This window comes from Leucopleurus acutus (genome assembly GCF_964270905.1).
Source record: "Leucopleurus acutus genome assembly, chromosome: X".
NCBI lineage: Eukaryota > Metazoa > Chordata > Mammalia > Artiodactyla > Delphinidae > Leucopleurus > Leucopleurus acutus.
This window is the reverse complement of record NC_139148.1, coordinates 103,522,444-103,666,622: the sequence shown is the minus strand read 5'-3', so window position 1 is coordinate 103,666,622 and position 144,179 is coordinate 103,522,444. Positions and strand designations below refer to the sequence as shown.

General features: G+C 43.7%; 3 protein-coding genes across 7 annotated transcripts in view; 1 reads left to right on the top strand and 2 right to left on the bottom strand.

Moving 5' to 3' along the window:
• The window catches only part of ATP1B4 (ATPase Na+/K+ transporting family member beta 4), a gene marked incomplete at its 5' end in the record, with an annotated part of 19,715 nt that extends 9,925 nt beyond the window's left edge, over positions 1 to 9,790 (bottom strand). The window contains 4 exons of one of the 2 annotated variants that reach the window (XM_082865318.1): positions 1,002 to 1,106; positions 1,367 to 1,495; positions 5,578 to 5,839; positions 9,728 to 9,790. In XM_082865318.1, coding sequence (XP_082721444.1) covers positions 1,002 to 1,106; positions 1,367 to 1,495; positions 5,578 to 5,839; positions 9,728 to 9,790 — 559 coding nt within the window. The remainder of the gene's footprint in view (positions 1 to 1,001; positions 1,107 to 1,366; positions 1,496 to 5,577; positions 5,840 to 9,727) is intronic. The other variant, XM_082865319.1, reaches the window with a different exon arrangement.
• A 50,545-nt stretch (positions 9,791 to 60,335) lies between these two features.
• Positions 60,336 to 105,270, top strand: TMEM255A (transmembrane protein 255A; the record flags this gene model as incomplete). 4 transcript variants are annotated; one of them, XM_082864094.1, is made up of 10 exons in its annotated part: positions 60,336 to 60,393; positions 66,949 to 67,091; positions 75,685 to 75,747; positions 77,904 to 77,993; positions 83,000 to 83,068; positions 84,463 to 84,534; positions 84,943 to 85,031; positions 92,024 to 92,186; positions 98,344 to 98,487; positions 105,112 to 105,270. In XM_082864094.1, the coding sequence occupies 10 exons, from the start codon at positions 60,336 to 60,338 to the stop codon at positions 105,268 to 105,270; spliced, it is 1,050 nt and encodes a 349-aa protein (XP_082720220.1). The 4 variants fall into 4 exon arrangements, with proteins under 4 accessions (XP_082720220.1, XP_082720221.1, XP_082720222.1 ...); XM_082864095.1 differs by lacking the exon at positions 83,000 to 83,068; XM_082864096.1 differs by lacking the exon at positions 84,463 to 84,534.
• Positions 105,271 to 107,756: 2,486 nt separating this feature from the next.
• Positions 107,757 to 116,440, bottom strand: ZBTB33 (zinc finger and BTB domain containing 33). Its single transcript, XM_082865350.1, has 2 exons — positions 116,279 to 116,440; positions 107,757 to 112,982 (listed from the first exon to the last, which is right to left on the bottom strand). Exon 2 carries the CDS (start codon positions 112,978 to 112,980, stop codon positions 110,962 to 110,964), a length of 2,019 nt encoding a protein of 672 aa, XP_082721476.1. The 5' UTR covers positions 112,981 to 112,982; positions 116,279 to 116,440; the 3' UTR covers positions 107,757 to 110,961.
• Between the last annotated feature and the right edge of the window lie 27,739 nt (positions 116,441 to 144,179).

The window sequence follows — 144,179 nt, the reverse complement described above, 5'->3', positions numbered from 1 at the left end:
GGCCACCCCCATCACCCCACTTCAGCCAGGCCAGGGAAACCAAACCTGGCTTTTTTTCCACAAATAATAGGTGCAGTAAACCCATGGGGGCTCCTCTTTGATAGCTGGATAAATACAGAGACTGTGTGCTCTGTGTTTAACCTTAACCAAGCTGCTACCTCAGTTTTCACCCTGTGTAAGGGCTTCTCAGAAAGCCATTCATTCACCCCTGAAAATGTATCTGATGATGCTATAGAAAACACTTGCTATCAAAATGTTGGAGTGAGTGCCACCCAGAGATTCTTCCTCTAACTCCCTTTTGGACTGCTATTTAAATGAAGACACTTTTTCTCCTCCTTTAAGATGGATCCTCTCCAAGAAATGAATTCTCTTACCTTGAGAAAACATAGGAGGCAAGAATCTTCCTGTTCTGGAGAACACTCTTCTTTTCTCACCACTACCTCCCCCCGAATTATCTTTTTTTTTTTTTTTTTTTTTTTGCGGTATGCGGGCCTCTCACTGCTGTGGCCTCTCCCGTTGCGGAGCACAGACTCCGGACGCGCAGGCCCAGTGGCCATGGCCCACGGGCCCAGCAGCTCCGCAGCATGTGGGATCCTCCCGGACCGGGGCACGAACCCCCGTCCCCTGCATCGGCAGGTGGATTCCCAACCACTGCGCCACCAGGGAAGCCCCCGAATTATCTTTTATAATTGATCATTATTGAGCCATCTGGATGTGCCCAGGACATAACTAGGTGCTATAGGGTGTTCAGGAGGAGAAAACAAGTTCTCTGCCCCAATGAACTTATCATCTTACTGGCTTATATGCTTGCAAGGCAACATACAATCACAAACCACAGCAGTTTTGATTGTATCTGCAGGTGCTGAGGGGGATGCATGGTAAGGAAAAACCAGAATGGGCAGTGCTAGTAAGACTGGGATTTCTGAGCCAAGTGAATTTTGAATTTTGAGTTCCCACCCATCACCTTTCCAAAGAGATTCTCACCATTCAGAGGAACTTACCCTGGAGAAAGCCATTTAGACTAATCACATAATGCTGCCAAGTGTCAGGTTCAGAAACGTTGAAGTTGAAGTTAAGGCTATGGGCGAAGGGTCTGATCATAACTCCTGGCAATGAAAACAGGTCTTGGATATATTAACCCATTCTTGGGATAATTTTTTTGTATCGATTCCCATGAAACCATTTCCCCCCAGGCAATCAAAATGAAAAGGACCATAATTTGCTAAGTACCATTTTACTTTTACTCTTAATAATTGAATCCCTAAGTCATTACCGGGAAGAGCCAAAGTTAATTGAAGCTGAACATGCTGTGCAAGCAGATTTCTGTCCAGCAAGTTCTGACAGCACAGGGTATTTGGGCACTCACCAGGAGGCTTCACCCTCTCAGTGAAGGTCGGCATGTAAGGACTGATGGTCAGAAATAGCGTGTACATGCAGAGGGTGATCACAGCGGCCAGGGAAGCATAGAAGAAGAAGTAAATGACTAAGATCAGGCCTGCAGAACAATCACAGATGAGGGTGGTCAGTGCTGGCCAACAAGCCCTGCCTCTGCATTTGAACTCATGAACCAGAACCAACCCAAACACGTGACATGGCTTTTTGTTTAATTCCCCAGATTCAGCATGTCCTTGCTTATTCAGGTTTCACCAATTTGAAATTGGTGAGAATTGCGTCAGAGGTCTGATTGCAGTTTACCTTTACAGCATCTCCGATGGAAGGGCTTGCTGAGCAAATGATGACCGTGAACGAGATTACAGGGGCGTGGAGTTTAAAGTACTGAAGAGGGCAAATTGCCTGGGAGTCCTCTGGGCAATGGTTGATGTCCTAAGTACAAATCATTCTTCGCTATTCATTAAAGTAGGTGCCCTAAAGAGTCCTAGCAGCTTGGTTCCAGTGATTATATGTATTTGCAAGTGATGAAAACAGCATTTCTTTTCACATAGCCTATAATTCAAACCTTTGATTCGTTTCCACTGGGTGTGCCTCTAATGAAGGCAAAGTGAGGTTTCACTTTACGTATTTCAAATCTTTATCTTTGGCAAAACTCTAAGTGACTCTGCTTTTCAAAAAGAACACTGACGCAGGATGGGGAAGGGAAGAGGGGCAAACTGTACTTAATTACTGACACCTGCTACCTGTGAGCTCAGCCTGTGAGCTATAAGTTATAGAACCTCCTGGCACCCCCGATTCCTCACAGGTAAAATGGGGATAAGTTCAGCACTTACCTCATATTCTGATCAATATCCCTAACACTATCTGAAATTCAGCCTTTCCTTACATCCTGTCCTGACTCTACCACTTCCTAACTGTTTAATCTTAGACATGCTATTTACCTCTCTGGGCCTCAATTTCCTCATCTGTAAGATGAGGATAATAATAGTACTTACTTCTTAACATTGAATAATGCATATAAATAGCACAGCACAGAGCTTGGCATATACTAAGTGCTCTGTAAGTGGCAGTCTTCATCATTGTTATTATTAATATTATTATTGCCATAGGACCAGAAGCACAGTTGTGTGAATTCTTCCTCTGTGGGCTGGATTAGCACTAGGTTTGCCCCAGGATTAGGCAGCACAGAATGAGTGAATGAGCATGAGATTGCTGCTGAGAAGCTCTTTCAAGTCCTCCTTGGGGCTCTCTCAGAAAATAATATCTAGCTCCACTCACAGCAGTGACATGATGTCAGAGCTACAGATTTGAACTGAATCATGAACCAGAAACTGGAACAAACCACATAGCTTTGCTGTACCCCAAACCAAATCCAAATATTAATTTTTTATAAGCAGATATTCATTTTAATTATTATTTATTTATTAAATATTAAATTTTAAGTTGAACCATGAACCAAATAAAATGAACCAAAAAAAAAATAGAAAAAAAGGAGTAGGGAAAAGGAGAAAAAAATTCTTACTAATCTAACTAGAAGTGAACCTTTATGTTTTATAAGATGAACTAAAGCAGAACTGGAATATGAACACATTGATTCAGTTGGAGTCCCTGGAGAAGAAACAGCAGCACCTCGTGTGCTTGTGATACTTGGCTGCTGCCCGCCTGCTGTCCTGATGGGATGTGCCCTGTGACTCCTCCTCCAACTCTCTACCCCCATCCCCATCCTGGGAACCGATCAACAGCTGGAGCCATCCTGGGGGACCAGAAGGCTCAGTTTCATGGATGAGAGGAAAGCAATAGAATACAGGTACATTCCCCTGGAGATATCTTCCTTCTTGCCCAGGATGTGTGGCCAGGAAGCTGTAGATGGGAGAAGGGCACTAGCAAGGAGTCCCCTCAGCTTTGCCCAGGAGTCTGTGCCCTGGAGTCTGTGATAGGCTAACTGTCTCAGCTACACCACCCCCTGCCCCCGGCAAAACCAAGCACTGTACCCACCTGAACCCATTGATCCCTCCAACCCTTTCTGCTCCAAATGTCCAAGTTTTACTTGGGCTGCTCCTCTAGGTAATCCAGGGTTTTCTCCTGAATGTCCCACCCAAGTTTGGATAGACCATTATATCTTGAATAGACTAGGTACCCACGATCCCAACTCTTCAGTCCTTCCACTAAAACACCCCATCAGGTCCTGAGGCCCTATCCATCAGGGCCTTGCTCATTGCTAGAGTTCATGAAGACAGCATGATGTTCTGGCAAGAGAATGAACTCCAGTGTTCATCCAAGCTGGGTTTGAATCCCAGTACTGCCACTTTATTAACTGTGTGACTTTAGATAAGTTACTTACCCTCTCTAAGCCTCAGTTTCTGCATCTGTAAAATGGGGATAATAATATTACTACCTCATACAGTTCTTGTCAGTACCCAATAAAATAACATAAAGCTCCTAAGAATAGAAGTTGCCCAGCTATCAGAGGAAAAGCCCAGAATATAATAATAGGCTGGGTGAATATGTTGGTCATTTTGATGTCCAGGCTGGGACAGTGTTAGTAAGTGCTAAGTGGCACCTAGTTCTCAAGCAGGAGGGCAGCAAGGCATGTGGCGGCCTAGGCATTAGCATCACTATTTGCCCTTTGCCCAGGGGTAGCCCGGGCTCTCCTTAGACCCGCTACCCCGAGGCCTGGATACGGCCTACCGTGCAGTGTCCCCACTGCCATATATTCCCTGGGCACTTGAACCTTCCTCCCTCATCCCCACTTGTTGGCCTATGGATTGTTCTCCGCAGGCGCAGTTGGGATCAGCTCATCTGGTTAAGTTCCAATGGCTGGCTGTTTAAGGGTTAACGTAGGGCTCCCTCTCCCAGAATCACACTTGCATTTCACAAGGCCTGTTTTTCCAGTCCTCTTTAGGCAAGGGAGAAACAGCTGTGCCCCCTTTTGGAGCCCCAGTGAGTGTCCAGCATTTGTCTGCAGCTTCCAGAACGTCGGAATGTTCCTTGAATGGTACATTTGTTCCAGTTGAGAGTTCGAGGGATGGGCAGGGGTGGGGCTGGGAACTGAAGAGGGGTGAAGGGAGGTGGGTGTTGTTCAGAGCCCCACACCTGCTATTGCTAATTCCAGGCAGCAGGGCTGGCTGTTTCACCCTGACTGAGCTGAATTAGAAACATAAACTACAAAGGAGGGAATTCTCAGCCAAAGGGGCCTTTAGAAGGCATGACCATCGACTTTAGCAACCTAGACCCTTGGCACTGGGGGACTCTTATTTTATCCATAGAGTTATCTATTGTTTTCTTCTGTGGGTTAACTGAATTCAAACCAGCGGCTGCTCTTTTCCTGGGATGTTCAGAGACTATGGCGAGTGTGAATTTTACCACAAGCTGAATCTCCTGATAAGGATCAGCATTAATAGTTCAAGAGGTGAGTAGGACCCTGGGAGAGGCGTGCTGGGGAAGCTGTGAAGTAAAGGTGGTGGCAGCATGTGGTACAAAGAGGAAATGCTGGTGACCGCAATTCTGCCATTGATCAAGCAATATGGGAACTCAGCCTTAAATTGCTAGAAATGATCCCTTTAACCCATTTCTCTCTATACACCATGGGATCGATCGCAAAGCACATGCAAGCTGGGGCCAGGGGCAGCCGTGGCTCTCCTTCACTGATATTACGAGGTGAAATGATGAGGCTGTACAAACCCTTGGTCAGGTTAGCAGGGTCTTGGGTCTCGTATCTTAGGAATAGTCTTCTGCATAGTACTTTGTACTTTACAATTTTAACATCTTATTGGAGCCTCAGGCTGATCCTGTGAGAGAGGTAAGGCAGATACTGTTTCCTTCATTAAGCAGGTGAGGAAACTGAGGCTCAGAGAAGATAAACGATGAGCCCAAAGTTACAGATAGAAAGTGACAGGGCTGGGGCTTCAAAGAAATCTGCACTTTTTCAACTCATTCTTACTGTCTCTCTGCACTGCAAATGCTATCGAGCCCAGTGTATTTCAGCTATACAATCAAGTTTGTTCACCCACTTGGGAGTTTGTTCTGATGAGATCTGCCCATTAATTTCCCTAGGCAGTGATCCTGTTACATGAAGTGCTAGAGAACTTTGCAGACAAGCCCATCCAACGTATGGTAAAGGAGTCCTGGACACCAAGCCAAAAGCAAAGGACACCCGACTGGGGCATTGGGACAACTGGGACTTACTCCAACTCTGACCTGTTCGGGCCAGAGACATCCTTTTCTCCGGATCCCACAGGTACTCGTTCACGATCTGCCATTTCCGCCACCAGGCACTGCCTGTTTCCTGAGCCTGACTCTCTTCCTCTTCCTTTTCCTCTTCTTCTTTCCCCTCCTCTTCTTCCTCCTCCTCCTCCTCCAAATCAGGTACCACCATCACCCGAGCCTCTTCTTCTGCTTCTTCCTCTTCATCTGCTAAGTAGTTCTGATTCACTTCATCCTGATCATCCTGAAACAGTGAAAAAACACAATCCCCTTTTTGGAGAAGAAGATTTCCAATGGCACATCCCACCAGCCAAAATAAATGGAAAACGACTCAATATTTGGAGATGCTTCAGATGTCCACTTACCCATAAACATACCTGTTGTTACAAGAGGCAGATTTCTTTCTCTCTGTTCTTTTGCAGGAAATATCCTTTCTATGACCCATTTTGACCCAATATTCTTTCCATAGAGGTGCAAGTTTTATTATCGGCTTCAGGCATTTGGGCTGTTCCCCTAGGACTGCTCATGTCATTACTCTGTCCTGGGGCCTTGGCTTCCCACTTAACTTTGTCTGGCCTGTCAGGGCAGAGCTGAGCTCAACACTGGAGGATGGAGTAGTTTTAGACACTCGTGTCCGTGATGGCAAATTCTCAGTCCAAGCCAGCTTTGTCCTAACACCCTGTACACTTTCAGCTGCTCAACCTCACCATCCTAACTTGTGGCTAAAAATAGCCTGGGACAGACATCAGGAGGAGAGGCCAGCTGCTGTACCCCTCCTCAAAGCTTAGACTGCCTTCCCGACAGAAAACAAGAGATGGGGGCGTTACTTGCTGCTTCTCTGACTGTTGCCCACACTGGAACCTCCTCCTGCCTTAAGCAGGTTGGACAGACCACCTGAGGGCTGGCACGGCAACTGATACGTCATCTTCCCCCCACCAACCCCATACCCTAGGCAGAAGTCTGGGCACGCAGCAAATGCTCAGCACATATTTGTTGATTGACTGATTGCAGCCATTACTTGAGATCTGAAACTGTAATCTTCTCCGAGTGGTTCTAAGAAAATTAAACAAACAAACAAAAAACAACAACAAAAAAAAGAAAGACCCAGACTTCACCAAATGGTATTTCCAATGCCTCCCAGCCACGGGCTGGAGGGTTGGATCTTTGCTCTTTGTGGGTCTGAGGCCACCGTCCCTTCTCTCTGCTGTCCAAATCTGAAGAGTGGCGGGGCCTGTGCACCTGTTGGGGTTGGATGTGTCAAATGATAGAGGCCAGGGGCTCTGTGCTGCACCCTCCCTGCCTGATTCCTCAAAGGCCGTTTAGAGGGCACTCAGCTAAAAGGGCTGCCATGGCTGGGGGGGAGGGTCAGAAAACTGGATTGTTCAGAATCAGTAAAAGTGATACAGCGTGACAAGGCTATACTCTCAGCATTCAGTCTGCCCGGCGCTATCTAGCTCTTGATTATAAGCACTCTTGAATCGCTCTCTAGTTTGTTCAAATGTACAGCTTTATGTCACGTGCCATATCAGCACTGACAGGGACCTTGAAGATTCACTTCTCCATGTGAGGCCCAGAGAGGGGACAGGATCTAGCCAAAATCACTCAGCAAGGTCATGATAGAGCTGACAGTCTCAGAACCATGCTTCCTGATACCCTGGACAATGTGATGCTTCTCACACTGAGCACAAGTGCCTAGAGGCGGTTTAGCAGAGGTGGTTTATGGAGGATGACGATGTGTTAGATTCTGCGTTCCCAAGAGACTGGAGGTGCTTATAGTCAAAGATTTCTAACTCTGACAAGGACTCACAGAGTAAGGCTTAGGAAAGTAAACCTCATCACTCAATGTTGAATGGATTCATAAATGTTCTTAAATCTCTTTCCCTTGTGTTTGAACATATGTACCCATTTGACCTCCAGAATGACATTCTGAGCACCCGGGGGCAGGGTCCATATTTTCTAACTCCTTGATGGGGAGCCCGCAGCTAGGTAACCAGCAGGTACTGAACAAACGTCAGTGATAACTGCCTGACTGAAAACTCCTGAACCAGAGCTCTGGGGGAATGCTCTCACAGAGCTTGCTGCTCTGGCCTCAGCGCTCATTTGGACCGTAGTGGGTAGTCATCATGGCCCCCAGAGAATCTAATGCAACTGAGAATCTCAGAGAATTTGAAGTATAACATTTCAACGTGGAGACATTTATATTCCCTTTATATTTTCTGGAAAACTTCCTTTTCTCTCCTTGTTGCCTGTTTGCCTGCCCTCCACCAAGGAGGCAGCTGGCTTTGGTCTCAGCCTGATCTTATTTGTAGATATGAGCTCTCACGATAATCCCATTAAAGATGGCTTGTCATTAAAGCTTTACCCTCCCGGGAAGAATTAACCTTCTCAGAGCTAATTTCCCCACGGCTCTCACACTGCCTGAGCTTCAGGAACCGCAAATATCTTTTCCCCTCTCCCCTGCTTCCAGGTATAGGAGAACCTCACGTTGTACAAGAGAGGCACTTTTGTGCAACTAACTATTTAACGGAATCCAGCAGGGAATCCTTTGGTAATGAGAGGGTCTGTTTTTGTCAGTTTCCTAAAGTGGCACTGCCCTCATGTGATAGTGTATGTGAGTGTGCTGGGGCCATCGTGTTGCCCTAAAAGGAAAGAGTCTGAAGGGCAGAAGGTGGCTCCATTTTGAGCACTCTAAATATATAAACATATAAACAAATATATAAACAAACAGTATGACCCGAAAGGTAAATTTGTGCCCTGCATTGAGTAACACCCTGTAAACATTCGAACAGTTGGTTAATTGTCAAAGAGACATTAGCACCCGATTATTCACTGCATCAAATAATTTCTTTTTAAATTTGATCAAGTAGCCCCTATAAAGAGCAAGTTCCCCTGATGCATTTAAAATCCAAACCAGTTGACAAATAATTGAAATTATACACAACGCTTTAGCAGCATTATAGAGAAAAGATGCGAAGTAAGGAATAGTTATGTATGCCCTACAGACTGTGACTGCTCTGAGACCTGGTAGGGACTTTGGGGATGTCAAAAGAGAGATTCTACAAACTGTGGCTGGAAAGTTACGAGAAGCCCTCCGCAGGTTGATACGGGGTTGGAGGAATTCGTGTCTGCCTCTGCTGGCTGTTGACAGTCTCCACTTAGCTCCCTGGTTATATAAGTGGACATTCCCCCCCAAAAATGGATTAAGCTTTGTTTCTTCCTGGGGCCCAGATCACAACCCTCTCTGGGGGAGGTTTCAGAATATACCTCCCCGCAAAGAAAACTACTGCATGCGGCATATATTCATGATTTCTAGCAAAGTAAACGCAAAGAAACTTTGGGTTCAAAAAAATTTCTAATGCACCCTGGAGATAAATGGTGACATTGAAGTCGGGGTGCGTGAGTGTTGGGCAGGGCAGGGTGGCAGGCAGGGAGGCAATGGGTGGTGGAGAATCAGAGGGCTAGGGAGTGGCATGCTGCAAATATGATGGAAAGAGCACAGGATCAGAAGTCAGGAAACTTACATTCTCACTTTGGCTCTTCCAGTAACTTGCAAGTCACTCCTGTGCTCTGAGCCCCAGCAGCCTCCTTTACATAATGAGGGGTTCTGGAGAGATGATGTCTAGGACTGCTCCCAACTTCTATCTAGGATTCCATGCTTTTAGCCATCGTTTGGAATTTCTGCTTTAGAAAAGAGCAGCTGGGTTCCTAAGAAGCTACCACCCAAAGCGACTGAGACAGCTGGGTAGGCAGCGCCTTTCATTTCCTCTTCCCCTTCCCTTCTCTCTTGGCTAAATTTCTTGCTCTCGGAATGAAACCTCTATTCCCAGACTCCAAAAGGTCTGTTCAAATTCTAGACTCCCACGAAAAAATTTTAGAAGTCCCCCTTATTCTCTGGCATCTTCCCCTTCCCTTATGTTTGTTGCACAGGAAGAGGGGCTTCCTCTTTCAATCCAGCAATTTAGGGTGCAGTGGGGTACTGGGAGTCACTGCTTGAGCTTGAAACAATGGGCTTCCTTAAACTTCATTGTTCCTGCCCATCTTAAGGAGAAGCAGCCCTAAGCCACCACCTACACATCCCCCAACCCACCCCACTAAAAAGGGACAGCAAAATATTCTGCTCCCTGGGACTCACAAGTCTGTAGCGATAACCGTATGGAAAGGCCGGAGCCCTTCTGGACCGGAGCTGCCTTCTCATGGCTGTTCAGTGGGCAGAGACGCGGCAGAGGCAGGCAAGTGGCTGAGAGCTCTGGAGCTTCTGCTGGTACAGGAGACACTGGTTGCTGGGGATACTTGGCGCCTAGTAAAAGTGAACCCTCCTGGCATGAGCCCTTCCCCAAAATAATCTAACATGCCCCTCTCTCATTGGTTGGCCCCTTCCCTGAATCAAAGGAAAGCCCTTATGGAAAAGCAAGCTCATCATTACAGGGAGGGGGAGATATTCTGGGTCACGAGGATGAGCGACTCACCCCCCCCGCCCCGAACTTCATGTCTCTTCTCACTCCCTGCTCTTCTCTAGCGCCTGAGCTACTATGGGCCCAATGGAAATCTTAAGTTGTGTTCTTCTCAACTGAGAGTTGGATATCAGTGTGTGCAGGGGGTGGGGCGTGGGTGGGAGTTGGGGGTGAGGGGAGTTGGCCAAGAATAACTTTCTTTTTTCATAAGGCTGATCTCATGCAAAAGGATCTAGGGTGTCAGGAAAGATTCCCTTTGCTCTCCCCACCTCCCCCTCCACACACACCAAGCCACCTACGATATTCCTCATTTGTGTCAATCCACCAGCCCCTTAAAGGTGGATTATGCGTTCTGATTTTAGAGGCCAGGCTCCTGCTTTGCCCCTCCCTGCCCAAAGAGGATCTTGGACATAAGAAGCCTTTTTCTAGCCTACATGTCAGAATGACCCCATCAGCACTACCCCTCACACACACACACCCCTTGGAATCCTGGCCAAATTTCTGTAGTGGTTGAGCTCTATATTTATCCCTTAGCATCAGGGCAGGGAACAAGCCAGAACTTTGCAGTGTCAGTTTCCCAGACATATATAACTCCTGAAGCCAATGTGGGATCCAACAAAAGAAAAATTAGTAAAAACAGCCAAGAACATTGTATAGCATTTTTGGTTTGTTTGGTTCACCCCACTGGAGCCTGGGTGGCCAAAAGGCCTAGGAGGAATGTGAGATCCTTCACAAATCCCCTCCCCCCCCATTACACCCAGGTGACTGAGAATGTTGCAGGTACTGAGATTCTGGGCACATTCATAACCAAGAAAGCCAACCCAACCTCTTAGATAGACAGATTTATTCATAATGCCAAGCCTAGGCTATTCTGATGAAGACAGCTTCAATAGTGGTTAATTTTAAATATAGACTCCATTTATTAGAACGTTATTACTCAGGATTCTTTCTTACGGAGTCTCCCCCGATACCCTCATTTGAAGAGAAAGAGAACACTGACAAAGAAAAGAGAAACTCATTCCTCTTTTTGGATTTTAATAAAAGCAAAATGTATTCCAGGGGATAACCTGGTCTCAGTAGACATTGAGCTTTATCTTTACACTTTCTCCACTTGAGATTTTTGTGTGATTCCTGATGTTAAGTATATGAGAAACCTGAAGCCCTTGGGAGCCTCAAAAACCAAACAGAGGATAGATAAATTGGTCTTGTCTTACTAAGGCAGAAAAGACAGTACAGTCATGTTAGCAAGATCTAAAAAACTAGGAGTAGGGGGTAACATTATTCACAATAGCCAAGATACGGATACGTGTCCTGTCAACAGATGAATGGACGAGGAAGGTGTGGTATATATGCATACAACGGAATATTATTCAGCCATGAGAAAGAAGGAAATCCTGCCATTAATGACAACATAGATGGACCTTGAGGGCATTGTGCTAAGTGAAATAAGTCAGACAGAGAAAGACAAATACTGTATGATCTCATTTATATGTGGAATCTAAAAAAGCCAAATTCATAGAAATAGAGAGTAGAATGACGGTTACCAGAGGCTGGGGGGTGGTGGGGGAATTGGGGAGATGTTGGTCAAACAGTACAAACTTCTAGTTTTGAAATGAATAAGCTCTAGGGAACTAATGTATGGCATGGTAATTGTGGTTAATAATACTGTACTGCATACTTGAAAGTTGCTAAGAGAGTAGATCTTAAGTGTTTTCACCATAAAAAATAAATGGTAATTATGTGACATGCTAGAGGTGTTAGCTAGCACTATGGTGGTAATCATTTTGCAATATATATGTGTATCATATATAGTGCACATATATACACACATATATGTGTATAAAATCACATTGTATACCTTAAACTTATGTAATGTTGTATGTCAATTATATCTCAATAAAACTGGGAGAAAAAACTAAGAGTGGGAGATAAAAGAGGATTTGGAGCAATGTGAACTCAGGTAACAAAATGTTCCATTCTCCAGAATCTCTCATTCCCTAGCATTCTGGGTAATTTGGGGTTTGCCATATCCTTAATATATTTGCAGTGTATTTTGACTATAGCCCAGGCTGGCTTCTGGAATGCCAGCTGTTGGGTGGGGTAAAATAACAAAATCCCATAGGATCTCAAAGACAGAAATCTGTATGAGCTCACACTCAAAAGACTAGAGGAGGAACCATTCCTGCCAATGTTGGAAAAAAGCAATCTGCTTAACAGTGTAGCAGACTGGAGCCAGAAGTGGCCAATGGGGCTGCAAATGAAGCAGTGGCTACAGAGGCAAGAGAGGAGGGAGAAAGGAGAGGCTTTGAACTTGATAGCAAGTTCAAAGGCAAATGATTCAAGTCCCTAAAACTATATGGCCAGTCCTTGTGCACAGATGTTAGCAGCTGCTTCTATAAGCCCCTTTTCCTGGTTGCCTGCCTCAGGAAAACCACATGGTGGCTGATGGGGAACAGAAACAGTCTTATGGACTGGGTTCTCCTGTTCCCAAAGGAAGGAAGAGAAGGTAGCACTTTTGAGAGATTCTTTGCTTCTGAGAGGGGCTAGTTTAAGGTATCTATTCCTGTGGGCTATTTACACAATCGTGTGTGTGTGTGTGTGTGTGTGTGTGTGTGTGTGTGTGTGTGTGTGTAAGGGGGAGTGTCCTAGAGCCATCAAAGAGCGGTTATGTACTTTCCCTGCCTAGGGATTGGCTAAGTCTTCAGGGAGTCTCTAGGAGGTCATGTGCAGTGGAGCTTAAGAGTTGTTTGCCGTTGGAGTCACCCAAGCATTGCTGAGTGCTCTCTAGAACCCCAGTCCCTTCCAGAAGTAGTGACCTTGAGGACTCTGAAGTCACTGGTGAGGAAACTCCAGGCTGGCCTAGGACCTGAGGCTTCCCATGAATGCTGCCCAGCATAGGGTGTCATCTTCAAAATTTGTGGAGGAGGGGAAACTCATTTGGGACTGCAAAGATCAGGGAAGGCTTCCCAGAATAGGCGGGGTTTGGGCTGGACCTTGAAGGGCAGTCCTTCAAGCTGGAACAGCTACTGCTCGACTTTGATGATGCCAGTATGGTCCCCAGTGCCCAAAGTTCCCCTCCTGAACAGCTAGCCTCTGAGTAGTGGCCAGCAAGCGTGGCCAGCAGGCTCACTGGCTAAGGCCAGAGGGTTTCTTTGACCTGAATGATCCAGATAATGGCCCCAGATCCTTATTTCGCTGAGTTCCAGGAAGAACCCTTAGCACATCACATTCCTGAGCAGAGTTTCCATCTGTCGAGTACAGTTGTACAGTGAGTGATGCTTTCATTTCGAGGGACTGAGGGCTCTAAGTTGGTGACTATATAAGCTTAGACCCCTAGGGAAACAATGAAGGCTTGGGAAATAGTGAGGTCCTTGCGGAGTTTCAAGCCTATTTCCAGTGGCTAAAAGGCACTAATGAGTATAATGCAGGCAAGCGACGTTGGTTCAAACAAACAACTAATTGGAATTAAGAGAAGAAGTGTGCAGAGGCCCCTAATGAATGGATATGCTAATTGGTCTTCTTTGCTAGCCCCTTGGGCTTTGGCTGTGACATAGACTAGCCTATTAGATGTCTGCTCTGTAATAGCTGCTGAATGCTGGGGCCCTTTATTGCCATGGTAACATTGATGTCGAGAGTCTAGCTGAGCCCCGGATCTCTTAATTTACTACTCAGGCGGCTACAATTCTTTGGGTTTTATTATTCTTCATGCCCCGGGTGCCAGAGTGGCAGTGAATCATGCTTATTCATCCTCTGCACCACCCACGGTGTCTTTGAATAAGTCAGGGTGTCTCTTACTGTGTGTGATGAGCAGATTATTAAGTTCGAGCCTGTTTCTGCCTTAGCTAGACTAGTGCCTCTCAGAAACCCAATGTACCTCTCTAACCACTTGCTTACCTGATGCATCAGATGGCTTTTGGCAAGCGGAGCGATGGCACTGCAGTGGGCTGGCAGAGGCCCAGCCTCCCAGGAGCTTTGTGCTTGCTTGGGGGGCAGGGAGAAGCAGAGCAATATAGGTGGGACAGCACCCACCAGGAGCATGAACCTTGGAGATACATGCCATCCAAAGGGAGCAGTCAGAAGGGGAGAAGAGTCACTGCAGAGAAGGTCCTGGCTGGGAACTGTGGTGCTGGAAGTTTCATTCTCTCTAGGGTCAGGGGGAAGGGCCTGGGTAGAAAAGGTGATCCCTCGTTCTTCGTGACTCCAGAGGAAGGGAGCAGCCACCAAAAGCTAGAAGTTACTGGGAGGATGGATTTCACTTTATTTTCTCAAAGACCCTTGTTTAAAAAAAAAAAAAGCTGGAAGCTGGTCACAGAGACCAGCTGCCTCTGAAACTTAGTAAGTAACTCGTCACATGAGCTGCCCAAGCTTTGGTCTCTCAGTATAGAGATGTTCTAAGATGTTCTAAGCGTGCACAGCCAGGGGGTGAAGAGTAGGACTCTTCCAATTTTGAAATCTTTTGTGTCTATATATGATGTTGTTTAATTTATCAGGACATATGCTAAACTTGGGTGATACTTTATATGCACATGTGCTTGCTTTAACAGCGCAAATGCTAAAATTGGGATGATACTCTATATGTGTTTGTCTGTGTCTATCTCCAGCCATAGATGAAACCTTGCAACAGGTGCAGAGGTATTTTCCTGATACCCCTGTTGCTAAGAAATGGGCAACCCTGAAGCTTAAAGATAAATCGGTCAATAACCCCCCAAATTACAAATGACTCTTGCTAGCAGGAGAGAGTCTTGGTTTTTGTGGGGTTTTTTTTTCCATTTCACTGCAGCATTTGACTGGGCATCCTCATGGGAGAACTGGCAGACTAGAGAAAACTGTGGGCTACACAGATTCAGAGCACCTTTACAAGGTTTTTCTTTCTGTTTATTGGGAATGGAGGGTGTAGGTTGAGGGGAAGAGGTTTTCTTGAGCTAACTAGAATCTAAGAGGTAGCATTTTCTCCTGTTACAGGCTGGACAGAGAGGTGTAAACATAAAGACAGTCAATCAAGTGTGCAAAGCACACAAAGGGGCTGTTAGGCAACACCGATCTTTTCCACCAAAGCCTGCAAGCCTGTTTATTATCAAGCAGCAGCATTTCCCCACACAAAGGACAATGATATTAATCCAACCTGAACCCACTCTGGATTCAGCAAGCACCAGTCAGAAATCACAGTGGCTCTCAGCGGCCTCTTAAATCAAAATCAAATTCATAAGCAAGAGCTTAAGGTCTCTCCATCAACATCCCTGCTTGGTTACTCACTTGCTGTAAGACCACAGGAATGCCAATTGATTTCTCTATTAAACCATCTCTCCACCTTTAAAGATAATAAGTCCAGTGTCCCTGCTTCCTCACTCTCAGGAATGCTGTGGGCCTAGAACTCTTTGGAAGAAAATGGCAAGAGAATTCTGAAGCTGGGTGGAATTATTGCTCATTAGGGAGTATATAGCTTAGTGTTTAAAAGCATGAGCTTTATAAGTGGTACTGGATTTGAATCCAGTTCCCACTCTTAATAGCTGTGTAACCTTAGAGAAGTTACTTCACTTCTCTGAGCCTCAGTTTTCCCATCTGTAAAATCATCAGATTGGTATAGGATCAAATGATGTAATTTATGTACAGTGCTTGGCTTAGCACTCAATTATTATTATTATTATTATTATTATTGATAATAATACAAACCAAACAAACAAAAATACCTTGTCCGTTTCAAGGGCGCTTCCTCACAAGGCCAATGACCAGAGTAGGGGAGAAAGCTCCCTCGGGTTGTAGGCAATGACCCCATCTGGCCTACTAATGTCTCTCATGCTAGGGATTTGGGGCCAGGCAAGAGGGAGAGGGTATTTGGAGGTGGAGTGAGAGGTGAAATGTGAAGGCAGACATGCTAAGCCTGAGGTATTTTGGAGGCAGATAAGGCCTTTGAGGACCCTCATTCACACCACACCGTGTAAAACAGCAGGTCAAACTTCATTGCACTAAAAAGTCACCATAAGAGCTTGTTAAATGTGCTCATTCCCGATTACTCCACAGATTACTTATTAATTTCAAAGGGAAAATGTACCTTTGCAATGAAGAATTCTAGAAGACACCACCTTACATAAGTGATCAAATTTAGCATCACCAATAACAGGGCAATTGCATGTGAACCTCCTGATGTGACACAATGGGAAGTAAACAACGTTACTTCTGTAGTATTCTTGCCAAAGATGTTTAATATGAACCTAATCGTAAGGAAACAATCAGACGACTCCAGACTGTAAACAAGACAAAGGACCTGGACTCTTCAAAAATATCAGCATCATTAGGAAAAAAAGCCAAAGGTACTGTTCTAGAATCTAGATTAGAAGAGACTAAAAAGAAAAGACAATCAAATGAAATCCATGATTCTTGACTGAATCCCGTATCAACACAAACAGCTAGGATGTTTTGGAGATAATTTGAGAAATTTTGATATGGACTCAATATTGAATAATATTACTCTATCAATGTTACATGTCTTGGATGTGATATGGTGTTATTATTATGCAAGAGAATGCTTTTGTTTGTAGGAAATACATGCTGAAGTATTTAGGTGCAAAGTGGCATGATACCTGCAAGTTAATTTCAAATGTTGTAGCCAAACACATACATGTTTTTATTACATGTGTGTATGTGTGTATGGAGAGAGAGCATATGTGCAAATCTAAAATGTTAATTTCCAGGTGAAGGATATGCTGTTATTTATCATAGTTTATTTTCAGATTTTTCCAAATAAAAAGTTGGGAGCAAAACATAAATTCTTTCCTACAGCTCCATCCCACATGTGCCTTCTCATAGCCTCAACACTCCCTTGCACCCCAGTTCTTAGATGCCTAATATCCCCTGCTGCATAGCATCAGGAAATAGTTGGAGTTAAGGAGACATGAAATCAGGGAGAGCTCCATGAAGGCAGCTACACCTGAGCTTGGCCTCCAGGGTTGGGGCAGGATTTTGCTAAACAGAGATAGCAGGAGAAGAACTGGAAGAAAGAGGCAACAACTCAAATGAAGCTCGAAGAATATAGAACAGAGGTCCTCAACTTTAGTGGACACAGAGTCATGTGAGGAACTTGTTACCTATGCAGATTCTCTGATCCCGACTCCAAAATTCTGATTCTGTAAGCCTGAAGTTGGGCCCAGAAATCTGAAGGTTTAAAGCACGAAGATGACTCTTCTGCAGGGGTTTGAGGACCATGATTTGGGAAACACTGGCGTGGGCAGCTGCCTATTCCACATACACACAGAACTGGCCCTGTCTCTCTCGTGTTCACCTATGAATCTCTCATAGGTGAATTGTCACCAAGGCTGATGTAAACCTTCAGGGGAAGTCCTCTGTACTAGACCTGTTAGTCACGGTGTCTGCCGTGTCCAGTACTCTCCTCACTGCCTCCTGGTCAGGAAAGCAAATCCAGCTAGTTGTGGCATAGGGGTGACCTTGACTGTACCAGGAATGGGCCGCAAGGTTTGGTGACAGATAAGGTAGCCAGGCATAAAGAGTTCTGTCCAACAGGATTGATGGCATCAAGCTAGGGCAGTCAGACCAGCAACCTGTGGAACTGTTCATATAGACTACGGAGAGAATTTTCTAGTCCCTGGCAAGAGGAGAATAGAGCAGACTTACAGAGGGAAGCAGGGACGTTATACAAGAGGAAGGGAACGTGACGCTGAGGACTAGAGCTGCTTTGGAATCTAGTAGGTCTTCCAGGCTATGTGTATCGTCATCATAATCTTTCTTTACTTGAGGTATCCTAAATAGACCTCTGTTATCTATGATAAAGGGATTAAATTAATGTGCCTTCTATGAGGTTCCCAGTTCTTAGAGACCTGCTAAAGCTCACACTGAAAAAGAAAGTGTCTCTGGGGCATGTTGCTGCTCACCTGAGGAGCTGGCAGGACAGAAATAAGCTAATTGTTTCCCTGTCTTTTGCCTCTTCAAACAGACATACAGCTCAAGAAAAGAGACCCCGAGTCTACTTTCTCGAGACCCTCCTTATTTCACACATGCCTGCATCCCAAATGCCTCCCTTTCCTATCCCCAGTCCTCCTTGCTTGGTTCACCATGGTGGAAACTCCAAGTTATGTAGCCCTTTTCTGAACTGTTTGCTTCCCATCAACTCTGGCTCCAACCCAAGTGGAGCCCAGCTTGGTAAATCCATGCCTAGAAGTCAAGAAGTGAAACAATCATCCTCTGTTCAGACAAGAGCAACAGCTGCTAGAGGAGGTCAGGAAGGGGAGAGCCGAAGGCTGTGGGGAGGTTAATTCTGCTGCTCGAAACTGCCAGTGGGCCATTCGGCCAGGAGAACTGGTTATCCGGCTGGACTCCCAGACCCAAAGACACCAGCACATTGTAGATTTTGGATGCAGGGTGGTGAAAGAAAAATTCATGGTCCAGTCAGACTTTAGTACTGCCAGCCCTCAGCTCTTTGCAGTACATCAGTCCTTACACCACCCTTCCACCCTGCCTTTGTGGAAGGAAGCATGATGTGGCTAGGCGTTGACGTTGTCCTGCCCTTTGCCTCCGGGGATTCTGTCTTATGGCAGGATGACCAGAAGCTGTCAAAAGGAAGATTCCTCATCCTACTCCTCTACCACCTGAAGACTAGGACACTAGCCTCTGAACTCACTAAATATACAAGGTATAGAGAGCAATTCTAGCCTCAGATCTGCTAGGAATGTACAGTATAATGTTGGACTAGTTAGTCACTTAAACTCTTTGGACCTGTTTCCTCAAAGGGCTGTTGTGAGGACAGCATGCGATCACTCTGGTGCAAATGCTAGACAAATCATCAGGCCTTCTGGTAGAGCAGTCCTCTGGGGACATGATAAGGGGGAGTGGCCTCACTCCTCCACAACCTCCTGTTTCACCTCTCCCCAACGCTGTAGCAGCAGCTGTAGCTCCAGCTTTAGTGAACAGAGAGAATGATTGCCTGACATCCCAACATTGTTGAAGCTAAAAAGAGTTTGTAGATAACAAGAGCAAAAGACCTATATGAACAAAAGGGGTATTTGGGACTCCTAAGATTAGAAATGTCTACCGAAACCACTTTATACAGTTAATTTGCAGGTTAGAAATATATGGAAAATGTGATCTTGGGATCCCACCATTGTATACCCCCTAGGTGGCCCAACAAGGATATAGAAGGCCCAGTGCTTTTTGATGTAGAGCTTGGCAAGTAACCCCCAAAGAGCTAAAACTAGCCGGTTATTTATGAAGTATCTAAGGTGCTCCAGTTGTTGTGTCCTCTGGGAACTTTTGTTCATCAGGATGAATATGCCTGACAAAAGCCTGACTGTTACAAGAACCATAACCCTGGGCAAATAGCGTGATTAAGCAGATAGGATGATAGATTAAAGACTTCCATTAATCTAGGAGACAGAGGGAAAGACAATTATAATCAGATACTTTAAACCTCTTCTCTGCTTAATGGAACACCCAAATCATCCAACTTGAAAAGTAAAGTCAGGTCTAGTGACACATAGGTATCGGAGAAGGGCAGGGAGGAATGACATCATACGATGCAGCAACTACTCCTGTGTACGGCTCAGGAAGCAACAGCATCCTGGGAAGAGAGTGTGGGTTCTGGAGCCAAACAGATATGGGTACAGTTCCCATTTCTGACACTTCACCTGTGTAACCATCAAGACTTGTGATGGTTCTGAGATTTTATCTTACTTGCAAGCTAACAAGTTAGCCTGCCACATTTTTTTCATGGATGCTGGCAGAAGACATGAGACTCCTGGGTCAGCAATAGTAGTAGCCAGAGTATAAGCTTTTTCTTGTGTCAGTTCCCCTTGCCCCCAAGTCTCATAGGAGCTACTCAGAAAGGGCCAGGTGACACCTGCACATGCAGTGGGTTGTGTTACAGGAGAGCAACACTGAGCTTAATGAGTCTGAATCTTTTATGATGGGCAGTAAGTTTGCCTTTCCATTGCTCCACAGGGAGACACTGTGTCCTCCAAAGCTGTTCACTATACAAATATCCTTGAAAAAATAGTCCAGAACCATGTCAGTCAGTGTCTCTGTTCACAAGATGTGGAAAAACATGAGAGATCCATGGGAAATTATCTCACAATAATGATCATTAGCAAGTTATTGAACCTCTTTGAACCTCTTTTTTTTTTCACCTGTAAAACATGTATTATAATATTGCCTATCTCATGGAGCTGTGAAGATTAAATGAATTTATACATGTTAAAGCACTAGACACCTAGAAGATGCTCAACAAGTGTTAATTTCATTCCTCTCACTCTCACTTTCTCACCACTGTTACTAGAAAGCCCTACTATTCCACACTTCCTGGTTTGTTCCTGCAGTCACTTCATGGCTCCCAACGAAGACTTCAGTTTATTTCTCACCACCTTTTCTCACTCATTTGCTAGTTTCCATCTACATCCCGTCAGGATTTAAGTCCTGCTTAACTAATTAATTAATTATTTATTTAAAAGCTATTTATAGGACACTGACTATGTGTCAGATACTGTGCTGGGTGCTGGTGATACAACCAAGAATGAAAAAGACATGGTCAACAGCCTCGTGGAGCATGCCCTTTCATTGGGGAGATCGACATTAAACAGATAAGTCAGAAATTATTGGTCACCAAGAAAGCATGACATATGGAAGAGAGCATTATCCCCATTTCCCTCGTTTGATCCGCACTGCCTCACTGAGAGACACTGTCCACGTAGGATCATATCTCTTACCACTTTTCCTTGATGGAGTCAACGTCACTCCTGGTCCCTAACTAGGTGAAAGGTCAATCTAAACTTGTGGACCAGCTAGGATGTAGAACACTGTCCAAGGAGTGGAGTCCTATTACTTTCCAAGACAGGCAGCAGTACTGGTGATAGAAAGTAGGGTCAGAGAAATAAGGCTTCTAAAATCTGCAGAGGACTTGAAAGAACAGATCCCAGTTGACATTAAGAGACATTCTTTAAGAGAAAATACAGCTGCCAAAGGTGGTTTTTGTTTCTTTCTTTGTTTGTTTTGGCTGCACTGCGTGATGTGTGGGATCTTAGTTCCCTGACCAGGGATCCAACCTGGGCCCGGGTTGAAAGCGCTGAGTCCTAACCACTGGACCACCAGGGAATTCCCCAAAGGTGTTTTTGAAAGCAAATCTGTTGGCCTTCACTTTTAAGGAACCTACACAGTGCCCTCATTTTTCACAATTAATTAGCTACACAAACCTTCCTCCTCTTCTTCAAAGGTCAACTTCACCTCTGGCATATAAAGAAATGATCATGCACTGCAAACCAGCGAGATATTTTCTCTTCCTTCTCCTAGCTGAATTTTTTTTTCTCCAATAGAACCTTGAAGGCAAGGCCTGTACCTTACACTTCTCTTGTAACCCACTTCTACTCTTTCCCTTCCCAGCAAAGCCTGCATCTGTTCAGTGACAAAAATCTGTTCTCAAAAAACAAAAACAAAAACAAAAACCTAACTAAAAAAAGGAATGATGCTGTGGAACGGCATGGTGTTTACAAGCACATTCGTGGTTATTTTATTTATAAAAATTCCCAGACTTCTCTGGTCAGTCACTCTTATGGTATCAACAAAAACATTTTTTTTTCCCAAGTATATTTTGTTAGCCCAAACAGATCCGTCTCCCTAGTTTCACAGATAGAAAGTCAGGTGTTAATTTGAACCAATCCCATGCTAGTACAGTACTGCTAGGAATAGAAGCAAGGAAACATTATCCCTAACTCTCTTTAATCATTAGCTCGGTCTCTTTCTTAGTCTAATCCCCTTGATCATGAGTCAGGGACCTTTCCAAGTGGTATGCCAAGACTTCTGTCACTGTTTCTCCCCAGGGCAGGGGGCAAGCCGTGATTAACTTCAGGGGAGGGCATGAGAGAGAAGATTGTTACCTCTCAGCTAGTGTAATTTGGAGGTCAAGGGGAGAATCCAACTCATTGGAGAGAATGAGATTGGAGGGAACTTTGAAATGCTTGTAAGGAGACCCTCATAAGTTGGGAAGAAGAAACTATGACAACTGCAAAAATTAGCCCAGGCACTAAATCTGGCAGTTCACTTATCAAGATTGAACGTAGGAGACTTTGGAAAGTCAATAATTCCTTACTTGGTTCTAGAGAGGAAGACGGTGTAATGGGGAAAGCACAGAATTTTGACTTTGATAGCTCACTGTACTTAATTAAGTCTAAAGTTAATATATTGACATACCTCTTAAAACATGTGAGCAACTTAGAGCACTATAACTGTGATCACTTCTCTCCAGACATTTCCTCCTTTAACAAAAAACTGTGGAATATAATATACATACAGATTTTAAAATAGACTTTGTTTTTTAGAGCAGTTTTAGATTGCTAGCAAAATTGAACAAAGTACAGAGAGTTCACATATACCCCCTACCCTCCCCCCCCCACAACCTCCCCCACTATCAGCATCCGCCACCAGAGGGGTACATTTGTTACAATCGATGAACTTACACTGACACATCAGAATCAACCAAAGTCCTTAGTTTACAGTGGGGTGCCCTCTTGGTGCTGTACATACTATGCATTTTGACAAGTGTATAATGGCATGTATCCACCATTACAGTATCATACAGAATGGTTTTACTGCCTTAAAAATCCTCTGTCCTCCATCTATTCATCTCTCCCTCTCCACTAACCCTTAGCAACCACTGACCTTTTCACTGTCGCCTTAGTTTTACCTTTTCCAGAATGCTGTATAATTGGAATCATACAGTAGGTAGCCTTTTCAGATTGGCTTCGCTCACTAAAGTATATACGTTTAAGTTCCTCCATGTCTTTTCATGGCTTGATAGGTCATTTCTTTTTAGTACTGATTACATACAAATGTGACGCATAAAATATTATTGTGTAGCCTAATGAAAAAATTTTAAAAGCTAATGCCATAGGGAAACCACTACCCAGGTCAAGAAATAGAAGATTGACAGCACTCAAGAAGTAACCATCCTCCTGTGTGGACTTCTAAAAGACAACTAGTCTGGACTCTTCAAAATATAAATAAGATGAAAAGAAAAAGTGGAAGGTTTGTTTTAAGCTAAAGAAATCTAGAGAGACAAAGCAACAAAATGCAATATGTGAACCTTGTTTGGTTATTGGTTCCCCACCACACACCACCGAAAAAAAGGCCCATAAAAGACATCCTTGGAGAAATTTGAATATGGACTGTTTATTAGATGATGTATAAAATTATGTTAATTTATTCAAGAATGATAATAGTATTATGGTTATATAGGAAAACGTCCTTATTTGGGGGAGATGCATGCTGAAGTATTTAGGGATGTTTCCTGATGTCTGCAACTTATTTTGATATGGCTCAGCAAAAAATATATATGGATATATATGGAAGTTCCACTTCTGGCAGGACAACGTGAGGAGCTCTGTGGACCAGCTCTCCAGTGAAACTGGTGAAAATTATGAAAAAATACATACAACCATTAAAAAATCTCTGGAAATTATCCTAAGGACATACAGAAAATGAAGAAACATCTACTCAATAAAAAGTCTACTAAAATTTGATAAGAACGTGGGGAGTATGTGGTATTGGAACCAAGACCCTTTCCCTTCCTCCCCCTTTTCTAGCTCTGCAAGAAGGAAACTCCTCTCCGGATTGGTGCAAGCAAGAACACAGGGCTCCACCTTTCCCTAGCTCCCAGTTGGAAGGCTATCTTCTTAGAAGGCGCAGGATGTGAGCTTTTCTCATCTTGCCCTTAGCTACCTGTCGCTGAGGCTAAGATCCAGTGACCATGGCCAAGAGGCACAGGCTTCCTTCTTTTACCCAACCACCACTTGTGGGATGGAGACTCTACCCTGGGCATGGCACCGCTGAAAATACTGGGGCCCCATTACCCTTGTTCTGGCTTGTAAGGTGGTGGTTCTGTGCTGGGAGAAGCAAGTGTAGAAAACTTGAGGCTACTGCCCTCCATTCCACCGAATACTAACCTCCTAGAAGCAGAAGAGAGGAAGGAGCCGAAAAATTATTTGAAGAAATAATGGCTAAAAACTTCACAGATTTATTGAAAAACATTTGTCTACACATCCAGGAAGCTCCATAAACTGTAAGTAAATACAAAACAAGACAAAAACAGGAAATGCAGGGCTTCCCTGGTGGCGCAGTGGTTGAGAGTCCGCCTGCCGATGCAGGGGACACGGGTTCGTGCCCTGGTCCGGGAAGATCCCACATGCCGGGGAGCGGCTGTGCTCCGCAGCGGGAGAGGCCACAACAGTGAGAGGCCCATATACCGCAAAAAAAAAAAAAAACAAAACAGGAAATGCAAGGAAACACGAAACAAGGAATTCATAAAGAACTCTTACAACTTGATAATACCAAGAGAAATAACCCAATTAAAAATTGGGCAAAGGACTTGAATAAACATTTCTGCAAAGAAGAAATGCAAATAGCCCATAAGCACATTAAAAGGATGCTTGACATCATGATTGATCAGAGAAATGCAAAATTAAAAGCACAATGAGATGCCATTCACATCCATTAAGATAACTATAATAAAAGGTCAGATAATAACAAGTGTTGTCAAAGATTTGATAAAATTATAACCCTCATACACTGCTGGTGGGAATGTAAAATGATGCAGCCACTTCAGAAAACAGTCTGGCAGTTCTTCTGATGGTTAAACATAGAGTTACCACATGACCCAGCAATTCAACTCCTAGGTACATACCCAAGAGAAATGAACACACGTGTCCACACAAAAACCTATATGCAACTGTTTATAATATAGCAGCATTATTCATAATAGGTAAAAGGTAGAAACGACCCAAATGCCCATCAACTGGTGGTGAATGGATAAACAAGATGTGACATATCTATACAATGGAATATTATATGGCCATAAATAAGAGTGAAGTGCTGTTATAGACTGAATTATGCCCCACCCCACCCCCGCAAAATAATGTGTTGAAGCCCTAACCCCCAATGTGACTGAATTTGGAACCTTTAAGGAGATAATTAAGGTTAAATGAGGTGCTAAGGGTGGGGTCTTAATCCCATAGGAATGACATCCTTGTAAGAAGAGGAAGAGATACCAGAGATCTCTCTCTTTGCAGGCACACAGAAGAAAGGCCATGTGAGGACACAGTGAGAATGTGGCCATCTGCAACCCAAGAAGAGGTCTCACCAGAAACCAACCCTGGTGGCACCTTGATCTTGGACTTCCAGTCTCCAGAACTGTGAGAAAATAAGTTTGTTGTTTAAACCTCTCAGGTTGTAGTATTCTGTTATAGCAGACCAAACAGACTAATACTATTACTGACACATGCTACAACATGTATGAACCTTTAAGATACTAAATGAAAGAAGCCAATCACAAGAAACCACATATGATTCCATTTATATGAAATGTCCATAATAGGCAAATCTATAGAGCCAGAAATTATATTAGTGCTGCTGGGAGGATGGGAGGATAGGGAATTGGTAGCCAAAAGTATGAAGTTTACATCTGAGGTGATGAAAATGTTCTAAAATTGAATATGCTGATGGTTGCATATATCCATGATTATACTAGAAACCATTGAGTTGTACATTTAAAATGGGTGAATTGTATGAGATATGAATTACATTTCAATAAAGCTGCTAAAAAATATATGTAAGTATACATGGAGAGATATAAAGCAAAATGCCAAAATGTTAGCAACTGTTATATCTAACTGGAGGGTACATGAATGTTACCTGTATTATTCTTTCAACTTTTCCTGTATCTGTGAAATTTTCCATAATAGAAAATTGGAAAAAAAATAGAAGTCCTCCAGTGTGTCCCTTCCTGATCACTCCCATTTTTCCTTTTCCAAGAAATAACCAATATCCTGACTTTTGTTAATCATGTCCTTGGTATTCTTTATAGTTCTACCACCTATGTATGAGTTCCTAAACAATGTAGATTAGTTTTCCCTGTTTTTCTGCTTTATATACATGGAGTCATACAGTATGTAATATTTGTTCTTGGCTTGTTTCCATCAGTGTCATGTTTGTAAGGTACATTCATGTTGTTACATGTAGCTGTAGCTCATTAATTTTCACTGCTGAATAGTTTTCCATTGTTTGGAAATATCACAATGTTTACCCTTTCAACTGTTGGTCAAAATTCAACTGCTTGAATTTTGGCTTATTCAAGTATAAGGGCTATTAAGACAGTGCTGCTAAGAACATTCTTGTACATGTCGTTTGATGAACATATAACACAAATTTCTGTTGGGTGTATATATAGAAGTGGAATTGCTGGGTCACAGAAAATGCATTCGTTTCAAATCTGCTAGATAATGCCAAACTTTTTCAAAATGGTTAAATCAAATTACATTGCCACTAGCAGTGTGTCAGACTTTCTGTTGTTCCATATCCTTGCCAGCAGTTGGTATTGTAAGGATTAAAATAAAAAACACACAAAGCCAGCCGCCATTCTGGTAGATGTGTGGTGGTATCTCATAATGGTTTTAATTTGCATTTCTCTGATAAAGTTAAGGACATTTTCATATGTTTATTGGCCATTTGGATTTCTACTTTTGTGAAGTAACTGTTTATGACTTTTTGCCCATTAAAAAATTTTTCTTATCATTTTCCAGCAGTTCTGTATATGTCCCAAGTCCTAGAACTTTATTTGCAACATATATATTGCAAATATCTTCTGCTACTGTATGGATCAATTTTAATTTTCTTCATGGTATCTTTTTTTTTTTTTTTTTTTGTAGTACACGGGCCTCTCACTGTTGTGGCCTCTTCCATTGTGGAGCACAGGTTCCGGACGCGCAGGCTCAGCGGCCATGGCTCACGGGCCCAGCCGTTCCACGGCACGTGGGATCTTCTCGGACCGGGGCACGAACCCGCGTCCCCTGCATCAGCAGGCGGACTCTCAACCACTGCGCCACCAAGGAAGCCCCTTCATGGTATATTTTAATGAACTGTTTAATTTTAATATAATCAAAGTATCAGTTTTTTCTTTTATGGTTAATAGTTTTGTGTACTGTTTAAGAAGTTCTTAAACTTCCAAAGCTGTGAACATAATCATTTACATTGTAAAAGCATAATTTTGCCCTTCAGATTTAGATGTATAATCTACTTGTACTGATCTTGGGGTATTAATTGAAGTAAGGGTCCAATCTCTTTCCTTTTTTCCATATTGGTACCCAATTGTCCCAGCACCATTTTTGAAAAGAAGCATCTGTGTCTCTTGGCTATTCTTTCAAAAAGAATTTGCCATCCAGCTGCAAGGAGTGCAGTTAGATGTCAGCTTCAAGGTGCAGCACCTTTGAGATCGCTAAAGCATTTAAGCAGAAGCCAAGCTCTTCCCACGCAGCCCCTAGCCAATGAGTGAGCATGGGAGGCGTACTAAGGCCTGATCCTTTCTGCCCATTGAGGGATTCCTCTAATGAACTCTTCATCCAGGATGCCAAAACTTTCACGATCTGAGGTTCTCCACGCCCAATCCTGCTTTCCCTTCCTTTCAAACATTACCCTCCAATAAACCTCTTGTACTTTGTACTCCAATTCAGTGTCTCCTTACCAGAGGACCTAAACTAACACATCTGCTACCAGGAGTGATCCAAGAAACCAGGCAGTAAAATGGTATTTGGGGGATGGGATTACTCACTAGCAGGCTGTCACCATAGACCCCATCCCCAGTGGTATGTGGGGTATGGATTGTCCCAGGCACCAGATGGTGGCGCACTTGCTAAAACTTTCACAAGCAGTGTCTTGGGGAAATATTCTGTGGAAGGGAATGCCTTGTCAGTGCAGTGATTCAGGCTTTTGGGAAATGGGTTGGTGCGGGGTGGCGGGTGGGAGGGGAGAAGAGGGAATCCTACAAAGACAATGAGATTTGCCAGCTATCATTTAGTTGCATTGATACCTACAGAAGGCTAATGAAAAGGTGAGGGCCGTTAACAAACAAATACTGTGAAATCCAGAGTGTCTCTTTGGTAGCTTACACCGAAGCTCTTATCTTCTGCGGTGGAAGAACAGAAAAAAAATCTCAAGACCAAACTCAGGATTTTAAAGAATCCAGGTTCTTTAATCCAGGTTTAAAACTTCGAATCCAGCTTCAAAGATGACTGTTTGGCGGAGGCAAGTCTATTTTGTTAAAATCAGAGTCTTGGTTGGGAAAACTTGGGACACGTGTTGATGAGTGACCCTGAACATTTTGACGTCTCCCTTAGTCCGTTTGGGCTACTATAACAAAATACCACAGACTGGGTGACTTATAAACAACAGAAATTTATTGTTCACAGTTCTGGAGGCTGGAAGTCTGAGATCGGGGTGCCAGCATGGTTGGATGAGGGCCCTCTTCCCAGGTCTCAGACCTTTCTCTGTGTCCTTACATGGTGGAAGGGGCTAGCGAGCTCTTTGGGGTCTCTTTTATAAGAGCACTAATCCCATTCATGAAGGCTCCACCCTCATGACCTAATCGCCTCCCAAAGGCCCCACCTTCTAATACCATCACATTGGGCATTAGGATTTCAACGTATGAATTTAGGGGGGACACAATCATTCAGATCATAGCAGCTCCCCAGACTAGCATTGCCAGATTTAGCAAATAAAAATATAACAAAAATTAAAATGTTGCATGGGACATACTTATACTAAAATTTTATTTATTTATCTGAAATTCTAATTTAACTGAGCATCCTGTCAATTATCTGACACCACTACCCCAGGCCCCTCTGCACCCTCAGAACCTGCACAGATGGCCCATTCCTTCTTCTTCTTTTTTTTAATACAAATTTTATCCACATTGGTTTTTGTAAATTAATTAATTAATTAATTTATTTATTTTTGGCTGCGTTGGGTCTTCGTTGCTGTGTGCGGGCTTTCTCTAGTTGCGGCGAGCAGGGGCTACTCTTCTTTGAGGTGCACGGGCTTCTCATTGTGGTGGCTTCTCTTGCTGCGGGGCACTGGATCTAGGTGCACGGGCTTCAGTAGTTGTGGCATGCGGGCTCAGTAGTTGTGGCGCATGGGTTTAGTTGCTCCGCGGCATGTGGGATCTTCCTGGACCAGGGCTCAAACCCGTGTCCCATGCATTGGCAGGCAGATTCTTAACCACTGCACCACCAAGGAAGTCCCCCATTCCTTTTTATTAAGAAATAGCACTCCAGCCCACCCCCATGTGGGAAGACACTGCAGAGGCCTCTTTCCCTCAAGGCAACAGGAGACCCCCCTCAGGATCTGCCCCCACCTCTTCTCCTGTTGGGCAGGCATAGCTGCATAACCCATCTAAGAATGACATGGGCCTGATAGGAGAGGACAGGGCCTATAGCCCGAGGGATCCACACAAATTAGCTAGAATGTGTCAGCAGCAGTCAGAAGGGTATTCATGGGACTTGATTTTGAGGGTGCTCAATCAAGGGGGCCATGTCATAAGACTGGATAAGGGAGAGTTTATTGATCTGGGGGTACTCTCTTGGGTTACAAGATCTAATCGTTGTAATAGTTCTTTTTTTTTAACATCTTTATTGGGGTATAATTGCTTTACAATGGTGTGTTAGTTTCTGCTTTATAACAAAGTGCATCAGTTATACATATCCATATGTTCCCATATCTCTTCCCTCTTGCATCTCCCTCCCTCCCACCCTCCCTATCCCACCCCTCCAGGCAGTCACAAAGCACCAAGCCGATATCCCTGTGCCTGTAATAGTTCATTTTATGTGTCAACTTGACTGGGCTAAGGGATGCTCAGATAGCTGATAAAACATGGTTTCTGCGTGTGTCCGTGTGAGTGTTTTTGAAAGAGATTAACATTTAATTCCGTAGACTGACAAAGAGATCCACCCTCACCAATGTGGACAAGCATCATTTTAAAAGGCGAAGGAAGGGCGAATTTCCTTTTTCTCTTCTTCAGCTGGAATGTCCATTTTTCCTGCCCTCAGACATTGGAGCTCCTGGTTCTCAGGCCTTTGGACTCAGAAGAAATTATAGCACCAACTTACCTGATCTCCAGCTTATAGACAGCAGATCATGGGACTTCTGGCCTCCATAACCATGTAAGTCAATCCCTATAAATTTCCTCTTATATATATCTATATATATATCCTATTGATTATATTTCTCTGGAGAGCCCTTATTAATACAGATTTTGGTACTTGGGGTGGGGTACTGCTGTAACAAATACCTAAAAATGTGAAAGCGGCTTTGGAACTGGGTCATGGGTAGAGGCTGGAAGAGTTTGGAGGTGCGTGCTAGAAACAGTCGACATTGCCATGAATGGACCATTAAAGGCAATTTGCATAAGGGCGCAGAAGAAGGTAAGAGTGTAGAGAGAGCTTCAGTCTTCTTAGAGAATACCTAAGTGGTCATAAACAGCCTGGTCACAGTATGTCACGGCATGGACACTAAAGGTCATTCTGATGAAGTCCTGATGGAAATGAGGAACATCTTACTGGAAACTGGGGGAAAGACCGTTCTTGTTATAAAGTGGCAGAGAGCTTCACTGAAGTGTGTTCATGTCTTAGAGTTTTGTGGAAGACAGAATTTGTGAACGATAAAATTGGATATTTGGCTGAAGCTATTTCAAGCCAAGTGTTGAAGGAGCAGCTTGGCTTCTCTTGAGTTCTCATAGTAAAATGAGAGAAGAGAGAAATGGCTTAAAATTGTTAATCAAAAGAAAAACAGAAATTAGTATGTATAACTGATTCACTTTGTTATAAAGCAGAAACTAACACACCATTGTAAAGCAATTATACCCCAATAAAGATGTTAAAAAAAAAAAGAAAAACAGAAATTAAAAGTTTGGAAAATTCTCAGCCTACCCATATGGCAAAAAATGAGAAAGCATATTCAGATGAGAACACTAATAAGCATGACCAAGGGATGCTTTGATAAGGGGATTAGTAGGGGTGTCAGCCATGGACTTAATCAGCCACCTCAGCAGGAAAACAGCCAATTTGAACTGAAGGAGGAGACAAGAAAGAATGAAAGGAAAGTTGTTATTAGACTTCTTAGATTTTGCAGGACGGGACCATAGAGCTATTCACCTACAAAAGTACAATATTCTTCAAGACAAGAAGAAGGACCCAAAGGCAATTCAGAGATTATCAGGGCTGCCTCCTTGGTTTCAAGAGCGGGGGGCCATCTCCAGAGTTTCAACAAGCCAGATGAGTCCCACTCAGAGCTGTGGGTGCTAGACCCCTGCTCAGTGGAGTCATGGGGGGTAGGGTCACCCCCAAGACCCAGACTGATAGAGCCACTAGCATGTGATTTCAGCCCGAGAGAGCTGCCACATGGTTCAGCAAAGCCGTGAAGGTCGAGTGCCCCAGTGTGTCCTGAAGGCAGGACGCCTACCCCAATGTGTCCAGAAAGCAGGACCTCTGCCCCAGAGGGCAAAGAGTTACGTTAAAGAAGATTATTCTCAAGCCTTAGATTTAATATTGTTTGCCTTGGAGTTTCGACTTGCTTGGAACCTGCCACCCCTTTCTTCTCTCCTATTTCTCCCTTTTGGAATGGGAACGTCTGCCCTATGCTGGTCCCACCATTGCATTTTGGAAGCACATAACTTGTTTGATTCCACAGGTTCACAGCTGGAAGGGAATTTGCCTCAGAATGAATCATACCTTGAGTCTCATCCGTATCTGGTTTTAGATGCTATTTATTTTATTTATTTATTTTAATTTGAATAATGTATTTTATTTAGCCTATGTGGTATTATCATTGTAATCAATATCAAAATATTTATGAGATAGTTTATATTCCTTTTTTTTTTCTTGGACTAAGTCTTGAAAATCTGGTCTGTTTCACACTCACAGAGCATCTCGATTCGGGATAGCTTCATTTCCAGTCCCCAGTAACCACATGTAGCTTCTGTATTGGGCAGCCTAGGTATAACCCAATCCTGTCATTTAAAAGAGAGAGAAACCAAGGATCTGAGAGATCTCTTAGAGATTCTCCAATAACAAAAGAGTTTACATTTGGAGAAACGGTTGTATACCAGATTTTCGCTCCATCATGTGCCTTTGGGAAGCAATTAGATGCTATTTAAATGAGACTTTGGACTTTAGACTTAAGTTGATGCTGAAACGAGTTGTCTTTTGGAGCTGTTGGGATGGAATGGATGTATTTGCATGCAAGAAGGACATTAATTTTGGAGGGCTGGGGTGGAATGCTGTAGTCTGAATGTTTGTGTTCCCCTCAAATTCATATGTTGACATCTTAACCCCCAAAGGTGATCGTATTAGTAGGTGGAGCCTTAGGGAGGTACTTGGGTCATGAGGGTGCAGCCCTCATGAATGGGATTAGACCCCACAGAGCTCCCTAGCCCCTTCTGCAAAGTGAGTACACAGTGGGAAGGTGCTGGCTGTGAGCTAGGAAGAGGGCGCTCACCGGGACACGACCATGTTGGCGCCTTGATCTTGGACTTCCCAGCCTCCAGAACTGTGAGTAATAAATTTCTATTGTTTATAAGATACCCAGTCTGTAGTATTTTGTTATAGCAGCCTGAACGGATTGAGGCAATACTCCAGCCAGGACCCTAGGAGAAAGATGCACATTTGCTGCTAGGGTGACTCCTAGGAGCCTGGGCAATGTGGTGACCCACACTGAGTGCGGTAAAAATGCCTGAGTTGCTACGGGAGACAGTGGAGGAAGGGATTAAAAGGCACAAGGAAGTAGGCATGCTGCAGTGTATATGTTATGTGAGACCAAAAGACCCACTGGAGACTATGTTCCATGCAAGGGCTCAGGGAACACACTGTTCAGCAAGGCCATGAGGAAAGTGCTAGTGAGACAGGCAGTAGCATTACTAGGAAGCTGAATACTCATTCACATATATATATCTGCAATGAATGAGCAGCAGTCTGAGAAAACCATGATCCCTTGCCAAGTTCCTGCACCTGACTCAGTTTTCAGACCTAGAACCCACTGGCTGAAAAGGTGGCCAGGTCCCCAGGAGGAAGGACCCTAAATCACTATGGCAATTACAGACCATAATACTAACCCCAGTTCTTTCCCAAAGGGACCTATTGCCGTTTATTTGGGTGACTGTACATTGGGGAAAGGGGAGACATTTAGAGGAATACTGGACATTGATACCCAGAGACTGAAAGTGTCATCATGGCTCCCTTTAGAGAGTGGATTATAGGGAGACCGGATAATAAATAGAGTCCTGGCAAAAAGACACCTTACAGAAGGTCCACTAGGTCTTTACATGTACTAGGTGCTCATTTCCCTGGTCCCTGTGTCTTCACTGGGATTCGCATACTCGACAGCTGGAGTAACTTTCACATTGGGTCTTTGTCTTGTGGTGTAAGAGCTACAGTAGTGGAAAGGCCAGGTTGAAGTTTCTAAAGCTGCAGCTGACAGTCAAGATAATAAATAAAAATCAGTATTCCATCCCCTGCCCCAGGATGGGGTATGGCAGAGATTGGTGCTACCTTAAGGATCTCAAGCATGAAGGGATCTCAAGCATGAAAAGGGATCTCCCCATTTCACACATACACCAGTATAGACCCTGCAGAAATGAGTAGAACTTGAAAGATGACTGGAAATGACCGAAAGTTTAAGCAAGTAGTAGCCAATCTCAGCTTCTATGCCGGTCATGGTATCTTTACTAGAGCATATTAATTTGGCTTGTAGGTACATGATATATGGCCACTGATTTGGCAAATATGTTCTTTGCTATTCCAAACAAGAGAGAGGATCAGAACGAGTTCACATTTATGTGGAATGTATAACAATATTCATTTAAAGTTTTGTCCAGGGATATGTTACTTCTTCTCCCTTCTGTTATAATATAGTTCAAAGAGATCTGGCCGCTCTGAACAGCCACAAAAACATCACATTTATCCATTACATCGATGACCGCATCATGCTGATTGAGCAGGACAGCAGCAGATGGCTAGTGCTCTGGAGGCCTTGGTAAGACACATGTGCTCCACATTGTAGGAGATAAAACCTATAAAGATTTAATGAAGTTTTTTTAAGGATCCAGTGGTTAGGAGCATGCAGGAAAATCCCTGCCAAAGTAAAAGACAAATTGTGGCATCTTATAATGCCTACTACAAAGAAGAAAAGCACAGTACCAGGAGGAACTGTTTGGGTTTTAGAGCAAACCATTCCATACCTAAGAACACCGATCCACTCATATACCTGGAGACATGGAAATCTACCGCCTTTGAATAAGTCACAGAGCAGGAAAGAGCTCTTTTCAACAGATCCAGGAAGTAAAAGCAGCGCTGCTGCTCAAACCATATGATCCAGCAGACCCTATGGAGTGGGAAGAATAAGGGGTGAGAAAATATGCATTGTAGAGTTTATGCCAAGTCCCAGTGGGCTGTTGTTACAAAATGGGGACAAGATGAAATATGAATGGAGCTTACATAATTCATTTGGACGACTCCTGGTACTCCTTTGCCTTGCTGCATTTTAACTGTGAATGGACAAGTGCAGCAACCCCAAACCGAGGTGTGTATGGTTGCCAACGGCTCAGATTTCGCAGTAATGAGGGTTTTACTGACAACACCAAGTAAGCCACCAGGACTAGTAGAGGTGGTATCTGAGGGTGAGAGGAATTTAGGATGGATAGTGAAGGAAGGAGACAGCACACATAAAGCAGCTCCAGAATTTTTAACCCATACCACTGCAAAAAACATACCCACTACCTAGAGAACACTATATGTTTACAATTATTTTGCTTTTAAGTCTAGGTTATATAGTCAATACATTGTGTTCAAAAGTTTCTTGGGTTAGTTCTCCCTCCACTCCCAGCCCCTAAAATGGCTGTATTATTTAGCAAAAGTAGAGTAAAGCAAATGACTTTCGTATATTGATTTTGTATCCAGCAACCTTGCTAAACCTTTAATTATTTTCATGCAATTATTGCTTAGTATTTTCATTGTATTATTTTTAAAAATATTACCAATTGTACACTACTGTTTTGCCTTGTTTGTTGTGGATTTACCCACATGATCACCAATTCTTTCTCACTATTTCTTTTTGCGATTTAGACCTTCTTTTGAATATCAATTTTTTTTCTTGATGTACATCCTTTACTAAACTCTCTAAGTTTTTATCTGAAAATGCCTTTATTTCACCATCGCACACAAAAGATCATATTTCCTGGGTATTAATTCAGAACTGACAGACTTTTGCCAGCCCTGTGAGGATATCATTGCATTATCTTCTTTTTATTATTTATTTATTTACTTTTGGCGGCATTGTGTCTTCGTTGCTGCACACGGGCATTCTCTAGTTGCAGCGAGTGGGGGCTATTCTTTGTTGCAGTGCACGGGCTTCTCATTGTGGTGGCTTCTCTTGTTGCGGAGCTCAGGCTCTAGGTGCGTGGGCTTCAGTAGTTGTGGTGCACAGGCTTAGTTGCTCCGCAGCATGTGGGATCTTCCCAGACCAGGGATCGAACTGTGTCCCCTGCATTAGCAGGTGGATTCTTAACTACTGTACCACCAGGGAAGTCCCTCATTGCACTATCTTCTGATTTTCATTGCTGCTATTGAGAAGTCTGCTGGCAGTTTGTCTTTCCTCTGTGGGGGATCTATATTTTCTCTCTGGCTACTTTTTTAAAATTAAAAATTGTATTGATAGAATTTTAGATTTACATACAGTTGTAAATAATAATACAAAGATATACCTTGTATACTTTGCCAAGTTTTCCAGTGGTAACATTTTGCAAAAACAATAGTATGATATCACAACCAGGATATTAATATCCACTGATCTTATTCAGATTTCCCCAGTTTTACTCACATTCATTTTTGTGTATATGTCTGTGTGAATGTATATTAAGTTCTATGCAATTTTATCACCCATACAGGTTTGTGTATCCACCACCACGGTCAAGACAATAAACAGTTCCAACACCACAAGAATCCTTCATCTTGCCCCTTTATAACACACCCATCTCCCTCCTACCCACTTCTCCTGTCTCTAATCTTTGGAAAACACCAATCTGTTCCTCATTTTCATAATGCTGTCATTTCAAGAATGTTATATAAATGTACTCATACAGTATGTAACTTTGGGGGATTGGCTTTTGTCACTCAGCATAATTCCCTGGAAATTCATCCAAGTTGTTGTGGGTACCAATAATTTGTTCCTGTTTATTGCTGAGTAGTATTCCATGGTATGTACATACAGCACTTTCACCATTCTCCCATTGAAAGACATCTAACCAATACCATATTTTGCCCAAAAGTTGCCATGAACATCCAGGAACTGGTTTTTGTGTGAACATAAATTTTCTTTTTTTGTGTGATAAGTGCCTCTGGCTACTTTTCAGATCTATTAATCTCTGGTAGCCTGGTTGAGTAATAGAATAGAGTTTTGATGTAACTCAATGTAGCACAGAGAAACAAGGAGATGATAAATATGAAAGAAATTAAAAGAGATAGAAGATGGTATGAAAGTCCAATATACATCTTATTGGAATTTCAGAAAGAGCAAATTGAAAGAGCTGAGGAGAGATAATACTTAAAGAGACGATAGCTGCAAATTCTCCAAAACTGGTGAAAATATCTGAATCCATAGATATAGGAAACACAATGTATACCAAGCAGAATAACTAAAATGAACCTAGAGTGAAATTCAAAAAAAAAATGCACCCCAATGTTCATTGCAGCACTATTTACAGTAGCCAGGTCATGGAAGCAACCTAAATGCCCACTGACAGATGAATAGATAAAGAAGATGTGGCACATATATACAATGGAATATTACTCAGCCATAAAAAGAAATGAAATTGAGTTATTTGTAGTGAGGTGGATGGACCTAGAGACTGTCACACAGAGTGAAGTCAGAAAGAAAAACAAATACCGTATGCTAACACATATATATGGAATCTAAAAAAAAAATGGTTCTGAAGAACCTAGGGGCAGGACAGGAATAAAGACGCAGATGTAGAGAATGGACTTGAGGACATGGGGAGGGGGAAGGGTAAGCTGGCACGAAGTGAGAGAGTGGCATGGAAATATATACACTACCAAATGTAAAATAGATAGCTAGTGGGAAGCAGCTGCATAGCACAGGGAGATCAGCTTCGTCCTTTGTGTCCACCTAGAGGGGTGGGATAGGGAGGGTGGGAGGGAGATGCAAGAGGGAGGAGATATGGGGATATATGTATACATATAGCTGATTCACTTTGTTATACAGCAGCGACTAACACAGCATTGTAAAACAATTATACTCCAATAAAGATGTTAAAAAAACCCAACAAAGCAAAACAAAACACCAAAACTCTATTCCAGCATTACTCTGATACCATAATCATAGAAAGACATAAAAAAGCGAAGTGCAGACCATCTTCAGGACCCTAGACCCTTCAGGAACATCGACACAAAAAGGTCAAATAAAATTTTAGCAAACGGAGTCCAGCAATATATAAAAAGGATAATAAACCATCACTAAATTATTATTTCTCCCAAGAAGCAAAAGTTGGTTTAACATTTGAAAATCAATCACTTTAATTCCCCACATTAACAGACTAATGCAGAAAAAAAGCTTTGACAAAATCCATCATCCATTCCTGATAAAATCTCTCAGAAACTAAGAAGAGAAGAGAACTTCCTCAACTTAATGAAAGCAACTATGGAGGGCCTATAGTTAACATCATAATTAATCATGAAAAAATGAATTATTTCCTCTTAAGATAACAAAGCAAGTATGTCTGCTCTCACCACTTCTATTCAACATTGTATCAAAGATTCTAAGTCATGTAATAAGGCAAGGAAAAGGGAAAAAAAGGCATACAGGTTGGAGGAAGAGGTACAACTTTTTATTCACAGGCAACATGATGATCTGTGTAGAAAATCTTAAGGAATCTACAAAAAATTGTTATTACAGCTAATAAGTGAGTAACAAGGTTACAGAATATGAAGTCAATATACAAAAATCAATGGTATTCATAATTCGAAAAGATACATGAACCCCAATGCTCATTGCACCACTATTTACAATACCCAGGACATGGAAGCAACCTAAATGTCCATCAGCAGAGGAATGGATAAAGAAGATGTGATACATACATACAATAGAATATTATCAGCTATAAAAAAGAACAAAATGATGCCATTTGCAGCAACATGGATGGACCTAGAGATTATCACACTAAGTAAAGTCAGACAGAGAAAGACAAATATCATATGGTATTATGTGGAATATCATATGATATTATATGTGGAACCTTAAAAAATGGTGTAAATGAACCTATTTACAAAACAGAAACAGTCACAGATGTAGAAAACAAATTTATGGTTACCCGGGGGAAAGTGGGGGAAGGATAAATTGGGAGATTGGGATTGACATATACACACTACTACATATAAAATAGATAACTAATAAGGACCTACTGTATAGCACAGGGAACTCTACTTAATACTCTGTAATAACCTGTATGGGAAAAGAATCTAAAAAAGAGTGGATATATGTTTATGTATAACTGAATCACTTTACTGTACAGCAGAAACTGACAAAACATTATAAATCAACTATACTCCAATAAAAAATTTAAAAAAATATCAATGGTATTGGGTTTCCCTGGTGGCGCAGTGGTTAAGAATCCACCCGCCAATGCAGTGGACACGGGTTCGAGCCCTGGTCCGGGAAGATCCCACATGCCACACAGCAATTAATCCAGTGTGCCACAACTACTGAGCCTGCGCTCTACAGCCCTCGAGCCACAACCACTGAGCCCATGTGCCACAACTACTGAAGGCCATGCACCTACAGCCTGTGCTCCACAACAAGAGAAGCCACCGCAGTAAGTCCGTGCACTGCAATAAAGAGTAGCCCCTGCTCACTGCAACTAGAGAAAGCCCGCGCACAGCAAAGAAGACCCAACACAGCCAAAAATAAATAAATAAATAAAATAAACTTATTTTTTAAAAAATCAATGGTATTTCTATATACTAGCCTTGAAGATCCTAAAATTGAAATTAAAAACAATGCTACTTACAATAATATCAAATATATGATTTTGACATAATGAGCAGACAAAAGATGTGGAAGATCTGTGCACTTAGAAGTGTAAAACATTACTGAGAGAAATAAAAGAAAACCTAAGTAAATCGTGAGATATAAAGCATTACTGGATTAGAAGACTCAATATTCTTAAAATGTCATTTCTTTCCAACTTGATCTGTAGATTCAGCACAATCCCGATCGAAATCACAGCAGCTTTTTTTTTCAGAAAGTGATAAGCTGATTCTAAAATTTATATGAAAATGCAAAGGGGACCTAAATGTCCAAAACAACTCTGAAAAAGAACAAATTGGTATAGATATAGACATAGACATAGATATAGATAGTGGTGAAAAAATTTTTTTAAACTTCAGGGAGTCAGCATCAAGGATACACATTGCTTCTTCTTTAATTCATATTGGGCTTCATGGAGGAGACAGAATTTGAGCAGCAGTTAAAAAGACCAGTGAAGGAAACAAACTGAGGGCTGGTAGACCTGATAAATGACCTGAGGTCTATGTCCCTGAGTGGAGGATGGAGCAGTTCTAAGCATCCTGCTGGTCCAAGACTAGGTGGACACACAGGATAGTCTATGTTGGCAAAAAACAAGATGGGAACTACACTGGATTTCAAACCACAGAGGGCATGGCCAAGGAAAAATGCATTCATAAATCCAAGTTTTTCTGGTTTCTGTTACCTCTCTTGTTGTGCCTTCTCAATCTTCTGGGTCTCAAAATGACCCTTAAATATTGCTGTTCTTTACAGTTCTTTCCTAAAACTTCTATTCTTTATATCATACAAATTCTTCCTGAGTGATTTCACCCCCTCCAGTGTTTTAAACTATTCTGACAATTTCCACATTTTTATCTCTATACCAGACTGACCCTCCCAGTCTTCAGATTTATATACTCAGCTTCCTACTGGATATCTGTACCTAGATATCCTACAGATATCTCAAACTCAAAATGTTCAAAATTGAATTAATTAGAATGATGTCAGCAATAATGATGTGGTAAGGACCACAGAAAATACTCTCTTCCACAGAAGCAATGAGAACACTGGTGATAATGGTCAAAATCAACTTTTTTAGGCCTCTGGGAATTAACAAAATGCTTGCAGGAATCAGAGAGCATTTACTGAAGAAAAGCAGCTAAGTTGTGATAAGAACAGCAAGCTTAGTGGCATTGCTCTATGCCCATCCCCTTCTCTCCAGCTCTGCAGTAACCTTTAAAACTGACAACCCACAATCATGTAGAAAACCAAGAGCCTGGCAGCCACTGGGGGAGGCAAAATGAGGTTAGAGCGCCTTCACAGTGCTATACCCATATACTTATCATCTGACCTGTCTGATATTTCCCTGGAAGATCCCACTCACAAGACTTGTCTTTATTTGACCTGACTCAGAGTTCACCCAGTGTGAACAGCCTTGTCCCGGAGGGTGTTTACTGAAAATAATAAGTGCCAATTATTTAACATCATTGCTGCTAGATGCAATGGATAATAGTTGGGACACAATAGGCTAACCAAAAAGCTTAAAAGGAAAAGCAGGGAAATGAAAGATCCATAGGGGTTTTGACAAGCTCGGACAAATTCCTGGGAATCTAGAAGGCCACACACATGTGTTGGGCTATGTGCATGCTTAGGAAAAACCTGAGGAGGCCCAAAGCTCTCACCTCTGGCTGATTTTGAGGTTCTACATAATCAGGAAATGCAGCTAAGACAGAGTTTCAAATTATCTGGCTCAGTGTTGAAAGCCCCAAAGTGAACACAGAGCCCCTCAATAAATACTGGGAGACATTGATTCCAGGCATTTAAGGAAATCTCTGTCTAATCATTAGCTGATCAGTAAGCCAACCAAGTGAAAACTTCAGTGGTCACACATGACAAAGAATACAAACTTTACAGAATTACTTCAGAAAAGTCATTAACCAAACAAACAGCAACAATAACAAAGACAAACAGAAAAACAAAACAAAACATAAAACACCCTGGGCATAAGAGAGCATCTAATTTCAAGAGTTGCCACGTTATATTTTTCAAACAAAACAAAACAGTATAAGACATGCAAAGAAACAAGAAAGATAGGCTCATACACAGGGGGAGAAAGAAGTCAATAAGAACTGTTCCTGAGAAAGTCCAGATACTGGAATTACCAGACAAAAACTTCAAATGAGTTGTTTTAAATATGCTGAAATAAAGGAACTCAAGTCTACTGAAACTAAAGCAAAGTATGAAAATGATGTCTCATCAAATAGCAATTATCAACAAAGAGATAGAAATTATAAAATGAATGGAATAGAAATTATGGAGTTGAAAAGTACAATAACTGAAATGAAAAATTCACTAGAGGGACTTGACAACAGAATTAGCAGGCAGAAGAAAGAATTAATGAACTTGAAGATAGGTCAATTGAGATTATTTTTTAATCTGAGGAGCAGAAAGAAGAAAAGAAAAATGAACAGAGCCTCTGAAACCTCTTGGACACAGTGAAGCATACAATGGGTGACCCAGAACGAAAAGAGAGAAAGAATGGGAAAAAAAGTATATTTGAAGAAATAATGTCAGAAAGCTTCCCAAATTTCATTAAAAAAAAAGAAAACATGAATCTACACATCTGAGGAACTAAATGAATCCAAGTAGGATAAATGTAAAAAGATCCACACCTAGACACATCATAATCAAACTGTCAAAAGACAAAGCAAAAAGAGATCATCTGGGCTTCCCTGGTGGTGCAGTGGTTGAGAGTCCTCCTACCAGTGCAGGGGACATGGGGTTCGAGCCCTGGTTCAGGAAGATCCCACATGCTGCAGAGCAATTAAGCCGGTGCACCACAACTACTGAAGCCTGCACGCCTGGAGCCCGTGCTCTGCAACAAGAGAAGCCACCACAATGAGAAGCCCGTGCACCACAACGAAGAGTAGCCCCCGCTCAGCACAACTAGAGGAAACCCGTGCACAGCAATGAAGACCCAACACAACCAAAAATAAATAAATTTATTAAAAAAAAGATCATCTTGAAAGCAGCAAGAGAGAAGTGACTCATTAGATACAAGAGTTACTCAATAGATTAACAGCTAATTTCTCATCAGAAACAATGGAGGCCAGAATGCAGTAAGATGACACGTTAAAAGTGCTGAAGGAAGAAGACTGTCAACCTAAGAATTCTATATCCAGCAAAACTTTTCTTCAGAAATGAAGGAGAAATTAAGACATCCCCAGATAAACAAAAACTAAGAGGAGTTATTGCTGGCAGATCTGCCCCACAAGAAATACTGAAGTGATATTTTCGGGCTTAAATGAAAGGACACTAGATAGCAACTTGAATTCACATGAAAAAATAAACTGTTAAATTTAATTACATAGGTAAGTATGAGACAATATGAATGTATTTTTTCTTTATAATTCCTTGTTTTGATCACCTCCTCTTCACCCCATTGGTGAAGGATGGATTCTCCATTCTAGGGTTATGGGGATAGCTAGGACAGGTGAGATGGATAGCAGTTTATTAGCCACATATACTCACAGTCCAGGGGAGGAAGACACCACATGCCATGCAGGGCCACAAGGGGGTTGCACTTGGGAACAGGGTGAACAAACAGGGTCTGAAGGAGTCAGACTTTATAGTATCAAGAATATAGGGCTTCCTTGGTGGCGCAGTGGTTGAGAGTCCGCCTGCCGATGCAGGGGACACGGGTTCGTGCCCCGCTCCGGGAGGATCCCACATGCCGCGGAGCGGCTGGGCCCGTGAGCCATGGCCGCTGAGCCTGCGTGTCCGGAGCCTGTGCTCCGCAATGGGAGAGGCCACAACAGTGAGAGGCCCGCGTACTGCAAAAAAAAAAAAAAAAAAAAAAGAATATGAGGTGACCCTTGGTTTCCACAGAAGGATGTGATTGGCCTGTTTGAATAATTCCATGGGCTGACATGCTACTCAGGGTTAAGTAAGAACTTGCCTGATCCCCATGATAAGGAGAATTTTTTGGCTGGGGGACTTTATCATCCATACGAGCAGAGTGAGGAGAGGAACTTGGAGTTAGGCTATTTGAGGCCCTCCTGATTTTACCAGCTGTCAAGGCAGCACTTAATTTTAAGATTTACATTGCAGCTGACCTCTTGAAGGTCTTGATATCACTTTAAATCTTGGTTGTGATTGAGACTTTTAGGGAGTAGAAGTGCCTCCCTAGGAAGTGAAGGAGGAACTTGACCAGGAGAAAGAGGGCCACATGGTGAGGTGATCATCAAAAAATAGTAACTTTAGAGGTGACCCCTTTGTAGCCAATAAACGCATTGGACGGACCTGTATGGCATTGGTGCAGGGAGTACCTGTCCCCAGGGGGCATGAATTTAGACTAATCAATGCCTGTGGCAATAGTGACACCCAGTGGGGGGTCCATTTGCCACTCTGTAACTTAAATAAGAATTCTCTGAGGAGTTCAGTTTGCCTTTCAATTAAACCAACTTCCTGGGGCCTATTGGACAGGTGGAAGTTCTGCTGAATGCCTTCTTTAAGAGCCAGCATTGTGTATTTTGAAAAGTGAAATGAGTACCTTTGTCATGATCAGTTATATCTACAACTCCAAAGGAGATAAGAAGTATCCTGGTAAGAACTTGTATTGTGGCCTTAGTATATGTCAACACATGTGTGACCTTGATTTATATTTTGGGTATCTATGAGGCAAGAGATTCCCCGAGTTTTTACCCCAAAGGGGGCAACTCTTAGGCAATGGCCCGAGAGTTTGTAAAAATGTGCAGATGAGACTAATTTTTGGCTAGGGCATCCACTGTTAAAATGACTACCTGAAGTGTGGCCAATTGTGCTGACTCTTGTGTGCCATCCTTTTCAGAGACATTCTGGTTAAGGGATGAAAAACAGCAACATTCTACTGAACTCCATCAGGTATGACGGTGCGATGCCACCCATAAAGTGTATGAACTCCCATTATTAGTCACTCAGTTGATCCTAAGGGAGTCCCCAGGTAGCCAAGGGAGAGGCTTGACCTCCTCCAGCCTCATGACCTCTGGCAAAGGACTGAGGATAGAGGAGGCCACGCCTCCTGTAGCTGGGATCCATGAGAGGGCCCAGGTTCAGTTCCATCCTGTGTCAAGGAGGCCTCATTAGCTGTGATGTGCTTGTGGGGTGCTGCTTCCAAGACCCAAGGCATAATGAGCCGCTAGGTATGAAAGGTCACAGGCTCAGGGACTGTGAGAACCTCAGTTTTCAGGGGAATCTCAATATGTGGCCATCAATTGCTGCCCTGTTGGTATATAGTGCAGTCCTATGAAGGGCAATTTCTTACGTCAGAAGCCTAGGGACAACTAGGTCATTGTAGGTGGCCTAGAGATTCCAGGAGGTATGAAAGGAGGTTGCTGAAGCTACAATGAAGGAGTCTCTGAGGGCACTAACAGAAGTGCTTGTTGATTTCAATTTGACAGATTCTAGAGCTTTCTGTTGGAGAAGGCCCCATTCAAGATGGGTCAGTTTGCAAGTAGCAGCATCAGTGAGGTAAAATAAAATTTGTAAATGAAGAATATGGTGCCTTCAGAACCCCAAAGGGAGATCAGCTCGGTGCTTTGTGACCGCCTGGAGGGGTGGGATAGGGAGGGTGGGAGGGAGGGAGATGCAACAGGGAAGAGATATGGGAACATATGTATATGTGTAACTGATTCACTTTGTTATAAAGCAGAAACTAACACACCATTGTAAAGCAAGTATACCCCAATAAAGATGTTAAAAAAAAGAAATACTCAAAGATATTGGACTTGTATTAACATTGTGGGCACCTAAAGGGTCAATAGCTGTTTCCTGACAGTGTCAGAGATGGAGCAGCTCTCAGTTTACTAAAGAATTTTCAGGATTGTAACAGAGGTAGTGGGGCCTTGCACTGTGTGTGGAGCAATAGTCTATCCCCTTTTATGAGCTCCTTTGTGAGTATTTGTATGACCTTAGTAAATGTGTTAAATGAATCTCCTTGGAGGAGGACGTCATCAAGGTAATGTCATACCTGTATTCCTAGAGAAAGGTGGTTGCAGTTAGGATCTTTCGTGTGATGGCAAGGCCGCTGAGGTACCCTATGAGTAGCCTAGTAAAGGTGTATGTATCCTTTCGGAGGTGAAGCCAAACAACAGTTGAAAAGGTATTGAAGTAGATACTGAACAGAATATATTATCCAAATCTATAATAGCAAAATAGTTGCCGAGTGGATGGAGTCAGTAATTCCAATAATATTGGGTATTGGATATGGGGGCCATAGTGGATGGGGCTGCTGAATTGAGGTTGCACTTACGTACTGTGAGGCACCATTCATTCTTTCCAGGTTGAAGAACAGGCCAAATTGGGATGTCAGATGAAGGAGCAGTGGAGATAATCACCCCTTCACTAGTTCAGTCTTACATATAGTAAGTTCTAATCCTTGAAGGCCCTATTTTAGGTTACATTAGGTCATATTAACTATTTTAACTGGGGAATCCATGGCACCTCACTTAGTCAAAGAAATTTGTAAGTGCCAAAACATTATTTAATTTTAATTTATTACTCATGGGTCAGAGTGTCCATGCCCACTACAGGATATTTTAGGATAATGGGTGCAATGACCATGGAGAATTTAGGCAAAATAGTAATTCTGATGGTTAAGGTGAGGCATACCTATTTGTCCTATATTTTACAGTCAGTAATTCCCTTAAGATTATAGAGGGTACCTTGTTTAAATTTAACGGGTCCCCAGGTATAACTGTGATTTGAGCCCCAGTATTAGTCCATGAACGTTTGCCAATTGGTGCATTTCAACTGCAAGTGTTGAAGTGAATTCAGAACCTATGTTGTAAAGGTGTAAAAGTGCCCTTTTGTCTTTTTTGCTGTATAAATTATTTTAGTAAATTTTGTATTTCCAGTTGTGTTAAATTGTGGACCTTTGTTTCAATTTAATTTTTTTCCTGCAACCCTGAGAATTGAGCTCTTTGTTGCAATGGAGGCGTAAGCAGCAGAGTGGTGTAACAGAAGATCATTGGGTCCACAATTCTGCTACAGCCCCACTCTTTCCCCTACAGGGACTTCCCTTTCCCCCTCTCTTTTCTTTTTCTAAAAATTCCCTCATAACAATTTAGATTTCTAGCCATGTAAAGCTGCTGCTTTCAGTTTCTGTCTCTACCCAATCACCTGTGATGTGGACCTTCTTGGTGGTTACAGGGAAAGGTTCAGGGCCCTGGGGCCCACTTCATAGGCAGCTGCCTTCTCCTCCAGGGAATTCCAGTCAGTCTTCCCTGAGCTGAGTCCACATCCAGTAAGATCATTTTGTCTATGGCCTGGATGGGATTCATCAAGCCCCGTGATTGCAAGATTAGGACTTTTGGCGTGCTTGTAAGCAGCAATGTTAGGTAAAGCCCAGGCACATTGGCTAGGGGTGATGGATTGGGACAGCAATTAAGTATGAAATACTCCTTTCCATTTTCTTTTTATCATCGGTGCCTGGACCATGGGCCACCATGGATATGCACCTCAATACCTTTGGGGGTCAGGAGAGCATACACAACAGTAGCAAGGGAAGCAGCAGTATAGAGAGAAGTGAAAATGCTACCCTTGCCTGAATAACAATGACGATTAGGCAACTAATAGTCAACTTAATTCTCCCCAGGGTGATGGTCTCCTTCCTTTCCACGAACCTCACAAAGAAGTGTCCCTGGGCCCATCCTGGCAGTGCACAATCATGAACAAGGTATGTTATGGCTGCCCAAGCAGCTAGTGACAGCAACCAGGCTAGATACCGTGACCACAGAGCTATAGCCTCACTGCTGGTGACTGTGACTCAAGTGCCAACTGGTCAAGATGCTGTGTGTGCTGCCTTCACAGGCAGGAGTCTCAGAGACCACCTGCCAAACACGGGCCCAAACCAACAGCATACCATGTTGGGATATAGTCAATTAGCAACCATTCTTATCTTGAGGATTAGAGCATTCAGAGTAGGAATAGATGATAATACCCAGCAAAGACAACACATTGCCTTGCAAGCCAAAGCACAAGTCCACTGGCAATTGTCAGTTCTGTCCCAGACAGTATTTGCCATATCACGGAACCAGTTAATTAGCCGTGAACAGTTAATTAAAGCTGACCCAGTGTCCTTGGTCATGGTTGGTCCATCCTGTTCATGACGCCAGTTGTGTTGATCACCGCCTCTTCGCCACATTGTTGAGGGAGGGATACTGCCCTAGGGTTATGGGGATGACCAAACACACAACACCCAACACTGGACAGTTGAAATAGACAGCAGTTTATTCGTCACACATATTTACAGCCTGAAGGAGGAGGACACTGCATGTCACACAGAGCCACAAGCGGTTTGCGCTTGGGAACAGAGTGAACAACCAGGGGTGTGGGAGGCAGGCTTTGTAGTTTCAAGAGGATGGGATATTCCCTGGCGGTCCAGTGGTTAAGACTTGGTGCTTTCACTGCGGAGGGCACAGGTTCAATCCCTGGTCAGGGAACTAAGATCCTGAGTGGCACGGCCAAAAAAAAAGAGGATGGAGTAACCCCTGGTTCCTGTGGGAGGATGTGACTGGTTTGTTTAAATAATTCTCTGGGCTGGCAGGGAACTGGAGCCCACTACTCAGGGATAAGCAGAAACTATGCCTGGTCTCCATAATGAAGATGGTTGTTTGGCTAGAGGACCTTATCTGTGGAAGGAGAATGAGAAGGGGAATTTGCAGTTAGGTCATTTGAGGCATTCTCAATTTTACCATATGTCAAGGCAATGCATAATATTAATTTTAGGCCATATACCACATTCCTTTTCCTCCCTTTCTGATTTAATATTTATTTATTTATTTGGCTTCGTCAGGTCTTAGTCGAGGCACGCGGGGTCTTTACTTGTGGCATGTGGGATCTAATTCCCTGACCAGGGATTGAACCCGGACACCCTGCATTTGGAGCACGGAGTCTTAGCCACTGGACCACCAGGGAAGTACCCCCCTCCCCGTCCCCCACCTTTCTGATTTAAAAGACAACTGTGTAAAGTAATCAGGACTAATCTGTGTTGATGACATACAATGTATAAAGATGTAATTTGTAAGACAATAACAGCATAAAGGAGTGGGGAGAGAATGGAGCATTCTTGGAGCAAAGTTCTTAAATAATATTGAAATTAATTTGGTATTAATTTAAGTTGGTTTTTATAAACTAATATACTAATTGCAATCCCCAAAAGCCACTAAGAAAATAACTGAAAATATAAGAGAAACAAGGGGGACTTTCCTGGTGGCAGTGGTTAAGAATCCGCCTGCCAATGCAGGGGACACAGGTTCGAGCGTTGGTCTGGGAAGATCCCACATGCCATGGAGCAACTAAGCCAGCACGCCACAACTACTGAGCCTGTGCTCTAGAGCCCGCGAGCCACAACTACTGAAGCCCACGTGCCACAACTACTGAAGCCCACGCGCCTGGAGCCTGTGCTCTGCAACAAGAGAAGCCACCACAATGAGAAGCCTGCGCACCGCAACGAAGAGTAGCCCCTGCTCTCTGCAACTAGAGAAAGCCCGCGTGCAGCAACGAAGACCCAATGCAGCCAAAAATAAATAAATAAACAATAAATTAATTTTTTAAAAAAGGTAATCAAAATGGTAGGCTAGAAAATAATCCACTTAACCCAAAAGAAAGCAGTAATGGAGGAACTGATGAACAAAAAAGATGTGAAGTATAGAAAACAAATAGCAAAATAGCAGACATAAATCCTACCTTTTTGCTAATTACATTAAATTCAAATAGATTAAACACTACAATCAAAAGGCAGAGGAGATGGGAAGAATGGATAAAAAAGCATGATCCAATTATATGCTGTCTACCAGAGACATGCTTTGAATTCAAAGACACAATTAAATTGAAATTAAAAGGATGAAAAAAGACATCATGAAAACAGTAACCAAAAGAGAGTTGATATACTAATATCAAAATAAACTTTAAGACAAAAATTATTACTAGAGACAAGGGAGAGCATTTTATAATGATAATAGGGTCACTAATTCAGGAAGATATAACAATTGTAAATATATACATACCAAAAAACACCCCCTCCCCCAGATACATGAAGGAAAACCTGACAGAATTACAGGGAGAAATAGACAATTCAGCAGTTATAGTTGGGGACATTACTACTGACCTTAGAGAAATTTCTTTAAAGGCATACTATGAACAATTGTATGCCAAGAAATTAGATAACATAGATGAAATGGACAAATTTCTAGAAAGACACAAGTTATCAAAATGATTCAAGGAGAAATAGAAAGTCTGAATGGACCAATACAGGTAAAATGATCGAATCAGCCATCAAAAATTCCCACATATACACACATACACAAAAAGCCCGGACCAGATAGCTTCACTGCCAAATTCTACCACGGAAGAATTAACACCAATCCTTCTGCTCAAGCCAAAAACCTAGAAATCTTCCTTGACTCTTCCCTTTTCAGCACCCCTCCCCCATGTATCCCAAGTGCTTAACACAGCACTTAGCACAGAATAGGCTTGTATTCATTTATTCAATGAATATTGTGTTCTTACCATATTCCAGGTACTGTTCTAGGCATTAGACCTACAACAGTGAACTAAACAAGCCCCTGACCTCATGGGACTTACATCTTAGAAAATGAATGAGTGAATGAGTAAATCTTTTAATACTTAAATCAGGCACCACTTCTCCCCTCCCTTCTCAGTCCTCTGTCAGAATCCGGGATAAATCTCCTTTACCATTGCATTTAGTTTTTTGTGTTGAAATTATTATTTTGATTTGTTTATTTTCTTTACAGATCTCTCTCTCCCCCACTTAGCTGTGAACTCCTTGAGGGAATTCCCTGACTGTCCAGTGGTTAGGACTCCATGTTTTCACTGCCAAGGGCCCGGGTTCAGGGTTCAATCCCTGGCGGGGGAACTGAGATCCCACAAGCTGCACCATGTGGCCAAAAAACCCCAAAAACCAAACAAAAAAAACCCTGTGAACTCCTTGAGAGTTCCTCCTTGAGGATTTTATCTATTTATTGAATCTTGTTTATTTCTAGGGTCTGGTACATAGCAAGTGCTCAATAATGGTTTGTCCTATACTATTCAAGGTGTTTTCTAACTTTAAAGACAGTCTCTACTCTCTCTGGTTCAATTCCGCCTCTAGCCCCTCCCACACGGCTGCACAACTTGCTGTGGCCAGGAACACTGGTCAGTTCTTTGTTTTTCCTGGCTTTCAGGTTCATTTCATACATAGGACCCTGGGGCGGTGCCTCAGACCAAGCCTGGGAGTCCTGAAGTACTCCCAACTGCCCAGGAAAAGAGCCTGCTCAGCCCTCTGCATTTAGAAAGGGTTCTTACAGCCCAATCCACTTTGATCCTTTTAGTCCTGAAAGGCTACCCTTTCCACTGTAAACTGGGGCCTCAATAATTCCAAACACTTCTCTCATCCTGGGTCAGGTCCCTGTGGTGATTCTGGGGTACACCCTGGAGGAGTTAAGTGGAAGTTTTTCAAACTGGGGAAACAAAGAGCAACAAGAAAGTGTGACTAGCTCATTCAACCTGGCTCTACTACTGGGAAAACATCTCAAACCACAGATCCTGGTGAAGAAGGCCCAGCACAGTCAGCTTGGGTGTAAGGCACACCATGGCATTTGAGTGGCAGGACATGGCAGTCACCTAGGTATCTGCTGCATTTCCTACCTGTTAAGGAGTATAATACTGACTACAGAATTTCTGTGAGTCAGTATAACAACCTCTGTGCTTCTGATGGGAAAATAGGCCAAGAAGGGTTAATTAGACCAAGGGACTCCAGTCATTTTGTGAGGAGAGACCATTTTTCATTTCACTTAAGCCTTGAGAACACTTGTGTGGGGAGGGAAGGGACGTATGCTTGTGTGTCTGCGTGAGTGTGCTGGAGGAAGCTGGAGGGGGGAAGCACTAAGAATGATGGACCTGAGGGGACTCAGGGAATGGATAATAATGATAGGAGGGGGTTAACGTAGCTGACAGGGAAGACCCTGGGGGCAGGAAGGTGGCGGACAGTAAAGGTCCTTGGAGTGGGGAGGAGCTGACAATTCCGACAGTGATGACCCTACACAGAGCCATAGAAGGGCTGCTGCTGTTTGCAGCATTTCCTTACTAGTTGATCCAGTGTCCTAGTTGGGCCCCCCTGGGCTGGACTTACAATGTACGTGCCCCACTACAATGCCAACACATCAAACAAGCCACCATTAGAACAGGATCATTTTCCTCCAGGCAGCTGCTTGCTGCAATCATTCTGCTGATTAAATTTCATTCTGGAAAGTACTGCACAGACATTAATCAGGTGTCACAGCCACTCCATCCTATAGAGCCAAAGCCTCTCTGACCTTTAAAAATATACCAAACAGTTGCTAGAACACATCTCCCCGGGGAGAGTAGGTCCTCAGGCCACCCCACAGAAATCTCTGCTGTCCTTGCCCCCTTCCAACCGATCTTCCTCTCCCCCGGAGACAGAAGACCTTTCTGACATTTTTGCCTGGGGGACTCTGGTCAGCCTTCCATCTTGGCGGTGCCAGCAGCCCCCTACACACGTGGCTTTGAAGGTCTGGAAGGGTTTCCCCATCTCAAAACAGCTTCCCCACTGGCCTGCTCCACTGCCTGACATTTTCACTGTAATAAGCACTCCTCCCAGTTAAAACACTGTAGTCTCCAGAAATCCCCTGTTTAAACAAAATAAAATCAAACTGGTTTATCTGGAAGAGAGAATCCATAAATAATAACGGCACCTTACAATCACAGAACACTATTCCTTGCTTTCAGTGGACCTTCCCCTATGCTACCTCATTTCCTCTCTACATCAACCCAGGGTTGATGGGGATAGAAGATATTATTACTATCCCCATCTTGCAGATGTCAAAATGGAGGCTCAGAGAGATTAACTGATTTGATCAAAGTCCAAGGGGTAGAAAATGGTCTCTTGATGCCAAACCTTAAGCGCTGTCTGTCATGCTAACACAAATGAATACTGGCAACTGAGAGTTCTAAAAAGAGATGTGTTTTGATGGCGGTGCAGGCAATGGCTGAGGTCACCTCCAAGTAGGGTGACCCTTTCCAGAGAAAGGGCCTGCAAACAGCCAGAAGGTTAGTGGAGACAGTGAGCACCTGGGTGTAGGGGAGGGAGGTGGGGAGGCGAGAGGGGTGGAAAGCAGCCTGGTCTCTTTCATTTCAGATGTTACAATTAGTGCTCCCCTATTTCTTTCCCCCAAGCCAGTAGGTGGCAAATGAAGTACCTTATCTCTAGTTGGATCTTCCTGCCAGAAGTGGTGGAGAGATGCTGGGTGGAAGTGGAGGAGGGAAGATCACGTATTTGTGTCTCCCTGGGTTGGTTGGGCTGCCCCTGCTGATGTGTACCAGCAGTCTCTGGCCGCCCCACCCTCTACAGGCAGTACCCATTCAAGTCCAGGGCATTAATATGAAGATAGAGCATTATAACACTGTGTCAGTAATGTAAGACAGTGCCCTGTCCTTAAAGCATAATGTCGTTTAAAATGCAGTGTGTAGTAGGCTGCGACTTAATTGGAAAGGATGCCTTGGACCATTCGGGATGCTACAGAACATTTGGCATGGCCATTAAAAACTGTTCTCCAGAGCCCAGGAAACTAATTGCAAATGCTTAGGTAATGCACAGCTGATGGAAAGAAGATTTCCCCTTAAGATGATTCCATGGTATATGTACAGGGATGTTTATTGCACTATTGCTTGTAGCTATGAAAAACTGAAACTAAATTAAATGTCCAACCATGGGGATTTGGCTAAATAAGTCTGAAACATTCCCACGACAGAATGTTATGCAGTTGCTAAAAAAATGAGGTAAACCTATATATATTGATATGGAAACATGCCCATGAAATAATATTGGGTTTTTTAAAAAGTAAGCTGAAAAATAATATTTATAGTTTGGTTCCATTTTTCTTCACTACCTATGTGTGTAGGTCCCTGTGTGTGTATGCATATACTTGTTATATATGCATAGAAAAAGTGGAAAAGTCTAGGAAAATACACACCAGACTTTTAATAGAGTTTACCTCTGAAGAGTGAGATTGGGGAGGGAAAGAATTTCACTTTTTAATTTATACACTTCTGTATTGTTCGAAATTTAGGTGCATATCTCACGCTGGCTGTTTGTTAAAGGAAGACAGACTTTATTGAGCAACTGCTTCCTCGTTATAGCAGGATCTGGGTTCCTAGCAGAGCTGAGAGGAAGGCATGGAGTTAGGGGCATTTCACCTTCAACAGAACTTCCTACAGGACCATCTGAGCTGCAGTGCTGTATTTCTTTTAAACAGCAAAACACTAAAATACAACCTTACTAATGGTACCCTAATAAACAAAGCTGCTCATTTGATCCCTCTCTATATTCTATCTTTCCCTCAAGTTACAGCCACCTCACCCTACCCCAGGCAGAGTTCCTTTTATCTTCCCAGGCAGGTCAGTTTCCCAGAAAGCTGTTCCTTTCAGGCAATCCACAGAGTAGACAGCCCCCTACCGGTGTAATTTCAGGGGCATAGAAAGAGCTGGACCAGAAGAAGTACTTGCCACCTGCCAGCATCAACAAACTTTAATCACACAATGAAAGAGAAGTACAGATTCCCTTTAGAGAGGTGACACCTTGCCTGAAACTTGTACTCAGGCAAGGAAGACTGAAAGCAGAGCCGTGCGTTTGTGTGTGTGTGTGTGTGTGTGTGTGAGAGAGAGAGAGAGAGAGAGAGAGAGAGAGAGAGAGAAGAACCAGAGTAAGTGAGCCCTGAGTGGCCCCAAGCACACACCTCAGGGAAGACAGAGTACAATTATGAAACATTCACCTGTTTGTTTAATTTGTTTATAAAATAGAATTTGGAGGGTTTGGGGGGCTAATGTGAATAATAATACATTCTCACTGGATATATTTGAAAGGTACAGAAAAGTATAAAGAAGAAGGTAGTCGCCTATATTTCCACCTCCCAGAGGTAACTACAGTGAATGTTTATGACTTTCCTTCTAGGCATTTTTCTGTGCATGTGTATGCAATTTTAAACAAAATTAGGATCACACTATACATGCAGTTCTTAACCTACATATTTGCTCATTATTATGGATATTTCTATGTCCTTAATATTTGAAAACCCAACTTTAATAGCTATATAATATGTGCATCATATGGCTGTGGTATCATCTGGTTAATCATTCCCCTAAATTTGGGCATTTCAGGGTTTTTTCCCCCAATTTTTCTCTTTATTATAAATAACATTGCCATGGTCATCCTTGCACATAAATCTTAGTCCAGATTTCTCTTTCCTTAGTACAGGTTCCCAGAAGTGGAAATACTGGGTCACAGAGTGTAAACATTTTTAAAGGCTCTGTGGAGCAGTTTGAACTGGGAGCAAATCTATTGCTTCCCAGAAACTACTGAACACAGAAATCCTCTCCAGTCAAACCTGCAAAAAGCAGTTGGAGATACACGCCCCTGCCCGCGACAATGCCACATCTAATTAGGTGTTTAATGAATGTTTTTTGATGGGGATAAAGGAAAAGGATGTACTGAGCTCTGTAATTAATTAGAGGAAAGAAACAAGGCAGTTACAGCTTCACTGAATCCTATTCGACGATCCCCACCAACCACCATCTCTGGCAGGTAAACCCGGGCATCCAAACGGTGAAACCCATCAAATGATCTCCCAACCCATTCCTGTGGGTTTGAGGCCACTCAACATCATCTCCTGCCCTTTTTTCCTCATTGTAAAGCAGTACATATGGTGAATTTTTCTGTATGGATTTTTTTCCTTCAATAAATAGTTTACAGTATAAAATATGTTAATTTTGTTTATCACTGATCTCGCAATAACCTTAACATTTTGTGATTATTAACCTGTCACATTTATTCTAAAATTCAAAAAAGCATAATCTAGCCTTTTTGAATATCAAGATTTCCCTAGTGTATTATTTCTGCATGCATTATTGTTCTCTGTTTTATGCCTTCAAATTAGGAAAATGTGAAATTCTGTGGAGAAAAAAACACTGATTTTAAAAAGAAACTACCTTCTTTCTGTAGGAAGAAACAGGTTGTTTGTTCTTCAGAACTTTCCTATCAAGAACTTACTAGAAGTATGTATGCCTGTATCATTTTTTATGCTTTTGGTAATGTTTCCAAACCACGTACTTTGAAATCACAATCATTTCTTTATATTCATTTTCATATAATTCTCTTGATATTCTTCATCACACATTAGTGATCAGAAGTGAGATGTAATTTCCATTTCCTGCCCATAAGAGCTAAGTAGGTATTGTAATACAAGTTGAAGGGGGTTTTATTTTGCAAGGATGAACTACTGTTGGGTTTGACTGATTGAAGATGAACTTTGATGTGGCATATTGGAACGCTACTAAATGCAACTTACAATGCCTAACAAAAAATATATTATTTTATTATTGAGAAAATTTACTTTTTAAAAGGAGTATTTAACTCTCAAAACAAACAAAAGGAAAAGTATACATGAAGAACAAAACCAGGAAAGATGCACTCCAATCCGTAAATTGTTGTTATCTCTGGGGAGTAGAATTGTGGGGAGAGGGTAATTTGCTGCATCATGCATCTCTGCAGTTTGGAGAATATTTACAGTGTCATGTTTTATTTCACTAAGCAGAAAAAAGCAATGGATAAAAATTGCCATATATTTAACAAGTATTTAAGTCCCTACTATGTACCAGGCATAACTAAGTGATCACTATAGAAAGTTTGAAAGCTGCATAAAAAAGAAGACTTTGGGTATGTGCAACAGAGAGAAAGCAACTGAGCAGTTGACAGTTTCTAAGGTACTTGTGGACTGCCCTCCACCTCTGGCTCCTAGATCTGTGGTTCCCACTGGATGCCTAGCGCCCAGCTGAACTCCAAGCTGGCTTCTTGACTGGCCCTTCCGGTCGCTGACTGTAACCAGGTGTGTCTTAAGTGCTAAAACATCTCTTTTGCAAGGTAAAGCCTAGAGGGTGCGAGGCCCCAGGTACTTTCACATGCTGATGGTGGGAATGTACTTTGCTACAAATATTTTGGAGGACAATTTGGCAATATCTATTAAAAACCTTAAATATATTCGGATGATAAAAATCAGAATAGTGGTTACGTCTAGGAGGGTTATTGGCTGGGAAGGGGCTCAAGGGAGCCATCTGGGATGTTGGGAAGGTTCAACATCTTGATCTGGGTGATGGTTACAGGAATATAGTTATGTAGAAGCTCATCGATATGTACACGTAAGGCCTGTGCACTTTACTTATGTTGATTAAAATGTTTTAATTGGGAAATATATTTGAAACGTTTGAACCAACAAGTCCACGGTAACGTCATATCCTATGGAAATAAGGATGCAAATATTTAGTTCATTGTGTTATTTATAATGGTGAAAAATTAGAAACCTCTAAAATATCCCATACCAGGGAATGATAAATAAATGATGTTCCATCTGTTCAAAATCATGTTATCAAAAATTTTGTATTGGTATTGGAAAACACTTATTTATGATATAGTGTTTGGTAACTGAAGCAGGTCACAGAATAGGAAGAAAACAATAACAAGTAAAGACAAGTACCAGCTTTATTCCCTGATGCTGTGGCGATTTTCCTGGTATTCAAAAAAAATGCCCAGCTGACGATGGGAACTAGTCAAGCTTCGTGGGCAAAATAACACCACCAACCATGATTCTCCTCTGATTCAGCTGTTTGTGGTGCAGGCACTGGGTGCTAGGCATTGACCTAAGGTAACCTGGTGGGCACAACTCCAGTCTCAATTAGGGATGTTTGGACTCTTTCAGGTTCTCCATTATTCTGAAGCTCCTTTCTATACTTGATCAACTCAAGTCTGCAGCTGAGAGGTAGGTGGTGGTAACCACCGTGGAGAGGGAATGGTTAGGATGTAAATAGGTATGTGTGTGTACACGTGTCTGTGCATTTGTGAATACTTGTGCAGCCACTATTTCAAATATGCATGAATGCATGTATGTTTGTGTACACATGTAGACATGATCCCTCTAGTTTGCATCCCCATATTTGGAATCAGGAAGGTACTATGGTATTTTAAGCAGTCAAACTGATCATCAAAATAAGGGCGTGATGAAGTGCTATGACTATTCCCAGGGCGAACGTATTAGAGGCAGAGCGCCATCTGGCATTTTTCTAGTGGTCTGAAGGCTTCTGGGGAGCGCGCTCATCATTGGTTTGAAGAAGACGGAGAGAAGCAGGCTGCAGCCCCATTGGCAAACGTTTCCTCATGCTATAAAACAGTTTGCAACCTAGGGCAACACTGTATGCTTGATTAAGCTTGCAATGAAAAGGATTTATTTTAAGCCATTTTAATAATTTCTTTTTTATCAGAAGCTAACCAAGCAGTTTTATAGTAGCCTTCATTAGCATGAAAGACCCGTTTCTTCATCTAGGTGGCTTGACTATTGGTAAATTTTACTATGAGCTAATTTATGTATAAAACCCACAAGTGTTCTGACATGAAGGAAATCAGAATAGAGCCCATGAAAATTCGCCTCTTGCGTTTTAATTGTCCATCTCATTCAGAGTTAAAATAAACTTTCTTTTGGAGGAAGGGGGGTCTCTGTGCCAGGCTCAGTTGAAATGTGCTGTGTTTTTTTATCCCCAAGTTCCCCTTCTAGTTCCTCCCCTTATCCCAGATCCTCTGACCAAACAAGCACAGCATCTCTGGGGAGAAGACTGCTACTACTCTCTGAGCTGCCGCAGCTGCTGCTATTGCCACTGCTACTGGTCTCAAAGTCATTTTTAACTTGACTGAGAGCCTGCTGTGTTCCAAGTCCCATACGGTACCCCGAGAGACAGTAAGAAGGAAATATAGAGTATGCAGTTCTTTGAAATAGCTAGCTCCTCTAGTATTTTTTAAAATAGTGTTTCATTTTCACGCCAGATTCAGGAATATGGATGTTGCAAAAAGCAAGGCTCACCTCCATTAAGGGCACCTCCCCAGTTTACGGCTTTGATTATAAAGGTCAGATTACATACGCTTTCTGTGTCAATTATCTCGTAACGTGCTTCTCTCTAAAGTGAAAAGTCCTCATTCTACGCATCGAAACCAGCATAGTAACAAGTTTCTATTTGGCTTCTTTAGGGATCTCTAGCTGTCTCGTTGCTATTGGGGGGCCCAAATCCCCGAAGAAGGTGTGACGGTGTCTTTTCCAGCCTGTATAAAAACCTCTTCAAGGCTACTTTCACAGAAACAAAATCAGTTAATTATGAAGTACTCCTGAGAAATCAGTGCTGGTTGCAGGAGTTCTTCACATTAAATATATGAGATATTTAGACTGGGGGAAGGAAGAGACTAGTAAACAGAACTGGAGACACACATGGCAAGAGTGTACATATGGGGTTTCTCTCTGCCTTTGTGGAGTTTATGGAGACTCTGATACATAAGCCAAACATGCTTAAGACACACACCCCTACAATAGTGGGCATCTTGTCTCTATCTAGGGCATGTATCACAGATTTCTAAACTGCATCTATAGTGTACAGCTGCTAATAATACCTGACATGGCCTTCAGCGTGGCCCCTGGGGTGCCCTGAGTTCTTTACAAAGGGCTTCCTTTTCAACCTTCAGGAAGCTTCTTTTCTTCCTTTGGAAGATGGGAAAGGGCAAGGGCCCTCGGTTCCATTTCCTGGATAAGGAAATGAAGCTTCGCAGTAGATTAGCAAGCCAGAGCTGGAAAGAACCAAGTACTCTCCTTCATCCCATCGACTCTCAGGAGTGTTTTATACTTGATTTGGGGATGTTTTGAGGGTGCACATGGAGAGAGGGTTGCAGCAGTCATCAGGGGGAGGTGGTTGGAAGGAGACCTGGCAAGCAGAACCTGGGACCTCTCACTGGGGCAGAATGAGTGCCTTCAAACAGGTGAATTCCCTGCGATGCCAGGCCCACAGGGTTGAGTTTCCAGAAGGAGCTGGAGCCCACTGCTCTCCCCTTCCTCACCTTCCTCCTCCCTTGGCCACCAGCCAGATATCTTGGGGCACTCCAAGGAGGCCTCATCCTGTTCAGCCCTTTTGGGGACATCAGAACCACCCTCTAGGCCAACAACGTAGTGATTCCAGCCCAATAGCCTAATGGGGTCTGGGAGGATGGGTTGGGGAAGGACTTGGTTGTTCTCCAAGATCAGGAACATTCCTACCACATCCCCAGTTTCCCTTAGCAATGCACAGTGGGTCTGTCAGCCATGACTTTCTCACTCTTTCCAAGGCTACTTGTGTTTTCATCCTATTTCACCTCTTGGGGCTAATGACTTCCTCAGGTTTTCAATATACTAGATAGAGTAGCGTTTCTCTACTAGCTGCCGTAGCAGGAAGAGCGCTGAGCTGGGAGTCCAACAGATCTAGGTTCAAATCCCACCTCTGTCACGTACTAGCTGAGTGAGTACAGGAAATTTTCATCCCTTCTCTGAGACTCAGTTTCTTCAACTGTAAAATGGGGTTATCGATACCTCTTCTTCCTGCCTTGCATGGCTGCTGTGACGAGAAAATGAGATCCTTAACATAAAAGCACCTTGAACAAAAGCACAAACTCGGGCGCTGATGCAGAGTCATATTTGCTTTAGCTGAATCTCCTTCTAGCTCTTAGGGGGCTATTGGTTCTAGAATTCTCAGATCTGGTGAATAAGGCTGTGTTCCCTTGCTCCATCTCTGCATAATTTTATACACTCTAGTCACATCCCTTCCCAGCCTTCATCTTTCTAGACTAAAGAGTCTGCATTTGTTTAATCTATCTTCATATGGCAGCCCCCTCCACCCTCCCCCATCCTCTTGATTATAGAGTGGCCCTTCTCTGGATTATCTCCAGCTCCGTTATGTCATTCTGGAAGCACTAAGACCAAACCTGCACAGATGTGTGTGTGTCTGTGTCTGTGTGTGTGTTCTCAGCTCTGAACCTCTTACTCTGCCCCCTCCCCAATTATAAATCCTAGAACAGGGTGCTTGCCCAAGACCCTCTCTCCAAACTACAGAGAAGACCGGTCGGCCCCAGGTTGTAGCCTCCCCCTCTTTCTCTACGCAGTCCTGGCCCCAAGGGGCTAAAACGGCTCCCTGTCTGGCTTGGGAGGCTGGGAGGTGGATAACTAGGATGGGGGGGCCGAGGGGGAGGGAGGAGGGGGGTCTTGCGCAAGCGCACGTCGCTGCTCGGACCGCCAATGCCGCTGCCTCCCGGAGCAGAGGGAGGCAGGAGAGGAGGGAGGGAGAAGAGGGGAAGGGAGGGGGAGGCGGCACTTGGGCTGCAGCTCGCAACCAGAGGCAGTCTCTCTCAGCTCTCGGGAGGGACGGGGAGCGCAGCCGCGGAGTAGGATGCTCTGCGGGGCGCCCTGAGCCTGGGGCGCGTGAAGCAGCTTCGGGGGCCGGGGCCACAGGGCAGCTTTCACCATGCATCAGTCCCTGACTCAGCAGCGGTCCAGCGACATGTCCCTGCCGGATTCCATGGGTAAGTCTAGCCGCCCTGCCTAGGGGCGGCGGCGGCAAGGGGTGAGTGCGCTGTCCCCTGGACTGCGAGCGCCCCGGCCGCCCCGAGAGCCAGGGAGCGGGAAGCGGGGCGAGGGAGGGGGGTCCGTGCGCCCCAGCGTCGGGGTCCCGGACCCGAGCCCCAGGGGAGCGGCCCGGCGGGGGCGGGGACGACGCGCGGAGATGCGAGCGCCCAGCTTGCGTCGGAGTATCCCTGCCCCGGAGTGCGGGTGTGTGCGTGTCTGTGTGCGTGTGCCGACAGTCTTGCAGCCGGTGGTAAATCCCAGCTGTCTGGGGATCAAAACACTTCCCTGCAACCTGCGCCTTCGCTTTCCATTAGACGCTCCCTCTTTGCAAAGTCCCCGTCACTTCTAAGAGCTCACGACTAACGAGAATTAGAAGAAGCAGGGTCTTCGCCCCCTCCCAACTCTGTCGAAGCTGCCCTGAAATTCAGAGCTGCGGTGGGGGAGGCCTGACTTGCACCTCGCTGATGGGGGGGTTTGCGCAACCCTGGGGGATGGGCGGCGGGGGGTGGGGAGAAGAAAAGGGGGGCTGGCAGGAGGGGAATTCCTGAGGAATCACTCAAGACCACCCAGCCCTGCCGTCTGCAGCGGCAGGATCAACATTCCTTGAATTCGATTCCTATTTTGCTCCAAATGCCCGGAATTGTGCGTGAGTGTGAAAAAAGAGGGGGGACGACGAGTGAGAGCGCGAGAAAGAAAGCGAGCGCGAGCCCGCGCGTCTTCTGAAGTCGCGCTTTTCCTCTCAGGGTGGAAGGGAGAGGGAGGGGGGGGAACCCACTAGCCTGATTTGGTTCAACACCTTTCCTCATGAAAAGTGGGGGACAGCTGCCTCCAGGCACCAACCTGGCTGCCCCTAGAAGCTGCTTTTTGGTAGTTACAAACAAACAAAAACCCCAGTCCCACTCAGCGGTTAGGCACCTTCCCAAGTACTATGATTTCACTGGGCGGAGAAATTAATTTGGAGCCCAGGAGAGCGGGAGGGGATTGTCAAACCATGATCCCACCTAACCTTAAAATTCGCCTCGGATACACTTTAACCAAATCGAACTCTCTCTTTCCAACATACTTTACATTTTGCAAAATCCCTCCGTCCCGAATTCTTGCCATACAGTCGGCTCAGGTCTTCTCCGAAGAATTTGCGGGAACATCGAGGGGAGGGGGCGGGGAGGGGGCTGAAACCCCTACGTGAGCTCCCTACTGCCTGCAAAAGACCTCGTCTCAACAGAATTCGTTCACCGGAGGGGCCCCAGAAAGTGTTATCTCCTGGATGGTGGAAAGATCCGTATTTCCAGTGGTTTTGCATATTCAGTATAAGAATTTGCTCTTTTTTTATTTTTAAGGGCGTAGTTATTTGCAACGTGGTACAAATGAGGCCAAGGACTCGGGTCCGAATCCAGAACCCAGCAGTACCAGCCCCCCCAGCTCTCTCTCCCCAACACACGCGCACGCACACACACACACACGCACACACGCGCACAAGCACACGCACACAGAATGCACTCCTCACCTTGGCCAGCTGTGGCGCCAACGCAGCCCTGGCTCCCCGACGCCAGGCCAGTGCGCGAGGGAGGGCTGGGTGGAAGAATGCGAGGTTTCGGCCGCGCGCATCCCCGCAGTGGGCCACAACCGCCTGCAAACCCGGCCGCCCGCGCCCGCCCGTCTACCCGTGCGGAAGTGGGCAGGTTAGGGACCCCGGGCGTAGAGCGTTGCTCCTTGGCACCCTGCTCTGTGGGTTGGGGAACGAGATGAAGAGAGCTCTTTCTTGGGCTCCCAGGGGCCCTCAGCCAATCATGCGTTTCCCGAAAGATCTGCGCAACAAGAAGATGAGTGGGTTTCGCCCAGCCCAGACTCGACACTGAGGGGAAAGAATCAGAGATCCCGTATGGACGCGCGAGCCCTCTCCACGCAGCCCGCTTCGTAAACTGCGCAGACCGAGGGCACTAGCAAATTCCCCAGTAGAGTGGTAACCCTGGGTTTCCAGAGTTTGGACAGGGGAGTCTCCCCGGAGTTCCCTGGCGCTGGTCCCGCACAGCCCGGGCCTGAAACAGCGTCTAGGCTACTTAGGAGCTACGCCCACTTAACTCAGCCCTGGCAACGCCTCCTTCCCTTGCATGGGGGGGAAGGGAAGTGGAGGTGGGTGGGTTTAGTATTTCAGCCTCCAAGGGCAGCATTTCTGAGGGGATTCCCTCTACTGGCAGGACACAACCGCAGCCAAAACAATAAAATATAAAACACACGGACACACACTGCACCAAGGTGCCTGCACTCTACTCTTGCTGGCTGGCTGGGGCGGAGCAGGCGCGTGGCTGGTAATTTGACTCCGGCACCCCTTCATCCCCTCCCAGCTACCCCCATCTCCCTTTTGGCAACACCGCCCCCAGGCGCTAAGGCACCTCTACTACAGCGGGGCTCTCCTTCCCTTGCAAATAACGTATTTGTGATTCACCGGTGGCCTTGGATGTCTCCGGTCAAAGAATTGCCCAAAGGGGGGATTTCAGCACCTTTAAGGAAATGTTTGGGAGACTGGCAGAGCCTTGAGGCTCTTGTGTGGGCAGCCACCTGTTTCCACCGATGCTCAAGGCTGGGACTTCTGGGAGCCTCCCTGTATGGCAAAGCTGACTCAGGTAAGCAAATCCGAATCGGTTCAAAGATCAGCCCGAAGAATTAGCCAGTCAGCAACAACATAGTGCACAGGACAGGATACTGGGCCTCCATCCTTGCTGCACTCTGACGGAGATTACACACCCTATAATCAAGGGGTGGAATCAAGAACAGGTACTAGGTGAAAAAACAAGTGAGCAGAGACAATCATCCTACCTTCTGGCAACCCACACCTTGGTTCCCGTCAGATACGTAATCCTGGAACTGGTGGACATCATATGGGTGGTGGACCAGACCCACAATTACAACTGTACTTGTAGCAGTTATAATTAATATACTTACTGAGTGACGTATCTAGGAACTCAGGGACATGAAATAATGAGTGATTAGAGTGAGCTTGATCAAGAAAAACTTCTCGGAGGAGGTGAATTTTGAGAAGGTTTCAGAAGAAGGGAGGGACTCAGATTCAAAGACCGCAGTGCAGGTGGGGCTCTGACCAGGGAGGGGACTCGGAGGAGGGAGAAACTGGCTGTACTGGAAGGGTGGAGACAGCAAATAATTGGGCCCTTCTAGAGCAGAGCATCCTGGTCGTCACGAATCTGGGGTGGAGGAGGGGCACTGCAGAGAGGGAGGGCTGCAGTAGTTCTGCAGGGAGGCTGCTGGGGGCAGAGGGGGGCAGGCAGTGCCAGTAATGGGATTCAGACTCTCCCACTGCTGTTGGTTGCAGGGCTGGTTGTTTTTGTCTAAACAGAGAGATACTGGGGGCCAAGTAGACAGGCTAGTGAGAGCCACTGGGGTTGCGACACTAGTTGGCCAGAAAGCTTTTAGATCTGGGGAGCCCTTGGGTGTACCCTATTTTAAAAAACCAATTCTATGAGCGTAGCCCATATTTATTCTCACAGTTCCCCCCTACAGTCTTTTTGATTAGAAAGGAAGCTATTCTGAGATGTTGACTTTTGTTTATTCAACAAGTATTGACTGCTCACTAGGTATCAGACACTGTGATGGGCACTGTTTTCACATACCTGCTGCTTTATTGAAGTACCTTATGGTGTCTGAGGGTTTTTTTATATGTTGATTTACTAAACAAAATCGGAATAAGATGTTCCTGTGTTTACGGGAACATCTAAGGCAGGCCCCAAATTGTACCCTAATAAGAACAGAACTCTACTTCTCCCTTCTTAAATAGAACAACAGCCAGAAAAATGTCCTAAGTAGACACAAAAAGCTGCTTTTTGGGAGCCTGGGCCACACCTTTAGAGGACAGGTGCGTCTTGCTCTAAGTAGATGTGACTTTTCAGTCAAATTGACACTAAAGATAAATGGAAGGGATGATTCTTCACTTTTCAAAGAGTTTCACCCTGGGGTTCCTTAAAATGGTCAACTCCCCAAGTGCAGCGAGAAGTAATTTCATTTTACACAATTTTAGTCCTTATAGTGTAAAATAAGGGGTGCCTTGGGGGAGGATGTGAGGGGACAGAGAATAGATATTCAACCTAGTGATGGGAGAGTTTTCTTAGGAATTTTATCCCAAACTAATCCTGTCTGGAGGCAAGGCCCCTGTGGAGCTGCAGGATCTCTGCCTGGGTTTCTCAACTGACTGGATTTTCAATTCAGGTTCCAAAGCAGGAAAAAAAAATAGATTTTTCAAATGACACCATGTGGTTTGCTGAGTCACTTTTCTGACCTGGCTCCTGTTCTTTTAAGAGTTAGAGTGATATTTGCAAAGGAGACCCAAGAGCTGTGAATAAGATCAAAAGCCAGTTGGCCGGGAAGGAGCAGGCGAGTGATACTCCGAATTTAGAAAGACTGTATACACACACACACCCACATCTAGTCTCTAAGGTGACATGTTTCCCCTGTGAGGTGTTGAGACACTTTTGTGTGCCACAAAGATACCCTTGTTTCCAGATGTTCCCTCACTCTCTTTGGCCAGTTTGGGGTCGGGGAGGGCTAAGATGGTGTAGAAATGCAGACAGGGGTGGGGGGCGATGTTGGTAAGTTTATGTTATTTAGAGCCCCTCTGTGGAGCCAACTGGCAGATTCACTGAGAACTGGCTATCATCAAATGGACTTAGGGATCCTGGTTTGGAGGCTCATTTAAGGTCCCTCGAAATCTAGAGGAGGGGTAACTAACCTTCAGATAAACAGAAGAAATAAATCCCCGCTCTTCTCCACCCCCCCCCCCCCCGCACCCTTCACAGTCTGTGTCTCCCCGCTCTGCTCCTCTGTTTACCAGCAGTCAGCTCTCCATCTGCATCCCAAATAGCTCTCTCACACAAAGGGCCCTGATGTCACAGGTGTCTCCAGCGGTCCCGTTGTTTTTCCCCCTGGAGGCTGGACTCAGGCCCCCCAGGAGAGGAGCCTCGTTTCCCAACTCACTTTACCTCTCCTCCCAGGGTGCAATATGGCGCTTTAGTCTGTGGGTGCCTCCAAACGCTCAAGCCACTTCTACATTTCGATGTAAAATGGTCTTGGAATAGTACCGTATTAGAAATGACCCTGATGAGTCACGGCCCTCACTTTCGAGGCTGACGTCAGGGGAGAGACCGCCAGCCCCTCCCACCTCCCTTGGAGCCTTGGGCAGGGACCGCACTGGGGGAGACGAGACGGATGGTGGGGCTCACCCAGGGTGGCACTTCTGACGCTCTTCTTCCCTCGAGGAGGGGGCATCTGCTGGGGGCTGCAGAGCCAGCCACAGTGCCTCCCTCTCAGCACCATCAGGCCTCCTGGGTCTCCCTGGTTTTCTCGCCTCCCTCCCCCTTCCTTCATCCCCTCTCCCCTCCCTCCCAGTGGTGCAGTCTGGGCGGCTTCAAAGGCAGCTGCTTCCTGAGGCTGCAGCGAGGCCTCCCAGAATGGCGGGGTCCTGCGATCAGTCCCAAGTGGCCTCTTTAGGCCCGTAAATGACAGCCAAGCCACCTGAGTGGGCAACCCTGTCATAAGGCTCCCCACTAGAGAACTGGACTCTCACAGCAAGTCCCCCAGTTGCTTATTTTTATGAGAACTCCTAGGTGTAACTCATCCCTGGTATTTCCTGTTGAGAACCCCCTCCAGAAAAAACGCACGCAGAGTGTTGAGCAGTGCTTCATTCCTTAGAAAAAAAAATTAAATTCAAAAGCGAGTCTAGATACCATTTTTCTATCTGACTTAATAAGCCTGTTTTCGAAAAAAAATATTGGTCTGCACTATCATGTCCGATAAGCACTGAGTAGAAGAACGGGTTTCTCATCATTTGTATTTATGTCACCCTCACATAAGCCTAAACGGTGTAAGTTATAATCCTCCCCATTTACCTCCCCCGATACATATCTTTGTGGACTAATGGCCTCCAAACACTTACTTTATTACACACATTTGTTATGTGGCAAATCTTGCCAACAAACCATTTTTAAAGTTTATACATGAGGTGGCAAATGTCAGAAATAAATGAAAAAAAAATCCCAGTACCTGGCTTGGTTCTGATATTTACACTGAAAATGAAATTTCATATCTCCATCTTATGAAAAACCCCTCCTTAGTTGCATATTGGCCTTAAAATATTTTCATTTAATATCTCCACAGTACACTTTCCATCTATCATGTACCTTATAATTTGGCTTAAAAAAGAAACACTTCACTCAGTGGGTATGATACATCTTTTATCGAATGCGTTTACTTTTGTTTTTATGTAACTGGTACAATTTCTTCTGTTGTTTATTTTCAAACTGGAAACATATATATATATTACTGTAAACGTAACACCTGATGACTGCAGAAAACTAAAGCTCCATCTCTTCCCCATAATCCCACTCCCCAGAGATAACCCCAGTTACCAGTTGAAGTAGGAAAGGAAAACCTTCCTAGTGATTTGTTTCTGGAAGTCCATCCCTTCTCCAGCCGAAATGAGCAATTTCAGTTTCTCTGTGTGCTTTCAGGAGCCTTTAATCGGAGGAAACGAAACTCCATCTATGTCACCGTGACTTTGCTTATCGTGTCCGTATTAATTCTCACGGTGGGCCTCGCCGCAACCACCAGGACCCAGAATGTGACTGTTGGAGGTTACTACCCGGGAGTTATTGTGAGTATCAAAGGCATAGGTAGGTCTCAGTAGCTTGCTGGCGACAGACATTTGGTTCTACTCTGATGGTTTTCAATTCTGTTTGAGTTTCTGTGTTTGCTCAGATTTCCTCTGGGCTGGTTTAGGAGAGCACTGAACTAAGACTCAGAAGAATCCCAGCGCCATCCCTAACTAGCAGTGTGATCCTGAGCAGGTCATCTCACTCTTTAGGACTTCGGTTTTCTGGTCTAGGACATGTTACTAATGAGCAGTGTTAACCTTAGGCTGAGGTCCTTTCCTCTCTGGGCATCTGCTTTCCTAGATATATAATAGGGGTCACCTGACCTTACCTGAAATCTGAGGACCCTTGCAGCTTGACAGTCTGTGACGCACAGCACTGATCTCCAAAGTCATCCTGCCCTCCTCTCAGGAAAAGTATGTGGGATGCTTACTCCTCAAATATGTGTAATTATTCATTTACAAATTATATGCATATTCATAACACATACAAAAATGGAAGTTCAAAAATTAGATGAAAATGAAATACACTTTAATTTTTAATATCTTCATACTAACACTAGCTAAAATTTCAAGGAATGGTATGCCCTTCGCATGAAATCTCATTAAAGATAGTGGCTGTAAGTCGTTATTTCAAATAGTTTACTAGATAATTTTGAATATTTTGTGCTTTCTTCTCAGATATGAACAGATTGTCATGAGCATCACTGTTTTTTTCATGTGATCTCACAGTGTGGCTGACAGAGAGCTCACCCTGAGAGTTCCAAGGGTCAGCTCTGTCATTTTCTCGCTGTGTTACATTATTAGGGTCATCTTCAACTCATGGTTTATCAACAGGAGTCTTTCCAAACTCCTTGTCCATTTTCTTGGGACTAGTTTAGTGAAGACTAGATAAGACTATCCGGGCACACGTGGTGGCTGCCCCACCACCAACCCTTTGCTGCTTGGAACCTGCCCTCCTCCAGAACGATAGCTCTCGCCTTGTCACCTGACATTCACACCGAGGGAGGGCGCCAGTGACAGTCTGTTCACTGAATATTTGTAACGCGTAATTTCTTTCTTATTATTTTAGATAAACAAAAAATAGGAAACAAGAGTTCAAATCGTTTCTTTCCATACTTCAGTGGATTGTTTTACCGATCCCCGGGCTGCATGCAATCCACTCTGGAAAGCACTGAACTCTTTGCATACAAAACCTCATTTTATATCAAATCATCATGTTGTATATGAAATGAAATGAAATATATACCATTTTATTTGCCAATTATACCTCAATATAATTGAGGAAAAAAGAAAAGAAAAAGAAAACCAAACCAAAACCTCATTTGGGTCTACACACACTGCTATTGAACCCTAAAACCTAACTCTAGAGGTTGGATCGTATTTTGAATATCAACTAAATGACTTCCCAATTGTAACTGCTAGAGAGCGGGAAGGAAGGTTAGGGTGGGTTTTTGTTGTTGTTGTTTACATTTTAGGTTATCAGGGAGGGCAGACGGCTTTGTTGCTGTTGTTTTGTTTCTTTTCTTTTTTACTCTTTTTTTGGAGTGGGGGGTGTTGGAAAGAGAAGCAAAGAAAGGGGAAGGGATTAAAGATGGATGCCTTTGACAAACCAGCGCCGGGAGTGACCAAGCCTGACGCCTGTTGCCTAGGTCACCGATTCCGCAGTCAGCCTTCTCAATAGCCCTAGCGGAGCCGGGGCCTGACACTGGGGCCCAGCTGCTGAAGGCCGCCCGCCCTTCCCGGGAAGTTCCTTCGCAGCTCTTGAGCCGAGCCGAGGGCAGGTGTCCCACAGACACCGTCTGGTGCCCTCTGCTAAGCATGTGATGTGAGAACTCACCCGGTCCACTTCCTGTGGTGAGGCAAGAAAACCAGTCATCAGCAGAATTGGGTTTTATTTTTAAACACAAGAGGGGCGGGGGACAGAGGAAGGGGGGGCTAAGATTGCATTTTGGTGGCTTGGGAAAGCAATTTATAGGGTCTGCGTGACTTCGTGGGCTTCAGGTAGCTGCATTTAGTAAAAGGTTTCCGACTGATGAGCAAATGCTCAAGCCAAGATTCAGACTCTCCCTGGGTGAGAGGAAGGTATTTTCCATGTCATTTAAGAGTAGCAACTACTATTCATGAACGGTGCTTCTGAACCTTCTCTGTAGAATATCTGACTGTGGGTGGCTGGGTTGGAATACATTAACAAAGGAAGGAGGGCGCGTGATTGTTGTTATTGGAGTACCTGACGTTCAGCTAGCACTGGAAGTTGAAGCAGTGGGGGCGTGTGTCTGTGCGTGTGCGTCTGGCTAAGAGCTAATATGGAAATGTTAATAGGAGAGCCAGCCCTAGCAGTGTGCCCTATGGTTTAATCTTAATTTTTTTTGCTTTTATAGTTCCTGTAGATTGTTTCTTTAAAATGGGTTTTAGTTATAGGAAGTGAAGGGGGGAAGACTACAGATTGAAGAGCAGAAAAATCCATTTGAGTTGATAGGTCAGATCATGTTATAACAAATACAATAAACAACTCATACCTCTGAAACAACAAATGCCTGAGAATCCAGATTTATCCGGGACTGGGGTGCTTTCACTAATTGAATAGTTTGGTTATTAGAGAGGTATTATATAAACTCTAAGCCAGTGGTTTCCCCACCTTGGTGTGTATTTTAATAAACACCCCAGGGGAGTCTAATTCAGGTGGCTCGGCAACCACCTGGAGAACTAAAACACAATAAATAGAATGGATAAAGAAGATGTGGCACATATATACAATGGAATATTACTCAGCCATAAAAAGAAATGAAATTGAGTTATTTGTAATGAGGTGGATAGACCTAGAGTCTGTCATACTGAGTGAAGTAAGTCAGAAAGAGAAAGACAAATACCGTATGCAAACACATCTGTATGGAATCTTAAAAAAAAATGTTTCTGAAGAACCTAGGGGCAGGAGAGGAATAAAGACACAGACGTTGAGAATGGACTTGAGGACATGGGGAAGGGGAAGGGTAAGCTGGGACTAAGTGAGAGAGTGGCATGGACATATATACACTACCAAACGTAAAATAGATAGCTAGCGGGAAGCAGCAGCATAGCACAGGGAGATCAGCTCGGTGCTTTGTGACCACCTAGAGGGGTGGGATAGGGAGGGTGGGAGGGAGGGAGATGCAAGAGGGAAGAGAGATGGGAACATATGTATATGTATAACTGATTCACTTTGTTATAAAGCAGAAACTAGCACACCATTGTAAAGCAATTATACTCCAATAAAGATGTAAAAGAAAATACCCACAATAAACAAAGTATGCTTGCAATAAAACCAGAATGAGCAAAATGTGTCATTTTCAGATTCCACACTATCAAATTGGTCAGTTTGAATATAAAGATCATTGTATAGATTTGTGGGAAAATGTCAGGTTATTTGGAACTCTGCTGTTTTAGGACTCTGGTTAAATGTGCACATGAGAATTTAAAATTTTAAAACAAACAAATTAGGGAGCAGTTACTAGATTTAAAGATGACTTAAAGACTACTTACCATACAATTCATTTAAATATTGAGATCTCAGGCATTGAAAAATATAATCGTGTTTGCATAACTCTAAGTCATGCAAAACTTTTCTGAGCCATCTTTATTTTGCCAAACGAGATGCCCTTGTACAGTGAGGTGCATTATGATAGGGTGTTAGCTACTCTACCTGAGCTAGAATGTGGTATCATCATCCTAAGACATGTATGCAACAGGCATCTTTACAGATGTGCTCATCTGTACAGGCTAAAATGTAAAATTAAAAAAAAATTAAAACCAATACAGAAAGACAAACTGGCTTAGGATTTTTACTGTCCTCGAATGTTCAAGATATAGTCCGTTCCAGAAGCGTTCCAGTGAGCTTTCTACTCTGGAGGCCTAAAGAAAACCAAGAGCCTCGGTTGTATGAAGATGGAAAATGCAGGGGAGAGAGCCAGCTCCTTCTCTATAGCTCTCTAACCTTACATCCAGGAGAACAAGGCCTCTACATGTGTTTCCCATGCAACCCGCAAGATGGAGTTGGCCACCTGATCAGTGCTGAAAGCCTTTCACTCTAGAACCTTCTCCACCAGCTGTTATACTGCTAGGGCCCACACCAGCCTGGGTTTTCTTTTAGGAAAGAAACCAGGAGCTTCTGTCCCCTCTCCCAGGCGGGGGAAGGGGGGGGTGTCCAGTTAATTGAAAATTATATCAGAGTTGCCATGGGGTAGTAGGAGGCAGAGACAACAGGGATCATTCAAAACAGTCAATAGGCCAGAAACCTTCTCTAGGCCAGCGTGGCTTCAGCTTCACATGTGAAGACTCTTGATAAATCCAAGAAAGTTTTGACTAACTTGAATGTTCAGGAAATAGAAAGAGGTCTGGATAGTGGGATTTTGTGGTTTATTGTGAATTAGGCAGAAATTTTTTCTACCTCTTGTTGAAAATGTTTCTAAAATATAAGATCATTCTAAGATAAAGTTCCTAGCTTAGTAAGTACATTTCAGAGATGACACTTGAGCCTTGATTTACTAGATAAGACTAACCTTCATTGGCTTCCTGTTGCCTCCTTAGCATTGTCATTCAAAGCTCTCTGAAGATGCCCTTGGCCTGGTCTCCCATACCTTTCTTTTACCAAAATTGTCAATTCACAGTCCCCTGAACATGACTTGGGCTGAAACGTCCTCCCTGTGCTCTCTCTCTCTGTTTATCCAAATGCTCTGTCCTATTCCAACTTAAAGACACAGCTGGGACATTTCTCAGCTACTGGGATCCACAGTGGTGTCTACCATCTTTGAACTCCCTACCGTAGATTCCTTCCACTCATAGTTCTTGGGAAATAGTCACATTCTGCTTTGTGGGATGTTGGGCTATATTCTCATTTAGCTTTGTTTATACAGGTCCACAATCCCTTATCTGAACCCTTGGGTGAGATGTGTTTGCAAATTTAGACTGTTTTGTTTTGTTTTTAATTTCAGAAAGATAATAGACTGCATATATCATATATTATCTAACATCCCAGTGGGGTCTTGAGATATACCCCATAATCAAGCACCTTCATCTTTCTACAATAAACTGTGAATTTTTACACTAAGTAGATAAACATTATAAAATAACGTCACGTCAGTTCAAGGTCAGGTTTTGCCACCAAGTTAGTTACCAAAAACCCTTTTGGTTTTAAGAGCTTTGTTGATTTCAGTATTACAGAAAGGGATTGTGGACCCATTATCTAATTACAGCTCCTCCAGGCTGAGTCTTGTTGGTCTGGTATCATACCCCACCCCGCTTCCTGGCCTCCAGATCACAGGTGTAGCACAGTACCTGCCACAGAGTAGATGTCCAATTAATACTTGTTGAATGATTAATCCATTTGCACCTCAGTCCCAGTGGATGGGAATAGGCATAGATTATAGGGTGCAGCCTAAAAAGAGCTCTTGAAACTGAGTTCTAATGATTTGCCTTTTTTTCTTCTACAAGTGGAGGGCAGCCAAAACAAAGCAAACTGGTTATTTGTTCAGGTAATGGGGAGTCAAGATGGAGTTCCAAAGGTCTGAACATTCCGTGATTCCGGGCAGTTCTCGAGCAAGGACCACAGAGCTTACCTTTCGGAGGCCTCAGGAGAGCAAACAGTTGATTAGAAGCAGCTGCCCATTTTCAGGAAATTCTGTTGATTCTTCCTTCTTTACTTTCACCCCCTCAGCTCTTCCTCAAATAGGACTTCTCACTCCATCCTTACAGGGAACTTCTTCCCTGGGGGGCAGAGGTGAAGGTCACTATTCTGCTAACACTGGCCACAAATACAGCAAAGTGTGGCTGGAAGAACACCAGCTGTTAGGGTGTTCTTGAGGGCTCGTCCTGGCCCTGCCTTGAACTTGCTGTAAGAGGGGATGAGCCCATACAATTCTCTAGGCCTCCATTTTGCTATCTATCAAATGGGAATGATATGAGCTCCAAAGAACTCCCTAACATGACTGTGACCAAGGCAAGCGCTTCTTTAAATTCAAATGCTCTTCAAATGTAAGGTAGTTTTAGTGATACTGGTGAGTTAGTTCATAAACCTGTCATCCAGATGAATGAATTCTTCCAGCCAGGACTCAATTGATATTAGTTCCCCACCTGGTGAACTCTACCTGTCTTTGACCCCATTTATCCCCTCTGTGAGATCTGAGAACGACCATGTATATGTATTTAGCAGCCTACCTTATGCAGGTCACGCTACATACATACCTTATCTCATTTAATCCTCACAGCAGTCCTGTGTGGTCATGACCATTATGATTCCCATTTAATAGATGAGGAAACCGAAGCACAGAGTGGCTAAAGAACTAGCCCAAGGTCACACAGTTTATAAGTAGCAGAGCCAAGGATATAATACAAAATGAATTATTCTCTGCTCCTTCAGCACTTTGTTTCTACCTCGCCTGTGGTCCTTAAGCCACAGTCTGCCTCTCCCTCACTAGACTATGAACTCCTGCAGGGTAGGGGCCATGTCATCTTATTTATCTCCCAAAAGTACTCAGTGAGTGTTAGAAAATGGAATGAGTTGGAGTGGAATAGAAATAGAATGGAAGGAAAGGGGAGGGAACTGGATGAATTAACTGGTTGGCCTGGGATTTCCAGTCCCAGAGCACCTTGTCTTTCCGGCCAATTCCATGAGGCTTCAGGCCACCTCTTCCGGTCACTGCCATCGGAGAGTTATTTGAGAGTGTCAGGAAGAGCGAGTGTCTTTGCTTCCCGTCTTAAGGCAAAGACTGCTGTTGAGGCTCAGAACATTCAGTGAATATCTGTGGAAACTGATGAACCGCTCAGTGAAAGGACTTATTTTCCATGTAAGAAACTGCCCTCTGACTTTCTTTCAGTCTCCACAAATGGCCCAGAGTGTCATAAGCACAGGCTATTCATGGAATTCTTCCTGAAAAATAAAAGCTGTGCAACATATTGGGAGGGGAGATAAGACAGAATACGAAACTCTTATGAAATAGAGCAGATAATGATAGGATTTGCCAGCTCAAATCAGGTTAGAGCTGCCCCAAAGTTAGGTGTCTTTAAAAATAGTAATAATAATCACTAGAACAATAACTCGTATTTACTGAGAACTTACTGTGTGCCAGGCCCTGTGCAAAGTTCTTTGACTGTATTGTCCTGGTTAATCCTTATAAAAATCCTATAAGACAGCTACTACTATGGTCCCCATTTTCCAGATAAGGAAACTGAGGTTTAGAGAGGTCAGTCAGTTTGTTCAAGTCGCACAGCCACAAGTGGAAGAGCTGGGGTTAGAAGCCAGGCTAGTCTGATGACCAGGTTTTAATCACTATACCTCATCACAACACATTTTAATTACATTTCAAATAAGACCAGGCGGGAGACAGGTATAGTTTAACCGTTGAGTGAGGATGTTCTCAGTAGAGTCTTGGACGGCATGGGTTACACCTTTATTCTCTTCAGCTTCTATTTCTCAAGAGGGGTTGCTGGCTGAGTGGCCCTGCAGAATGAGTCCTTGGAAATTTGTATTCATTCCTTCCATTCATTCTCTTCTTTCATGCTTAGGTTTCTGAGGCAAGCACCCAGTCCCCCTACACTGCCCCACCAGGCTCCTGCCCAGCCCTTGGGTCCATTAGATTTCCAAGACTTGGTGTAAGGCTTGGGGGCCTCAGACTGAAAGAGTTGTCCCTGTGAGCCAAGGTAAGGCGGCAGATGGAAGGCCAGATCCTTAGTGAGGCTCAAGAGAAATGTAACTACATTGCTGGACTTGTGTTAAGATTTATTGGTCCATTCCCACCACTTTTTACTTCTTCCACTTTCACCCCTGACAGCAGCCATCGGTTAGTGATCATTTTCAGCTGAGAATGGCAGACTCAATCCACTAATGGCAGAACTGAGAGCAAAGTGGAATCTGCTACCCCGAGCCATCATCCCAGCCGCTTAGGCAGGGAAATTGTTTTTCAGGGTTTTACACCGCCATTTCTATTCACCCTTTAATGAATGCTTTCTGTCCATAAATGAAGCAGAGATGGAAGAAGAGGTGAACAAGTGCTAACATAAATGGCAGTGGGTCAACCACAAATACAGGCTTTCAAAAAATAGTTCTTTTTTTTTTTTAAGTCTAGGTTAAGGTGCTTGCTGATTTCTAAAGTACTTCCTGCGTTTGATTAGCGTGTCTGATGCATCAAAAATCGCTATTTCAAACCTTTATTTTGTAATTCGTGCATCAGGATAGAAGGTCTCTTTTCAAAGAAAAGATAAAGATCAGAATATAATGCGTGCTTTTCACCATTATCCGTCTCTTACTGACTCACCAGTCACATGCTAGGTAATGGATATTGAAATTGAAATAAGCAGCCTCTGAAAAGCTATGGTTGACTTTTACTTTTAGCTTCTGGGCACACGAGTTTCTTTTTAGGTGTGATTCATATCTACAAGGAAAAATTGGCAAATGGTGGGAGAAATACTTTTCTTACTCATACTGTATTTGTGTAACAGCTGCACGGGTTTAGCATCTGTACCCCGGGTATTTTCTGTTATCCTGAATTGTATCCCAGGGGTGGAACGACCGTGCGGTCAGGCTAACCATCTTCCCACGTGCTATCTGTGCCATGTTGCTTTGCAGCTCGGCTTTGGATCATTCCTTGGAATCATCGGATCAAACCTCGTGGAGAACAAACGGCAGATGGTAAGTTTTCATCGTTATAGAATCAAATTCTTCACCTGAAAAAGCTCAGCATTTCTGTGGATAAGTGACACATTTCTTAAGGTTGCCCAAATTGGGCCACAAAAGAAACAGCTACTTTACTTTTCTCCTAAGCCTCCGGGGAACTTGTTTTAAAGTGACCCTGTGGTATGGGACTTGTTCTCACCCTGCCTGATGTTCCCTCAGTGGCCCAGCTAGTCTCCTTAAGTCACAGGGATGGAATAATCTGGATCTTGCCTTTTGCTTTTCTCCTCCTTCGCAAAGGAGTGCGCCAGCCTATCCAGTCAGGCCAGTTGTCCTCGCATCGGATGCCTTTGCTTCCTTGATTCCTGCTGCTGCAGCCCTGGCTCACTGGCAACCCTCACACCTTCCTCTCTGATGCATAATCTTGGAGAGGAGTTTTCACAGAGGGTTCCTGCCTTTTAGGAGATTCCAATCTAGGGGACTTTAATTAACAGAACAAATATATTTAGGGTGCAAGAAGACGAAATGAAATTACGAAGCCAACCTCAAGTATTCCCATTACCCATACATAGTTCAAAGCTAAGTATGTGTAACGTTGAGAGGAAGGGTACGCATATAACAGGAGGTAAAACTCACAAAGTTCTATGTCCGAATGGGGGCCCGCAAGGGCAGACTGTTGTATTTTCTTGCTTCAGCCTGAGAAGGCTTCCTAGAGGGCAAGAGAAGACGGTACAGACCGAATTGCAAGCATATTGCAGTTTTATGGGCTTGTAAATCAAGATGCCTGGTGAGTTGTCAGATGGTGGACTGATTAGGCTTCCCCGTACAAGTCACTGTGACATCTAGACTGATGCTAGGGTCTATTTAACAGCAAGTTTAATCAGATAACGTAATAGCTCCAGGGACAGGGAACTCTAACCGTGTGTTCTCCCCCCAGCAATGTAGGGAATCACCCTCAGAGGGGTTCTAATAGTTCTCTTCTTCCATTTCACCTGGGCTCTCCGCTGCCAGTTGTGTTTGCACTTTGGGTTTAAATTATTCAAAATGACAGGGGAGTTCTAATTGTAGAGCTGATCATAGCATAGCTGATAATGCCAATTTCATGACATCTTTCATCCATTATTTACCAACTCTCTGTAGTGCTGTGAAGCGAGATTTATGGGGCGACGTTTCTGAACAACTCCCAAAGGAGATCAGTATTACCTTCTAGCCTGTGAGATGGGAGGACCTTAGGGTGGCCTTGACTGTGATTTCCTCCTTCTCCCTGGGGAGCAGCTTAATGCCATGCTATTTCTCTACTTTACCCCCCAAACACCTCAAAGAGGGTGTTTTGAGGGTCAACACGGGCAGATGGTGGGCTTAGGCAGTACCTATCCCTGCCCCTGGTTATGCCTTGAAACACCTACCCCCACGTTGGGTTGTGGTATCGCCCTTGTAATGGAAGACAAATTACTAGGAAAATTTCTGTTACCTAACATGATCAGAGAATAGGGCCGTCTGCTTCCAGCAAACATTTCTCTTACTTGAATTTTTTTGTATGTACCACACAGAGTTGATCAATTTCAGAGACTTCAACCCTTGTAAAATGCCTTTGACACCTAAGCCATAATAAGTTGAGTGTTCTCTTTCTTCAGTGATGCAGGGCCATGTAGGGTTGCGCAGGGCCTCAGAATCATCCCTTCTTCATCACTGCCCACCATGAGGGGTTGGGAAGAAGACTAGACTAGGAGTTGCTGGGCACAGGCTCTTCCATAGACTGGATAGTGACCTTGGACACACCACTTCCCCTCTCTGAGCCTCCAATTCCACAATAAATAAAATAGGGGGTGGGACTTCATGATGTCAAAGGTCCAACATTTTTCTGAGTCTGAGAATGGAAGAGCCATGCAGTCTAGTTCCTCAGCCTTCTCTTCCTTGGGCACTCATAGACTCCTGGAGTGAATTTCTTAGCTTGCCCTGAAAGTGTAAGAAGTGCTTCAATGGCCCCTTCTCTGCGTCACCCTCCCCCGCTCCCACTCGTGCTGCGTGACTGAAAAGGGCATTCACTCTTCACACGGGCTGGCAGGCCAGAGTTCTGCTTTGGCTGGCGGTGTCTTGGGGATCGCCTTGTCTCCAGAAGCAGCGAGAGTGGAAGGCTAACACTTTTGCTTTGTCCCCCACCCCTACTCCCACAGCTGGTGGCTTCCATCGTCTTTATCAGCTTTGGTGTGATTGCAGCCTTTTGTTGTGCCATAGTCGACGGGGTCTTCGCTGCCAGACACATTGTGAGTATTTTTAGTCCTGGGTTAAAGTAAATGGGCAATACGACAAGGCTTCATCGAGTGTGTGTGTGCTGGGTGTGTGCTAAGGGCTGTGAGGGGTACAGGAGAGGGAGGTGACATCACCGGCCTCAAGGAGGTGACGTCAAAATGAGGACATCCCTGGACACACACGGGCATCTAGAGAAATTGGTCTAAGCTGGGCATATAAACTCTAAGTGCCCAAGTGGTTTACCTTGGATCAGAGCAGGCTTCCCCATGGTGGAGGGGTTGGAGCTAAGCCTTTGTTGACACGTGGGTGACATTTGGAAAAGTCAGAGACAAGGGGCAAGGACTGGCTTGGAATTGGTGTTGGGAGTGAGCAGGTAGGGAGAGAGCCGCAGGAAGCCACATGACTTCCTGAGAGCCTTGGAGGTGGCAATAGCTGACCTCCCCCACCTCCAACAGTGACAAGAGCAGCCCATGAGGACAGACACCTTTTCTAGGATACCTGAACTTCGCTGTCTTCATGGTTGGAGAGGAGTGATGTGATTGGGATCGGAGGAAGCCCCAGAGCTGGGAGTCTCCAAAACGAGCCCAGTTCTGGAGTAGAGGCGCCAAATGCTTCCTGTTCTGGAGAAGCTGTGCCTCGAGTAAGGCTACTTTACTCCTGAAACCCAAACCTGTGCTCCTTCTTGGAGAAGCCTGGGATTCGGGTCCTTCCCACAGGGCTCCCTGCAGGAGCCCTCACCCCTCGGTCGGCGCTTTCCATCTCTTACGATTCCAGATATCTGGCCTAGGGCCGCCTTCTCCGTTGGGCTCAGCAGACAACAGTGCCTGTGACCCACGGACTTTCAGGGTCCCAGAAAAATATGATCATTTCTTTTCAAATCAGAAGAAAAATGATGAACTTTTAGGCCAAAAAAAATGTTTTCACACATAATAGAAATTTGTCTTTATACCAATGCAGTCATAAGATATAATCAAAATAAATGAAATATCATTTTCAACAATTTTTAATGGAGGAAGCTGTCCACAAAAGGCAGAAGTCCCAGGGAGGTCATAGTATAGCCCTGATCTGGCCCACAAACCCAAATCGAGAGCAAACCAAGCAGCTTCCTGAGCTCCCACAAAAACCTCAGATACTCATTTTTTTCCCCCAAGTGAACCAACATTGAAAATGAAAACATCCTATGAACTAGTTGGAATTATATGTTTTCTAAAACAATTGAATTAGAGAAAAATTGTATTATCAGAATATTGTGTGGATCCATCATATTTTATTCCATTTCAATCGTTGGCTAATAGTGCAGGTCATCCTGGGGGAGTGTCCTGGGTATGGATGGATCTGGGAAAGGATGATTTGCAACATTATTATTTCAATCCCAACTTGCTCTTGGACTCTCCTCCTAGACATAAGAGTCAGTCCCTCATTTGCCAAGATTAGTGGAATTCCTATGGTCAGTGCTGGCATGTCAGGAGATAATTACTGGGCAAGGGGCAAAGTATGGGATGGAAGAGAGAAGCTTTTAGCCCAGTTTTCTTTTGGGGTCAGGAATATGTCAGCCCCTATATCAGACTCATCCCTTTTGAGTTTAGCTGAGAGAGCCATCTTTTTCTTCATCTTTTTCTTTTTGAAAAGGCAAATGACACAACAGGAACTTGTAACATCCACTATCCTACCACCCTAACATAGCAATTCTATTGCATATGCAATTTTTGCATATTACCCTCTGAGTATATACCTATTTTTGTAGCATGCTTGTAGACAATCATAGTACGTGTGCTATTTTGTTTCAACAGGCGCCATCTTAATAACAATAATTCCTTGTTTTCGTATAGTGAATTTAGTGTTTCAATGTGCCTTAACATCTATTATCTCATTTGAGACCCACAGCAATCCTGTGAGATATGTAGGGCAGGTGTTATTATCCCCATTTGACAAGCGCTCTTCACTCTGAGGCAGTCTCCATGGCAACATAGGCCTAGTGGCCAAGAAGCCTGCAGTAGATTTTCATGGCATCATGAGCTAAAATGGCTTCCTCCTTTTCCCTCCTCCTCCCACTCCTAATGTTTCTTTTTTTAAACATCTTTATTGAGATATAGTTCACGTCCCATATAATTTACCCATCTGAAGTATATAATTCAGTGGCTTTTAGTACATTCACAGGTATGTGCAAACTATCACGTCAATTCTAGAAGATTTTTATCATCCCCCAAACAACCCCATACCCTTTAGCTATCACTTCCCTATTCCCCCTGCTCCCCCAAGTCCTAGGCAACCACTACTCTACTTTCTCTATAGATTTCCCTATATTAATTAACATTTCCTGTTAATGGCATCATATAATATGTAGTCTTTTGTAACCTGACTTTTTTTACTTAGTATAATGTTTTCCAGGTTTATCCATATTGTAGCATGTATCATTGCTTCCTTTCTTTTTATGGTCTAATAATATTCCATTGTATTGATATACCACATTTTGGTTATCCATTCACAAGTTGATGGACATTTGGGTTGTTTCCACCTCTTGGCTGTTATCAATAATGCTGCTATAAACATTTGTGTTCAAATTTCTACGTGGACATATGTTTTCATTTCCTTTGAGTATATACCTATGATTGGAAGTACTGGGTCATATGGTAACTACGTTTAACCTTTCGATGAACTGCCAATTTTCCAAAGTGGCTGCACCATTTTACATTCGCACTGGAAGTATCTGAGTGTGCCAGTCTCTGCACATCCTTGCCAACTCCCGTAATTATCCGACTTTTAAATTCTAGCCATCCTAGTAGGTATGAAGTGGTTTCTCATTGCGGTTTTGATTTGCATTTTCCCGACTCCTAAACTCCTAAAGGTTTTGATCACTGGCCTCAGCCAAAGGCAATGGGAGAAAAATCCAAATTATATTTATTGGAAGTTTCTTCCAGCTTCTGAGTCTAGGCCCTCTGTACCTCCTGCCGTTAGTGGCTTGCAGTAGAGCATTTGATTCGGGAGGTTGGAATAAGGCTGGATGAGTCTTTGAGAACACCTTTTTGCCTACATTGTACCTGTCCTAAGACATCTGCCAGTCCTCACTGGTACCCAGACAGTTTTGAGGGAGAAGGCTTTATTAATCTATGGTGATGTCTGTTGGCCAGTTTAAATGAAAGGCACGTTTGGACCCCAGCACCGCTCGGGTGGGTTAGAGCCAGCCTTTCCTGTTGTTGGAGCCCTTTAACCTCCTGGTGCCCTGTCCTTTGGCTTGGGGACATGTGCACTTCCCCTTAAGATCTACCTCCTGACCCCCCTCTAAATGTGTCTCATTCCTTCTCTCTCGTCTCCAGTTTCCTTCCTTTCCCCTCCCCGAATATAGCAATTAACTAGCTGGGAAAATCCCTTTCCCTCCTCATGCCCAGTCTCTCCTCTTCCACGTGGATGTGATAGTAACCTGGTTGCCTCTCAGGGTTAACATGAGGACGGTATGAAATAATGGGTGTGAACGCGCCCTGAGAGGGCCTCGCCCAGAGCACACTGACACTCAGCAGGAAGCAGTTTCGTGGCCAGCCCTCCACTCCGGAGTTGCTAGCCCTTCGGATGGAAAAGGCTGCGCAGCTAAGTGGCCTTTTCTTACCGGCCAGTCACATGGGCTTGTTCCTCCCCTGGGGCCTCAGTGCACAAGAGCACCCAGAGGCAGCATATGGGCGACCATCACACACACACGTCTGTCTTCATTTAGGCAGTTGGTGGCTGAATGCTCTTTGGAGAACCAGGAGGTCAGGAGGGCTCCGACCAGCACATCAAGCCTCCCCTTCGGCAGGATGATGATGACTTCTGCCATTGCCCAAAGTCGGAAAATAAACCCTGCTGGCAGTGACCATGAGAACCCTCATTCCTTTCCAGCCTGACTCCAGGCTGAGCCCACAGGGCAGTGTACTTTCAGAACACGGAGCGGTCAGGACATTCATGTGGAAGCAGCTGATGGAAGGTCCTAGGTCCTTGACGGGGCAGCAGGCAGGGAGGCAAGGAGGCACTTGGGTGTCAGGTGCAGGAGATGCTCAATCACATGTGTGGGGAAAAGCAGCCACCAGGATTATTGAAAACGGTGAGAGAAGTGGGTTTGGGGGGAAGGAGGGGCAATAGATAAACTCCCTCTGCCAAGGTGCTTTTGGCCGAGTTCCAAAGGTCAGTTTGCATAAACTGCTTGTCCTGTGCTAACCTGCTTTTGGTCGAAGCCCCCTACCAGTCAGGGGATGTTTACTGTCCCCCGGAAAGTGGGCAGCATCCCCTGACTGACAGTTTCCAGGTAGCACTGGATTGCATCTATCTGTTCCACCCCAGCCCCTGTGTCTGAGAGCTCCCTCACCAGGAAGCTGCCCAAGCCAGCAGGGTTAGTCAACTGTCCTTGAGCCCCATGTTAGTTTTCTGGGCTTCAGTGGTATTTTTGGAGTTCACTGTCTTGAATCTGTGTAATTGAGTGAAAATGGCTCATCATTCAGTTGAGTTAAAATCTACAGCAAGCTCCGTGGCTACCCATCCCCCTGGGGCTTGCTTCCTGAGCTCTTCCTTCTGAAAAAGCTGTGGCAATGACAGCAGAAGGTACGTGTCAGCCAGCCCTGGTCCTGTCCCCAGGTGATAATGAATCCTCATTGTTGGAGCTGGCCTCCCTCCGATTGGGAGTGTGATGTTGCAATAACTTGGAGTTTTGACTTTTGTTCCCTGGGGACTCTTTGCAAAGAGACAAAGACTAGAAATAAAAGAAAACTAGAGTGGAAATTTCAAGAAACCCACTTCTCAGTCAATTTCCTAATTTCTCATTAACCAAGTGGCCCGATAGAAAGCAGTTATTAGAACATTTTTATCTGATCCTCACATTCTCAGGCTCCCTAGATGGGCAGCTTTCAGAAATCAATCCAACCCACTACCTGCTCTGGGGGGTGTGTGTGTGTGTGTGTGTGTGTGTGTGTATTCAAATCTTTTATTACCAATCAGAGCACTTGCTGCTCTATTTTCCAAAGCCCAAACCCATTTGGTTTGGTGTTTCCGTTTCCAGGATCTGAAACCACTCTATGCTAACCGGTGCCACTATGTGCCCAAGACATCCCAGAAGGAAGCTGAGGAGGTAAGAGCCAGAAGGAGGCTGCACGTCTTACCTTTGGGGAAAGTCTTCTGTTCTGCCTGGAACCCCCTTTCTTTTACTCTTTTTCCCAGGCCTACAGCTTGCTACAAGGTATGTTTAGTTGATTTGTTCGGTGGGTCAGAGCACAGTGCTAATGGGGCCATGGTCATAGGTTAGAGCCTCATGAGGCCTAATCAGATTTACTTTGTTCTGTGGCCACAGGCTGCCCCTCTGACCCCAGCAGGCAGCCTCTCAGTGTGTGGCTTTGATCCCGAGAGGGACAGACGAAGAGTACAGAGGCCACAGGGTAGGTCCCTCCCCCATGTCCGTGGATGATGGTTCAGCTGCCTGGACTTGATGTCCAGCTGGAAGAAAAGTGGGAGCCCCACCAAGGCAGCAGGCCTGGACCGGGGAGGCAGAGTCTGAGTCCCACATATGGGAGGGGTCAGGAAGCCAAATGAGGGTCACTGAGAAGCCTTGTCCACTTTGAGGCTCTGGGGAGGCCTGGGCTGGCAGCCTGGCCCCTGTCACGACACGCCCGGAGGCCAGTCTGTTGCTGCTTGAGTGGACACGTGAGGGTGTGTCTCTCCTGCCCCGCATGGCTCTCCTTGGGTTCCTTGTTGCCTCACACAGAAGCAGAGGCAGTGGGCGGTGAGGTGAAGCTCGGCTCCAGGTCATTTTTGGAGAGCTTTCACTTCAGCTCACATTCACCTCTCTCCAATCCAGAGAGCCCTTTAATATAAAACTCTACCATGTGCTTCTAGCAACCTCGACCATTTGGTTCTCTATTAACTTCAAATTGAAAGTCAATGCCCCCCCGCCCCTGAGAATAGTTAGAAAAATGGTAAACTTGTGACTGTTAGAAAAAGGTGGCAAGTGGATATAAAATGGTGACTGCATTGCATAACTTCAGGGGAAGCTGTTTTCCTTGACATACAGTGTGAACAGTGCCATCCACTTGCCCCATTTTCCTTCCCCAATCACCAGTTTACCATTTTTCTAACTATTCTCGGGTTAGAAAGGAGTAGAAAGATGTATGTGCCAACAGCTTATCAGAAAGGCATGAGCTTTTGGATGAAGGACCCAATATAGAAAAAAGTGTGCGTTTACCACCAATATTTTCTATAACACAGTGAAACAAATTTACAAGCACTTCATTGCATCCATATGGGGCGGGGGAGAGCCTGGAAGATTTCTCACAAATAAGAGATGATAAATGGAAGTTAATTTTTACATTTTTTTTGCAAACACGAGATGTGTAAAATGTCATTGCTATTCTCTGGATTTCATCGTGTTCTCATTCTTGTGTTAACTCGGTGACTGTAAAAATGTTAATAATGACTTCCATAGGTTCACTTGTAACCCTGGTCCCCCTAACCCTATTTTTCCTATATAAGGTCATAAGTTCCTCAACCAAAAATTCTCCTTCTGCGAGGGTTATGAGGAACCTTACCCAGGCAGCTCGAGAGGTACTACTGTACTTCAAAGTGCATGTGATGGCCCCTCTGTCTTCCTTCCCATCTGGTCCCCTTTCCCCCATACCCTGATTTCCCGCCCCTTGTATCCTCATTTCCTACCATCCATTTGTTCTTCTGTCCGTCCTTCCATCCGTCCTTCCTCCTCTCCATCTCCACCCTTCAGGGATGGGGCCCTGAGGGCTGTGGCCGAGGCTGCACGTGAGCCCAGCTCCACAGTGACTTGCCTCACACATGAGTTCAGCCAGCCACCTGCGCAGCCCCATCCTGCCCGTGCATTGGTGTATTCATTTCACAGCCATCCTTACCGTCTCCATCAGTCACTAACTCACAGTGCCAATCCCAGAGGGTCCCGCCTCCCATCCAGTGCCAGCTCACCTACTCACTGTGGTGTGTCCCCAGGTGAACTGCCCTCACCTCAGCCGTGGATTCTGCACACCTCGCATCCGGGGCAACACCTGCTTCTGCTGTGACCTCTACAACTGCGGCAAGTGAGTGCCGAGCCCCTGATGGTTTGACCACAGTGGGCACGAGCAGGGCTAGGGTGGGGGAAGGGCGCACGGTAGGGATCAGAGAAGTAGAAGACATTGGTCTTCAAAGGATTTCAGCTGACATGCATTACCTGCCTTCTCTGTGCCAGGCATTATGCTAGGTGCTGTCAAGTATCTGATCTCATTTAATTCTTACCTATGATGTATGTAGAATTATTATCCCCATTTTACAGATGATAAGACTGAGGCTCAGAGGAAACAGACAGCTAGTTCAAGGTGACACAGAGTTCGAAAATGGTAGAGGTCGGGTTCACACTCAGTTCTGTCTAAGTCCAAGTTCAACAATATTCAACAAATAGCCTGACTCTGTTCCAGACGCTAGAGATTCAGCAGCAAACAAAACAAAATTCCTTGCCCTCACAGAACTTAGATTTTGGTGCTAGTTCTGCTACAACCACTCTGGCGCTCTGCCCCTCAATTGTTAAAACATCATTTATTCTCTTTCAAGACATATTTAGGTGCCAGGAATACAGAGAGTCCTGCGGAGAAACTCGCAGACTAGCAGGGATGACCGACCTGTGAGCCATTGATTGCAGTCTAGTGTGAGAAGTGCAGTGCGGATCTGGGGGGTGTACTGGAGACCCTCTCTATGCAAATGACTGGAAGTCAGAGTCACTGGGGGCAAAGGGGGGCGTGTCAAGGAGGAGGGCATGTGGGAGCTGAGATTTAAAGGATAAGGAGGGAGTTAGGAAACAAACCCAAGTGGGGTGGAGGTGAGGAGGGTCTTCCCAGAAGTTGTGGGGGAGGTGAGGGCAGAGCGCTGGTCACAGATCAGATCATGGAGGGCTCACTGGCCATAGGAATGCCTCTGGACTTGACCCTGTGAGCAACTGGGAGCCATTGAAGGGTATAGCGTGCAAGATGGATTTGAGTGGTTAGAGACTGGAGGCTACTAGGGGGCCACTGCAAGAGTCCAGGCCAAAGGGAACGGAGTCTAGATTAAGTTGGTTTGGGGATGGTGGAAAGCAAGGAGTACTTTTAAGAGCAATTTAGAAGGTGGAATAGACAGGAATGCGTGAGCAGGTGATGCAGAACATAAGTAAACGGCCCTGTACGTGGGGTGTGTCAGCCAGTGCCTGCCATGCACGTATTTTCTTTCAGCTATCAGTGCAGGGGTGCTGAGGAGGGGGAGGGTGGAAGGGAGGGAGGAGTTGGCAGAAGGGGTCCGGATGGAGCTAGGTCCAAAGAGGTCAGCTGGATGCACCCCTCCTCACTCACACTCCCTACTCATGGTTTTGGGGGGCCAGTGTCTCCGGTTTGAGGATTAAAGACCTGACAGACCAGAGGCAGTGGAGCGGTGGGAGGAGAAGGGGGACTCTCGCCAGCCCTTTTACTTTCTTTGCTAGCACCGGTCTCATTTCGGTCTCATTTCGTTAAAAGGTTTGGCGGTGGAGGAAGAGAAACTTAAAGACTCAAATGAGGTTTGGGGATTATCTGGGAGATTCAATTATTCATGTTGTAATAATAACTAACACTTGTAAAGGACTTCCCTCCTTAGCGGTGATGGAGAGCTGGCTATAATTGTACTTCCTGAGCCCATCCTTCCAAAAATGATCAAAGGAATGTAAAATAGGTCCTAGGGGAATTGGGGTTAGTTTGCTATCTTTCCTCTTGCCTCCCCTTGTCCATCCCCCTCCCCCTGCTCAGTCCTCCCCTCTGTTTTTACCCCCTCCCTTCTTTTGACACCCCGTCCTCTGGCCGGCTCTCCTCTCTCCTCTCCTTTCCCTTTCCGTTCTGAGATCCCAGGAGGAGAGAGGAGGCCCGCTGAGAGGGCGGAGAAGTGATTCCTTATGGGCACACCTTTCTCTCTACAACAATTAGGTGTGTTTCTGAAAAAGGTCTGAATAAACTAAATCCTACCTTAAATTCCATTTAGCTGAGCCCTTAGGTGAATTTTTTTTAAGTGGAGACTCAAGCCCAATTTATCTTCCTGTCAATCTGAACTTCATAATAACTGACTTTCTTATAGCAAGTCGTGCCAGGATCGTCTTCAAGGCCCTAAAGGAATTTTATGAGGAGCTCTGCTAAACTCTGGGCTCCCTAAAGGCAGCGAACACAACCTCATCTTATCTTTATCCTCAGGCCCCGGCACAGGACCAGGCTTGAATGAAAGACCTGATGACAAGGGAGTGACATGTGTTAAAAAGGATCAAAAAGGAACACCCTTTTCCCCAGGAAAATAAACTATTGGACCAGACAACTAAGAGGGTTCATGGGGACACTGCCCCTAACAACCTTTGAGCTGGAAACACTGTTCACCTACCTGATGCCTGGGGACCAGCCTCAGGCGGCGATCGAGGCCTTGCCCAGGTCTGTAGCGTTGAGATTCCAAGGGCAAAGCCACTAGAAAAGCACTTACTGAGCTTTTCATCAGGACACAGTCCCATGCGGTCAGAAAGCAAGGCGTGAGACTTAAGAGGTGATGATCCTACAATAGAAGGAAAAGATTTTCTTTGACCCGAGACTTTTTCCAGCCAGCTCGAAGGAGACCTAATCTCCAGGCCTAAATATAGCTAGCTGCAAGCATTCTGAGGCTCGGAGACTTTAATTTTGCCGAATGCGTATTTTTTTTTCCTCACACGAAGCCTATTTTTAATCAATTACCAGCTCCTCTAGTCCATTTCCTGGAAAGGAGGCCAAGAAAAAAACAAGTGGGAACGAAAACATCAGGCAGTCATTTGTCCAGCGCTACGGAAACAGAGTTTCTGCTGTCCCCTCGAAGCCACAGACCTTCTTTGACGTCAGGGGCAGCGAGGTTTTAATACCAAACATAGACGATTCCATTTCACCCTGTGCAGGAAGGTGGTTTCTCTAGGACGCAGCTCTGCAGCAGCTGCCTTTCAGCCTTCACTCAGCTTTGGAGAGGTCAAGCCAATATCACTGGTTTTCGGTGTGTAACCTAAAGGACGCGAAAGGAAATGGGCGTGGTTTGTGAACTGCCGCAGCTGACGATGAATAAAATGAAAGATGATAGCTCACTTTCATCCATTCCTCCCTTTGCCAAACTTTTACTGAGCTCCTACTGTGTGCCAGGGACTGTTCTAGAAGGATAGATATCCTTAAAATAACATTTTGCCCTTAAGGAACTCAATTTACCAGGGGGATTATGGGGAGGGGGGTTTAGACTGATACACAGAATACACGCAGTGAGAGAAAGGTGCACAGAGGCTGCCCATAGCCGCTGCCTGTCCACCAACAGTTGGTGAATAGTTCCAGGCCCTTATGGAAGAGCAGAAGGATGCCCTTTGGCTTTCTCCAAGATCTGTTGCCTCCTACTCTGTTGAATGGGGACTGAAACCCAGAGAGGTTGTCTGTTTCTCCAGTCACACCCGGCAAGTTGGGAGCAGGGGGTAAAAGCCCGCACCGGGTAAGCAATCTCATGATCAAGGCAATGATCCGTCTTTGAACTCAGTTACTCATTCACCAAGTACCTGTTGATGACCCATAACATTTCTACCACCCAGCTAGGAGGCGGTGAGGGAGACACAAAAGAAGTGTAAGAGATGACCTTGCCCTCCAGAGGTTAGAATTTAGACGGAGCCGTCGTGTCCACCTTGGCCTTGGTTGTGGTTTTAGCACCCAGCACGGTACTCAGCACTGGGTAGGCTCTCGGTAAATATCAGATGAAATGAATAGCTGAATTATTGACATATGCAACGTGCCAAACTGAGAAGAACAGACTGAGGCTGTGGGAGTCCAGGTACAAAGCTAATGAATAGGTGCTGGAGTCCTTGAAGAATGAGAAGTGTGTGTTGAAGCTTTGCGCAGCGGGAGAGATCAGGACAGGCAGAGAACAGAGCGCAGTACCTCCCACGCAGGGGGAGAAATCTGAGCAAAGGTCTGGAATAAGTACCCAGCATGGCCAGTTTGGTGCTTCTGAGGATTCCAGCCTGGCTGGAATGTGGATTCCATTTTGGAGTTGGATTATGGCAGACTGAGGGATTGGGATACTTTTTCCTGAAGGTAATGGGGAGCCAGGGAAGGCTTTTGATTAAATGAATGACTTAGTTTTACAAATGTGTTAGGAAGCTGAACCAGGCAGTGATGGGGTCCGGCAGGAGGGCGCTGCAGTCACGGAGGCTTGAGGGTGGGAGCAGTGAGAATCCAAACGATGGAATATCAGGCAAAGCTCTGCCCAGAGACTGAACCAAATGGAATCGTGAATCTCAAACAGAAACAAACCACATTAATTAGCTAAACCCTGAACCAGATCTAGTATTAATGTTCTTTTGCTTCACGGTTCAGTTAAAAAATCATTTTAGTAGCTGCTGAACCCACTCAAACTGAAACCAAACATATATTCTCTACAATTAGTGAATACTTTTAAATGAACTACTAACCTAGCCCCATGTTGTGGTCTCTGCGTCACTGCCTTTAAGAACACGATTCAAAGGTTTGAATCATTTTGCCAGAGGCTGGCTCTTAAAAGGGAAAAAACACAGCTACATGTTTTTTGGGGGGGGGCCCTTACAATGTGCTAGAGTACTGCTTCCATGCATTCGCTCATGAAATCCCCTGGGCTCAGAGAAGTTAAGAAAGTTGCTCAAGGTCAGATAGCAAATAAGTGACAGAGCCAGGGTTCAAATGCAGTCTGATTCCAGAGTCTGCTCTGCTGTACCACCCATCTGTATGTGCTACCAGCCCACCCTCGGTGTTTTAGGACATAAGCAAAGATACCTGGGGAGAAGTCAGAAGCTGATTCTCAAGCCTCCCCTGCACCCCTACAACCCCACACTCGCCCTTATACACAGGCCTGCCTTTTTCAGGGGAGAGTCCTTGTACAGCGGTGCCTTTTTGAGTGGTAAGTAATCTGTGTAACCTCCCTGCCCCATCCCCAGGCTCGAGTACCACGCCAGCTAATAGGAGACACTCAGTGTATGCTTCCAGGTGGTGTCCAGCTATGTTCCCGAAAAACCTGAAATCTAGCTCAAATTCTGATGAATTGAAACACCATTAAAATTTCACTATGGAAGCTTACTATTTAAAACAGCGGGTCTCAAATATCAATGAGCTCATTAACACAGATTCCAGAGCCTCACCCCAAGAGATTCTGCCAGATTTAGTAGGACTGTGGCTGGGCCTCAGAATCTGCATGTTTAACCATCTCTTTCTCAAAGATGCATGCACACACACACACACAGACACACAGAGACTCCCACAGGCACACACAAATAACACAGTGACATAGGCAGGCACATAGACACACAAACACAGATTTTGACGCAGGCTGTCCTGTAACCACACTGATTTCAATTCCTTAAAGAAGCACTGGTTTTAAAGAATTCTAAGATAATTCATCTGTAAAGTTTAAAAGTCTTCTGTGAATAATCTCTCCCTGATTCATTTTGGAGGTTAACGTTTAATTTTTTTTCTTTTTCATTTTCTATATTCTTATAGCAGGGGAGTCACACATAACTATCCTGATGCCAGGGGGTTTGGTTCTAAGTTTAATTGTAAGAATCACAGTGTTTAAGATTCATTATTGATTCCAGTGGCCAAGTTGTAAACTAGTTTGCAACATCCAGGAAGACAGGAGCTTCCATTTAATTAATTTAACCAGTATTTATGTAGCACCAACTATGTGTCCAACACAGCAATGAACAAAACAAACCAAGTCCCTACCCTCATGGAGCTCACATTCAAGTTAGGGAGACAGACAGTATTGAAGCACACACATTAGTAAGGAGTAAGTGCTGCAGAGGATTTAGGGAAGGGAAATTAGCTTGGGCTGCCATAACAAAATACCATAGACTGGTTGGCTTAAACAACAAATCTTTATTTTCTCATAATTCTGGAGGCTGGAAGTCCGAGATCAGCCACCAGCATTGTCAGGTTCTGGTGAGGGCTCTCTTCCTGGCTTGCTGATGGCCACCTTCTTGTTGTGTCCTCACGTGGTCTTTCCTCAGTGTGTGCATGCGTGTGGAGAGTTCTCTCTTCCTCTTTTTGTAAAGCCACTAATCCTATCAGATTAGGGCCCCACCCTTATGATCTCATCTAACCTTAATTACCTCCTAAGAGCCCTTCTCCAAATACAGTCACCTTGGGAGTTAGGGCTTCAATATATGAATTTTGGAAGGGAACACAATTCAGTTCATGGCAAGTAGTGGGCTAGAGAGTGACCAGGCTGGGTGGGGGTGGGGATGTCTTTGGACAGAGTGGTCAGGGAAGGCCTCTCTGAGGAGGTGATATTCAGATTTTGTGCAGGAACTCAGCTTTAGTACTTTATTGGGATGTTTTTTGTTTGTTGGTGTTTTGTTTTGGGAGAGGAAACACTGAAATCTTTGAAGCCTGAATTCAGATCCCAGCTCTACCGCTTACGACTTGAGGAAATTCCTAACCTCTCTGTGCTTCAGTTTCTTCATCTGTGAAACGGGAATGGTGGTAGTACTTACCTCACACAATATTGTAAGGATTTGCAGCGCAGCCTAATAGAACTTTCTGTGATGATGGAAATGCTGTAATCTGCTCTGTCCAGTACAGTAACCAGCCACTAGTGTGGCCCTTAAAATTGTGGCTGCTGAGCACTTAACATGTGCCTGGTGAGACTGAAGAACTGAATTTTTTACTTAATTTTAATAGTCACCTGTTGACTAGAAGCCGCCATATTAGCACAGATGTAATGAATTCATGTCTGTAAAATGCTTAGCCCCTTGCCGGGCACATAGCAGGTGTCGATAATTGCCACCTAGGATTAGCCTTAGCTGATGGTAACAAGTGTTTCTCTGGCAGGTAGGAGGGTTTTGGGGATAAACGGTAGTCACACTTTGATTGATTATCGTATCTTGCTCCCCGAGTGCATTGTTGGCTACGATGTCCCTTACGATAGCTCCCCACCTGCCCATCTGTCTTTTCACTGAGCCGCATGGTAGCCAAAGCCCTAGAGGGACAGCCTGCTCCCTGGAGACTGACTGGATGTGCTTCTCCCCGTCCAGCCGGGTAGAGATCACCGGTGGCTACTATGAGTACATTGACGTCAGCAGCTGCCAGGATATCATCCACCTCTACCACCTGCTCTGGTCCGCCACCATCCTCAACATCGTCGGCCTCTTCCTGGGCATCATCACTGCCGCTGTCCTGGGGGGCTTTAAGGACATGGTAAGGAAGGAAGTGACTTCCCATCCCACAGAGGCCCCTCCTCCTGTCAGGGCTGGGGCGAGGCAAGACGGTTGGGGGCAATGGGGACCCACGCTTTGAAGGGAGGAACAGAAACCGTTTGTTCAAGAATGTAGCTGCCTTTGGGACTTCCCTGGCAGTCCAGTGGTTAGGACTCCGTGTTTCCACAGCAGGGCGCCCGGGTTCGATCCCTGGTCGGGGAGCTAAGGTCCCACATGCCATGCAGTGGGGCCAAAAAAAAAAAAAATGTAGCTGGTTTCAGGCAGCTCAAGTCGAAGGAGCCAGGTGATGCCATCAGCCTGCAGACATTTCTTGTTAACATGAATTGCCTGTGTTTTTTGTTTTTTGTTTTTTTTTTTTTTTTTGCGGTACGCGGGCCTCTCACTGCTGTGGCCTCTCCCGTTGTGGAGCACAGGCTCCGGACGCGCAGGCTCAGCGGCCATGGCTCACGGGCCCAGCCGCTCCGCGGCATGTGGGATCCTCCCGGACCGGCACGAACCCGTGTCCCCTGCATTGGCAGGCGGACTCTCAACCACTGCACCACCAGGGAAGCCCTGCCTGTGTTTTTGAGGCACATTCTGGGGGTGGGTGGGGTTCATGCTAGTTATGTAAACATAGCCTTTAATTACCGCCCCCTACTCCCTCCACACACACACACACTTTTAGTAGAAACCTTTTTGGGTGGTATTTCCATTAACAGACTTCGGGAGAGCTGGAAGCAAAGACGTTTTTAGCTACAGGTAAGAGTACTGCTCGTCTCCCCCTCCCCAGGAATTTCCTCCTGGAGTTTCTCCAGAAAGAGCCTCTGGACTCTTTCTGCATGTGAAGGCCCAGCCCTAGGCTAAACTGCTGGTCAGGTCTTGTCCTCAACCTTAACCTCACTCTCAGTCTCCCTGCATCCCCTGTGCTCCCTTTCAACTCTATTCCATGTTTGTGTGTATGTCTGAAAAGGCACCCCAGGACTCAGCGCCCAGTAGGTGCTCCATAATAGTGGGGTCCTTCCTTCTTTTGCTTTTAAAGCATTTATTTGCTTATTTAATAAACCTTGATCTCTAATAATGGAGATAATAGCTTTAGAGCTATGGTTCTCAACCTGGCTTCAGATTAGAATGGAATCACCTGAGGTGCTCTAAAAATTCAGACTGCCCGGACTGCGCCTCCAGAGATGCCAACTTGATTGGTCTAAATTGAAGCCCAGGCATCAATACTTTTTTAAAAGCCCCCCAGGTGACTCCAACTGTGGCCATGGTTGCGTATGGCTGCTTTAAAGAAATGTCCCACCCATGTCTAGGGAATCATTTTGTGCCTAAAAAGGGTTTTCCTTTGACCCCAGAAATGAGGCAGATAACCCCTAGGCCTTTGGCTGTTTCTGTCCCATTTGGGGGGTCACTGAGGAACAGGAAGCTGAAAGACAGTTTGTAGTTTGGCCCTGGACTGTCAAAAGGATGAGTAATGGAAAGTGAAAGGTGCAGTAGGACCAGGGAAGAGAAAAAACTGCAGTTTTGGGCACCAAGTCCCCAGTAGAACCGGGCTAACTGGAAGTATTGAGTGTTCCCGCTGGTGACCCTGCTCCTGCCCAGCCCGACTGTCCTTCTCTTTTTTCCCCTCCCTCTCTCATACGCGCATTTCTCATTCCTGGGCCCCTCCTCCCACTCGGGAAAGCCCAAGCTCCGGGGAAGCCTCAAGGTAGGGGGGCCCCTTGGAGGGAGAAGGCTGTCCTGTAAGTTCGGGCCTGATGGAGCATTGGGGTGACAAAACTTCAGAAAAGCTGTTTCTGGGTTGGAGCTTCTTTGGAGAAAAGAATGCCCTTTGTTCTTGGAGACTTTCCCCAGGGGGCAGGTGAAAGCAGAGGCCTTGTGTAGAATCTGAGCCGCTCTGGCGGGAAACGAAGCTTCTGGCTGGGGCTGGCGAGTTGAGATGGGACATCAGGGTGAGTGTTAAGGCTTCTCTGAATTATCCCTCGAGCTCTCGGACATGGACAGCCAAGTGCCCTGATGTACAAATGGAGCGGCTGGCGGCCACTTGGTAGGCTCTGTGGGGCTCCTGCAAGGACTCTTGTCAAAACTCAGGTGACCATTGATGTTTAGGTTTATTTCTGAACTCTTTTTAATTGTTGAAGTATAGTTGACTTACAATAGCGTATTAGTTTCAGGTGTACAGTCTGCACTGTTAATTTCACTGTGACCTTGATCTCTAGGGGAATAGGGGTTTGTTGACAGGCTGTCCTGAGAGGTGCCAGTAATGGCCCCTTTACTCTCCTCTTTCTCTGCTTCTCACCACCACTAGTACCTCCTGAAGTAAATATTACTCCCCCCATTAACAGATGAGGAAACAGGCCAACAGAGGTCAAGTTACCTGCCCAGGGCTAAATAGCAGAGCTGGGAGTGGAACCCTTTCTGGTTTTACAAGTGTTTTAACAGATATTACCTCCTTTGTTTAGTTGCTTTCATTAAAAAAATTAAAAGCAAGTTGTTTCCACCTGTTGGGAGCTTCTCGGAGAGGAAAGGAGGAGAGCGAGGGAAGACCTGAGCGTCATCAAATGCCAGGCCTGGGAACCCAATCAAGGGCCAGTGGGGAAAACGAAAGATAAGGCAAAGAGCAGGGGCAGGAGATTTGATTCATGACGGGAGAGAACAAGCGGGAGTTATAAGATGGGAGCACCAAGGAGGAACCATTGTTTCGATCACTTTATTAAAATGATCACTTTATTAAAATCACTTTTATTAAAATGATCACTTTATTAAAATCACATTTATTAAAATGGTGTGGAAAATCCTGGAACATCAACCAGGTAGGCCTACATAAAATCCTCGGCCTGGGTCCAAATGTGCTTGGTGACTCTGGGCTTGCCTCCGCCTTGAGTAGAATGCCTTGGGGGCTGCAGGGAGGCCCAAGGGTGCTGGCTGATGAAGGGCATTCCTGAGGAGGGAGGCCGGGAGCCCGAAGCTGTGAGCTGGCAGCCTTCAAAGAGATCAGCTCAGAGCATCGTTTCCAGAGTTGTGGGAACCTGAAAGGAAAAAAGACGTCTTCTTTCCCTGACCAGAGGGGCTTGGTGAAAAGGGTCTTGAACAAATGTTTGATGACCAAAGTGCTTGCTGCCCAAAGATATAAGAATTTGAGGTGAATCTTTAAAAGGTGATGATATCTTGCCATTTTCTCCTACTTGATGTCTCTGGTTTAGAGTAAAGTGAGGAGAAGTCAAAGCGGCCTTCTCTCCAAAAGTCCGCAATTGTCTCAGAAGAGACTCAGTGTTGTCCAGGAGAGACGGCTTTGACCATTTCCTGTGCTACCTAGTAACTGTTTGTTTCACTGGAGCTCAGAATGCTACTGGTCAAAAAAGGGGCTCTCATAACTTAAGCCCCAGAATTATTGGTACAGAAATACACACACTCCTATATGCACACACAAGTAGAGATGGAGCCCAGATTTATTGGAAAATCAGAATTACTGATTTAAAACATAACCAGACCATGGGACTTCCCTGGTGGTCTAGTGGGCAAGACTCCATGCTCCCAATACACGGGGCCCGGGTTCGATCCCTGGTCAGGGAACTAGATCCCACATGCATGCTGCAACTAAGAAGCCCACTTGCCGCAAGTAAAGATCCCGCATGCCGCGACAAAGGATCCTGCATGCCGCAACTAAGACCAGGAGCAGCCAAAATAAGTAAATATTAAAAAGAACAACAACCATAACCAGACCATTATTTGGGGCCATCCCTTTTGCTTCTCCCCTGCCTGACTCCTGACTTCACCCCCCTTCACTCCCTCAACCTCTCTTGGTGCCCGTCCATTTTCTCTACGTCCTCTACACTTCTCTTCTGTGGCTTTCTTGTGCTTATTTAATCTTCCGCCTGTGTTTCTTTCTCTATAATAGTCAACTTCCTTTCAAAGATTATCCTGGACCCCCAGCCTCGCTGCACGCACAAAACCTTTTCTAGATAGAGTTTACATTGCATGATTGCTTCTCTATGGTTAGGCTTAGTTTATTTGCATAGAAGAACTGGTTTCGTTTTGCAAGAGCTGGAGGGTGTGTTTTTAACTGACACAAGGCCAACGGAACATGGTTTCTTGGACTTCCTCAGGGATGACATTTCTTTTTGGAATCCTTGTGGAGAGGTAAGGGCATTTCTGAGCACTCTTCTGTAACGCGAGCCAGCCCTTGGAATGGTCAAGATCTAAGTTCTCTCCCACACAAGAGAGAGGCTGAGAAACATTTCTCTGGTTGTCTGTGAGCAGCATCATAATGACTGAGGCTTGTAACTCTTCAAACCTCCTAGAGATGTAAACAGTAACCCACTCCAAGGAAGAGAGCAACAGACTGTGTTGAAACTTGCTATAAGGGAGTTTCCTCTGCCAACATCCCACCATGGTTGCCTGTGACATTGCCAAAGCCTGCCCACACATTTTCATCACTTGAGAGGAAGCTTCTGCTCTCCGTTAGTGCAAAGTCGATACATACCAGAAACAAGACATGTTGATTTTACAGACAGCTGTCGATTATCCACATGAATGGAGGGGGTGTCAATGACATGGATGATGGAAAGAACATTTACCCACACCTTGACCCATGTGGCACTCATAAGGTACAGCGCACAGTCCTGCTTGGGAACTAATGAGCGGTGGTGGCTTCCTTGAGCAGTGTTTTGGCCTTGTTGAAATCTGCAGCCCCATCCTGGATAAGATTAGCTTTAACCCTTGAAGGGCTACACATGTCACCATGTTATAAAAATGGTATTAAATTCTTTCTGCATTGCTTTGTTTTCCCAAAAAGTGGGGGTGGAATCTGCAAGAATCCTTACAACTTTTATAAACCCTTTGTGATCGATCACATTTCTGTCACAGGAATAGCAATAGCCTTGTCCGTTTGGCATTTTGTATTTGGGGTCTCAACTTCTTCTTTTTCTTTTTTGTTTTTGAAAATCATACAAATGATTTCAACTTTTCTATAGGTTTGAATTTTTCAAAATAATAAGTTGTGGGGGAATGACACAAGTAATACATATTAATTGTGAAAACCTTGGCTATATAATTGAAAGTGAAGAGTCCCCATTTACTTCCTAGTACTGCTGCCCTCCCCAGAGATAACCACAGTTAACAGTCTGTTGTGAATCTTTCCAGATTAATTTCATTGACAAACACACATATGTGTATAATTGAGTCTTTATTTTTTACATAAACTGGGATTATGCTACATTAATGTAACATGGTGCCTTTTTAAAAAGATTTTATTTTTTAGAGCAGTTTTCGGTTCACAGCAAAATTGAGAGGAAGATAGAGAGATTTCCCATGTACCCCTTCCCCACACGTGCATGGCCTCCCCCATTACCCACAGCCCCCACCAGAGGGGTGCATTTGTTACCAAGGATGAAGCTATATCGCCACATCAGAATCACCCAAAGTTCATAGTTTACCTTAGGGTTCACTCTTTTTTTAAAAAAATAAATTTATTTATTTATTTATTTTTGGCTGCCTTGGGTCTTCGTTGCTGCGCACAGGCTTTCTCTAGTTGTGGCGAGTGGGGGCTACTCTTCATTGTGGTGCGTGGGCTTCTCATTGCGGTGGCTTCTCTTGTTGTGGAGCACGGGCTCTAGGCGCGTGGGCTTCAGTAGTGTGGCTCACGGGCTCTAGAGCGCAGGCTCAGTAGTTGTGGCGCACGGGCTTAGTTGCTCCGTGGCATGTGGCATCTTCCCGGACCAGGGCTCGAACCCGTGTCCCCTGCATTGACAGGCGGATTCTTAACCACTGCGCCACCAGGGAAGCCCCAGGGTTCACTCTTGCTGTTGTAATTCTATGGGTTTGGACAAATGTATAATGACATGTATCCATCATTATGGTGGCAAACAGTATTTTCACTGTCCTAAAAATACTCTGGGCTCTGCCTATTCATTCCTCTCCCCAACCCCAACCCCTGGCAACCACTAATCTTTTTATTGTCTCCATAGTTTTGCCAATGGCTTGTTTTTGTTGTTTTAATTTAACAATATATCCTGGACAACTTCCCTGTCACTAAATATAGGTGCACATCATTGTTTATCAGTAGCTCCATAGTATTCTGTAGTACGAATGTACCATGGTTTATTTAACCATTCTCCTAGTGATGAACGTTTATGTTGTTTCTAATTTATGTTTTTCTGCAGAACCCAGCTCTCCCAGCACTGAACTGTTCTGTTGAAAATGCCCATCCGACTGTTTCTTACTACGCTCGTCCTCAAGTGGCATCCTATAATACCTACTACCATAGCCCTCCTCATCTGCCACCTTATTCTGCTTATGACTTTCAGGTATGTTTTGAGAGAAAAAGAACTCTCCATTGCCCTTGCTCTCACTCATGCTGTCTCGTTCTCTCCCTAATTATGGACCCTTCCTAATATATATGACGTAGCCAGGCTCTCTATCCCTGAGGGCCTTTAGCAGCCTGTGGGTACCAGTGACTAGCTTAAGGACTGCATAGGCCGGCAATGATGGGAGAGATGGGGAGCGTGGGAAAGACACAAGAGGAGAAGAAACAGAATGAGGGAAGAAAAGGGGAGAGGAGATAGGATCCAGGTGTCCCAAGTTGCCTTGACCTACACTGAGGTACTCATGAGTATGTCACCACGGACCCCTGTCCAACAGTGGCCTTTTCCATTTCTCTGCCACTGGGAGAGGCCTGCCTCCTTAGCACAAGGGCATTCTGAGCCACACACGGGTTTGAATCAAATCTGTAATGAGGAAGAAGTCCCTTCTTTTTCTCCAGACTTCCTAACTGGGACTCTACAGAGAAAATATTTTTTATAACACCCTCCTCCCCTTCTTTTGCCTTGTTATCACGTGGGTCAGAAATAAGTGTTACCAAATTTGCCCTTTACCGTTTTCCTTTTGAGCTAAGACTAAGCACAGAAGAACAGAACCCAAAAGGCACTTAATTAAAAGGAATTCATTGTATGCAGAGCACTGAACTAGATACTTCAGGAAAACAAACGAAACAGTCTTTTAGGCATTTACAGTGACCCTAAACTCTGGACCACAGAAGGATGGGATTACGCTCGAATCTGGTTAATTCAAAATTTGGGGACCAAGGAAATGCCTTTGAAAGGAGGGAAGCTCATAATGAATTTACTTCTATTGACCAAGAGCCCTGAATGCTCCAAGGGGACATAAAAGCATGGCTGTTGGGGTGGCCCCAATTAACCAGCCAGTCTAGAAAAACAGAGCCCTTGCACAACCTAATTTCCACTTCAGATTAACAAAATAATTGAAACTGAAAAACCCCCTATTTAGTTGAATAAAGTGTACTTTGGTTTGGTTTACAGACTGTACAGGGAGGTCTGGGACTCTATATGGCAATAGGAGTACGTATCTATAGTGTGAAGATGGATTTGTTTGCTGTCATAAAATATAGCACCAGCACAAGGAGGCATCCATTAAAGCTTGGGAAAAGATGTTAGAACTTGTTTTAAAGCCTACTGTATTCACAGGTAGACAACTCAGGGAACTTGTTCCCCAAATAGGCAATATAGACCGGAAAACACAAATAAGTTCTAAAAGGGCATAGATAATTGCAGTAGTGACAGAGGCAAAGGAATCCTTTAAAAGAATGCAGAGATGTTGAACCTAGCACAGGAGGGTCACCATTCTTTGGGGACGCCCATAATAAAAACTCATCCTGGGACAGAGGGGCCATGCATGGCTCCCAAGAGGCTGCTTCCATATTTTTACACTGAAGTAAATTATATTGACTATATTGATTTTAGGACTTTTCACTTTATAACGAACCCCTGAAGTAGTAACAATAACCTCCTTGGTGATGGCTGCTGCAAGCTCTGAGACAGGAAGCCCCTGTTTAGGGGATGGAGCCATCTCTCTGTCCATCATTCCTCATTCAAACACTACCCCAGGCATGAAAACAAGATTGCCAATGCTAGTGGTGGCCCAGGCTGTTGGTTTCAGTTCAGTCAGTGTTGACTCTGTGTTCCCATGTGCCAGGAACTGTGCCAGGAGCTATGGATGTAGAGATTGAATGAGACATAGGCCCTGCATTAAGAGACCAGTCTAGGGACCTGAAGGGGACTGGTTAGGGGACAGCAGTGGGGACAAAACAGTAAGTAGACTATTACCCAGAGTGCTATGGAAACCCAGACACAGGGTACCTAACTCAGAGAAGGGATCCAAATCTAGCCACCTAACCCAACCCTACACCGTGGGCTCAAAGCAGGCACTTCAGGGATTTGTGGAAGCCTCTGCTTTTTAATGACAGCTCCTATTCAATGAGCACCTACTATGTACCAAGCATTGTGCTAAGTGCTTTACAGATATCATCTCATTTTTGTCGTTTGAGGGAAATAACTCTTGTCATTGCCATTTTTAAGTTGAGATGACTGAGTCATGGAGGAAGTAAGTAACCTCTCCACAGTCACAGAGATGGTAAGTGGAGGACAAGAATATGTATCCAGGTCTGTCTGATGCCAGAGATTGGCTTGAGGGATTCTTTGGAGAAGCTATAAGTCTGAGTATAGCACTGATCTTTTCCCCAGTTAATTTTAGGATATTTACGCATTCTACTGGTTTAAATTATGGGCTTCCTAATCATGACTCAGAAAGGGTCTCTTTACTCTCTCTCTCTTTTTTCCATTTGGCTGTGCCATGCGGCTTGTGGAATCTTAGTTCCCTGACCAGGGATTGAACCCGTACCCTTGGCAGTGAAAGCGCGGAGTCCTAACCACTGGACCGCCAGGGAATTCCCTTTACTTTCTCTTATTATGCTATTAAATTGCTCCCCACTCCAAGGACTTCTGGGACACTTCTTATACCTCTCCTGGTTCTTTCTGTAGGTTCAAGCCGTCTTTTGTATTTCGTTTTTGGAGATTTTATAAATTTATGGGTTTTAAGGTGTATGTTTTTAAGTGATTTGTTTCCTTCTAGAACTTACAAAGTATTTCACTTTAGTATTTGAGTGGAGCTTTCTTTTGTTCACCAAGTTCCATTCCCTTATTGTTTCATAGGAGGAAATACCAGTCTTTCCCCAAGAAAGCCAAGAGGATGAAGGAACATCTGTTATGTTCCCAGATAAATAGAAAGTAGTCAGCAAAACGCACACCATCTCTGACAATAAAACCACCAGAAGCACAGACCTACCCAAAAAATAAAAAGCCAGAGCTCCCTTAGTCTCATCTCAGATTGTAAAAGGGCCCAAATCATAGCAGGAAAACTGACCTTTCTAGACTTTCTCCTGAATGACTTCCCCATTCTGGTCATTTCCAAATAGGACTATTTATGTCACTTTGCCTTTGAAGACTTCTCTTTCCTTTTTATCCCAAGGCTGATAGAAGGAAGAGGAGATTTATAGGGTTTTGTTTTCACCCCTCAAAGTCATGCTCTTATTGGGTAGCTGTCCAGTCAGGAAGCTTGGGAAACGTTTCTTGTGGTCAGACGGGAGCGAGGACGTGGGTCTGGTCAGCGGCCCTGAGGATGTTGTGACTCTTGCAAATGTTGGACTCCAAGGCGTCCAAGCTTAGAAGTCAAGACTGCTGGTGCCTCGTTGCTCACCTCCCCAGCGCTCACTTCTCTTGCCCCTTGCACTCATTTCCCCATGGCCAAGCAGTCCATATCCTGTAGGGTATAAAGCATCCGTTTCTACTTCTGGGAAATTCAACCCAGTGTAGCTTTGGGGTAAATCCCTTAAGGCTTCCAGCCATACTCCCCAGTCTGGCCTACTGGGCCAGACCCGCTATTTCACTCTAGCCATTTGGTGAATCGCCAAGTTTAGCTTAAAACAAAAGCCTCTGCAAAATGCGAGCACCTCTGTTTATGCTCTTTATTAAATCACATGAAGGTACTCTAGGTTTCGTCGTAGCCACTGAACAGGACCCATTATAAAGCGGGCCCCTTTAATGAGAGAGTCGCGCTAGTCCGGGGGGAGGCGGTAGATGGCGTAGGTTGCTGAGAGCCTTAGGAGGCCGCCGCTGCTGCCGCCACTCAACTTTTTATTTCCCCTCTCCTGCTGAGGTTCTCCTTGCCTCTCCTCCTTTCTCTTGTTTCTGATCCCTCCCTTTTTCTTCCTCTTCCTTTTCTCTACTCTTCTCTCCGTCTCCCCTGGCTTTGCTTTCTGGGTCAGAAGCAGAGGGGGAATGCAAAGAACCAAGAGACCCTGGATTTCACCCTTGGGACACAGCATCTTTTGCTGGTGCCCTTTATCACCCGGCCAGTTCCGGGGCTCTTTTTGGAGTCACTGCCTCCCAGTGCTTCCGAAGAGAGAAGCACACGTGACAGAAACGCACAAGGGTCTTGCGGAGTGTGGGTCTGCATGGGGCAGGGAGGGGCAGGCTAAGGCGGGAGAGAGAGCCCGCTCCCTCCTCTGTAGCTCCACCGCCCTAGGCCACCCCAGCCTCTAAGCAGCAGCTCGGGAAGCTCTAGCTGACCAGGCCCAGCAGTAGGCTATTTAGATGCTTTTCATGCTTTTCATGCTTTGTGGTGCGAAAGGATTCAAAGCTCTGTTCTTCTGAGCTGCCTGTCCCTAGTCAAGTCGACTCTTAGGCAGGAATCAAAATGCGCCGGGCCAGCTCTCCAGCTGCAACAAAGCCAGATCTTTCCCAAGGTGCCTGCCTGTTGCTAGGAAACTATGCACTGGTACGGTGGGCGACCCCCCCCCCCCCCCCCCCCCCCCCCCCCGCCGCCCGCAACAAATCCCAAGGGTGTGTGTGGACTGCAGCCAGTTAGCTCCCTAGCTCTGCCAGGAGCCCTTTGAGTTTATCCCTAAGACTCCCAGCATCCTCAAAGGGAAGTGAGAAGCATCCCACCCCCTTCCCCCTTAATACTTTCCCAAACATGAAACTGAGAAGTGAAAACCCAAGGCCGTTGTACCACCCCCTCTTATTATCAAAGTGTACAACTGCCACCCACGGCAGCTGCTACCCACGGCAGCCTTTTACTGCCTCTCAGGACGGAACGGCCTTTAGCTCCACCTTCAGAAACTTGCCCCTCCCTTCTGTGGCTGGGCCACAGAGAACTGGCCTCCTGGCTCTCACTATCCTGGAACGGGATTTAGAAGGGCAGAGTGGCACATCCCCGGCCACAGAGATCTTGTCCCTGGTGGGTTTTTGCTCTCCTCTCTGGTTTAAGAGGACAGCGTTCTTAGTTGAGGAAAGCAACAGAAGAGGAGGGAGAGAGAGGAGAGAGTTGTGCAGGGCGGAGTGGAAAACTAGGAAATCACGATTCCAGTGTCTTAGAAAGCATATCTCCTCCTGGAGGGAGGAGAAATTTTGAGATTTTTGGAAGGAATCTGGCTTGTCTCGAGTCCACTGCCTCAAGTTCTTTTGTCTTTAAAGACTTTCTATGACCCTGTCATTCCTTCTCTCAGATCGAAAGGATGGATGTGATGGGGAAGGAGGGGATGTTGGCCGCTACGGCCTCTTCTCAGTCCTGACATTATGTGGTGGGAGATGGAGATTTCAGTGTCTCAAGCAAGACCTAGAAAGCAGGACAACGCTTTCTAAGGAGTGCAGAGGTCAGGACTGGTGCTAAGGAGAATCAGCCAACTGGTCTCGGGCTCCAGATACCTCATGGCAAGGCTGACTCTAGATTGCTCTAGGCCTGAAAATGACGTGATCTACTTAGACTCCGGCCAGCTGAACAAAGAAAAGGCATTGACCTCCCCAGACAGCACTTGAACTCTTGAGAAATTTTTTGATTTAAGTGGGTCTTTTTTTTTTTTTAATATAGCAGTTCCTCCTAGAGCTAAGGCACAACAGAAAATTGCAGTTCTGCAGCCCCATTCGTTGGCTTACGTTTCCTCTTCCTGAGAGCCTAAAACTGGCCTCCTGCCTCTTGCCATCCCTATAGACCCCTCCAGCCTTCAGGCCTCAGCCATGCTCCACCACTGGAGCAAGGCAACAGTACCCACAAGATGTGACCGTAGTCTTTGAAAATAGATTTTATTTAAAAAAAAAATCATACCAAGTTCATCTTCTATGCTCCTGAAGTTAGAGTACCTCCTACTTGCCAAGCACTGTTTTGAGTTCTGGGGGAGAGAGCAGTGAACAAAACAGGCCAACTCTCCTTGAGCAGGAAGATCATTAGGGTCAAGGGTATATACATGGGCCAGGGAAAGAGAAGTGGCAGATGACTCCTAACACGCCAGTTCACTGGGTATTTTTTTTTAACCCATATCTCGCTCCCTTCCCAAAGACTACAAAAGTTAGACAGCACAAAGTAAGAGTCCTCAGTGTCCCTGCAACCTGGTAGATCGCTCCTCACTCTTACCTTTGTGATTCTTACCTCCACGCCTTTGTTCCTCTTTGCCCTCCGACATACCCTGCACTTTGGGGTGGTGGGCCACAGTTAAGATGAAATAGAAATTGTTGGACTTCAAGTTAGAAGACCCCAGATCCAAGAGAGCCATTTAACCTCTCTGACCTTAGTTTTTTGGTTTTGTTTTGTTTTGGTCTGTGAGATGGGCTCTGTGATGATATATTTTTGTAGCAAAGACTTTCCCAGGTATTAATGGCTTAACCTCAAATATTCTTAAGGCCCAAACTACCTTTTTGAAGACTAGTTGGGATGCTGTTGCCATGGCTCAGGGGGTAGTTGTTGGAGGCTTGAGTTATAAACGTGGTAAAGGGAGTGATGGATTCCAGAGACGACACAGAAGTAGGAGCAACAGGGTTCGGTAACTGACTGAATGAGGGGTCCAAAGGGAGGGGTGGGGGAGGATTCCAAGGCCTCTCTGCGTGAGCTCTGCAGCCTGAGTGACTGAGAGAAGGTGGGACCAGCTCAGTTTCATGCCCCTCATTAACCCTGCGAGGTTTAGGAACTCTTGGTTGTTCCAAACAGAAACACACTGGGTCCGTATTCATTTTAAAATAATGACTGACATTGGAGAAATGCAACCTCACTGCCTAAACTGATGTTGTTCTATTTTGATTACACAGCATTCCAGTGTCTTTCCATCCTCCCCACCCTCTGGACTTTCTGATGAGCCCCAGTCTGCCTCTCCTTCGCCCAGCTACATGTGGTCCTCGAGTGCTCCACCCCGATACTCTCCACCCTACTATCCGCCTTTTGAAAAGCCACCCCCTTACAGCCCCTAAAGAGGAATGTCTGCTGGCTATTGAGATTATTGTGGCTTTTCTATTTCTGCTTTAGTGGAAGTGTGTAGGGTACAAACTTTAAAGTGTGATTCTTATGCATAAAGTTTTGCAATGGCCTGCCAGGCTAAGGAAAGATAGGGAAGAAGCTTATTTGTTATCAGTGCTGAGCAGGGGTGGCTAGACTGAGCCCAGCACTTCCAAGAAGGGCAGCGCAAGGCTGGAGAGCCATCCCAGCAAGCAGCTTGTCTTGTTTGGACCTGCATTACCCTATGGCCCCGCCTCTGTGTGCAGCAGAAGTGTGGTTGCCATCTGCTTCACTTTGTGTAAATGGAGTGTTGTCCTCCGGCCGTTGGCAGATCGCCACCCTAGCACCTTGGTTGAAGCGCCTGGCTTATAGGCCCTGTCTTTCCCTACCACTAAAGTCAGTCCCTAAGGAAAATTTCCCAGATGATGGGGCTACACGGTAGTTCCAATGCAGAGAGTTCTAAGATTTTGTTTGCTTGTGTCTGGATGCTGAAAAAAGCTGCCCATGTCTCTTACTCCTTTCTTCTCTGTATTGTAAAAATGGCTATTGTGATCATTCAGCTCAGCTTTTGTGATTGGTACCTCCCAAAGGGAAAAGTGCAATAGTCCTTTGAGTAGTGGGGAACAGGACTGATTGTTCAAGAAGCACTGAAATACACAGAACATGTGAGATGTTTTAAGTGGCTCTCAGTTATACATCGGGTAACTTAGGAGATAGCGGTTCTACTACATGTTGCATTTGCTGCAGGAGATACAAATCTTACGGTTAAAATTGAGTTAAAAAATGCTAGATTAGGTTCTTGGGTCGTGTTATGATTGTTACTAATCTTTGTGACTGTTTATCTTCAAATATTGTGCTTCAATCCCAGCAAACCGCACGTATCCTGCACCCCACCCCAAAAGAATCATCTGTATTTTAATGCCACTGCTCTTATTGGTCCTTTTTTCTGTTGAGACCAATCATGACAGTGTTCAAGGTTATGAAAGTGTTACAATGCCGCTTTGTCTGCAATACCTCAAATGTAGCCAACTTGACAAATTCTTAAGTGTTATCGTAGATTTAAAATCCATCTGGCACATTGTGGTAGGTATTTGTACAGTTCTTTTAATTATACATAGCTTTAAACCTCAATCTGATGAATTTAACACGTCGGCACCATGCCTTCATTTCAGAATGAACACTTTCATTGTGATCTTATGTTAACCTGACAATCGATTGATTTAAAGGAAGATTGATAATCCTATACTTGTACAACATAAAAATACAGGGCTACAGGAGGGTACCTAATTAGACAGTTCTGCAAACACAGAACACATACAGGAAAAATTTCCAGCCGATTTCGCTACCTCCCAACTTCATGGATTAGAGGTAGCAGGCAAATGCTGGTGCTCCCATCTACCTTGTAGACACCCAGCCATCAAGAGTTAACCAAGGTACAACCAGTGTGCTCATTGTTCACAGTAAATGTTTGCAAAACATTCAGTTTAACTTTCGGCATCACGACTGATGTCTCATCTGGATTTCAAATCTGAACAACTATAATCCTTTTGCGTTATATAAAGTTACTATTATTTTCTACAGTTCTGAGCATATTAAAATTCTATTGGATTTCAAAAAGGGACTAATAACCAATTGACTTACTATACAAATATCAACTTGTAATACTCAATGAAATTTCTTGCTGTTTACACTTTACATTTTGCTTTAGGGAACGTGTATGGGTATTTAATTTTTTTAAAGGCACCATTACATAGTATATCCTACATTTATCACATTTCTTAAAGTGTCAAGATTCTATGACTCATTTCTATGTATTTTTCTTACTTTACAAAGTAACTTGAAACAGTATAGATTTTGTAACACTTAATTTGAGCAGCTTCTTTTTTTATCACATTGAACTATAAAAAGTGCATGTTACCTTAGAAAAGTTAATATTTGCTGCTTTACTCTTTTGCAAAAACATTTGCTGTAATGAAGGAATTTGTATTTCCAAAATGTACCTTGACTGCATTTTGTAATATTTACTGCTTTATTCCTAATTCTGCTTTAAAGTATTGAACTGGGCATGAAACATTAAAATATTAATCCAGAACCTGTATAACTGGATGTTGCTTAAAATCTGTTATCACTGCCATGTTGGAAACCCAGACTGCTTTTGTGATGTTTCAAATTAATAAAACTATCCTCCTCCTTATCAACTTACATGTGTCTTCATGGAATCAACAGAAGTATCACAAACACTCTAAAGCAACTGACAGCAGCTGACTCACTTTTGACTATTATGGTTCAAGATACAATGGGCATGTGATTAACCAACATATAAAACCTAATGGGAAATTCTGTCATGCCGGCATCAGAAATACAGTTCCAGTCTCCTGCTACAAAAACTGTAAAACAACAGAACATAAGCTATGTAATTTCTGAAAGAACATCTTGTAAAAAATGCACTCAAAAATCAGAATTAAAACATTTTATTTTTGCCATAAGAAGCTCTACGAACTAATATCAGGTAACGGTTAATGAAAAGTAGAACTTAAAGTCATGACAGAGAAGAGTGAACAAGTATGAACATTACAGTATTGGATGGAAATGAACAAGGTTTCATATGATTGACAGAGATGAGAAAGCCAGTGCTGCTGAATTAGTATTTAATTCTTTAGAATATGCACGCCTTGACAATACAAAATACCTTCATCATTTTTACCATTTGTTTTATCTTTTTGGTACAATGGGAAAAACCCAGCATCAATTCCTCATAGCGGTTGTGTGTGTGGGATCATTACCACCAAAATGATAATCATTTAAGATTTATTCTAAAGTGAATCTTGCAAGATTGCTACAACATTTAAAAATCTTTGCTTAGGGGCTTCCCTGGTGGCGCAGTGGTTGAGAGTCCGCCTGCCGATGCAGGGGACACGGAATCGTGCCCCGGTCCGGGAAGATCCCACATGCCGCGGAGCGGCTGGGCCCGTGAGCCATGGCCGCTGAGCCTGCGCGTCCGGAGCCTGTTGCTCCGCAACGGGAGAGGCCACAACAGTGAGAGGCCCGCGTACCGCAAAAAAAAAAAAAAAAAAAAAAAAAAAAAAGCTTTGCTTAGTTTGAGCACTTTCATTTTGTCATCTCTTTTAACAAATTGCTATTTCAAAGTTCCTATCCAGAATATTTATAGGTAATTTAGCATAGGAGCAAATCTGAAGCCAACTTGAAAGGAAAAAAAGGAAGTTCAATTGCCAGAAAACTAAGTATAAAATAGGAACACCCCATGACAAGCTTTGAACAGCCTCTTGCCACAGATTTCCAACCCCATAAATATTGGGGGTGAATGGTTTTAATCCCAAAGGAGTATTCTGCATGAATTCTGAACTTTGTATATAGAGACTTGTAGAAAAACAGAAGACCCTGACATACATGCAAGTAAAAGTCTTCTGGCAAAAATACAATTTAAAGTGATTTTTCCAGTTTTCCTCCTCCCAAAAAACTCTAGAAGATACCTTCAGTAGGCAAAGTTGAAATTTCACCCTCAGAATTTACACAGAGCACAGCAGCAGCAAATAATTATATCCAGATAATTAAGAATGGATAGTTTTCCATTATAGAATTAACTCCTGGTTTGTCATAATGGCCTTGTAGAAACCACCAAGTTTTATTATGACAAACTAATTTACCTAGCAGTTTAGTCTGAAAGGACTGGAAGCTCTGCTGATATCAGTATCATTCACACTTGTAGAAGAATTATGTCTAACTGGTAAAACAGCATTAATGAAACAAACAAATTTCCACTGAAAAGATTTCAGAGTGTACCCTATAGTCAAAGAGTAATGTTATCAGTACCTACAAAGAAAGGAAACAGATATTGCAATTCCAGAGATCAGACTCTTAAGTTGTAAGGTAATTTAAAAATTTCCAAGGATTAGTTTACAAAATGGTCTTAAGGTCTCAACTCACAGAACAGAAAACAGAAAGATGCACATCATTCTAATCCTTGGTAAAGCAAAGGAGTATATTATTTTTCTTTCTTCTCATATTACTGCAAATACTGATGCCTGATACCCTCAGCTACCATCTTAAGAAACACTGAAACCATTATCTTCAAGTCTAGATTACTGTAAGAATGACGTATACATGAGAAATTATGATTAAAGCTTTAAGTTCAAAGTCAAGAAATAGACTATTTTCAAAAATACGTGGTTAAGGAGAAAGAAAATATCTATGTTGAATTAAGAAATACTTAAGCAAGGTTACAAATGACTAATAACTATGCACAACAATCTTTTTCAATATCTATTAATTTTTTTCCTTTGCAAAAATTCATTTACAGAAGTTCGACAAGTCAATCCTGTTATAAATGCTAGGCTATATATTTGTTCCAACCTGCTTCCCTTTTAGTACTAGCACTTCAATAAGTTTTTACTTTATTTTCTAAGTGTTTAAATATGTGTCATTTTAAAAGGGAGAAAGGTGGTATTTATTGTTCTCAAGATAAATGGGAATCAACAAGCCTATTTAACTTCCACGTATAGCTTCTGAATGCTATAATACTGCAGCAATTTGCAGATGGAATGGAACTTATTTTAGAAGGAGTAAAAACCTAAAAGGTCTTGCTGAAAGGAAAATACTAGATCACTGACTCAACTATGTCAAATAAAAACTTCCTATTAGAGATTCTAAGTAATATGAACATTTAAAAATATATGCCAGTAGCCTCCCGCCCAAAATATATAGGCGTCTCATTTGTGAAATTTGTCATTTATAAAGATTTATACATAAAGATTAATTTGGTGGCTTTCAGATTCAAAATTTGAAAAATGTCATGGGAATATTTTTAACCATAACAAGCAAAAAGGAAATCTCCATTTACTTCCATTCTCTGTCGCTATCATGTAAGAGTGCAGAATTCAAAACAAATGCGACAGATCATTTCACCTCTTCCTGTCTGCACTACAGAGATTTGTTTTCCTTTAGTATTTTTGCCCATGGAAACCACACTGCAAAGGTATATATACAGTAGTCCAGCCACAGGTCTTTTCCAGACTATGGCAATAAAAGCAAGGTTTAATTCTCATTAGCTAAAACTACTTCACTGTTCAAATGAGAGATTTGTCTGCACGGCCATTTTCAAGAGGGGCAGGAGGTTGCTATCCATTTGGGTTAGCAGAATACACAACCAAGCAGAGATTTATTCTGAAAATTTCCAGGACAACTTTAGAAGTTCTTGTTTACTTTTTATGCCATATACAAGACACGACACATTTATAGTCTCAATAATAAGAAAATTGAGAATCATCAGTAAAGTGCTAACACGGAAGGGGAAAGTTGCAAGATATACTAGGGTATGCTAATAACTCCAGTTATTTTCAAAGAACATTCAGACTGCTTCAAATTCTATTCAGGAAACTATCTCTCCAAGCTTTTTTTTTCTTTTTGCCTCTTTTAAATGTGCTGAAAGCTAACTATAAAAATGGATACTTGGGGGGGAAAAACTTCTCAATCTCTATTCAAACTTTCAGAATAATTTGCTTCTAAAAAATTATCAACAAATAATCCAACTAGACTACCTTCAGATGACATGGCAGATCAAATCAACTTGTTTTCACCTTTGTTTTACAGGTCTTCTGAAAGCCCTGACCCTTAATCCAAACCAAAACTTTCTGATATTTAAAAGGAGTTCAATAAGATTCTGGTATTATAAATTCAAACTCAGTACTGCCATCTGTTACATTCTGTTTAAAAATTGAATCATTTTCCTGCTGAATAAAAATATCTTCCCAGGTCATTGGCTTGTTCTGAGGAGTAGATGTGGTCCCTACTGGAGGTTCTTTCCCAGCATCAACCTTATACCCAATACCATCATCCTTCATGACAGGCATGGTGCCTGACTTATCAGAAAGGTATGCATATTGTCTGATCTGTAAAGACCTGCATGGATGTAAACGATAAAGCTTTGAGTCTCCAGAAGGATCTTGACTATGAACTGACTTTATGTGTGAAGACATAAACTGATAGTTGATGAAAGACTTGCCACAGGCCAAACACTGATACCTTCTCTCCCCTGTGTGATGAATTTCATGCTTTGTGCGATATTCTGCAAGAGGAAATACCTTCTCACAGTAACGGCAAGGATACTTCTTCTCCCAAGAATGAATGTTAAAATGTCTCCGCAAGCTTGTCAGACAGACATATGACCTTTTGCATACAATACAGATATAATAGACCCTTCCATCTACTATTAACTCATAGTGATCATCATGTTTTACCTTCATACGTTTATTTGCCGTCTCACTGCTAGATGTTTTTGGTATCTCATTCTCAAGTCTGGCCTCCCCTTCGTCAGGGTCATCTTTGACAGGGATCACTATATCATAAGTATCTTCACCAATATTTGCATAAACCTTGCAACCCGTCGACAAGCCTTCAATTTCAGTAGCTGTATCTAAAGTAATAATCTTCTGACCCTCCATTAGATGTTTTGATCCTAAACCTGGATCATTAGTGTTTCTAGTAATTATATCTGAAATTTTTAAAGAATTAGAAAGTGGCTCTTGCAGAAGTGTAGGAATCTGCATCTTCTGTATCAACGATCCATCAAAAGTGGTATTTGGGGGGATCTCAGCCTGTGGGACCAAAGATGTATTACTGACCGCCGAGTCTGGACTGGAGCTAATAGTGTCATCATCATCATCTATAATTTCCTCCTCCTCCTCTTCATTGGCCTTGTTTCCTGTTAAAACAGCATTGTTTGGTGGCTGCTGATTCTGCACAAGTACATTGATTGAAGGAGACATATGATTTGGAAGTGAAGAACTGACATTTGGTGGTGTAGTAAGTGATGTCTGATTTAATAAAATGATGTTGGGAGTCAGATGTGTTGGGGCCGAGGATACCAATAATTTTTCACTTCCTTGTGTTTGGTTCAGAGTTGCCTGATTCACAGAAGTAGGAAGTTTCTGAGTAGGTGTGATATTTGTTAAGGGGGGAGAGCTATTGCTCGCACAAGGTGCAACATCTGAAATAGCAACAGAGCCTGGGTTAGGCTGGACCTCTGCCACTGTATTGGTACTTGGCAAAGTCTCCTTTGCAGGCAGAATCTCAGAGCAGAAAATGACGTCATCGTCGTCATCATCTGAATCGGTAACAATGATCTTTTTCATCTCATAATCTTCAGCAGATAAGGAAAAAGACTCTGTTATAATTGGCATTATAGTGGCCCCATTTTCTTGGGCTTCATCTTTTGATTTTTGTATTTCAAGGTTCTTGTCACTAGAACCAGGAGGTAAGGTTTCTGCATTACCATCCTGAGCTGTACCTGAGATGCTTTTAACCTGTGACAATGGGACACCAAGCTCTGCTATAAATTTAACTCCTAATAACTGCCCTGATTTAATTAACTCATCAAGTAAATCTGATCTAACACGAACAATTTTAGAACTATAGATATAATTGAGAATTTCTGCAAAGATCTCTGCTCTTATAAAGCTCAGTTCAACAACTTGCCCAGCAACTGAGAAGAGCTGATGGAAGTAAGTACTAGAAGCTGAAAGGATGTTCCTGTGGGCTCGGAATTTTCGGTCTTCCACAATAACGGTAACATCACAGAAGAGTCCATGGCCGCGTTGCTCATTCAAGGAGTTCAGCAGACTGCCAGAGTATTGAATGTCTGTAGCAGAAATCAGTTTTCTACTCTCCATGCCTGTAAGAGAAAGGGAGGGGGAGGATGGGAGATTAGGAAAGAAGGACAAAAGCACTTCATCATTCAGAATTTCAGCTACAGCATCATTAACTAGTTTACTGGAGTTTTACCCGAAGTTTGATATAACTTTTTGGTTTTTATATAAATTATTCTTACAGGCTGGTTTTTGGACCACATGTCAAATCTCATGACTCTGAGAAGAGACAAGCCAGTTTTAAATTGATCTACAGATTTGAACATTAATCTCTTCCTTTGAATCTTAGATTCATGCATCACCACTAGGCTAGTTTTAAAGACTAAAATTAATTTTCTTAGTTCCAATTTCGGATTTTCTCCTCAAGAAGAGTTAAGAGTTAATTTTTAACTGTCTTAAAACTTTAAGAGGGGCTTCCCTGGTGGCGCAGTGGTTGAGAGTCCGCCTGCCGATGCAGGGGACACGGGTTCGTGCCCTGGTCGGGGAAGATCCCACATGCCGCGGAGCGGCTGGGCCCGTGAGCCATGGCCGCTGAGCCTGTGCTCCGCAGCGGGAGAGGCCATGAGAGGCCCGCGTACCGCAAAAGAAAAAAAAAAAAAAAAAAAACTTTAAGAAAAATCTTCATCATGAACACATAAAAGTTATTTCACCTGTAAATGAATGTTTTGAATGTCAGAAAAGCTTGGTGTGTGCAACACTGAGTCCAAAATATGTAGTCTTCCTAAATTTTAACTTATCTTTAAGAACATATTCAACAGCTATTCCCTGCAGCCAGTGACTAAATCAGAATTTATAAACACTGGCAATTATTACCTCTATTATTTTTCTATTCTTACTTTGATTGGGATGCCTCATCTGGATAAACTATGAAACACCTTTCTTACCCTCTCCTCTTTCTTCTTCCCCTTGCCACTTCCCCTCACCTGCCTACCCTTACAATCTCCAGAGGCGGAATGTTAAACAGAGTGCCAAATGAAGTCAACAGATGCTGTTGTGAAAAAATAAAACAAAGGAAAAGAAAAGTTTACCATTTCTTAAAGCTCATTTGCATGAAAACACAAAACATTGAATTTTGTTGGTAAAGAATTATGAGCATCGATATGAGAACTTTCTTTACACCAAATGAACTAGTGAAAATTAAGATATAAACTTACTGGAACAGAGCAGACATCACTCTAGAAAAAAAGGGGAGGGGGACTGTCAATAAATAGTATTGCTGTGTACCACCCCCAAAACAATTTTTGGCACTTTGCAGAAGATATATCCAATAACAATGACACGGAATTTAAATAAATAAATAGATAAATAAATACATGTATATATAATTAAAAATTAGTTGACCTGAGAAAACCATAATTCAAAAAGAGTCATGTACCACAATGTTCACTGCAGCTCTATTTACAATAGCCAGGACATGGAAGCAACCTAAGTGTCCATCGACAGATGAATGGATTAAGAAGATGTGGCACATATATACAATGGAATATTACTCAGCCATAAAAAGAAACAAATTGAGTTATTTGTAATGAGGTGGATGGACCCAGAGTCTGTCATACAGAGTGAAGTAAGTCAGAAAGAGAAAAACAAATACCGTATGCTAACACATATATATGGAATCTTAAAAAAAAAAATGGTTCTGATGAACCTAGGGGCAGGACAGGAATAAAGACGCAGACGTAGAGAATGGACTTGAGGACACGGGGAGAGGGAAGGTTAAGCTGGGATGAAGTGAGAGAGTGGCATGGACATATACACACTACCAAATGTAAAATAGCTAGTGCAAAGCAGCCGCATAGCACAGGGAGATCAGCTCGGTGCTTTGTGACCACCTAGAGGGGTGCGATAGGGAGGATGGGAGGGAGACGCAAGAGGGAGGGGATATGGGGATATATGTATATGTATAGCTGATTCACTTTGCTGTACAGCAGAAACTAAACATTGTAAAGCAATTATACTCCAATAAAGACGTTGAAAAATAATAAAATAAAATAAAATAGATAAGCGGGGGAAAAATTAGTTGATAAGTACTTTTGGTAAAGAAACACTTTTTATTGCTAATATTCTTTCTCTTTAGAGTTACCAAAGTAGTACCACTGTCACAGTTCTTAAGGTATATACACGTGGAAGACAGGGCGTCTCAAATATCTTCTAAATTTTTCAAAATAATAGCTTAAAAACAAAAAATAGGAGAAAAGTCTAGAAATCAAGGATTTAAAACATCATGTTATAAGGCATTGCTTGTTAACGGTACCAAGGAATTCCAGGTTACCATAAAGGCATTCATCAGAAAGGGTGACCTTTGGACAGCGAGCCAGCAACCTGGGCTACCGAAATATGGGGATTTCGACGCAAGTCCCTTTTCAGTGGATAGATAGGTTTTCTGAATACGGTCCCACTATTTTTGTCGTTTGCACATGGGTGTTCCCAATGGGGGAATGATTTAAATGTACGTGTCCAGGTGACACCGGGACTTGGTTTCATTTTGTTGTTTAGGTTACCTCCTCTTCCCTGTTAAGGTGGACCCAGGAACAGCACAAATCGGTCTGAACCCACCCTAACCAAGATTTGCGACCCGACTGTGGAAAAGCCGTTCCTCATTCCTGTGAGACAAATCCTTGACCGAGGGCAGGTGAAGGTGGGAAAGAGAAACACCACCCGCGAGACTGAAACAACCGACACGCGGCTCCCTGCGGCAGCTGAACCCCATCTTCCTCCTTCCACCCCCTCTTCCCATTCGCACCCGGCCGGCTGCAACCGAGGTTTTTAACCCCCATTCACGCGGAAAAGCAGCTTCTCGCAAATACAGATGGAGGTCCAGCCAGCACAGTCAGGGCGGGGGTAGTAAGGCGAGGCGAGCCGGGGAAAGTAGAAGGTGGCGAACCGGAGGGTGGGGTGTTGGGAGGGGATGAGGCCAAGCAGGCGGCATTGTTATGCCCTGCGAAGGGGACGGAAGGGGAGGATGGGCCAGGCCGAAAAGCTCTAAATCAAAGGGCTAGGAGGGGAAAAGAGGCGCAAAAAAGGCAGGCAGAGGGGCGAGGAAAACGCCGAGCGGTTCTCCGCGGTGGGCTCCCCACGCTCCGGGCCTACCCCGGGCGCCGGCAGACCCTCGGCCCCTGACGGCGGAGGGGACCGCGCCGCGGCCCTCCCGGTTCGTCCCCTCCTTCGCTCCCGGGCCCACACAAAGAAAGGGCCGGAGGAGCGGAGCCTCCGTCTCCGCCGCTTCCTGGTTCAAGTGAGGAGAAAGCGAAGGCAGGCGCGGCCCAGGGACGGAGGAAGCAGGCGCGATCCCTCGCCCCCTCCCGGGTCGCGGCCGGCTCCTCACCTGCTTCCCGGCGCTGCAGCTTCTCGTCGTCGGGCCGCGCGGAAGGGTGGGAGTCCTCCAACAACCAGAAGCCGGACTCCGCGGCGACTCGGCTCCTTCTTTAAACGTCGCTCCAGTCTTGGTCGACGTCGACGCGGCTACCGCCTCCCGCCGCCACCACTGCCACAGCTGCCCCAAGCCGCCGACAGAGGGCACCGCGCGGGGGCGAGGCGCCAAAGGCAAAGGCGCCCTCCTCTTCCGAGTGCGGTTCGGCTCTTTCCGGAGGGGCCCGAGCGTTAGGCCGCGCCGCTTCGGCGCCCCACTCCGCCTTCGGCTCCTTCCGCAGGGGGCGGAGGAAGACTGGGAAGTACCGGGAGAGCTCGGCCCCTTCCGGAGGGCGAAAGGGTGGGAAAAAGGAAAGATGGGGTAATGCGGTCACAAACGGTTGGGATGCGAGGGAAGGTAGTCGCTTTCGTCTACGTTCCGTGTAAGCTTCTAGGGAGTAAAAACTGAGAGACTAGACGGGTTTCATTTCTTTTGAAAGTTTGAAACTGCTCTATTTAATAGCCTGTTAGATGATAAACCACCTTGAAATATAATCAGAATAAATATAATCAAACAATGTATCGACTCATTATGATTTATGATAATCCAAGTTCTAGGATAACACGATGACAACTGCATTATAATATATACTTTGAAGAAATAAATTCAGTTTTTGGACAAGTACTATCTTCTTAACTGAATACTAAATGATGCAACACTATGTTAATTCCTTCATTTCAACTATCGTTTTCTGACCACCTGTTTGATCTGTACCAAATCTTATGTTAGGTTCTGTGGAATACAAAAATGAATAAACCAAGGTCTCTACCTTTTCAAAGAGCTCAGTAGATAGGTACTCAAACATCGACAAAATATTTGTAAGGTACAGAACACAGAGAAAGGAGTAGCAAACTGAATTTGAGCTGCATCTTGAAAGATAAATAATATTAACACTTGCATTGTTAATTTATTATTCTTATTTACATAGCATTTCCTCCTCAGAGGGCTTTACTGTCTGACACATGGTAGGTGTTCAATAATTGTTTAGTGAATGAATATATGAATGAGTTGTGCTAATTTTAAAAACTCTTCTGGTAATACACTTCCGACTGAGTACCACGATGAATGGAGCAATGGGATGGGTGTTTGGAGAGCAAAATATTTCCCTTTAGGCTGGTTATTGATCATATTCAACTAAAGAACAAAATAGCAGCATTTTCTTCAACAACTAGAGCCATTCACTACCTTCATTTTCTTTTAAAAAATATGTATAGGATAATATTGCATCAGTTTCCAAAAACTTGAATTGGCACTTATTTACCATTCAGTTGGAATGTCCACCAGGCTACTCACTATCTCTAATTTTCTTCAACATAAAATCAGACACAGATGTCATCATCTATCGATCTCTCATCTATTCTACATTCTCCTCAATAAAGTAAAGCCACATAGCATAACATCAAAGTAGTGTAATACAGCTGTATTTTCACATGGAGATAAGAAATCCAAATGAAATTCCTTAGGCGTTTCTCCAAGGTTTGGTATTGTGGGAAAACAATCTATGTGGGAATTACTGCATTATTAGTTTTTGATTATGCCTTAAAATTATGAAAGTTTTATTGTTTAATATAAAAACATTTCATGGAAAATAGGAGTGTGCTATTGTAAAAGAAACGAAGACAGATGGTAGTATTTTCCTGGTAACTGAGCACTTAACAAAACTAGTTAGCAGATTAATGGCCATTTTTCTGAGTCATCCTCCCCCAAAATTTAGTAGCAAAAAAAAAAAATTAGGAAGTAAGACAAAGTACATTTTGAAAGTTTAGGATCTATTTATCTTTCAGTAGCTTAGTTGACTAAAACTAAAATGAGACATTTCTTTGAAATACAGGTCACAGTGGCAGTAGCTGCCACTCTTGATATCAAATGTGTGTTGGTTACCTCTCAGTAAATTGTAAGATGCAATACATTTTCTTTTGCACCAGCACCAACAACACCAAGGCCCCCAACAGAATTGCCTTCCCTTTCTCCCTTTCCTGAAAGGGCTTTAAAAGTGTGGAGCCACAACTGAGGTATGATGAAGGCCTATTACTTCGAAGTGCAGGAAACTGTCTCTTCCCTTCTGTCCATGTCGCTCAGCCCCTAACTCAGCAAAAACTAAGCTAAAATTTAAAAGCTATCTATAACCCATGCACCTAAGGTCAATTAATCTATGACAAAAGAGGCAAGAATATACAATGGAGAAAGGACAGTCTCTTCAACAAGTGGTGTTGGGAAAGCTGGACAGCTACATGTAAATCAGTGAAATTAGAACACTCCCTCACACCATATACAAAAACAAACTCAAAATGGTTTAAAAACCTAAATGTAAGACATGACACCATAAAACTCCTAGAAAGGTACATAGGTGAAACATTCTTTGACATAAATCGTAGCAATATTTTCTTAGCTCAGTCTCCCAAGGCAAAAGAAATAAAAGCAAAAATAAACAAATGGGACCTAATCAAACTTAAAAGCTTATGCACAGCAAAGGAAACCATCAACAAAACTAAAAGAATGGGAGAAAATAGTTTCAAACAATGCAACTGACAAGGAGTTAATATCCAAAATATAAAAACAACGCATACAACTCAATATCCAAAAAACAAACAACCCAATCAAAAACATGGGCAGAACACCTAAATAGACATTTTTCCAAAGAAGACATACAGATGGCCAATAGGCACAAAAAAAGATGCTCAACACCACTAATTATTAGAGAAATGCAAATCAAAACCACAATGAGATAACACCTCACACCAGTCAGGATGGCTGTCATCAAAAAGTCTACAAATAATAAATGCTGGAGAAGGTGTGGAGAAAAGGGAATCCTTGTACACTGTTGGTGAGAACATAAATTGATGCAGCCACTATGGAAAACAGTATGGAGGTTCCTTAAAAAACTAAAAATAGAACTACTATGTGATCCAGCAATTCCACTTCTGGGTATATATCAGTAAAAAAACAAAACCTCTAATTCAAAAAGATACACGCACCCCAATGTTCATAGCAGCACTATTTACAAAAGCCAAGACATGGAAACAATCCAAGTGCCCATCAACAGATGATTGGCTTAGAGATGTGGTATATATATACAATGGAATATTATTACTCAACCATAAAAAAGAAGGAAATATTGCCATTTGCAGCAACATGGATGGACCTAGAGAGTATTATGCTTAGTGAAATAAATCAAAGACAAATACTATATGATATCACTTATATATGGAATCTAAAAATAATACAGATGAATCTATATACAAAAACAGAAACAGACTCACAGACATAGAAAACAAACTCATGGTTACCAAAGGGTAGAGGGAGAGGGGGAGGGACAAACTGGGAGTATGGGATTAATAGATGCACACTACCATGTATAAAGTAGATAAGCAACAAGGATTTTCTGTATAACACAGGGAACAATACTCAATATCTTATAATAACCTATAATGGAAAATAATCTGAAAAATTAATATATATATATAACTGAATCACTTTGTTGTACACTTGAAACTAACACAATATTGTAAATCAACTATACTTCAAATTAAAAAAAATTTAAAAAGAAAAAAGTTACCTATAATTAAAGGGGATCTAATGATCAGGAAAGGAATTTTTTGGTAGGAAAAGCAGAGCAGACCAAGAAATCTGAGTGGCCTTAACAGCTGCTTTTGGGACAAGGTCTTTGGAAAGTTTCATTAATTTTCTGTTTCTCAACAAGTTATTTCACCTTTCACTTTCTTTTTATCTGAAGGCTTAACCCTACTTCAAACAACATAGTAGCTTTTAAAGACAAGAACCTTTATCAAATGGATTTGGAGGTATCAATTGTTTCACATTCTAAAAAGATTTTTGATTGGCTGATAATGGAATCAGGTTTTATAACCATGTGTCAGTGTTTGCTTGCCTTTGCCTTTTTTGAACTTGATTATGAATTCCATGAGGCCAGCAACTGTCCTCTCCTGTGTTAAAATGTCAAGAATCTTGTGGATGCTTAATATATATTAATTGATGACAATAAAAGATAAAAAACCAGGACTTCCCTGGTGGCGCAGCGGTTAAGAATCTGCCTGCCAATGTAGGTGACACGGGTTCGAGCCCAGGTCCAGGAAGATCCCACGTGCCACGGAGCAACTAAGCCTGTGCACCACAACTACTGAGCCTGCGCTCCAGAGCCCGCGAGCCACAACTGCTAAGCACGCGTGCCACAACTACTAAAGCCCACGCGCCTAGAGCCCATGCTATACAACAAGAGAAGCCACCGCAATGAGAAGTCCGCGCACCGCAACGAAGAGTAGCCCCGGCTCGCTGCAACTAGAGAAAGCCCACGTGCAGCAACGAAGACCCAATGCAGCCAAAAATAAATAAATAAATTAATTTTTAAAAAGATAAAAAACGGCATTCATTCAGTCCTAGAGCCCTTCCACTGAGTTATGCTTAGCTACACAGATTTAGTAAGGTCACTACACAAGTATAAAAAGAAACCACAGTAAGGTATAGTGGAAATAACAAAGACTTGGGCAGATGTGAGTGGGTTGGGATTCTGGTACTCCCACTTAGCTGTGTGACCTTGAGCCTGATTCTTCATATGTAAAATAGAGATAATAATACCTTCCCATAGAGTTGTTTTGAGGATTAAATGAGTTAACTACCGATAGTGTCAAACTGTGTACAGTTTCCAAAATATGACATGGTGTTTACTGCTTTCATGTCTGTGCCTGGAACCCTAAGCCTGTAATAACCATTCCTTTTGTATTCACACTGTGCCTCTCCTGTTGTTTGGCAAGTGCCTGGTCTTCAAGAAAGACACAACTCAAACACTAACATGTTTGTGAAGCCTGCCTTGGTGGTAGATGATAGACAGATATGGTTACTTAATATTGAATGAATGAGTGTCTGGAACCCAGTAAGTTCTAAATATATGTTTGCTTTTTCATCACTCTCCCCTTTTCTGCTTTATCCCAACAATTCTCTCTTTAAGTGACTTGTTTGATACAGTTGATTCTCCTTTTCTTCTAAAAACCTTCTAAAGTCAATTGGATAGGGATATATAACCCTCCTACTGAGAAAAAGGAAGTGGATATTGCCAACAATAATACAATCTACCCCCCAAAAGCAACAGGTAGCTTATTTCGAATATGAAAAAAGTTGAGAGAATATACTACAAATGTGTCCTTTGTGAAAAATTACTTGGCAATATGAAATCAAATCTGATAAGAAATGAGTCAAAATGAAGAATTAAGAATGGACATTTTGCAGTGTGCCAGTCTATGTAAATGGAGGACTAAGACCAAACAACAAGGTTATGAATATGTGATAGAATGAAACTATTATAAACCCTGACACAATAAAAATCCATTCATTCATTTGTTCATTAAATACATATCACTTAGTACCTACTCCGTGCCAGGCAATGCTCTACACACTGTGGATACAATCATCATCAAGATGAAGTCGCAGTCTTCATGAAACTTAGATTCTAATGGGAGAGACATACAGTAAACATATTATCTAAATATATAACATAATATCAGATAGTAATGAGTGCTATGAAGAAAAATAAATAGCATAAAGGGGGAGAGAATAATGAGGGTGCTATTGTAAATAGTGTGGTCAGGGACGACCTCTCTGAAAAGATGATAGATGAGCAAAGAACGGAATGAACTAAGGGAAAGAGCCATGCAAATATCTGGGGAAGAGCACTCTAGGCAGTGGAACATGTCAATGCCCTTCAACCAAAGACCATCAGGAACTTACTCATAGCTGACAAGTTGGGTTTATTATTCTTTGCAGGCAGGGAGAATGAACACCATAGGGAACCATGGGGTGTTTCAGTAAGAGAATGTTAGAAAGAACCTATTTGAGTGATTTGAGTATTTGAGTGATTTACGGGAGGGTCTAAGGAAGTGGCAGTTCGCTCTAAATCAGATGCTGTCAGAAAGCAGGGGCAATTGTATGATTGGGCATCTCAATAACCTCATACATAGGGAAGGCAGACTAGGGCAAAGATAAAGCTGTAATTGATAAAGTAGCAGTCACCCATTTTGGCCAAGAGAGGGGGTGTTTGGTGTTTTCTGGGTGGCACAGTGATTTTTTTGTCTGTGCTTAGACAAAATTATGAAGTGGTCTTATTTCGTCTCACGTTGTCAGTCATCTAGTGACCTTGTCTTAGATCGGTGTTCTGTGAGTTTACGTCCAACAGAAGAACATGGCCTGAGCGCTAGTCAGCTTCCAGATATCAGGGGCTGCTTCCCAATCCATTTTCTCTAACAACAAGTGAAAAGCCTTAGAATATAAGGAATAAATTTTAGAGGTGGTGGGAGAGGAGGGAGGAGGTATAATATTGGTTATCTCCTCATCTTTAGTAGAAAATAGTTAATAGTGCATTATTATTGTATGGGACATACTTATACTAAAACATTATTCATTGTTTAGCTGAAATTCAAATGTAAGCGAAACTACTGTATTTTTTTTTCTTTTTGCTAAATCTGACAACACTAAAATAAAAACACTGTCAGCTGCATAGGAAATACTTTGAATACTTGGTGCTTTTTCTTCTCGTCCCACTTAGATTTTTATTTGAAATCAGGATAGACTCAGAAAAAAATATGTAATTCGATTTGAGCCATTCCTATATATTCTACATGTACATAGACGCCCACATCTGTGCATATATTGATATTAGGTATATGTACGTATGTACATACATACACACACACAAGAAACAGTAAAAGCATCCAATAGTATAGAATATGTAACACACACGCACAGAAGGCACCTGGAACACAAGCAGAATTGACTGTGTTGGTGATACGGCCACTCAGTGAAATGTATCTTGTGGTCTGTCATCCTTCCTTTCGGTCATTTCAAGTACGAGGCTGAGAAAAACACGGTCTCCGATCCAACTTGGACCTGGCGCGCCTCCTGAGGAACCGGAAGGATGAGAGGAACCGATTGCAGCGGCGGTTTATTTACACGGATGCACACACCCCTTTCACGTCGGCGGGAGGCCACGTAGGCCTGGGGAAGGATTTTGCCGGCGTACCCGGAATGGTTTCCTCAGCTTTGGTTGGGCGGGGGAGGGTAGCGCGGCGGCGCGTTCTGGGAGCCGAGGAGACCGAGATCTTCCCGGGCTCTTGAGAGTGTTACCTCTTTCGCGGCAACAATGGCTCGAGTGTCTCGCTCGCGCGGCCCGGAGTGGGAAGCGTCGCAGTTCGTCGAAGAGCCCCGAGCCCGCGGGGCGGCCGCTCTCGTTCGCACTCTTGCTCTCGGCCCGGGGACCGGAATGGCCTCGGCCATCAGCTGGGTGGCCTCAGCCGAGGCTCCCGAAACCAGCTCTGCGGCCCTGGCTTGCGGTGTCGTTCGCGAGAGCTGCCCTCGGCACCTCGGTGCTCCCCTTCCGCTTCTGCGTCCTCGTCCGCTGAGCGCTGCCGCCACTCGCGCCGCTGCGGGAGCGACGAGCCGGGACCCAGCCTCCTGGACCGGGAGGAGGTGAGTGATGCGGCCGCACGTTCGCTCTGAGGAGCCCACTTGCCTTCAGAGTTCGCTTCATCTCTTATCCCGCTTCTGAACGGTTCCAGTTAAGCATTTTCTACCTTCTTTGCGCCCATTTCCATCTTTTGCTTCAGTCCACGACAGCTCCTTATTTGCCCTTTTTCTCCCTTAATTCTCACTCATCCTTGGGCTCCTTCATACGGTGCTGTGACCCCTCCACCCCCTTTCACCTCTGGTCTGGCAGAAGACATGGCCAAGGGTCCCAGACCTATTTACGTTGTGTTATCATTTGTGAGCAAGTTTTTATTCCCCACTAGACTGAGTTCGTGGAAAGGAGGAGCCCGATTTTACTCATCACAGAATTCGCAGTGCCTAGCACTTAGTAAGAGCTCAACCATTGTGTGTCGAATGAATGAACAGATTGGTTTGAGATGATAACAGGATGTGTAAGTGGAGATTCTTTGTAGGGAGTTGGGAAGGGTTGAGATTAAGGGTTTAAACTGGAGAAGAGAAAACCTTCCCCCACGACAGGATTGGATGAACGTAGGAAAAGCAATGTGCGTAACTGCAAATGGGGCTACCTTGAGAAAGGTCTTGTTAAATGGTCTCAATCTTGACCTTGAAGAATGAGGGAAGGGTGAGATCAATTTTCCTCTAATGAAAGTGAGTATTGGAGCGGAAAAATAGTTTAAGAAGGAAAAGTTCTAATTATTGCTGTGTAAGTAGTCATACCTCCCAAGTGCCTTGAATGTGTTAAAAATGAGAAATTTACAAACATTACAGGCATTGAGGGGCAGGTTGAAATTACAACAGTTGGGAGATGTCTTGATGATTTTTTTTCTTCCAGCAGTGGAAGGTAATAAAGCATAGTGAGGAGGAAGATAGTGGATGGATTCAGACTGCCTGAGTTTGAAGCCCTGCTTTGCCACTTAATACCTGTATAACTTTGGGTATTGAGAGTTTACCTGAGCTACTCTGTGGTGTTGCTGCCTCAGCGTCCATTTTGTTTGCAGGGTCTAGCCCTCTCCTGTAAGCACATGCCCTAGATAGCAACCCGTAAAATCACAAGCAAATGTAAGTTCCTGATATGACTTCCCTAACAGCCCCTGTGATCTGCAGTCTCCCCTGCCTCCCAGTGCCGGTATGCTGTATGGCCCCCTTAGAGAAGACCCTCGTGGGGCTTACCAAAACCCCTGCTCTTTTGGTTTAAATTGACCAAAATGTCCCTAGCCTGGGAACCCCAAAGCACTCCACCCACAGACTGTAATAAAAGCATGTGCCCCAGGTCCTGTCACTCTCTGCACCCTATCTTGACCTCCCCATGTAACCCCTCCAGGTGTGCTGGATGCTTCCTACCGGACCTGTGAGTAATAAACTTCTCTATTTCAATTTCTCTTGTGGTCTGTTGTTGAACTTTGGCTCACCATCTGGCACCCTGTGCTCCACTTAACAAATGTTAATTTAAGGAAGTCAAAACATTGGGCAAATTACTTAACCTCTCCAAGGTACATTTCTTCACCTGTAAAAACAGGGATAAAAATAATGCTGACATTTTTAGGGTTGTTGTAATGATTTAGTGCCTGGAACATAATACACATTATGTTTTAGCTATTAGGGTTTCACACCTGGGAGGAGGAACAGTAAAAATAGTCCTGAGTTATATTGGAGACCTACCTCTCCAAGTTATAGGTTTCAGAAAGGTCACCCACAATCTGTGTCAATCAAAAAGCAAACAGGTTATTTTAGAATCCCAACCAAAAGGTGTAAGAACAGCTTGGATGAAATTTGCATTTGTGCATGTAGAAGATAATTCATCTTGAGTCCAGATGAAACCAGGTAGCAGCAGGGACTGTTTTAATGGTCTCTTATTCACCCTGTTGGTGAGAGAGGTAATCCCTCCCTAGGGTTATGGGGCAGCTGAACATAGGACACGTGACACTGGACACATAAGATCCACTATGCAGGGATAATCTGGAACTGCACCTGTCCCTTTAATAAAGAGGGTTGTTTGGCTAGGGGACCTTTTCTGCAGGAGCAGAGTGGGATGGGGAATTTGCAGTTAGGCCGTTGGAGGCCCTACTGGTTTCCCCAGATGTCAAAGCAGCACATAATATTGGGCCTTAATTTTAGGCCCTACACCACAAGGACTGTGTGTCTTTACAGTCTGGCAGGCATCATTGGCCCCTATACTTATATATTCCAAGGGCTATTATTTGTATGTTTACTTTTAGATTATCTGCTTCTGGAACTGGGTGACCCTCTGAGTCCAAATCTGCAGTTATAATACCTTTTCCTCTGAATAAAGAAGTAAAAAATAATTTATTTAAGCAATGAGACCAAATATATTTATTTTGTAAGGAGTAAAAAAAAAAACAGAGACACAAGCAGCTAAACTTTGGAGAATTTAGCCTCTGTTAGTTTTCTCCTTTTCTTTTTTTCAGTTTATGAGTAATAGTAAATACTAAACAGAAGAAATGACAAACATTATAATAAAACAAAAAAAATTTAGTGTCCTCCAAAGAACAGATAGACAATGTACTCCTTTTCCAAAAAGGAACTAAAGGAAAAACAAAGAAAACAAACCCTGGATCTCATTGAATACAACTTCTGTCACATAGAACTTTTCAGAGCTCCCTTTATTTTCTACTTCTTGTAGTGCTTCATTTTTTTTCAAAATTGAAATATTTACTTGACAGAAAATTTTTGAATTTGGTAAAGAAATGGCAATAACTGGTACATACATTAATTCAAAATATTTCTACTAAGCACCAAATAGTTCCCAAATTTTTCACCAAGAACCTCTTCATCACTGAAAGAATGCCTAAAATGTAATCAGTTTAGTTAGGTTTTTAATCAAGAAATCTAAAGATGCCAATCAGTAGTGCTTCATTTTTAAAAGCTGTCTTTACTAGGTCCTGGGTTTCTGAAAACTAAAGTTTTAACCAAATTGGAACAGACTTCTTTTTCCTTTCATAAATATGCATAAACAAATGAAGTTATTTCCAAATGTAAAACTGTTTCTGTCACATATTGCAGAAGATGAAATGAGCAATTAGGAGCTCTGTCATGCATGCGGCAGAAGGGATGCGCTTGACAGCCTCCCAGGCTGCATTTCTAGCCTGGCTGTTCAGGCTGTCTGTAGTCTGTACCATTTGATAGTACTATCAGAACATCAGACCCTAAGTGTTAAGTTTACATTTATACCAAGTTTTTTATTAATTTAAAGTTTAAAACATAAAGGGAGAATAGAATAACTGGACTTGTTGAATTTGAATATATATAAAATATATATATATATAATGGAATTCAGCTTTTTTTTTTTTTTTTTTGCGGTATGCGGGCCTCTCACTGCTGTGGCCTCTCCCACTGCGGAGCACAGGCTCCGGACGTGCAGGCTCAGCAGCCATGGCTCATGGGCCCAGCCGCTCCATGGCATGCGGGATCCTCCCGGGCCGGGGCACGAACCCGCGTCCCCTGCATCGGCAGGCGGACTCTCAACCACTGCGCCACCAGGGAAGCCCGAATTCAGCTATTTTTAAATTTTTTTATTTCCATATTTAAATTTATATTTCATAACATTTCTACCTATTGAAATCCATGAGTTCACACCAGTACCTCAAATTCCAATCCATAGCACAGCGTTCATTCTAGCTTTCCGCGTTTTTCTAGAATTCACCTATTGAGTTATAATTTACATGCCTATATCTTCTGGAAAATTAAGTGAGACAGGATTAGAGAATTGGGAGCTCCTGAAGTATGAGGACTTTCTCTAAAGAATCCTTGTTTTAGACTGAATTGTGTGCCCCCAAAATTCATATGTTGAAGCCCTAACCCTCGAAGTGACTGTAATTGGCAATAGGGCTTTTAAGGAGGTAATTAAGTTTAAATAAGCTCATAAGGATGAGACCCTAATTCAGTAGGACTGGTGTCCTTATAAGAAGAAGAGACACCAGAGATCTCGGTCAATCAGTATCTCTCTGTCTCTCTGTCTCTCTCCTTCTATCTCCCCCTTATCCTCCTCTCTCCCTCTACTCTTCCTCTCTCCCTCTCTCCCCACTCCCACCTCTCCTGACCTGAGCACAGAGGACACAGCAAGAAGGTGGCATTCTACAAGCCAGGAACAGAGGTCTCACCAGAAACCAACACTGATGTCACCTTGATCTTGCATTTCTTTTTTTTAAAATTTTATTTAATTTTATTTATTTTTTTAAACAGCAGGTTATTAGTTATCCATTTTATACATATTAGTGTATATATGGCAATCCCAATCTCCCAATTCATCCCACAACCACCACCACCCCCCGCCACTTTCCCCCCTTGGTTTCCATATGTTTGTTCTGTACATCAGTGTCTCAATTTCTGCTCTGCAAACTGGTTCATCTGTACCATTTTTCTAGGTTCCACGTATATGCGTTAATATACGATATTTGTTTTTCTCTTTCTCACTTACTTCACTCTGTATGACAGTCTCTAGATCCATCCACGTCTCTACAGATGACTCCATTTCTTTCCTTTTTATGGCTGAGTAATATTCCATTGTATATATGTACCACACCTTCTTCATTCATTCGTCTGTCAATGGGCATTTAGGTTGCTTCCACTACCTGGCTATTGTAAATATTGCTGCAATGAACATTGGGTGCATGTGACTTTTTGAATTACAGTTTTCTCTGGGTATCTGCCCAGTAGTGGGATTGCTGGGTCATATGGTAATTCTATTTTTAGTTTTTTAAGGAACCTCCATACTGTTCTCCATAGTGGCTGTATCAATTTACATTCCCACCAACAGTACAAGAGGGTTCCCTTTTCTCCACACCCTCTCCAGCATTTATTGTTTCTAGATTTTTTTATGATGGCCATTCTGACTGGTGTGAGGTGATATCTCATTGTAGTTTTGGTTTGCATTTCTCTGATGATTAGTGATGTTGAGCGTCCTTTCATGTGTTTGTTGGCAATCTGTATATCTTCTTTGGAGAAATGTCTATTTAGGTCTTCTGCCCATTTTTGAATTGGGTTGTTTGTTTTCTTGATATTGAGCTGCTTGTAAATTTTGGAGATTAATCCGTTGTCACTTGCTTCATTTGCAAATATTTTCTCCCATTCTGAGGGTTGTCTTTTGGTCTTGTTTATGGTTTCCTTTGCTGTGCAAAAGCTTTTAAGTTTCATTAGGTTCCATTTGTTTATTTTTGTTTTTATTTTCATTACTCTAGGAGGTGGAACAAAAAAGATCTTGCTGCAATTTATCTCAAAGAGTATTCTTCCTGTGTTTTCCTCTAAGAGTTTTATAGTGTCCAGTCTTACATTTAAACTCTAATCTATTTTGAGTTTATATTTGTGTATGGTGTTAGGGAGTGTTCTAATTTCATTCTTTTACATGTAGCTGTCCACTTTGCCCACCACCACTTATTGAAGAGGCTGTCTTTTCTCCATTATATATCCTTGCCTCCTTTGTCATAGATTAGTTGACCATGGGTGCGTGGGTTTATCTCTGGGCTTTCTATCCTGTTCCATTGATCTATGTTCCTATTTTTGTGCCAGTACCATATTGTCTTGATTACTGTAGCTTTGTAGTATAGTCTAAAGTCAGGGAGTCTGATTCCTCCAGCTCTGTTTTTTTCCCTCAAGACTGCTTTGACTATTCGGGGTCTTTTGTGTCTCCATACAAATTTTAAGATTTTTTGTTCTAGTTCTGTAAAACATGCCATTGGTGATTTGATAGAGATTGCATTGAATCTGTAGATTGCTTTGGGTAGTATAGTCATTTTCACAATATTGATTCTTCCAATCCAAGAACATGTTATATCTCCCATCATGTTTGTATCATCTTTAATTTCTTTCATCAGTGTCTTATAATTTTCTGCATACAGGTCTTTTGTGTCTCTAGGTAGGTTTATTCCTAGGTATTTTATTCTTTTTGTTGCAGTGGTAAATGGGAGTGTTTCCTTAATTTCTCTTTCATATTTTTCATCACTAACGTATAGGAATGCAAGAGATTTCTGTGCATTAATTTTGTATCCTGCAACTTTACCAAGTTCATTGATTAGCTCTAGTAGTTTTCTGGTGGCATCTTTAGGATTCTCTATGTATAGTATCATGTCATCTGCAAACAGTGACAGTTTTACTTCTTCTATTCCAATTTGTATTCCTTTTATTTCTTTTTCTTCTCTGATTGCCATGGCTAGGACTTCCAAAGCTACGTTGAATGATAGTGGTGAGAGTGGACATCCTTGTCTTGTTCCTGATCTTAGAAGAAATGATTTCAGTTTTTCACCATTGAGAATGATGTTTGCTGTGGGTTTGTCGTATATGGGCTTTGTTATGTTGAGGTAGGTTCACTCTATGCCCACTTTCTAAGAGTTTTTATTATAAATGGGTGTTGAATTTTGGCAACAGCTTTTTCTGCATCTATTGAGATGATCATATGGTTTTTCTTCTTCAATTTGTTAATATGGTGTATCACATTGATTGATTTGTGTATATTGAAGAATCCTTGCATCCCTGGGATAAAACCCACTTGATCATGGTGTCTGATCCTTTTAATGTGTTGCTGGATTCTGTTTGCTAGTATTTTGTTGAGGATTTTTGCATCTATATTCATCAGTGATATCGGTCTGTAATTTTCTTTTTTTGTAGTATCTTTGTTTGGCTTTGGTATCCGGGTGATGGTGGCCTCGTAGAATGAGTTTGGGAGTGTTCCTTCCTCTACAATTTTTTGGAAGAGTTTGAGAAGGATGGTTGTTAGCTCTTCTCTAAATGTTTGATAGATTTCACCTGTGAAGCCATCTGGTCCTGGACTTTTGTTTGTTGGAAGATTTTTAATCACAGTTACAATTTCATTACTTGTGATTGGTCTGTTCATATTTTCTATTTCTTCCTGGTTCAGTCTTGGAAGGTTATACCTTTCTAAGAATTTGTCCATTTCTTCCAGGTTATCCATTTTATTTCCATAGAGTTGCTTGTAGTAATCTCTCATGATCCTTTGTATTTCTATGGTGTCCATTGTAACTTCTCCTTTTTCATCTCTAATTTTATTGATCTGAGTTCACTCCCTCTTTTTCTTGATGAGTCTGCCTAAAGGTTTATCAATTTTGTTTATCTTCTCAAAGAACCAGCTTTTAGTTTTATTGATCTTTGCTATTGTCTTCTTTGTTTGTATTTCATTTATTTCTGCTCTGACCTTTATGATTTCTTTCCTTCTACTAACTTTGGGTTTTGTTTGTTCTTCTTTCTCTAGTTCCTTTAGGTGTAAGGTTAGGTTGTTTATTTGAGCTGTTTGTTGTTTCTTGAGGTAGGATTGTATTGCTGTAAACTTCCCTCTTAGAACTGCTTTTGCTGCATCCCCTAGGTTTTAGATCGTTGTGTTTTCATTGTCATTTGTCTCTAGGTATTTTTTGATTTCCTCTTTAATTTCTTCAGTGATCTCTTGGTTATTTAGTAATGTATTGTTTAGCCTCCATGTGTTTGTGTTTTTTACGTTTTTTTCCCTGTAATTGATTTCTAATCCCATAGCGTTATGGTCGGAAAAGATGCTTAATATGATTTCAGTTTTCTTAAATTTACTGAGGCTTGATTTGTGACCCAAGATGCGATCTATCCTGGAGAATGTTCCGTGCACAATTGAGAAGAAAGTGTAATCTGCTGTTTTTGGATGGAATGTCCTATAAATATCAGTTAAATCTGTCTGGTCTATTGTGTCATTTAAAGCTTGTGTTTATTTATTTTCTGTCTGGATGATCTGTCCATTAGTGTAAGTGAGGTGTTAAAAGTCCCCCACTATTATTGTGTTACTGTTGATTTCCTCTTTTATAGCTGTTAGCAGTTGCCTTATGTATTGAGGTGCTCCTATGTTGGGTGCATATATATTTATAATTGTTATACCTTCTTCTTGGATTGATCATTATGTAATGTCCTTCCTTGTCTCTTGCAACATTCTTTATTTTAAAGTCTATTTTACCTGATATGAGTATTGCTACTCCAGCTTTCTTTTGATTTCCATTTGCATGGAATATCTTTTTCCATCCCCTCACTTTCAGTCTGTATGTGTCCCTGGGTCTGAAGTGGGTCTCTTGTAGACAGCATATATATGGGTCTTGTTTTTGTATCTATTCAGCGAGCCTGTGTCTTTTGGTTGGAGCATTTAATCCATTCATGTTTAAGGTAATTATCGATATGTATGTTCCTATGACCATTTTCTTAATTGTTTTGGGTTTGTTTTTGTAGGTCCTTTTCTTCTCTTGTGTTTCCCACTTAGAGACGTTCCTTTAGCATTTGTTGTAGAGCTGGTTTGGTGGTGCTGAATTCTCTTAGCGTTTGCTTGTCTGTAAAGCTTTTGATTTCTCCTTCAAATCTGAATGAGATCCTTTCCGGGTAGAGTAATCTTGGTTGTAGGTTCTTCCCTTTCATCACTTTAAGTATATCATGCCACTCCCTTCTGGCTTGTAGAATTTCTGCTGAGAAATCACCTGTTAACCTTATGGCAGTTCCCTTGTATGTTATTTGTCATTTTTTCCCTTGCTGCTTGCAATAATTTTTCTTTGTCTTTAATTTTTGCCAATTTGATTACTATGTGTCTTGGCGTGTTTCTCCTTGGGTTTATCCTGTATGGGACTCTCTGTGCTTCCTGGACTGGGTGGCTATTTCCTTTCCCATGTTAGGGAAGTTTTGAACTATAATCTCTTCAAGTATTTTCTCAGGTCCTTTCTCTCTCTCTTCTCCTTTTGGGACCCCTATAATGTGAATGTTGTTGCGTTTAATGTTGTCCCAGAGGTCTCTTAGACTGTCTTCATTTCTTTTCATTCTTTTTTCTATATTCTGTTCCGCAGCAGTGAATTCCACCATTCTGTCTTCCAGGTCACTTATCCATTCTTCTGCCTCATTTATTCTGCTATTGATTCCTTCTAGGAATTTGTATTTTTCATTTCAGTTACTGTACTGTTCATCTTTGTTTGTTTGTTCTTTAATTCTTCTAGGTCTTTGTTAAACATTTCTTGCATCTTCTTGATCTTTGCCTCCATTCTTTCTCCGAGGTCCTGGATCATCTTCACTCTCATTATTCTGAATTCTTTTTCTGGAAGGTTGCGTATCTCCACTTCATTTAGTTGTTTTTTTGGGGTTTTATCTTGTTCCTTCATCTGGTACGTAGCCCTCTGCCTTTTCATCTTGTCTCTCTGTGAATGTGGTTTTTGTTACACAGGCTGCAGGACTGTAGTTCTTTTTGCCTCTGCTGTCTGCCCTCTGGTGGATGAGGCTATCTAAGAGGCTTGTGGAAGTTTCCTGATGGGAGGGACTGGTGGTGGGTAGAGATGGCTGTTGCTTGGTGGGCAGAGCTTAGTAAAACTTTAATCAGCCTGTCTGCTGGTGGGTGGAGCTGGGTTCCCTCCCTGTTGGTTGTTTGCCCTTAGGCGACCCAACACTGGAGCCTACCCAGGCTCTTTGGTGGGGCTAATGGCAGACTCTGGGAGGGCTCACACCAAGGAGGACTTCCCAGAACTTCTGCTGCCAGTGTCCTTGTCCCTGCGGTGAGCCACAACTGCCCCCCACTTCTGCAGGAGACCCTCCAACACTAGCAGGTAGATCTGGTTCAGTCTCCTACGGAATCACTCCTCCTTCCCCTGGGTCGTGATGTGCACACTACTTTGTGTGTGCCCTCCAAGAATGGAGTCTATGTTTCCCCCAGTTCAGTCAGAGTCCTGCAATTGATTCCTACTAGCCTTTAAAGTCTGATTCTCTAGGAATTCCTCCTCCCGTTGCCAGACCCCCAGGTTGGGAAGCCTGACGTGGGGCTCAGAACCTTCACTCCAGTGGGTGGACTTCTGTGGTATAAGCATTCTCCAGTTTGTGAGTCACCTGCCTAGCAGTTATGGGATTTGATTTTATCGTGATTGCACCCCTCCTACCGTCTCATTGTGGCTTCTCCTTTGTCTTTGGATGTGGGGTATCTTTTTTGGTGAGTTCCAGTGTCTTCCTGTCGATGATTGTTCAGCAGTTAGTTGTGATTCCAGTGCTCTCACAAGAGGGAGTGAGAGCATGTCCTTCTGCTCCGCCATCTTGAACCAATCCTCAATCTTGGATTTCTAACCTCCAAAACAGTGAGAAAATAAATTTCTGTTGTTTAAGCCACCCAGTCTATGGTATTTTGTTATGGCAGCCCTAGCTGACTAATACAATACTGAACCACAGTAAGTCTTTTAAAAATGTATTTTTAAAATATGTTATAACATTTATTAAATCCAGTGCCTATTTTAAATTTTTTAATTAAGTGAGGAACTTTAAGTGCATCTCACATATTTCTTCTTTCTTGTGATTTATCCTTTTATGTCCCTTAAGTTTTAAAAATATGAAACATACCTAAGAATTAAAACATGTTGCCAGTGGATTTTAGCATGCTAATTGTTCTTTTTAAATTATAATTCATGGGGTGCTAATTTCCTATTCATAGAAGGGTTCGGTGTTAAGACAAATAATGCATTTATGTTATTTTGAATTATTTTTTTTCTTCAACTAACCCAATAACAGATTGCATGCCAGATTTTAGCATTACAAAGGGATTTTAAAGATGAACGTGCCAGTATGGTTTTGTTCAGTTAATTTTCCTATATACAATACTATCTGAAGGTTTAATGCTTCTTCTTTTTCCTTGTTTCTTTTCTCTTTGGTGCTCTTTATTAGCTGCTGCTTCCCTCTCCTCTATTTCCGTGTCTACTTTAGGTTGAGTTGAGACAATGTGCTTCACAGATAAACTTCTAATTTGTGACTAGTTGATAAAGCATTATTATTAGAAACTTGTACTTACAGATATCCTTATAAGAACATGAAATCAGAGAATTAGAGTTGGAAGGTGCCCTAAAAATAATTTTCTAGGCAATACCTAAATTATTCCAGATGTGATGTTAAGAGGAAAAGACTGTGATACGGAAATGCCCTTTTTAAGCTATTGTAGAAGGCTAATAATACTCATTTTCAGAATTCTCTTACAACAGGATGAAATCTCTATACTGTAGTGTGTTAGGTTCTTACTCTGGGGAGACACAACAATTGCTACTGTACCGTATGTCTGTTCCACATGTAGAATGAAATTATGAAGTCTTCCCTCAGCCTTCTTATGTCCAGTTTCTTTCATCTTTCCTTATGATTCCTATTTCCCTGCATTTGCCCTGTGGTTTCTTCTGAAAATATAAATCCTTCATGCTGCTTTCAGTGTGAATAGCATTTTGTTAACTCGAAAGCATTATGCAAATGTAAATGATTATTCTACTATTTTGAAGGTGGTTGGCCAATAAGCTGTACTGTTACAAAAGCAGTCAGATGCTGGCTTTGAATGGTTCTTGGACAATCAGTTTGTTACTGAAAATTTTTAAGTGTATATTTTTATACTCTGTGGTCCATATTTTATCACTTTTCTGATTCTTACTACAGTTTTCTTTAAATTCAGCTCTGATGAACATACAGCAGTACAGGACAAAGAGCCAAAGAAAAGCACCACTTTAGCTTCTACTTCAGAAGGTATTTTTTAAATATAGGACTTTTTTATTGAGAAGTTTAAAAAATACATTTATAAATAGTTGAATATTAGACTTTACTCAAATCGCCTGTCATCAATTCCTTTTCAGTATTTTTTTTTTTTTTTTGCGGTACACAGGCCTCTCACTGTTGTGGCCTCTCCCGTTGCGGAGCACAGGCTCCAGACGCTCAGGCTCAGCGGCCATGGCTCACGAGCCCAGCCGCTTCCCGGACCGGGACCCGAACCCGTGTCCCCTGCATCAGCAGGCGGACTCTCAACCACTGCGCCACCAGGGAAGCCCATCTTTTCAGTATTTTTAATACAATAAAATTGATGCTCAGAAATACTTCTTTAGAAGTTAGTTTTTTATTTGTATTTTATGTAGAAGAAAAGAAGAAGAAGTCTAGTTATTCAAAAGAAAGGTCCAAGAAAAAGAGGAAGAAAAAATCATCTAAAAGAAAACACAAGAAGTATTCTGATGATAGCGACAGTGACTCTGATTCTGAAACAGACTCCAGTGGTAAGAAAGCCAACATCCTTCTGTGAGCCTTACTTCAAAACTAGTTGTACTTCTTGAAAGCTTATTTTAGAAGCAGGTTCTTAAAAACAATAATAGCCAAGAGTTTTGAACACTCACTGACTTTGTGTTGGGCACCCTGCTAAGTGCTTGATATGCATTATTGCTATTTAATCCGCACAGTCACTGTAGGACACATCTTAGAGATGGAGAAATGGAGGCCCAGAGCAGGTTATAAGTACCGCCCCAAGGCCACACAGTTGGGATTCAGACCTAAGCCGTGTGACTCCAGATTGGTTGTGTGTAGCTGTACAAGGCATGTGGCACCGAACCATGTTGGGGTTAGTCTGTGAGACGTGTGGTGCTAAACCAAGCCACAGGGGGCTGCCTCAGCCCAGTGGAGCAGCTCTTTTGTGAGATTCTCACACTTCGTGGGCACCTTTGTGCAATTTTCAAAAAGGTACACCATAGGGGACTCCCTCTGGCCAGCAGCTGATTTATGTATCACACTTCCTGTGGGGTGGCACATCACAAAGAAGTCACCTTTTTGTGCCCTCTCCTGGCTGATGACTGACAGAGGGTGCCTCCTCTGGGGACACGTTACACTAAGGCACCCCTTCCTCTGATGTCACCTGGGTTTCCTGGCCCTCACTGTCACCTTTCTTCCTCACTGCTAGAAGCCTGAGCTTTCTTGAAGCGCAGATCTGAGCATGGCGGTCCCTACTTAAAATCCTTCCACAGTTCTCCATGGCCTTCAGGGTAAAGTCAGATCCCAATTGTAGAGGAATAACTGAGGACATGGAAAGGAGACGTGACCCATGAACCCCTCGGCAGACCGAGGGTTAGCGAGTAAGCCAGAACTGCAGGCAGTCCTGGATACTTTGGGCGCTGATCCATGAAATGACCTCAGTATAATCAGAATGATGGGAACACAAGGAAATGTCCTTGTGCTACTTTAGTATAATCAGAATGATGGGAACACAAGGAGATGTCCCTGTGCTGCTTGTGAGCTCAAGGATGAAGCACGGCATGTCTTCAAGAAAGCCCACTGTTGCTTGTCTAATCAATACCAGTATATATTGCTGCTTTGGCTTTTCTGGAATGTTAAAATTTTAAGTCTTAAGATGTAAACATAGATAATGCTTAAATAAAAGTCACCACAGCAGGATGAGATGGCGCTGTATTGCCTGAGCGAGCAGCAGCCCTCTACTGCTGTGCTTCTGCACAGTTCATCTCGTGTGATGAGCTTACTTTCAGCCCTGTCATAAGAAAACTGCAACACCAATTGATCTCTCGCATCACACGTACCCTGTGGCTCTCCTGCAGCGTCCTCTTTGGCCTAAGGATGACTTTCCATCTCCTTGATACTGCACGTCCTTTCTCTTGACTCTGTCGCTTGATACAGAGAGTCCGTCTGCCTACAATGCCGGTCTCTCCCTGCACGCGGCTTGGCTTACTCATTGCTATGATGGGCATGCATTACGTTTGTAATGAAACTGATTTTAAAAATAACTAGCTTAAGAGTCACCTTTTCCTGGTCAACCATTCCTCAACCACTATCCCCAAATCAGCCTGATTCTGAGACGACTCTGTATGCCCAGAGCACCCTATGCTTCCCTCTCACTCAGATTCTAGTTGCCTCTTTCCCTGTGTCTCCTCCACTAGAATGTGCTCCTGGAAAGCAAACCCTCAAACACACACATCATGAAAATACTCAAACATTGAGAAAAGTAAAGGGAGTAGTAGTATTAATGCCATGTACAGTACTTGTCACTCAGGTTTAACATTTTTTAGCATTTTGACATACTTGCTTCAGATAGGGATTTTTTTGTTGAGATAGTCAAGGTAAAATACACTAAATATTTCTGTCTGCAACGCTTTAAAAAATGACATTTTCCTACTTAACTACAATACCATTATCTTACCAGTAAGTTAATAATTCCTTATATCATCTAATACCTAGTGTGACTTTAATTTCTATGCTTCCAGTGCCTAGCACGGTTCGTGACACAAGCGTTTGAATTTCTCTGATATAACAAATGGGACAGGAAAAGCATATTTATCTTGTCAAAGGTATTAACATGGGGACTTCTCTGGTGGCACAGTGGTTAGGAGTCCGCCTGCCAGTGCAGGGGACTTGGGTTCGAGCTCTGGTCCAGGAAGATCCCATATGCCACAGAGCAACTAAGCCCATGTGCCACAACTACTGGGCCAGTGCTCTAGAGCCCGCAAGCCACAACTACTGAGCCCACGTGCCACAACTACAGAAGCCTGCACGCCTAGAGCCTGTGCTCTGCAACAAGAGAAGCCACTGCAATGAGAAGCCTGTATAGCACAACGAAGAGTAGCCCCTGCACGCTGCAACTAAAGAAAGCCCGCACGCAGCAACGAAGACCGAACACAGCCATAAATAAATAAATAAATCATAAATAAATTTATAAAAAGGTATTAATGTTCAGAGGTAAACTTTTTTTTCAATTTTAATGTGTTTTAATTTTCAGATGAAGATACAAAGGAAAGCAAAAAAAAAGCCCAGCAAAAGAAAAAGAAGAAACACAGATGATCAGGTTTTTTAATTTAATTTTTGTTATGGAAAAGGTCAAATATATATACAAGTATAGAGAATAGTGTAATGATCTCCCATGTACATATCACCAACTTGAACAATTATCAACTTGTGAGAAGTTGCCACCACCTCCCAATTATTTTGAAACAAATCCCAGATATCATTTCATTTATAAACAATTCAGCATGCTTCTCTAAAAGAGAGACATTCTTTTTTAAACATAACCACATTACCATTACTATGCCTAAAAATTTAACGGTAATTCCTCAGTTTTTTATCACACTTCATTTTTATTTTGTTTTCTAGCCTGGCAGTTTCACATGAGGAAGACAGCATGAAGAAAGCCAAGGTCTGACCACTTCTTTTCAGTGATCTATTAATCTGGAATATTAATCAGGGCCTCCCTCTTGCTTCCAGCAGCAGTAAACCAAAATATTCCCTTTTAGTGTTTAATCGTCAGATCTAGCGTCCTTTCAAGGACGCTGAATGAGACAAAATACATTTGAAGGGATAATTGTCACTTCTGAGCCGGGGAAGACACAACAATATGGCTCCTGTGGTGGGGGGAGGGGTGAAAAGGGAGAAGAGCCTCTTTCTGGCCTCGATGGAGGCACCTCTTGTGTTCCCTTTGAAGCAGCAGTTCCTTTGGGCCAGAATGGTTTGTTCCCCTATATCCTTCACAAAAAGGGAGGGTAGTGAACAGAATCTGGAGCATCTAGAACAAAACTAGGTGAATATTTGGATGCTACCTTCCCATAAAGCCCTATGAATAGTAATTTCTTAGGAAGCTTCCTTTAGAGTCCAGGCTTGTGCCTGAGCTCCTCATCATGAATGGAGCTTGGTCCCATTTTGCAGCACACTGTTCTCTCACTAGGGACTTTTCCCACCTCATCTTACATGTGTATGTATCTGAGAAGTGCAGGGTCTAGTGATAGTGCTTAGGGACATCACCTCATGAAAAGAGACCTTCTTGACATTCCTTAGCAATTCTTACCCATATCATACTAACCCCATTTGGCACATAAAAACAAGTATACAAGAGAATTCACATCTTTACTGAAAATACAAAAAATATGCCCTATTAAAAACACAGTGCACTGTTTTCATTTATTCAGTTCATTTATTAGGCATTTGGTGAACTGCTCTTGAGGTGCTATGAAAAATTTCAATCTGGCAAAAAAATACTTTGGAAAAACTCATAGAAAACATGTCTTACAAGATAGGGACTAGAAAATGAATGCTGATGACAGGGACCCATGCCAGGCCAAGCAAAGCTAAGCCAAAGGAAGGCATAGGTGGAGGAGGCAAGGGCAGACAAGGCAAGGATGGCATGGGTGGCCCAGGTATTTGGGGCTGCAGTGGCACCAGAGGAACCCAACTCCAGTTGGGTTGCAGAATAAATATGGCATTATAGGGTCCATCCAGGATTATGATGACAGGGTGACCCATGGCCAAAGGGGATGTATTTCTGAGAATTAAACCCCTCTGATACCTCCAACACTTGGCCCTCCCATTCTTAAACCAAAACTTTAATCAGAGGGAAAAAAGGTATTGGTTTAGTATATTGAACAGTTAATGTCTTAATAGAAAAACACAATATGCAAATCTGTGTGCTATTGATGAAATGGAAGAAACTATTTCATTATTGCTCAAATATCTTAGGAAAATTAATACTGCACCCCTTCCTTCAGCCCAACCTTAGTGATCGTAGGCTATACGTGCCAAGCTCTGGTCTAGGCTTATTGCTTTGTTCCTGTCCTCCCACTTTTAGTATTCTTTAACTATTTTCCATGTCCTACATGCAAACCAGCTAGTGAATTGCACTGTGTCCTTGCTGTTAATGCTTTGCCTGGTAACAGGGTAAAGACATGTTAGTGTTCTGACAGCAGTCGAGCTGCCCTGCCCCTCCTCACTAGGGACAATGTCACCCTGGTGATGGGGGGAGCTGAACATGGTAAAAATTCAACCCCTTTCAAAGTCATACTGAGGGAGGCAGCCCCTATTTTAAAACCCCATCTTCAGTCTGAAGTAAATAATTAATAGGAAGGAACATGTTGGATTTTTAGACAGAAGGCTTCCTTCAAGGATGACTAAGGAGTCATTCACCCTCTGAAACATCTTGAAAGTTAGAAAGGTGGTCTGGCAAGAGGGGCCCAGTGGGGTTTTGACTTGTCTTACTGGGATGTGAGAGTTGCTGAAGATCTGGTCACTGCCTTGATATCTTACTCTTTAATGCTAAGGAAAGTTCAACCTAACTAGGTTCAACTCCATTCAAACCCAGTTTCTGCCCAGCCAATAATTCGGAGGGAAAGAGGCAGACCACTGTCAATTCTGCATGTGCCAACCTGCCCCCACCCTCCAGTCTTCATGGGCTCAGGACACTGTCAGCTAACCCGGTTCTACCTCCAGGTTCAGGATTCTGGATGAAAGGTGATGTTGCCGGAGTAGGTCCTGCCAGCCCTACTCCTCAACTAGGAGATCCCAACACCAACAAGAGTTCTAAGGCAGGAGAGTGGAACTAGGCATTTTAGAACAAGGTCAGCAACAGTGTGGCACCCCCGTGTTCACTGCAGCATTATTTGCGATAGATAAGGAAACAACCCAATTGTCTATCTACGGATGAATGAATAAAGAAAATGTGTATATAGGCACATCTCAGAGATATTGTTGGTGTGGTTCCAGACCACTGCAACAAAGTGCATATCGCAATAAAGTGAGCCACATGGATTTTTTGGTTTCCTAATACATGTAAAAGTTATTTTTACACTATACTGTAGTCTATTAAAGTATGCAATAGCATTATGTCTTAAGAAACAACATAAAGGGCTTCCCTGGCGGCCCAGTGGTTAAGAACCCGCCTGCCAATGCAGGGGACATGGGTTCGAGCCTTGGTCTGGGAAGATTCCACATGCCATGGAGCAACTACGCCCGTGTGCCACAACTACAGAGCCTGCACTCTACAGCCCACGTGCCACAACTACTGAGCCTGCGAACCACAAATACTAAAGCCCGTGCACCTAGAGCCCATGCACCGCAACAAGAGAAGCCACTGCAATGAGAAACCCGGGCAACAAAGAGTAGCCCCCACTCGCTGCAACTAGAGAAAGCCCGTGTGCAGCAACGAAGACCCAATGCAGCCAAAAAATAAATAAATATTTTTTTAAAAACCCACAACGTAAATACCTTAAAAATACTTTATTGATGGGCTTCCATGGTGGCGCAGTGATTGAGAGTCTGCCTGTCGATGAAGGGGACACGGGTTCGTGCCCCGGTCCGGGCAGATCCCACATGCCACAGAGCGGCTAGGCCCATGAGCCATGGCCACTGAGCCTGTGCGTCCGGAGCCTGTGCTCCGCAATGGGAGAGGCTACAACAGTGAGAGGCCTGCGTACCGCAAAAAAAAAAAAAAAAAAAAAAAAACTTTATTGGTGAGGAGCTTCAAGATGGCGGAAGAGTAAGACGCAGAGATCACCTTCCTCCCCACAAATACATCAGAAATCTACATGTGGTACAACTCCTACAGAACACCTGCTGAACGCTGGCAGAAGACCTCAGACCTCCCTCCCAAAAGGCAAGAAACTCTCCATGTACCTGGGTAGGGCAAAAGAAAAGACAAAAGAATAGGGACGGGACCTGCACCAGTGGGAGGGAGCTGTGAAGGAAGAGAGGTTTCCACACACTAGGAAGCCCCTTCGTGGGCTGAGACTGCGGGTGGCGGAGCGGGGAAGCCTTGGAGCCATGGAGGAAAATGCAGCAACAGAGGTGCGTAGGGCAAAGCGGGGAGATTCCCGCACAGAGGAACGGTGCCGACCAGCACTCACCAGCCTGAGAGGCTTGTCTGCTCACCTGCTGGGTTGAGCGGGGGTCTGGGAGCTGAGGCTCAGGCTTCGGAGGTCAGATCCCAGGGAGAGGACTGGGGTTGGCTGAGTGAACACAGCCTGAAGGGGGCCAGTGTGCCACAGCTAGCCAGGAAGGAGTCCGGGAAAAAGTCTGGAGCTGCTGAAGAGGCAAGACACTTTTTCTTGCCTCTTTGTTTCCTGGTACACGAGGAGAGGGGATTAAGAGCGCAGCTTAAAGGAGCTCCAGAGACGGGTGCGAGACGCGGCCATCAGTGCGGACCCCAGAGATGGGCATGAGACGCTAAGGCTTCTGCTAGAGCCAACAAGAAGCCTGTGTGCAAGCACAGGTCACCGCCCCTGCTGGGAGCCTGTGCATCCCACCACTGCCAGGGTCCTATGATCCAGGGACAACTTCCCCGGGAGAACGCACGGCACGCCTCAGGCTGGTGCAGTGTCATGCCGGCCTCTGCACCTGCAGGCTCACCCCACATCCGTACCCCTGCCTTCCCCCGGCCTGAGCGAGCCAGAGCCCCCGAATCAGCTGCTCCTTTAACCCCGTCCTGTCTGAGCGAAGAACAGACGCCCTCCGGCAACCTACACGCAGAGGCGGGTCCAAATCCACAGCTAAACCCAAGGAGCTGTGCGAACAAAGAAGAGAAAGGAAAATCTCTCCCAGCAGCCTAAGGAGCAGCGGATTAAATCTCCACAATCAACTTGATGTACCCTGCATCTGTGGAATACCTGAATAGACAACAAATCATCCCAAATTGAGGAGGTGGACTTTGGGAGCAATGATATATATATTGTTTTCCCTTTTTCTCTTTTTGTGACTGTGTATGTATATGCTTCTGTGCGTGATTTTGTCTGTATAGCTTTGCTTTTACCATTTGTCCTAGGGTTCTCTCCGTTTCTTTTTAATTTTATTAAAAAAATTTTTTTGTAATAATTTTTATTTTAATAAAATAAATAAATAAATAAAATTTTACTTTATTTTATCTTCTTCTTTCTTTCTTTCCTTTCTTCCTCCCTTTTATTCTGAGCCGTGTGGAGGAGAGGCTCTTGGTGCTCCAGCCAGGCGTCAGGGCTGTGCCACTGAGGTGGGAGAGCCACGTTCAGGACACTGGTCCACAAGAGGCCTCCCATCTCCACGTAATATCAAACGGCAAAAATCTCCCAGAGATCTCCATCTCAACGCCAAGATCCAGCTCTACTCAACAACCAGCAAGGTACAATGCTGGACACCCAATGCCAAACAACTAGCAAGACAGGAACCAAACCCCATCCATTAGCACAGAGGATTCCTAAAATCACAGTAAGCCCACAGACACCCCAAAACACCACCAAACGTGGACCTGCCCATCAGAAGGACAAGATCCAGCCTCATCCACCAGAATAGGTACTAGTCCCCTCCACCAGGAAGCCTACACAACCCACTGAACCAACCTTAGCCACTGGGGACAGACACCAAAAACAATGGGAACTATGAACCTGCAGCCTGCGAAAAGGAGACCGCAAACACAGTAAGTTAAGCAAAATGAGAAGACAGAGAAAGACACAGCAGCTCAAGGAGCAAGGCAAAAACCCACCAGACCTAACAAATGAAGAGGAAATAGGCAGTCTACCTGAAAAAGAATTGAGAATAATGATAGTAAAGATGATCCAAAATCTTGGAAATAGAATGGAGAAAATACAAGAAACGTTTAAAAAGGACTTAGAAGACCTAAAGAGCAAACAAACAGTGATGAACAACACAATAAATGAAATTAAAAATTCTCTAGAAGGGATCAATAGCAGAATAACTGAGGCAGAAGAACGCATAAGTGACCTGGAAGACAAAATAGTGGAAATAACTACTGCAGAGCAGAAAAAAGAAAAAAGAATGTGAAGAACTGAGGACAGTCTCAGAGACTTCTGGGACAACA

Coding starts and splice junctions, on each gene's coding strand:
- ZBTB33 (XM_082865350.1), bottom strand. CDS start 112,980: ATGGAGAGTAGAAAACTGATTTCTGCTACAGACATTCAATACTCTGGC.